This window comes from Urocitellus parryii, chromosome 3 (genome assembly GCF_045843805.1).
Source record: "Urocitellus parryii isolate mUroPar1 chromosome 3, mUroPar1.hap1, whole genome shotgun sequence".
NCBI classification, from domain to species: Eukaryota; Metazoa; Chordata; class Mammalia; order Rodentia; family Sciuridae; genus Urocitellus; species Urocitellus parryii.
In genome coordinates, this window is record NC_135533.1 from 209,319,914 (window position 1) to 209,454,395 (window position 134,482).

General features: G+C 55.9%; 11 protein-coding genes and 1 long non-coding RNA gene across 18 annotated transcripts in view; 7 read left to right on the forward strand and 5 right to left on the reverse strand.

Moving 5' to 3' along the window:
* The first annotated feature begins 12,840 nt into the window (after window positions 1-12,840).
* Window positions 12,841-21,998, forward strand: Asf1b (anti-silencing function 1B histone chaperone). Its single transcript, XM_026399832.2, has 4 exons — window positions 12,841-12,949; window positions 18,951-19,066; window positions 21,238-21,414; window positions 21,792-21,998. The coding sequence occupies exons 1-4, from the start codon at window positions 12,841-12,843 to the stop codon at window positions 21,996-21,998; spliced, it is 609 nt and encodes a 202-aa protein (XP_026255617.1).
* Window positions 21,999-24,964: 2,966 nt separating this feature from the next.
* On the forward strand, window positions 24,965-45,037 carry Prkaca (protein kinase cAMP-activated catalytic subunit alpha). 3 transcript variants are annotated; one of them, XM_026399701.2, is made up of 10 exons: window positions 24,965-25,174; window positions 34,275-34,336; window positions 34,795-34,923; window positions 38,459-38,557; window positions 39,896-39,978; window positions 41,553-41,679; window positions 41,768-41,863; window positions 41,958-42,080; window positions 43,963-44,127; window positions 44,537-45,037. In XM_026399701.2, exons 1-10 carry the CDS (start codon window positions 25,129-25,131, stop codon window positions 44,660-44,662), a joined length of 1,056 nt encoding a protein of 351 aa, XP_026255486.2. In that variant the 5' UTR covers window positions 24,965-25,128; the 3' UTR covers window positions 44,663-45,037. The 3 variants fall into 3 exon arrangements, with proteins under 3 accessions (XP_026255486.2, XP_026255485.2, XP_026255487.2); XM_026399700.2 differs by lacking the exon at window positions 24,965-25,174 and adding an exon at window positions 31,323-31,407; XM_026399702.2 differs by lacking the exon at window positions 24,965-25,174 and adding an exon at window positions 33,923-33,966.
* Smim46 (small integral membrane protein 46) lies at window positions 31,133-31,318 on the forward strand. Its single transcript, XM_077796364.1, has one exon. It carries the CDS (start codon window positions 31,166-31,168, stop codon window positions 31,316-31,318), a length of 153 nt encoding a protein of 50 aa, XP_077652490.1. The 5' UTR covers window positions 31,133-31,165.
* Window positions 45,038-46,993: 1,956 nt separating the features above from the next.
* Window positions 46,994-50,171, forward strand: Samd1 (sterile alpha motif domain containing 1). Of its 2 annotated transcripts, XM_077795747.1 has the most exons (6): window positions 46,994-47,048; window positions 47,166-48,265; window positions 48,680-48,974; window positions 49,062-49,158; window positions 49,255-49,366; window positions 49,457-50,171. In XM_077795747.1, the coding sequence occupies exons 2-6, from the start codon at window positions 47,321-47,323 to the stop codon at window positions 49,613-49,615; spliced, it is 1,608 nt and encodes a 535-aa protein (XP_077651873.1). In that variant the 5' UTR covers window positions 46,994-47,048; window positions 47,166-47,320; the 3' UTR covers window positions 49,616-50,171. The 2 variants fall into 2 exon arrangements, with proteins under 2 accessions (XP_077651873.1, XP_026255527.1); XM_026399742.2 differs by lacking the exon at window positions 46,994-47,048 and having other exon boundaries at window positions 47,149-48,265.
* Window positions 50,172-51,616: 1,445 nt separating this feature from the next.
* C3H19orf67 (chromosome 3 C19orf67 homolog) lies at window positions 51,617-54,518 on the forward strand. 2 transcript variants are annotated; one of them, XM_026399860.1, is made up of 6 exons: window positions 51,617-51,951; window positions 52,609-52,753; window positions 52,875-52,975; window positions 53,052-53,237; window positions 53,606-53,740; window positions 54,168-54,518. In XM_026399860.1, exons 1-6 carry the CDS (start codon window positions 51,617-51,619, stop codon window positions 54,340-54,342), a joined length of 1,077 nt encoding a protein of 358 aa, XP_026255645.1. In that variant the 3' UTR covers window positions 54,343-54,518. The 2 variants fall into 2 exon arrangements, with proteins under 2 accessions (XP_026255645.1, XP_077651875.1); XM_077795749.1 differs by having other exon boundaries at window positions 52,612-52,753.
* Window positions 54,519-59,046: 4,528 nt separating this feature from the next.
* On the reverse strand, window positions 59,047-61,366 carry Misp3 (MISP family member 3). Its single transcript, XM_026399807.2, has 3 exons — window positions 60,244-61,366; window positions 59,683-59,756; window positions 59,047-59,410 (listed from the first exon to the last, which is right to left on the reverse strand). The coding sequence occupies exons 1-3, from the start codon at window positions 60,809-60,811 to the stop codon at window positions 59,393-59,395; spliced, it is 660 nt and encodes a 219-aa protein (XP_026255592.2). The 5' UTR covers window positions 60,812-61,366; the 3' UTR covers window positions 59,047-59,392.
* A 4,686-nt stretch (window positions 61,367-66,052) lies between these two features.
* Window positions 66,053-74,436, forward strand: Palm3 (paralemmin 3). The gene is made up of 9 exons (XM_077795750.1): window positions 66,053-66,093; window positions 68,475-68,523; window positions 69,632-69,712; window positions 70,315-70,457; window positions 70,571-70,655; window positions 72,514-72,559; window positions 72,653-73,540; window positions 73,604-73,758; window positions 73,939-74,436. The coding sequence occupies exons 1-9, from the start codon at window positions 66,053-66,055 to the stop codon at window positions 74,434-74,436; spliced, it is 1,986 nt and encodes a 661-aa protein (XP_077651876.1).
* Window positions 74,437-74,799: 363 nt separating this feature from the next.
* On the reverse strand, window positions 74,800-90,330 carry Il27ra (interleukin 27 receptor subunit alpha). Its single transcript, XM_026399796.2, has 14 exons — window positions 90,206-90,330; window positions 89,703-89,820; window positions 86,890-87,047; window positions 86,647-86,804; window positions 84,596-84,755; window positions 84,423-84,496; window positions 81,606-81,789; window positions 81,328-81,516; window positions 78,524-78,625; window positions 78,295-78,453; window positions 76,563-76,688; window positions 76,053-76,146; window positions 75,794-75,887; window positions 74,800-75,502 (listed from the first exon to the last, which is right to left on the reverse strand). Exons 1-14 carry the CDS (start codon window positions 90,297-90,299, stop codon window positions 75,317-75,319), a joined length of 1,896 nt encoding a protein of 631 aa, XP_026255581.2. The 5' UTR covers window positions 90,300-90,330; the 3' UTR covers window positions 74,800-75,316.
* Window positions 90,331-91,143: 813 nt separating this feature from the next.
* Rln3 (relaxin 3) lies at window positions 91,144-92,771 on the reverse strand. Its single transcript, XM_077795751.1, has 2 exons — window positions 92,582-92,771; window positions 91,144-91,382 (listed from the first exon to the last, which is right to left on the reverse strand). Exons 1-2 carry the CDS (start codon window positions 92,769-92,771, stop codon window positions 91,144-91,146), a joined length of 429 nt encoding a protein of 142 aa, XP_077651877.1.
* A 10,974-nt stretch (window positions 92,772-103,745) lies between these two features.
* Rfx1 (regulatory factor X1) lies at window positions 103,746-131,273 on the forward strand. 2 transcript variants are annotated; one of them, XM_077796365.1, is made up of 21 exons: window positions 103,746-103,940; window positions 110,311-110,666; window positions 115,731-115,840; window positions 116,092-116,175; window positions 116,899-117,006; window positions 118,236-118,352; window positions 119,546-119,641; window positions 121,099-121,193; window positions 123,153-123,606; window positions 124,484-124,665; window positions 125,114-125,233; window positions 125,314-125,429; window positions 126,388-126,506; window positions 126,588-126,697; window positions 127,028-127,179; window positions 127,255-127,352; window positions 128,728-128,877; window positions 128,968-129,176; window positions 129,545-129,698; window positions 129,779-129,824; window positions 129,948-131,273. In XM_077796365.1, the coding sequence occupies exons 2-21, from the start codon at window positions 110,360-110,362 to the stop codon at window positions 130,115-130,117; spliced, it is 2,997 nt and encodes a 998-aa protein (XP_077652491.1). In that variant the 5' UTR covers window positions 103,746-103,940; window positions 110,311-110,359; the 3' UTR covers window positions 130,118-131,273. The 2 variants fall into 2 exon arrangements, with proteins under 2 accessions (XP_077652491.1, XP_026255440.1); XM_026399655.2 differs by having other exon boundaries at window positions 123,222-123,606.
* LOC113190406 (uncharacterized) lies at window positions 107,739-110,322 on the reverse strand. 2 transcript variants are annotated; one of them, XR_003301780.2, is made up of 4 exons: window positions 109,129-110,322; window positions 108,415-108,695; window positions 108,017-108,128; window positions 107,739-107,805 (listed from the first exon to the last, which is right to left on the reverse strand). It is a non-coding gene; the product is annotated as an uncharacterized LOC113190406 (long non-coding RNA). The 2 variants fall into 2 exon arrangements; XR_003301779.2 differs by having other exon boundaries at window positions 107,752-108,128.
* A 148-nt stretch (window positions 131,274-131,421) lies between the features above and the next one.
* Window positions 131,422-134,482, reverse strand: part of Dcaf15 (DDB1 and CUL4 associated factor 15) — a 7,611-nt gene continuing 4,550 nt past the window's right edge. Inside the window, exons 7-13 of the mRNA XM_077796366.1 lie at window positions 133,249-133,683; window positions 133,070-133,161; window positions 132,845-132,973; window positions 132,676-132,761; window positions 132,252-132,356; window positions 132,060-132,175; window positions 131,422-131,845 (exon numbers count right to left, since the gene is read on the reverse strand). Of these exons, the coding sequence (XP_077652492.1) occupies window positions 131,790-131,845; window positions 132,060-132,175; window positions 132,252-132,356; window positions 132,676-132,761; window positions 132,845-132,973; window positions 133,070-133,161; window positions 133,249-133,683 (1,019 nt within the window). The 3' untranslated portion in view covers window positions 131,422-131,789. The remainder of the gene's footprint in view (window positions 131,846-132,059; window positions 132,176-132,251; window positions 132,357-132,675; window positions 132,762-132,844; window positions 132,974-133,069; window positions 133,162-133,248; window positions 133,684-134,482) is intronic.

The following is a 134,482-nucleotide window of genomic DNA, read 5'->3' on the forward strand; positions in this document are numbered from 1 at the left end:
TTGAGCTCCTGAATTCATTTGCTCCTAAATCTTATCAATTCTTTCTCTCTGGATTTTCCTTTTGGGTTTCCGGCCCTCCCTCTCTCGTCTCTGCCTCTCTCCGGTGTCTCTCTCGCTGTCTCTGTGTTCCTCTTTCTACTCTCATCCTCAACTTCTCTCTGTTCATTCGGGCCTCCTCCCCCTCCCACACCCCCAGTCCTTCCCTCTTTGGTCTCCTTTTCGATATGCCAAACCAATTTTGGGTCGAGTGCATTTAACGAGAACAAAACAAAAGGCTCATAACAAGAACGTTTCAGAAAAAAACAAAAAGTTTAAAAAAAATTGTTGAGTCAAAAAGTCAAACAATAAAGAAATTAAGATTTCTTGGAATGACAAGAGTGGTGTGATTCATTGACGGGGGTGAGGAATGGAGTGAGGGGACAGGTGTGCACAGGGGCATCCTCCAGGGCTCCGAGCCCCAGAGCCTGCACTTCAGCACTTCGCACCCAAGGCAGGGGCCTGGCCCTTCAGAGTCCCCAGTTCCCGGGTCCGGCTGAGCATCTCCTGTGGTTTCCCCTGGAATCCTCACAAGTGCTCGGAGGAATGCGTGGCTGTGAGAGCCCCTTGTACAGGCCTTTCTTGGCCTGGATGTGTGTGTCCTGATTCCAAGTGCCCTGGACTCCCACATGCTGCTGGGTCAGTGAATTTTCACACCTGACAACATGGTGGTACTGCACACCTGCCGGTGCTCAGAAAGAAATGGCTGCTCCAGCAGTGAGTGGGTGTCTCTGCCCCTCAGCCTGACATACCTGAGTCCAGGTCGCCTCACTCCCCTGACTCTTCCCAGCCCAGCCCTCGGCTACTCCTTACCGGCCTCCAGGGCTGGCTCCTTCCCCACTCCTGGCCCCCTAACCCTGGCTAGCTCGGGGCCCAAGCCTTTGGACCTTTCTCCGCTAATACTCGCTCCCTGGAAGAATTCACCCCACCTCCTGCTTTTACATGTTACCTATGTCCTGTTGATCCCCCAGTAACCTCCAGCCTGAACTGACACTTCCAGGTTTAGATACCCCCTGCCTGCTCCCCACCTCCCCCCAATGTCTGCAGGTCTCAACCCACATCACACCTAGCTCCCCCCAACCCAGCCCCCCGCAGCTCCTACCAAGCCTTCCCCACCTCAGCGGTGAGTTCAGCCACCCTCCACTCAAGCTAAGACCTGGGCGCGTCCCTGAATTCACCCTTTCATATCCCACGTCCAATGACAGGAAGTGCACTGCGGCCTGATTTCTAAACAGCTAGAATTAATCAGTTCCCACCACTTTGGTCCAAACCTCCGCTGACCACAAGGAACACTCTGACAGTGCCCTGGCAGCTAGCTCCCTCACCCTCCTCCAGGCTCTTCTCAACACTCAAGCCAGAGTGATCCTGGTCCTCTCCTGGGGCTTCTCAGAGGAAGGGCCAGGGACAGCACGATGGCCGACGAGGCCCGTGACTCTGACAGCTTCCTTCCCTCCAGCCTCACTGGGCTCCTCGCTGGGCTCCTCAAACATGCAGGCACCTCCTGCTGGCCTCAGGGACTCTGCACTAGCTGATCTCTCTGCTGGCTCACACCCCCGCCTCTGCCCCAGTATCCACTTCGCAGGACTTGTGAAGATCACAGCTTCCCAGCAGACCTTCCCATTCCACCCCACTTAAATTGCAACTGTCCACTCTAGAACTTTCTAACACCTGCCTTGTTTTATCTCCAATACTCCATAGAACAAACTAGTTTTTACTTATTTGTTTATTGTTTGCCTCCCCCATAGAATTAAGATTCCATGAGGGCAGGGGTTTGGGTCTGGTTTTTTTTCAGTATGTTCCCAGTGCCTAAGAGTCTGGTACATAGTAGATATTCAATAAATATCTGTTAGAGGAATAAGGGCTGAACTGAGTACAAGACCCAGGATGAGCATGGCATAAGAGTGATGGGAGGTGTGACTCTGCCTTCCCTCCACAGGTCTCGTGTCTGCTGAAGCTCAGGAAAGTCAGAGAATGTCCCCAATTCACTCCTGCCCTATGGGGTTTAAGAGATTAATTCAGCAAGGCCCCAAAACCTCAGTTCAATATTTCAGCTGATACTCAACCAAAAGGAGGGAAATCTATTCCTATGCTGGAGGATAAACTGTTTCTACTGAACTGAAAGATGCTCTATGGACAAGTTCAGAAATTTTCTAGTTTTTAGAGGCAGGGGGTGTTGCTGGGGCTCTACCCAGGTCTTTGCATATGTAAGCTACACCCTCACTCCCTAAATTAAGGGTAGCCCATTTTAACTATCTATGGTTAGACCTTGGGCTCTGTTTTGAAATCTAATCCTAGCATAAAATGACATTCTACAGTAGCCAGCTCTGCCTTTGTGAACTTGTACTCTCCTCTTCACTACACAGTCTAAATTTGCTGTGCCTGACAATGTCAGCTCTCAGGTGGCTGTCAGTAGCACCTGCACATACCTGGGTCAACCTGGCCAGCAACATAAATATATGAAGACATTTATCCCTCTATTTAACACCTTATCTTTCCTACATTTTGTCATTTAGTACTCAGAAGTTACATATTATTATCCCTATTTATCACAGGAGGATATTGAAGTTGGAAAACTTAAATGACACTCAGAAGAGATTACTAGGAAGTTCCATATGTCCTACACCCTGCAGACACACATGCTGGCCTAATTAATCCTTTCAGTGACCCAGTAAGGCAGCACTACCCAGCCCCATTTTACAGTCACAGAGGCTGAAGTCCAGGAAAGTCAGAGAAGGTTCCCACATCCACTCAGCTAATAAGGGACAGCTGAGCAAGGCCTCCACCTTGGTCTTCTGATCCCAGGGCTGTTTCCATGGCTGCCTGCACTGCTGCGGTTGCCCACTGCCCACCAACTCCACAGGCACATGATAAAGAAAGCTGACAAGCTGGCTGTCAAATGTCATAAAAAGTGGCACACTCTGAGAGTCCCCGCCCACCTAGTATTTTAGGCCGTCCACAGTCCACAAACAAGTCAAGCCAGGGGGAGGCCTTAAAGGCAGAGAAATGGCGGATCTACAGTATATATTTCCCTCTTCAGATCACGCAGGAGTGGAAGCACTGGGACTCTCAGTCCTTGAGGAAACCATTTTTCAGTGACCCTTGGCTGCCCTGGGCAGTGGGTGAGGCAAGTCCTCCATCTCCACCACCACACAGGCTTATTCCCCTCCTCCTGCCCCTGCCCTAGAGCGTCAGTAATGAAAACTGGTGGTGATGCCAGGACTCTGCGCCTCGAGGCCTCTCCCCGACTGAAACCCTCGTACTAGCTGCTCGCTCCTCTCTCCTGTCCAGCTGTCAGCCACGACCCTTACCTGGTTCAAGTGGTCCCAGCCCTCACTTTGAGCCTCCTAGGAACTGATCCTAAGGAATCCCACATGAGCATGAAGACTCAGGCGCAAGGAAGTTCCTTATTTTTGGTCCTGGGGACTGAGCCCACCATTGAGCTGTATCCCTAAGTCCCCCTTCTTCTTCTTCTTCTTCTTCTTTTTTTTTTTTTTGAGATAAGGTCTTACTAAGATACTGAAGCTGGCCTCGAACTTGTGACCTTCCTGCCTCAGCCTTGTAAGTCAAGGGGATTACAGCATGGGCCACTGCACCTAGCTGGCTGGAAATCACTTTTAAGTCAGGTTACTAAGAGTGAAAAATGGAACAATCCAAAATTTCAATGTAGAAAATGATCTCATAAGTCAGACAACCATATAAACAGAATATCATGAAGACACTAAAACTGATGATACAGAAGAACATTAAGAAGCTGGAAAGATATAATAATACTGAATATAAAACAATAGATACAAAAGACAAGGTAAAGTAAGACCCTATTTTTCTTTGTTTTCTTTAATGACACATATATGCAAAAAAGTATGTATACATATATATTGTATGTGTATACATGAGTGCATGTATGCAAACATGAATTGTAAATATAGCATATAGAGAAGGTAAAGCTGAACGCCAGAATATTAACAGTTTATCTCTAGTGGGTAATTTTTTACTTTCTTCTAACTCTGTCCTATTAAAAAATTTTTTTGCATTGAACATATATTACTTTTGTATTATGTTGTTTGGTTATGATGTGGGAACAGGTAAGACAATATGGTGCTGGCCCAGGAAGACAGCAACCCTGTAGGAGCTTGTGAATAGACGGCAACTTGCTCTGTGACAAAGGCAGCACAACGAATCACGAGGGAAAGGACAAACTAGCCCAGAAGGTCTCTGGGATGGGGTGCAGCTCAGGGTGGAGCTACACATGCCTAGTATGTGCAAAGCCCTGGCTCCATTTCCAGCACTGTCGGGGGGGAAAGTTCAGAAGGTCTCAAATTTTTTTGCCTTTGTACTTATTTGTCGTCTTAAAACTCAGTGAGGATGCTTAAGTGCTATTATTTATGAGGATTATACCTACTGATATTTACTACATTAGAAATTAAATTAAGGGGCTGGGGATGTGGCTCAAGAGGTAGCGCCCTCGCCTGGCATGCGTGCGGCCCGGGTTCGATCCTCAGCACCACATACCAACAAAGATGTTGTGTCCGCCGAGAACTAAAAAATAAATAATAAAGGGCTGGGGATGTGGCTCAAGCGGTAGCACGCTCGCCTGGCATGCGTGCGGCCCGGGTTCGATCCTCAGCACCACATACCAACAAAGATGTTGTGTCTGCCGAGAACTAAAAAATAAATATTAAAAATTCTCTCTCTCTCTCTCTCTCTCTCTCTCACTCTTTAAAAATAAATAAATAAAATAAATAAATAAATAAATAAATAATAAAAATTCTTTCTCTCTCTCAAAAAAAAAAAAGAAATTAAATTAAAATTTAAAAGTACATTACTTTAAAATAAACAGCTGGGCACAGTGGCTCACACATTATCCCAGGGGCTTGGGAGGCTGAGGCAGGAGGATCTCGAGTTTTAAGCCAGCCTCGGCAACTCAATGAGACCCTGTCTCTAAATAAAATATGAAAAGGGGCTGAGGATGTGGCTCAGTAGTTAAATGCTCCTGGGTTCAATCCCTGTACCAAATAAATAAATAAATAAATTCATTAAAAATTTTAACATAAATACCTATTTCATGAAAAATAATAATTTTTGTGAAGTTTCTCACTGTCTGCCTTAATGGAAGATAGCTGGATTTTTTTTTTTCCTTCCAGTATTAGGGATTAATCCCAGGGATACTCTACCACTGAGCTACATCCCTAGCCCTTTTTATTTTGAGCCAGGGTCTCACCAAGCTGCCCAGGCTGACCTGGCAACTTGGTAAGAGGTCAGCCTGGGCAAAACTCAAACCTGTGATCCTCCTGCCTCAGCCTTCTGAGTCAGAGGTTATAGGCATGCACTACTGCGCACCACAAGATCACAGAATTCCTACTTATGCTGCAATCAATCTGTTGCAATAGGCTGTTCTGGGTTTGTTGTTTTTAGATAGTTTTTAGTTGTAGATGGACACAAGGCCTTTATTTATGTTTATGTGGTGCTGAAGATGAAACCCTCACACCCTACTAGGCAAGCACTCTACCACTGAGCCACGCCTCCAGCCCTATTTGTTTGTTTTTTAATAATACATAGTTGGAAAAGGTCAGAATGTTTTCATAACCTTTTCAGATAACGGGGATATAGTGCTTTGTTACTGCACTTAACAACCAGCAGCAAGTAGTTGCAATGTGGACTCTGACACTGTATCAAAAAACTTTTCATTCTGTTACATTGAAACTTATTGTCCATCTTGGTTTTCTGGGGAAAAAATAAAAAGTTATTATGTTTTGCTTTATCACCACTGATATGATCAGAAAAGTATTTAAACACTGAATAGTTGTTAAGCTCATGGTAGTAAGATTTCTAAATTTCTAAGTTTTGCTTGAAAGCTCAAATTTTGTCGTTGGCAACAACTATCAGTGTTGGCCTAAAAGTGATCACCTCACTTCATTCTTTTCTGAGAACATATCTGTCAAAGAGTCTAATCTGAATAACCACAGCCTACTAGTCATTCTTTCACATAAAAATGATGTTTCATGAAAAAAATCCACCAGTTCTGCCTCAACTCAAACAACTAGGTAAGTGCTCTGAGACCTTCCCATCTCACCATGCATAATATTAAAAAGACCTGCTCACAGGGCTGAACTTCGTCATAATTAATATTAATTAATAGTCTTCTTTCTTCAAGGACATTCCTAAGTGAAGTGTTTTGTCTTGGCACTGAATGTGTAGCAAAAAGGAATACAATGACACCTGTAACTACAGCTTAGTGACAGCGCCTTGATTCTTCTAAGGTGCCAGCAGGTTTGCCCAGCCTGACTTCTGTAGTGATAAAACAAACACAGCGCAAATGAAAAAGGCAAAGGCTCTGTAGTGGGCCCCAAAGCTTCCTGTCCCCTCTCAGGGAGTCGCACTTTGAGAATCACTGAATTACCAGTGAATGGAACTGGGAAAATGGTTAACCACATGGAAAAATTTATAACAGCCTTATCTCACATCATATCCAAAAATAAATTCTAGGTGGATTTTTGTTTTGTTTTTATTTTTTTAAGATACAGATGGACACAAAATATGTTTATTTATTTATTTGTCGTTGATGGACCTTTATTTTATTTACTTATTTACATGTGGTGGTGAGAATTGAACCCAGTGCCTCACACATGCTAGGCAAGTGCTCTACCACTGAGCCCCAGCCCCAGTCCCTTATTCATTTATTTTTATGTCGCGCTGAGAGTCAAACCCAGTACCTCACAGGTGCTAGGCAAGCGCTCTACCATTGAGCTCCAATTCCAGCTTGCTCCAGGTGGATTTTTAAAAGCCAAATATGAAAAGTAAAACTTCCAGAAGAAAACACAGTGTGATTTCATACTGACCTCAGGTAGGCAAGACCAAAACCCACACTGTAATAGATTAATTCTGATGACATTACACTACAATAATTCTTAAAAACTCTGAACATCAAGATACTGTAAGAGGGCTGGGGATGTGGCTCAAGCGGTAGCGCGTTCGCCTGGCATGCATGCGGCCCCGGTTCGATCCTCAGCACCACGTACAAACAAAGATGTTGTGTCTGCCGAAAACTAAAGAATAAATATTAAAATTCTCTCTTTAAAAAAAAAAAAGATACTATAAGAATGTAAAGGTAGGTTGAGGACAATCCAGAAGAAAACTGGGCAAAGATACACAAAAGTAATTCATAGAAGAAAGGCAAATGGCCCACATACATGAAAATAGTGCAGCCTCACTAGTAAACAAGGAATAATGCAACTAAAACCACTAATCCACACCCATCAAGACAAAAATTTGAAACTCTTACAGTACCAAGGGTTGGTAAGGACACTGATAGGAACACAATCAATGGGAGTGAGAGCTGGAGATTATTTTGAAAATCATAACTGGCAATATCTAGAAAGGAGATATTTTCATAGCCTATTATCTTTTTTTTTTAAGGAGAGAGTGGGGGAGGGGGAGAGAGAGAGAGAGAGAGAGAGAGAGAGAGAGAGAGAGAATTTTTTAGTATTTATTTTTTAGTTATCGGCAGACACAACATCTTTGTTTGTATGTGGTGCTGAGGATCGAACCCGGGCCGCACGCATGCCTGGTGAGCACGATACTGCATGAGCCACATCCCCAGCCCTCATAGCCTATTATCTTGTAATTCAATTTCAAATTATATATAAATCCAAGAGAAATTCTTGCACATATATACATGAAGAGAAATACACAACAATGTACACTGCCCACTGTTTTGTTTTTTTGGTACATTTTCTGAACCCAGGAGCGCTTACGCACTGAGCTACTTCCCCAGCCCTTTTTATTTTTTGAGACAGGATCTCACTAATTTGCTCAGGGCCTTGCTAAGTTGCTGAGGCTGGCTTTGAACTTGTGATCCTCCTGCCTCAGCCTCCTAAAACTCTGGAATTCTAGGTGTGCACCACCATGCCCAGCTGCACACTGTTTGTAACAGAAAACTGAAAGCATCCTAAATTTCAACCAAGAGGTGAAAGGATAACAAAAGTTTCTTTTTTTTTTTTTTTATTTTTTTTTAATTTTTTTTTTAGTTCTCGGCGGACACAACATCTTTGTTGGTATGTGGTGCTGAGGATCGAACCCGGGCCGCACGCATGCCAGGTGAGCGCGCAACCGCTTGAGCCACATCCCCAGCCCCACAAAAGTTTCTGTGATCATGGAAATGTTCTCTAGCTGTACTGTCCCATAACCACTAGCCACAGATATCCACTGGACACATGAACAGTGACTAGTGTGATTGGGGAATTTAATTTTTCATTTTGTCTAATTTGAGTCTAAAAAGGCACATGTGGCTACCTTATCAGACAGCAGAGCTAGGAAACAGTCAAAATAAAAGAACCAGAGCTACATACATTTTTCAACACAGATAAATTTCACAAACATAATGTCAGATTAAAAAATGAAAAAGTTTCAACTAGGAAGGCTGGGACTAGGAGGGAGGGTGAAACAAGAGAAGTGACCAGGGTGGAGTTGGAGGCACTCTCAGGCTGGGGGTTGTGCCAGCTGCGGGCTGGGTGCTACATGGCCATGAGAATACGCAGCTCCTTAAATTTTAAGTCCCAGGGCCCTTTGCTTGCCTCATCCCAGCACTGGCTCCGCCAGAGAAAACCCAATATGGTACTACCCCAGGGACCCAAGACTACCAGGAGCTGGAATGACTCACCAGGACTCACAGGGCTGAGCAGTGGACTACGCTCAGCAACGACCTAGAACAGTGAAAGGACCCAAAGCACAAAGGGAAGGTGCATGGGGTGAAGTACAAAGGAAACCAGGCGGACTCCTCTTTGAGTACACAACACACTTAATTCCCACAGCAGATTCATGACTGCATGCGTGACACGCTGCCTGTCAGGGAAGCTCACTGGAGTCTCGGGGACCAGGGTATTTTTGAGGGCTAATCATGTACCAAAATTCCAGACTACAGAAGGAAAGCGGGTGTTTAACATAAGGCACATGGTTTGACCAACAGCTGAGGCCACCATTATAGAAAGGTGGGAGCCTTCCTGAGATCTAGGTTCCCAGGTATCAGCCAAGGGCCCAACTTACAAAGAGGCCTTTCTAAGGACAGCCAGCTCAGGCTGCTAATTAAGTGTTCTCTGCACAGACTTGACTTATATAAAACTGTAGAAATCACAAACAGTGCCATATATTGTTCAAAGACACACACAAACATATATGAATATGTACAAAACAAACAATGAGTGAGGACAAGGGAAGAGGAATGCATTTGAGATAAGGGTATACAAAGCCCTATAATTGCATCTCTAATGTTTTACCTCTGAAGCTAGCAATGAGGGGGTATTTTGTTATATTTTTTTTTCTTGAACTTCTCTGTGTGTGTACTTGAGGTGTTAAGCAGACTTATTACTATGGACTACTGCAACTTGTATTTGGAGGGGTGCTTTTCACACTGCAAGTACGATGCTGAGCCCTTTATATATCTCTTTAAAAATCTACTGAGACTTTCTTCGTGCCAGGTCCTGTGCTGAACTCTGGAGATACAACACTGAGAGATGCAAGTGAGCCAGGTTAAGATCTCTGTTCTCAACCATCTTCCTGACCACTGAGGGCTGATGAGATGATGAGCACAGTTATTGAAAAACCAACATAAATGCAGACTCTGATATGTGCTTCTAAGATAATACAACAGGGTGAGTGGCGAAAAGGTGGACTGGAAAGGCTTCTTTGAGAGGGACACTGAGCTGGATCCTACCTGACAACGAGGCAGCATACAATCATGTGGGGGAAGCACATTCCAGGTACAGGGAACAGTAAGTGCAAAGCCTGGCAGCAGGAATGAGCTTGGTGTGTTGAAAGGCAGGAAATAAAGCCAGCAGGGCTTTGAGTGGTGATAAGAAGGAGGCTGGGAGGCCCAAGAGGTTAGCTGAGGCCACTGTGCAGGGCCTCCTAAGCCATAGTAAAGATCTTAGGTTTCATTCTAAGTCGGATAAGGCTTTGAAGGTTTTAAGCAGGGTAATGACATGATAGGTTTACAACTGAAGATCAACTAGCTAGCTGTATTAAGAATGAACTATGAACAGGGACATTTTCTTCATTAGCACCACAGACATAATGCTTATGGCTGATAAGCTATCCTGGGGTTATAAAAAGTTTGAGGCCAAGGATAAAGGAAAAACATTCCACAATGTAAAAGGAAAACTACAAAGTTGAAATGAATAAATGTTTAATTAAACGTCTAGAAAACATCATGGCAGCTTCGTTCACCATTCAATCTAGTACTCAGAAACAAATTAGGAAATAATTTGTAAATGAGATAGTATGTCCAAGATTACCAAGAAATCAAGGCACTTAGAAACGTGAGTTTTCTTTCAGCCAAAGTATCTCAAAAGAAAAAAAATGTCCAAGAATCCAAAACATTTTAACTTAAAATGAGATGTACATTTGAAAAGAAAAACTGCCTAGCACCATGAGGCCTTAGACCCTAGGGAGACCACACGAGTCCAGATAAGAGATGACAGTGGCTGGGATCCGTGCCGCTGAGGTTTACACCCTGTAAGGAGACAAGGTTTAGGGGGTACTCTGGGAAATGGACTTCTGATCAGAGAGGCCTAAATGAAAAGGCTTACAGCTGGGAGAAGAGGTTCTGGGTAGAGGCTCAGCATTGGGAGTGGTCTATCTGATTTGTAACAATTTATTTTATGGTCTACCACTGAGATATGCCCCCGGCCCTGCCTTGTCAGATTTTTAACAAAAAGATTAGTTTGGCTGATTTGAAGTTGGGGCCAGGTGGTGAATGGGAAGCAAGGCCCTGAAGGCCATCTCTCATCCCTGGAGTGACCCAGATCTGCACTGTCCACTCCTCAAAGGGGCTCATGAGCACCCAACTGGGGCCAGTGAAACTGTAAAATGAAACTTTCAACTACACTTAGAATACTAACTAATTGAAATTTAAATTATAAAAACCCATATTCAATTTGAGCTCACAGAAGTCTTTCTAAGTTATGTTGGGAACAGCTGGGGCACATTATATTTTCAACTGTAAATTTTATGAAACCTAAAAAGCCACTATTTCCAAAGAAAATGGAGATTCACATGCCTGATTACAGTTTTGATGTAAAAGACACACGGAACTGGGGAGTGGTTGTGACGCTTGGAGTTGGAGGCCAGCTTCAGCAACCTAGCAAAGGCCCTAAGCTCTGTAGTGATACATTCTGTCTCAAAATAAAAAGGGCTGGGATCTAGCTCAGTGGTTGAATTCCAAAAAAAAAAAAAAAAAAAGGACACATGGGATCATGGGATCTCAAAGACTTCCCCTTGAGTAAAAGGATGCAAGACATCTTCATCAATATTAATACTGATCACACGCTGAAATCACATTTTGGTGATATTGGATTAAATAAAGTACGAATTTCACCTGACCCTTTTCTTTCCTTGTACACATATGTGATTACTGGGGCTGAGGTGGTGGCTCGGTGATGCAGCGCTTGCCTTGCACGTGGGAGGCCCGGGGCTCCACTCTCAGCACCGGGTGTAAGCAAAATAAAGGTCTATCAACAACATATTTATGTGTATATATAAATGCACTCAAAAATATTTTTTTTAAATAAAAATATGTGATTACTAAAAAAATGTAATATTGGCGTTACTTGGCCACTGGTCACCCGTGGGGAGCCTGGCAGGGGGCGGCGGTCCGCCCAGGCCGGCGAGGTGCAGCCCCGTTTCTGGTCACATTATGCAGTCATGAAGCCTGCGGTGAATTTTCACTGTCGCCCCTTCCCTGGGCAAGGAAACGTCACCTCGGGAGCGGACTGGCAGAGCCCAGTCTCGAACACTGGTGTCCCCGAACTCGAACTCCAATTTTCAGTACTGTCTACCTGAAACCTCCCCATTGCCCTCGAGGGGGATTCGAACCCGGCCCGACTCCCGACGCCCCGGGCACCAGCGCGCTGCGTTACCCCCGCTCCATCTCCCCCGAGGGGTGCGTCAAACGTTCACAACGTTCACAACGGACTCCCAAGCAGCTGGCCTCCGGGCAGGAGACTCTCGGAGCAGACCCCAGCTGCCATCACCTGCAGACAAGTGCCTAGGCCGCCGATATTCCTCTCTCTTCACACCGCATTCAACTTCGCCGGCGCCCAACTTCCGCTCCCCTCCGGCGAATCCCTAACCAAGCTTTCCTCTATTCCCGCCCCCCGCAGCCAATCGAGCCAATCAGCTCCCCAAAACCTGCTTTATGCTCCCTCCCACTCTCCTTTGCCAATCACCGCGAGCGCGAGAACCGCCCTTCCCGCCTTCTTTAGCGAGCGCCGCGCGCCACCGCTCGGCGGTTGGCAGCTCTGCTCTGCACTGACAGCGTCTTCCGGAAAGGCGGGGCGAAGGGCGGGCCCACTCTACGCCGGTGCGGGAACCCTCGGGATTGGGCGAGAGAAGTTCCGCTCTCTGACTCCACCCACCCTTGCGCTTGACAGCCGAATCCCAAACACTAGGGATTGGTTCCCGGCGGAGACTCTTAGAAGTCTAGAGTTGGTCCCGCCTCCCTAGCCCGACGCGAAGAGGGAGCTTCTCTCATTGGTGCGGGGAGTCTGGGCGCGCGCCGTCCCGCGCTCCAGAATTGGCTGACGGTGGGCTCGCGCCGCCGGGGAGCGTTGACGCTGATTGGCCGGAGGGTGGGGCCGGCTATTTGAAGGCAGCGCGCGGACGGGGTGCGCTCTTCAGTCAGCGGAGAGGGGCGGCGGGAGCGGTGACTTGTGACTCTGCTGGCTGCCTCCCGTCTACCACCCCCCCCGCCCCCGCTCAAACCGGACACAGACGCGAGCTCCGCTGCAGCCGCAGCCGCGGCCCGGCGAGGTGATGGCCAAGGTGTCGGTACTGAACGTGGCGGTGCTGGAGAACCCAAGCCCTTTCCACAGCCCCTTCCGGTTCGAGATCAGCTTCGAGTGCAATGAGGCCTTGGCGGACGGTGAGGCTGGGCCTTGCGGAGACCCCCACTCCCCATCCCTGGGCCGACCCCGACCTCCCGTGAAGAACCGCCCTAATGGCCAATCCGATCGCCCCTTGATCCCCCCGCCCCTACAGCCAGCCCCACCTCGCCTGGGAGACCACCCCCCCCCACCCTCACGAATTCTCACCTCCCGGTGACCAACTCTTACCCCATTGTCCACCCCCGCCACAGTTACCCCTCATGTGGAGACCTCATCTCCCACCCCACCCCGTGGCGCTCCTCCGAGGCACCAATCCGTTGTCTCCGTGGGGACCACAGCCTCCATTTGTTAATCCGGAGACACTCAGCCACCCCATCATCCCTATGGAAGACCCCATTTCACCCGCCCCGGTTTTCCCCTTAGAGACCTCCCCTCCCGTCCTCTCCCCTGTGATGAGACACTCACCTCCCTTTTTCCCAATGGAGACTCCAACTCCTAGTCCTCCTCTCACCCAACTCCCTCACTTTTTCCCCAAGTGAGACCCTCCCCTCCTGTCACCCCTTTTTTCCTGTGAAGACCCCTCTCTCCCATGGCAAGACCTTGTTCATCCCAGAGATTCCTTATCCAACCTGCTAATATTTATGAACAACTCCACCTCTTTCCCCAGATAAGTACTGCTTGTTGTCTACCCCAGTGTATATAACCCAGTTCATATACCCAAGAACTAGGCTTTTCTCGTTAGTCTGGTCCCATTCCCCATACACAAGCTTCTCCTGGGGAGGGATGATGGGGTCTCTAACTCCAGTCTTTTAATGCCTTGGTCTCCCCAGCTTGGGTGCTTTCTGGGCTCCTCTCTACCTATGGGCTTGGATGAACACACTCAAATCTGAAGGGTGGCATAGCCAGACAGGCAGGCATTAGGCAGGAATTAGCCAGTTCCCAGAGGTTCCCACCCCCACCCCGGGTTCCAGCTGACTTACTGCAAGCAATTCTTCATAGTTTTTGATGGTCTGACCTAGTCTGGGCAGTGGGTGGACTGGACCAAGCCAATGTGATTTAGCTTCAAACAGTCAGCTGGCAGGTCACACCCTTTTGTGCATCTTTCCCAAGGTGCTTTCACAGAATGACTTATTCATCTATGCCACATAAAGGTGGACATGGTTCTCATCTCACAGATGAGAAGAAAGGAGCCACAAAGAGCAAAAGATCTTTGAAATAGAGGTCTATGCACATCCAAAATCTAAGGTCACCTAGGGAGCCTTGGCACCACTATAAGGCAAGTCCTGCTTTCAGGAGGAAGTACTCCATTAGACCATCTCACTACTGGTGGCTGAAGAGGTAGCAGGTGAGGAGGTGGAGATCTGTGAGGTTGCAGTGTGCTAACTAGCACCTCTCTGTGGCAGCTGGTTGGTTTGTCAGAAAAACTGAGCACTTGGATTAACTTGGAGCTGGTATAGTAAAATGTGTGTGCCCTTGGGTAGGCCAGTTGGTAAGCTTCTCCCTGGTTTCTTTCACTCCTTTTTAAATTAAGGAGTCTGCTTGTGACTAACTATAGAATAAACCCAGTTAAATCCTTTCTGGAACAAGGCAGGGTGTAAATAAATAAATAAAGTGTAGAATGGCACTGTGGAGTAAGATTTAATTTAAAAGCCAGGAGGAGATGTAAGGAGCTAATAGGTTAAGGGATTCACAGTTCCCAGATGGCAGGAGATCAGGTTTCAATCAGCCTGTTTGTGCTTCTTGCTTTTAAAATTGGTTGCATGGTCATTACATAGTACTTTTATTCCTTATTTATAGAATCAGAGCAGGGAAGGCTACAGTCAACCTGCTGATCATTTTTTAATAGAAACAGTGACTTCAAGTCACCCAGTCTGTTTGTAGATGTGTTGACATTAGAGCTTGCTGTGAGTTCTGAGTCCAGATTCTTTCTCTCTGTTTAATCCTGGAAAAGGAAGAAAACATTCATTTCTGGGAGGGGGGTACTGAGAATCAAATCCAGGGTGCTCTACTAGACACTGAGTTATATCCCCAGCTCTTTTTATTTTGAGACAGGGCCTTGCTTAGTTGCCGAGGCTGACCTAAAACTTGTGATCCTCCTGCCTCAGTCTCCTGAGTCACTGGAATTACAAGTGTGCACCACTTTTCTTTTCTTTCTTCTTTTTTTTTTTTTTTTTTTTTTTTTTTTGGTGTTAGGGAATTGGATCCAGGGCCACATGCATATTAAATATTAAGCACATGCTCTATGGCTGAACTGTATCACCAACCCAACATTGCCTATTTTAGAGGTGAGGCATAAGTAAAAATGACCATAAAATTTCTTGCCAAATCAAGACTCAAAAGACATAATAAAATGGGGTGTTATTACTAATTAAACTTGGGCAAGAAAGCTTTTCCTGAGAAATTCCAGGTGGGAATCCAGACTGTCTAGTTCCAGCTCTCCATGACTGACCTACTGGCTTGTTTTTTTCCTCCTCACAGTCTTCTTTCCGTGAAGTACAGAGAACCCATTTCTTTCCTTCCTCTCAGTGCTGTTAACTGAACTCTTAAAAAAAAAACTCATCCCCAGTTGGGGAAGGTGGCACAGAACACCCAGTGAATCAAGAGGATTGTGAGTTCCAAGCCAAACTTTGCAGCTTAGCAAGACCCTGTTTCAAAAAGTTAAAAAATGACTGGGGATGTGACTCAGTGGTAGAATACCCCTGGGTTCAATCCTCAGTACTGCAGAAAACCCTCCAGCCCCTAGTCAGGTGACTCTCATTTCCCAAGAGCTCTAAGCTTCTTATGCTTTCCTCTCAACATCTGGAAATGGATGGCTTCAAGGCATATGTCTATGTTTAATACATTAGGTATGCTTTGTCCCCCTTTTGAGAAATTCAATAGGCATTAGCTGAATAAGTCATAGAAACCAGATGTTCTGACCCAGAGCTTATACTCTGTGGTAAGACATAGTTTCATCTGTGTGATTAGGAACAAAGACAAAATGATGAACAGAAAAAGGTTCTACTAGATAACATTTAAAAAAGAAATAAAGCCAGGTATGGTGACACATACGTGTAATTCCAGATACTTGGGATTCTGAGGCAGGAGAATCACAAGTTTGAGGCCAGCCTGGGCAACTTAATGAGCCCTGTTTCAAAATAAAAAGGAGTGGGGAGGTAGTTCAGTAGTAGAGTGCTTGCCTATCATATGTGAGGCCCTGGGTTTAATCCCCGGCACCACAAAAGAAAAAAGTAAGAAAGAGAGTCTCCAACTAGTTTAGCCACAGTCATTTTTTCCATATTGTTTATATTGTCAACACTGGTTTTGTCTTCATACGTAGAGGAGGTGTATCAGCTCGAAAAGTTAGAACATTGAGACAAAAGGTAATCCTGCAAAGTTACCCTTCAGCATTGTTCTGAAGCTTAGGTATACACGATACATGTCTGTGGTTGTATCCTATATTTTAATAAGTATGAGTTGATGTTACGTGAGGAATTCATATCCCATATCTAATTCTGAAGAGAGTTTATGTAATCTTCCCTAAGGGTTGGTTCTAGGACCCACTCAGGTACCAAAATCCACAGATGCTCAAGTCTTTTACATAAAATAGTATAATATTTGCATAGAACATCCTCCATATACTTTAAATAATCTCTAAAGGATTTATAATACCTAATACGTTATACATAATATGGAAATAACTGTTATGCTGTATTGTTTAGGGAACCATAACAAGAAAGAACAGTCTGTATATATTCAATACAAACGTTTTTGGGGTGTGTGTATTTGTGGTGCTGGGGATGGAACCCAGGGTCTCGTGAATATTAGGCAAGTGCTCTATCACTGAGCTACACTCCCAGACGTCAATTTTTTTTCTCCAATACTTTCCATTTGTGGTTGGTTGAATCCATGAATGGTGAGGGCTAGTTGTATTCAGAAATGGAAGTCCGTTAAGTATGCCCCTCCTTAAATCACAACAGTGAAGGTAAGACAGTTCCATTCAGAGCCTCTCATGTCAGTCACCTCCTGTCTTCCATAGGTGGTTTTATCAGCACATCTCACTTAGGAGTTGGTATTTCTCTGTGGCCTTCAGTTCATTCTCCTGTTTCTCTCTGGCTTGTGTCATTTGCCTCTGGCCCACCATACATTCTTTAGATCGGCTTCCACTTTTTTTTTTTTTTTTTTTTTTGGTACTGGGGATTGAACTCGGGGGCACGCGACCACTGAGCCACATCCCCAACCCTTATTTTGTATTTTATTTAGAGACAGGGTCTTACTGAGTTGTTTATTGCCTTGTTTTTTGCTGAGGCTGGCTTTGAACTTATGATCCTCCTGTCTCAGCCTCCCAAGCCGCTGGGATTACAGGCGTGGGGTACCTGATCTGGCAGCATCCACGCATTCTTTGTTTAGGTTTTGCTAACACGTATTGATTTGGACTCAACATCAAGTACCTTCAGTGCGTTGGAGGCTTCTCTATTTCAGGCTCCTTTTTGCCTAATCCTTGCCCCAGCACATTAAATAAATGTATACATATATGTGACTCCACTAGTAATGGGGAAAAAGCTTGAAAAAAAAAACAAAATAAGGGGCTGGGGCTGTAACTCAGTGGTAGAGCACTTGTCAGCATGTATGAGGCACTGGGTTCGATCATCAGCACCACATAAAAATACATAAAATAAAGGTGTTGTGTCCATCTACAACTAAAAAATAAATAAATAAATAAAAGAAGCCAAAGTAATAGTGTTAGAGTGAGAGAGCACTAGCTTGTTTTTCTGTCCTTATAACAAATTTTATTCCATTCATACCGCTACTCAACAAAAATAAATCCTGGGGATGGAGTTCAGTGGTAGAGCACTTGCCTGCATGTGCAAGGTCCTGGGCTCAATCCTCAGCACTGCAGAAAGTAAATAAATATAAGTCCATAAGCTTAACTTCCTCCCTGCAAAAAAAAAAAAAGAGGCTGGCCTTTGAACCCCAGGAAGCCAAATGGTCACCCATATTACACAGTTCCTGAGTAGAAGGGACTGGGTGAAACTGCAAAGGGACAGGAAGTAGGTGTATCGAGGAAGGAGTTGGGGCTCAAGTGACAAATCTCTGTAGTCATGGCTTCCAAAGTTGGATGTTTGTGTGATGCTGGACCAAGGGACAGGGCAGCTTCCTGTGAAAATCACAGCTTGTGAAACTTCCCCCAGCTGCTGGAGCTGTGGGTTGTGTAATTTCAAAGAACCTAAAATAAGTTTCACGTCTCCTGCCAAGCTTCCCTGTACTAGCATGACCTTGCCCCTGATACACTTGGACCTCCTGCAAAAGGCAGTGGTCACTGGGACTTGATTGACAGGCAGGGTCTCCTTAAGTGTTTTTTCTTTAAACTCTTCTGATCATACTTGGGCATCCCCCTACAGGATGGGATGCAGAGAGTTAGGACTGGAGGTTAATCCTGTGATGCCACATTTACTGACTGAACCCTGTCACCCAAATATCCATTGATGCCCAGTCTGGAAGACCTGTAGATGGGCTGGCTCCCCTAGCAGCTTCACCTTGCCCCTCCTGCCTCCTGCCTCCTGGCTGTCCTGCCAGATTGGAATCTGCTGCCCTGTCCCAGTTGTCGAGGGATCCACTCTGTTCAGTGGCACCGGTCCCTGTGTGTGAAAGAGGATGCTGCTTCCTATCTCAGCACCCAGTGGGCAGGGCCCTGAAATGGCCCAGCTCCCTGCTATTCCCTTCTCAGCACGCCTGGGTCATGTGGCTCTTAATTCAGCCTCTGCCATACGGGTTCACTCGCAGGCTCTAAGAGACCCAAGTTCCCCCAAAGGTCCAAAGTCAAGGTCATCTGGCAAAGCTAGACCCACAGGAGAAATGTCCCCACTGGAAGTAGAGCTTCAGTCTGTCCCAGCATTCAGTACTGTAGTGCCTGCACTTAGTACCCAGTGTATACCAGTTCTTAGAATCTTTGAATATGTAAGAATCTTTCCAAAACTAACATGAGAAGACCCTTTTCCTGCCTTCTTGTTGTTGAGCTATATCAGTTCCTTAACCCTTGTTCCCGCCATGTCCTTGTAGACCTGGAATGGAAGATCATTTATGTTGGCTCTGCTGAGAGTGAGGAGTTTGATCAGATCCTAGACTCGGTACTGGTTGGCCCTGTCCCCGCAGGAAGACACATGTTTGTCTTTCAGGTAAGAAAGATAAGAGCTTAGCCCTTGACTTTTCGAGACATGGCGGTAGGGGGTGCACTGATGGAACCCAAGGCCCTACACATTAGGCAAGCACTCAACCACTAAGGTCTGCCCTCAGTTTAGAAACATCTTTTACCTACCTGAAAGCACACAGTGTGATTCAGCAGTCAGAAGTTCACATCCAAATCCTCACTCGGCTCTTAGAATCTGTCTGACCTCTCAGATGTCCTACAGACAACTCCTTCCTACCCACCTGTGTGTCTCACTTGTTACCATGAGCCACTAATTTATAGTCACTTCTTTTTATTCACAGCAGTCATGAATAAAGTCACCAGAAATGCTAAATTAGTGAATACCAAACTATTAACCCTAAGGGGAAATACAGACTGAGGTTCAAATTGCATTTCATCAACTTGTCAATATGTAACCTTGTTTCATGTGTTTTTGTTTTATCATACCTTATTTAATATATATTGTTGATTCGTTAATATGTAACCAAACACTACTATAACTTATGTCTGAGTGACATTTAATACAAATTATCTTCATAAGACCTTCTTACACCCTAGGGGGCACTTCAACACTGTATTTCAGGGTCCCCCCCACCTCTGGTATTAGGGATTAACCGCAGGGCCCTGTGCGTCCCCAGCTCTTTTTTAAAAAATTTAAGACAGGATCTTGCTAAGGCTAGCCTCAAACTTGTGATCCTCCTGCCTAAGCCTCCCAAGTAGCTGGATTACAAGAATGCATCACTATGCTCACTTTGGGGGTCATTTTAAAACAGCAAACTCACACACAAAAATATGCAGAAAACATGGCACCAAAAGGGCTTCCATAGGGCTGGGGATATAACTCAGTGGTAGAATGGCTGCCTAGCATGCATGAAGTTCAATCTACTGCAAAATAAGGGCCCTCATTCTCAGTAAGAGAACTAAAACAAGAAAGCAAGAGTGTTATCTCATTTGGCCTCAGGTTGGAACATGGACATCGGGTGACCAGTTTTTCCCTGTTCTGTGTGTGTCTGCAAATGACTGAAAGCACCACAAATGTTGGTTTTGGGGTTACAAATAACTTAACAAGTAGGCAAATTAGCAAATACAGAGTCTGTGAATATGAGGATGAATGGTAACTCCCAAGTAGCCCTCTAATACAGCATCACCTAACTTGTCAGCCATGCAGATTCTAAGCTCTCCATATGATTCTTAGGAACACTAACGTTTGAGAATCCATTCACTTACCTCCCTTTCAGCTATTACCCCCTAATCCAAACTGCCACATCCCTTAACCCTCTCATACACTTCTACTAAATCACCAACAAACTCATCTGTTCTACCCCAAACCAGGGCCAGCTTCTTGGGCATGTGTTCTGGGCAGTTGCACAGGGATCCATGCTTGTAATGTTCTGTCCCCATCTGAAACTTGAATAGTTTTTGTGTAAGGAGCCCCTGTTTTTTCCTTTGCACCAGGTATAGCCCATCCTGTCCACAGCAGCATACCCCGAATCTGTGTGCTCCTATCCTCCATAGCTGGGTCTAAGCCTGCTGCCTTTCTCTCTCAGGATGACTCCAGCCTGGCCTCCCTGCTTCTAGTACAGCCCTCTACCTATTCCACATCCCACACCACCAGTCTTCTGTTCAAACCCAATGTAGTGATGTCGCCCTTACCTCTTGCCGAACAGTGCTCTTTTCCAGGCTCCCCGTTGGCCCAGCAGGCACTGGGTGGCCTGGTGTCTTCTGATCTCCTCCTGCCACTCTCCCCTGGCTCATCACTTTCCTTCTGGGCACCCCTTTCTCTCCTTATTACAGTCACTGTTATTTAAATTGGTTTACTTTTGCAGTGCTGGGGATGGAAACCAGGTCCTCATGCAGGCGAGGCAAGTGCTCTACCACTGAGCTACATCCCTATCCCACAGTCATCAATTCATAGTCATTTCTATGATCAGTTCTGTCTAATCCCATTCTAGTGAAAGCCCCTAAGGGCAGAGCGCTTACTTTTCTGCTCAGTAAATACAGGTCACTTGAGGGTTGGGTATATAACTCAGTCACAGAGTGCCTAACCTGCATGAGTCCCTGGGTTTAGTCCTTACCACCACAAATAAAATAAATATAGGTCACTTGGGAATCTTCCTATTATGACTATGGAAGTGCTAAGACACAGAATGTCTCTCTCAGGCTGATGCCCCCAACCCCTCCCTCATCCCTGAGACTGACGCTGTGGGCGTTACTGTTGTCCTCATCACCTGCACCTACCACGGACAGGAGTTCATCCGTGTGGGCTACTACGTCAACAATGAGTACCTCAACCCAGAGCTGCGGGAGAACCCACCCCTGAAGCCAGACTTTTCTCAGGTGGGGCCTCCACACTTCTTGCTGCAAGCACATCAGTTCTCTTGCACTGGAGGGGAGTTGAGCCATTAGAATTGGGAGCCAAAGTTCACTTAGGTCTTTAAATTGTGCTTTGTTCTGCAGTGCTGAGTGGGGGGAGAGAGAAAGGTCTTTGCAGCTCAGAGGCATACCCTACAGAATTAGGACCAGAAGGGTCCCACACCTAAGCACTAGTGTGCAGGTAGTCCCTGGAGTTTGACACAGGGTCACTGGAAGGGATAGAAGAAGTAAAGTCTGCTTCTTCTTCTTCTTCTAAGGCAGAAGTTTAGAGGGGGTCCTGGCTCTGTGGGAGGAATGAGGGGGCATGATGACAAGGATTGACATTCTTCTTCCTGCCCCAGCTCCAGCGGAATATCTTGGCCTCGAACCCCCGGGTGACTCGTTTCCACATCAACTGGGACAACAATGCAGACAGGCTGGAGAGCATAGAGAACCAGGACCCTGTTCTGAGCTGTGGTCTTCCCCTCAGCTGCACCCCTGTCAAGGGCCTTGGCCTCCCTGGCTGTATCCCTGGCCTTCTCCCTGAGAACTCCATGGACTGCATCTAACTGTGGGAAGCCAGGCCCTGGCTGCACTCAACCAGGACCACAGCCAGTCACCTGGCATACCTGGAGGGGGCCCCAGGCCTCCCAGAGAGTCGTGTGGGGTCATCTCAAGGATTTTGGAGCCATCCACTGCATCCAGGCCTGTCTAACTTGGCTCCAAAGAAAAAATGGGCACCAGGTCTCTTCCAGCCTCTGCCCAGAAGGATCATCTCACCTCCACCGCACAGGCCTATAAGAAGCAGGTACTTCGTTGTTCATTCTTACTGACTCGTGTTTTTCCTCTTCCACACACACTATAAATTCCACCTGCAGGCCATTGTGCCACTAGCTCCCATGAGAACTTTTGACCCAAAGCTCTTCCTGCCTTGAGGCTCTCAGTCAATCCCTGGCAAGGCTGTGGCCCTGTTGGGCTAAGGGTGCTGTCATTTCTCTCCCTCTCCAACATCTGAGCAGATCAGCTTTCTGGTGTCACAGGCAAGGAATCCTGGTTACAGGATTCAGATAACAATTTCTGTCCTTCTCCCGGGAGTATTTTTAGGTCTTTAAAACCCAGCAGCCCCTAGAAAACTCGTTTCCCACCGGTGTGATCATCAGGATGCTGAGGAACAATGGGTCTCTCTCTAAATCACAGCCACCTTCCTGTCATCTCCTAACTTGTCTGGCTTGTCTTGGAGGCTGCCCTAGGAGGATGTGTGCATTGGAGGGCTTGCTGTCTGGCGCAGGGTTGCTCTGTAGACCTTCGCCCCTGGCTGCCTTGGTCTTCTCTCTGCTAAGACGCATGCTTTCATAGGCCACAGAGTGATTTTGGGCAAGGGAAACCTTCAGCACCCTGAAAACATTCCCTCCCTGACCTATGTCTCTGTCCCTCGCTGCTATGTGGATGCTGTTGTGATTACAGTTTGTATATTAAAGGGTTTTTATATTAAAAGTGTTTGGTTGCTCTAAAAATAAAAAGCACTTCATCTAGACTGCTTCTTCTGCTTTTGACTCAGGTGGGCTGAGGCAGCTTCATTTCCCTCCTCATGCGCTCTGATGGGGCCTCTTGTTCTGTCCTATGGGGTGGCTGGCCCTCTCCCTTTGCTCAGTGTCCTAATGCCAGTCTTGGAGTTGTATCCCAGACTGAAGGTCCAGGAGGGGTTTTTCTTTGTCAAAACTTAAGCAAACCAGCTGTTCTGTACACAGGTCATAACCAGTGATTTTTCAGACTTAGATGTTGACTGGCAAAAAGAACAACATTGGGATCCAAGGATATACACACAGACCCATTTTTTAATTTAGCCTCACTGTGTAACTCCACAGCTCGAAGTGAAGCAGTTTGGTTGGTTAGCCATCACCCTGTAATTCCCAGAAGAGCCCCTACTTTTCCCTCCCTGGACAGTGGTTGACCTGGGGACACGGGTGCAGTCAGCTGCTGGATAGAGTGCAGGTTGTGCAATGCTAAGCACGGCAGTGCATCAGCTTGTAGTTGGGACCAGCTGCACTGAGTCCGAAAGACTAGGCTCAAAGTCTATGCTTAACTGGGCGCAGTGGGGGCACCCTTAGAATCCCAGCAGCTTGGGAGGCTGAGCCAAAGGGATCCCAAGTTCAAAACCAGCCTCAGCAAAAGCAAGGTACTAAGCAACTCAGTGAGACGCTGTCTCTAAATAAAATACAAAATGGGTCTCCCTGAGTTCCCTGGTACCCCTGCCCCTGTCAAAGATAATAATAATAATAATAATGTCTGCTTAGCTCTTCCTGTTCCAGCGTCTGTTCCTCCCTCTGTTCCAGCCTCCCTCTGCTAAAGTGGTTCTCCACAGGGGCGGGGTCAATGATTTTGCCACACACCCCCTTTTATAGCAGAGTCTGGAGGTGGTTTTGGTTGCCGTGGCTAGCAGGAAGATGGAAGTGCTACTGACATCTGGTGGGTGGAAGTTGGGGGGACTGCTGAACTTTACTGGGCCGCTGAGAAACCCGACAGTCCTCAGGTAATGTGTATATTAAGGAGCTGTGTCTTTTCTTTGCTCCTCTAGGGCAGGTTCCTTTTGCATTGTCCAGACAGGGATTAATTAAGAGCAGCGAATCACCCTCGCTATCTTCTGAGTCCTCATCTGTAAAATGGGCACGATGATCCCTGGTAGAGGTGTGATGCCAAGTCACGCACTAAACGAGCGAGGAGTCTTAACTACTAGCATCAGGCCAGGGTTGGGACCCAGCAAAGGAGTGGACACTGAGCGCCTCCTACAGCCTCTCACTCCTGAGGCCCAGCATCCCCCGAAGCTCCCGCAGTGGCTAGGGGAATCCTAGTAGGGAGCCCCAGCCTGGACCCCAAGCTGCGCAGTGCCAAGCCTTCTGAATGACGACGGTCGGCGGCCGGGCGACCTATGACCCGCGGCGCCGGCTGCGCCCCTCCCCCGCTGGCAGGTGGACAGCGGCTGCGCCGGGAGGGCAGTGGCGTCAACCTCGGCTGGCAGGCGGCCGCTGCCGCACTGGGCGGGGGCGGGGGACTGCGGCGCACACGGGGCCTGCCGGGCGCCCGCCGGGGCCGCCTCTCGGGCTTCGGAGCGCGGCGCGGCCACCCGCCAGCCTCAGCCGCCCCGCCCGGCCAGCCCGGGCCGCAGTCTGCGCCTCCGCCCCGCCCTCTCACCCCGGGATTGACACTGAACGTTCTGCCGGGGGCTGGCCTGACAGCGCGCCTCGGCCAATGCGCGGCCTCTCAGAGCGAGCCCCGGACCCCGGCCGGCGCCTGGGCAAATCACGGGCGCCTGCCCGCCCAGCTGAGACCTCGGGAGCCTGTGAATGGCCAGGCGTCCTCGGCGCGCGTCACGGGGCCGAGGAGCCTATGGCGGCGCGGGAGGGTGTCGGAGGGCCAATGGACAGCGCCGAGGCGCCGTCAGTCAGAAAGGCCTAGGCCAATGATCGGCGGGTTGCGGGGGCGTCACGGACGCAGCGGACTTGGACTGAGGATCCCGGGCGGGCGGGCGCGCGCCGAGAGACGCGGGAAGCAGGGGCTGGGCGGGGGGTCGCGGCGCCGCAGCCAGCGCAGCCAGCCCGAGGGGCCGCTGCCTCCGCCGCCCAGCGCGCTCCGGGGCCGCTGGCTGCCTGTAGCACCCGCCACACCGCAGCTCCAGGACCGGCCCCGGCCGCCGCCGCCGCGATGGGCAACGCCGCCGCCGCCAAGAAGGGCAGCGAGCAGGAGAGCGGTGAGTGCCCGGGCCGTGACCCTGATTTCGGCCCCGCGATGCCAGCCCGCGCCCTGTCCATCACTGCATGGCCCCTCCCCCCATCGGCCCCCCCATTCCTCTCTGCTCACCCCCAGCGCCCCTTCCCCCTGCCTGTCCGAGCCTGGGGCCTGAGAGCCCGCATAGGGGCCCTACCTCCACCTCCGTAGAAGCCCTTTTGCAATGGCCGGCCGCCCCCCACTGCAAGTCCGTGCCCCCCCCACCCAGCTGTCACTGCCAACCATGGCACATATGACCGCTGGGGCCCCACATGGGTCCCTGTCACCACCCCACCCCCTCCTTTCCTCACCCCTCTCCCCAGATTCTAATCCCCCCCCACTTCCTCACTCACCTCCCTCACATATGGGAGCCACTGCCTGACCCTTACCCAGGCCTCTACCAGTGCGGGAGTGCTGTGGGGTCCGCCTCCACCCCGCAGGGACCTTGGCCACTTGATGACCACACCCCTCCCCCTTCCAGCCCCCGCCATCTTTCTCCTGCCCTTCCCCTCTTCACCTTATCCACAGTCCCCCCTAGGCCCACCCTACCCCCCGCCTTTGAGCATTTCCCAGAGCCACCTCCAGCATTGTTTTTCCCTTCTGTGTCACTTGGCATGGGGGACAAGATCTTTCTGGGTCCCTCTGCCCCTCTTGCATCCTGTCACTCTGACTCTCTGCTTGTACTCCCCCCTCCAAGCAAGCGTCTGTCCCTGGCTGGGGTAGCAGACTGTTTATGAACCTAGAGAATGTCTTTTGGGAGCGTCAATGCTTCCAAAGCCAAGTTTGAGCTGCTCTTGCTAGGATCCATTGCTCCTCTTTCCTGGATTGGGGGTGGGGGGTGTCCGCATAGCCCCCTCCCATCTCCTACCCTGCTGTGGGCTGTATGCTCCTTGGTGGGCCCCTCAATAAATGGTGTTTCACAACCGAGGCTCCTCATTCACCTAGTCCCTGGGGCTTCTTCACCTGTTCCTGGCTCCTGACTGGGAATGAAGTGTCGGGTTGGTGAGGCTCACTCGCCTTGAACTGGGATGATCAGAAAGAGGACTTGGGGAGGGGGGGAGGTAGTCAAGGAGAGTAATGAGTGACATCTAGTGATTTGCTTTGCCAAGGGACAAATAGATTCTCTATAGACCAGGGCTCAGAGAGAGGCTTTTCCTACTCCCTAGACCTCAGCTATGTTGGCCTTTCCCATCTTGAGAGAGAGAGAAAGGTTCTGTGTTTGAAAACGCCATCAGAAATGGCCTTGAGCCCCCTCCCCAATTTCCCCCAGCTCTTAATTGTTGTCACTGAAGCCCTAAAAGTGGGCCTCAGCTGGGAATCCCCTTCCAGTCACCCAGAAATATTCCAAACTGAAAAGGAAGCCACATCCAACTATGCCCTTCCCAGTTCTTGGTCTCAAACCTGAGTGTCGGAGTCCCAGAATGCCCCCCCACCCGAGAAATATGAAAAAGCTACGAAGGCCTGGGAATTTCTGCCTGCACACAGTCAGACGGCAGGACTCTGAGTGGCAGAGCCTTGAAGAAGCCCGATATGTTACCAATGGGCGGGGGACAGGAGCACAAATGCCCGTAGTTGAGTGCTTGATGACAGAGGAGCAGGTGGGCAGTGTCCAAAAACAGCCTGGGCATGAGCTTGGAGGGGACTAGGCAGAGGGGACAGCCAGGCCCCCAGCAGGTGAGGCAGGCTGGGAGGTGGAAGGTGGACGCAGGCAGCTATCTATTGCAATGGCTGGGTTGAAAGTTGGGGAGATGACATAGTCCTGGAAGACCTTCAAGGCATTCCAAATGCATGCGGTGGGGGGCGGATAGGGAGCCACATAGGGGAAAAGATCCCCAGAAAAAGATCAGAGGCTCCGGAAGGAACTGCTAATTCTCTCAGTGCGCAGGCCAGACACTCAGGAGTGAATGATCACAATGAGATAGAGCCACTCTATGGGGCAGCTAGGACGTGCCAGGCTGGAGGCTCCATAGACATATCTGCTCTGGTAATTTTCCTAGTGGGCTCTTATTCGAATTTCCCAAATGAGCCATCTGAGTTTGATGTGGACAACATCGTGGGGACAGGATTCACATCCAGATCTATCTACCAGCAATCTTCCTGGACCCCAGAATTTCCCCATTTTTTAAAAACTATTTTTTTAGTTGTTGATAAACCTTTGTTTATTTATATGTGGTGCTGAGAATCGAACCCAGTGCCTCACACATGCCGGGCAAATGCGCTACTGCTGAGCCCCAGCCCCAGCCCCTCATTTTTTTTTTAATTTTAAAAAATTGTCTTTTATGAGACAGGGTCTCATTAAGTTGCCTAGGCTGGCCTCGAACTTGCTATCCTCCTGCCTCAGTTTCTGAGTTGCTGGGATTATAGGCATGTGCCACCATGCCTGGCTCTTCTTTTTTGGTGCTAGAGATTGATCCCAAGGGTGCTTAACCACTGAGCCATATCCCCTGTGCCCCCTTTTTTTTGTGTGTGGTGCTGGGGATTGAACCCAGGGCCTTGTGCATGCAAGGCAAGCACTCTACCAACTGAGCTATATCCCCAGCAGTTCCTGCCTTTTTTTAATATTTATTTTTTAGTTAGAGGTGGGCACAATGTCTTTATTTTACTCTATATGGTGCTGAGGATAGAACCCAGTGCCTCATGCATGCTAGGCCCATGCTCTATCTCTGAGCCACAGCCCCAGCCCTCCTCTGCCCTTTTTAAAATTTTTTTTTATTTTGAGATAGGGTCTCACTAAGTTGCTTAGGGCTTCACTTGGTAGTTGCTAAGGTTGGCCTCAAACTTGTGATCCTCCTGCCTCAGCTTTCCGAGTTGTGGGATTACAGGTATATGCCGTACACCCAGGTGCCAATTGACATTCTTAAACTGACCTCCAGATTTTTATTCTATTTGCATACTGTATATACTTTTTTTTTAATAAGATGTACTTTTTAAAAAAAAATCTTTATTTTTTATTTATTTGTTTTTATGTGGTCCTGAGGATCGAACCCAGGGCCTCATGCGTGCAAAGCAAGCGCTCTACCACTGAGCCACAACCCCAGCCCCCTGTGTATATTTTCTTAATCTAAAATAATAAAAGCCAGGCATAGGGCACCCACCTGTAGTCCCAGCTACTAAGGACACTGAGGTGAGAGAATCTCTTGAGTTGAGGAGTTCAGACCAGCCTGGGCAACATAGCAAGACCCCATCTCAAATAAAATAACATAAAACATTTACTCATTTCTGTTCAGAGGAAAGCTATGGTCCTATCCTAGGGAATAATATAAATGAAATCATAGAATTGCTATGCCAGTTACATTCTCTTTGATACACATTAAAATACAATGTAACTAGATAAACGAAACATCTCTAAAATAATTTCGTGTTCTGCCAGTGGGACCATGGCGTGCTTTGGAAAACAGGCTGAAGCCGTGTATCCTCCCAGAGAAGGAACTCAATGAGGAAGCAAGCCCCTCTCTGCTTCAAGCCACTTTGATTCTGAGAGGATGGAGTCACACAAAATTTGCCCTCTTGTAATCAGGGTGGGGCGGGGGCGGGGGCAGTAGCCAAGCCATCCTGCAGAGGGCACCTGCATTTCATCTGGCAGATGCCAGCCCAGCTTGGGTTAGGAAGATGCCCAGCCTTGGTAGGTACTAATTAGGCATCCTGTGCCCCCTGTGTGCCATCTCTGTGCCCAGGCAAGAGGGTAAAGATGTAGAATGGCATCAGGTGGAGTGGGATGGGGGAAATCTGCACCCAAAGATGACGAAGTCATTGGCAGGGGCCAGAGTGAGAAGCTGAGGGCTGAAGGAATTGAGAGGGCAGAACCCCAGGAGGCTTCCAGGACAGACAGCCAAGTGGGGCTCAGGTCTGAGCTGACAATGGCTGGAAGACACCCCTGGGAGTTGGCCCACAGGGAAGGAGAAGCTTCCCAGACCCCCAGAGACAAGGGAATCCAGGCACTGAAAGAAAGATACACACAGGAGGTCCCTGGATGGGAAGAACTGTTGCCCTCTAACATCCTACAGAGGCTCAAGAGGGCCAGAAATCTTCTGTGCATTGGCAGTTGTATGGGTGCCAAGGAGGTTCTGCCAAGACAGCTTTGCCTTTAGCCCAATTGGGCCAATAGCAATTCAGAGGGTTCTATCTACCCTTTCCCTGTACCCACTGGCCTCCAGATTGGGTTTCTTCCTGCTCCTATCCCCACCCCCAACTCCCTGTCTCCCTCTCCAGGCAGGGCTCTAGGGATGGGCAGCCAAGCTGGTAAGGCAGGTCTCCTGAGCCTTCCCAGCCACCGTAGTCCTAGTGCCCTGAGAGGAAGACTGAGTGATGGCTTCCAACTCCAACGATGGTGAGGCTGAGTCTGTTGCTATAGCAACTTCCTAGGCGCTCTGCCCCTCAAGTCAGGGAGGGGATGCAGTTGGGTTTGGGGGCGCAGGTGGAAAGCAGTGTGTAGACCTGGCTGTCCTGGAAACCCCTCCCATACTAGCCCCCTTGGGCTGTGGGGCTTGGGGAAGAGCAGGGGGTATGAATGGCCCAATTCAGAAGAGGGGATGGTTCCCCCAGAGTGGGGGTCCAACTCAGACTGAGACAGTGGGGCGGCCAGCCAAGTGTTGGGATTCGGTTCAGGTGAAGATTGGTCCAGCTCAATGTTGGGGTCCAACAGAGACTCAGGGATCATCTAGTCCAGGATGGAGGGTCCAGCTCAGAATGGGGCTGGGTCCAGTCCAGAGTAGAAGGTGGTACGGCCCAGAGCAGGGGATCCAGGAGGATTAGGCCTGGATTGGGGCTCCCAGCCCAGGTTGGGCACCTGCCCCAGAGTCCCCAGGACTGCCAGGTATCGAAGTAGAGAAGGGCGGAGGTTACTGTCTTGGGGAGAGAGGGCCCCAAGGTGGGCTCCTTCCGTGGGAGTCCCTGGTCCCTGGCTCAGTTTGATGTCCTGCTGTTGTAACTGCCCAGGACAGATTCAAACCCAGGACAGATTTCTAGATTTCCGCCTCTTGCTGTGGCCCTGGCTTTTCAAGGGGTACCTGGGTTTTTCTCTGAGTCCAAAGCAAATCCCCACCAGAGCGGAGGCAGTGGCACCCACCACTGCCCCCAGTGTGGGAGGGGTGGGCGAGGCAGCAGCCAGCTAGGTTACCCACCTAAGCCACTTCCTGTCGCCAGCAGAGAACAGAGTGTGGGGTACCCGCAGGGAGCCTGCCATTGACCCTTCGCTGCTTTGGGGATCTGGAAAGGAGGGGGAAGATGGTCAAGGCTGCTTCCCCTCCCCCACCCCGGGGTTTAGCCATTCATTTCCGGTTTGGACTTTCATGGCCCTGAGCAGAGCCAAGCACAGGGCAAGGTTTGACAGAGGCCAAGGACATCCTGGGACGCTGTTCCCCTCTCCGCCCCCACATAGGAACAAGACAAAGAACCAGATGTGCCCATTTCTTTCTCGGGGGGTAGCAGGACTTGGGGGCTTCACATTGAAAGGGAACTCGGGAGGAGATAGGGTGACTCCTGCCTCCCTCCACCTTTCTCTCCAGCTGTTCTTCCAGCTAGTTAACAGCTCTGGGGCTCCTTCAGCCCCCAGGGAGTCTCTGCCTGTTGCTTAAGCCAGGGCCTTAACTCCTTCCCCTCTGACCAGTGGGCACTGCTCTGGGCACATTGATGGCCTGCCTCCAGTCAGTCTCGTACCCACCCGGGGAGGCAGGGCCTGGCATCTTGGGAGCAGTGAAAGTCCCTAGAAGGGGAAGTTAGCTTTAACACCCCGCCCCAGGACAGGCAGGCCGGCCAGAGGGACACCCTCGGGAGAATCTTCCCACCTCCTCCTGCCAAGGAGAGCCTCTGCAGACCTCGGCCAGCCTGGAGCAGGTACCTTTAAATGCCTCCGTGGCAACCAGCTCCTCCTCCCTGGTCCCCTGAGGCCTTCCCAAGGAAGCCAGCTCAGAGGCTCTGCATTTTCCTGGTTCCCCAGCAAAGGGAGGATTCCAAGGAGAGACCAGGGAAGCCTAGGATGGATCTGGGGTCCAGCAGCAGCCAGGGTGGGGGCTCAGAGATCACCTTCCAGTTGTGGCTACAGCTGCTCCTCTGGGCCCACCTGGTTCTCCGTTTCCTGGGCTACCTGCGTCACAACTTCCAAGGACCTAAGCCGCAGCCAGCACCCTGAGCCTCCCTGACCAGGCCCGATGGGCCCCAGGTCACCCTATCCCATCCAGCCCCTATGCCATCCTGTGCCAGGAGAAACAGGAAGCAGAGGTGAGTGTGGGGGCTTCTGTCTGAGGCCCAGCTCCATGAACCCTCTTATCTCCCTGCTCCTCCTGGCATTGACCCCTCCTACCTGTCCCCAAGCCTGACGAGCCAGCAGGGCCCAGTGGCACAGAGAGGAAACAGCCCAGGCCCTCCCAGGCTTCAGGATGCCAAAGAAGGTGGGCCAAGCAGCTCATGGAGCCACACAGCAGGACACTAGCAGCAGCCAGAGCCACTGAGTTGGGGAAGCCCAGGGATGGCTGGGAGCAGGAAGCAGGACCCCAGCCCAGCCCTTCTGTCTCTGTTGCAGGCCCAATACAGCACCCTCTTCCCGCCTGCAATCCAGAATTCTTTGTGGATTGTTTAGAGGTCTCCAGGGAAGGCATGATGTCTCTGAAAGGTGGTGCTGGTGAAGGCACCAGATGTGTGCAGCCCCCAGGCTCAGAGAGGTCTCTTGGGTCTGTCGCCCCATCAGGCAGAGCCTAGGGGCCACAGCCATTCACTGCCCGCCCGTCTCAGCCCACTTGCCTTTTGCAAGGTCTTCCTAGCCGGCAGGCTCCACTCTAGCCGCCATTCTTCTAGTCCCATGAAGGGCTTTTCTCTCTGAATACTGTTGGAGAGTCTTGGGGACAGTGGGGAATGGTGGCTACTCAGCAGGCCATGTGGAATTCCTAGCGGGCAGATGACAAGCAAGGTCAAAGAGCAGGATTGTAGGGCCCCTGAGGTTGAGGACACCTCTGTACCCAGTAATCCACTGTCATGGGCAGTGGGTCAGACAGATAGATGGTCTCAGGACTGATCAATCTTCTCATCTGTACAGTGGGAAGAAGAGCAGCTTTGACCTGGCAAAGTCAGATTTTTAGCATCAAAAACACTTAGCCAGAGCTGGGGTGTAGCTCACCAGAAAAGCACTAGCCTCCCATTCACAAAGCCCTGGGTTTGATCCCCAGTTCCAAAAAAAAGAAAGAAAAGGAAAAAAAGAAAACTACTTAGCCAGGTGTGGTGGCACATAGCTGTAATTCTAGCCACTTGGGAGGCTGAGGCAGGAGGATCACCGGTTTGGGACCAGCCTCAACAGCTTAGTGAGACCCTGTCTCAAATTTTTAAAAATAAAAATAAAAAGGGCTGGGGATGTAACTCAGTGGTAAAGCGCCCCTGAGGTCAATCCCCCATACCAAAAATGTTTTAAATATTTTTTTAAAAAAGAAAGAAAGAAAGAAAAATACTCCGTTCAAGTCTGGCACATAGAGAACAGTACCTGGCCCTGCACAGTGGTCCCAGGGTGAATCTGTAAGGTCCGAATCCATCAAGCTGTGCCGTGGGGATCTGAGCACTCAGCCAGGTCCGGTGGCATGTGCCTGGAGTCCCAGCTATTTGGGAGGATGAGGCAGGAAGATCGCATGAGCCCAAGAGTTCGAAACCAGCCTGGCCAACACAGCCGGACATCATTTCTTTATTTTTCCAGTCGGGGGTGGGGGATTTAGCCCAGAGGCACCTCACCACTGAGCCACATCCCCAGCCCTTTTGACTTTTTATTATGAGACAGGTTCTCGCTGAGTTGCTTAGGTCTTCGCTGAGTTGCTGAGGCTGGCCACGAACTTCCGATACTCCTGCCTCAGCCTCCCAAATCGCATACACCGCCTCTGGCAGACATCACTTCTTTAAAAGATTTGAACTTTCAATGAATCTCCCTGTATTTTCTACCCACATTTCAAAAATACTTCAAAAAATCGTAGATGACATTTTCCTGACATGAACCGCCCCCCAATGCTGGCCACTGCGCAGCCCCCACTCTTCACAGCCACCCTGCGGGCTCATGGCTCTTGTTATTCCAATTGTTTTTTAACTTTAGTTGTAGATGGACACAATACCTTTATCTTATTTGTTTGTTTATTTTTATGTGGTGCTGAGGATCAACCCAATGCCTCACGTGTGCCAGGCAGGGGCTCTACCACTGAGCCATCACCCCAGCCCCTGATTATTCCCACTTTACAGGTGGGGAAGACTAAGGCCTAGAGAAGTGAGGTCAGTTGTCCAGAATCACTCAGGGACCAGTCAGGCATCTGGACCCAGTCTCACCCCCAAGTCCTGGCCCTTCACCGCTTGGCTGGGTTGCCTCTCGGTCATTAGGCGAGCAGTTCAAGTCTCAGTGTCCTGGGCCGTCAAATGGGAAAACGGATAAAAGAAGGACTGTGGAGTGAGGCGAATGAGAAAGTAAGACAAGATGGCCGCTGCCGGGGTCCACCAGGGAGGTGTCTGTGGGGCGGATGTGACGTTGGCCTCAGGGTACTGTGGACCATTGCGGGGGCATCCCGTAAGCCTTCCTCTGAACCAACACTGGACTAAGGCCCCACGATTGGCAAAGACAGGTACAGGGCCAGCTGGGGGCCAAGGTGACAGCTGAGCCCCCCAAGGACGCCTGCTACCCGAGCCTCAGAGGCCTCCACCCAGGCCCGGCCTCCCCAGAGAAGGGGCCAGAGGAGCAGCCAGACCCAAAGGCTATAAATACCTCAGCTGGCTGGCGTCTCCCTGGCCAAGGAATGTTGGTCAGAGCTGGGGCAGGCAGGGGTGAGCTGGCCCTGGCGTTTCTCCCTAGGTGCAACCCCTGAGTCTCCCTGTGCCCATTTTGGATGGACTGGAGGCAGGTTCCCACCTCTCTGTAGTAGGGGGTACCCGGGCCCCAGCCCATTTCAGGATCCCCAAAAGTGGCCTTCGAGCTCAGACCCGGGTGCTCAGAGGTCCTGGGACAAGGTCAGGCTCTGGCTTTAAGAAGGTGCACCTCACTTTCCACAAACGGACATATCCCAAAGGTACCCCCATCTGCCCCCCCCCCCAGGCCGGAGTCTCCATCTAACCCTCCCTTCTCTTCCTTTCAGTGAAAGAGTTCTTAGCCAAAGCCAAAGAAGATTTTCTTAAAAAATGGGAAAATCCCGCTCAGGTAAGCCCTTCCAGGTACAGAGCCCCGCGAGAGTGGGCCCAGGCCGCCCCCACCATCCCTGCCACATACTTGGAAGTTTAGGACCCCGGGGGGGGGGGGGGGGGGGGGGGGGGGCTCCAGACCTGCCCCCTCCTTCCGCACATGCCCAGGGTTCTACCTGATTCCCCCCTCAGGCTCCCCCACCCCACCCACCCTTTCCCTGGCAGTCCTGCTCCCCACCCCCACACAGCTGCCTGAAGCTCCTGGGCCCCAGGCCAGGGCCGGATCTGGCCCCTGCCACCGCCTGGAGGAATGTGCCCGCCACCATCTTGCTGTCCAGCCCCCTGTCTTCACCCCCCTCACTCCACCAGCTCCCAGGGCCCCCTCTGCCGGCAGCACAGGGGACACCCCAGACCCTGGTCCAACAGGCCACAGGGAAGAAGTGCCCCTGACCCCCGGCTCAACCCTTCCACCCACAGAACACAGCCCATTTGGATCAGTTTGAGAGAATCAAGACCCTTGGAACGGGCTCCTTTGGGCGGGTGATGCTGGTGAAGCACAAGGAGACCGGGAATCACTATGCCATGAAAATCCTCGACAAACAGAAGGTAAGCCCCTGCCTGCACCCACCCCACCCCCAGGCTGGGCCCATTGAGGGTTTTTTTTGGTTTGTTTTTTTTTTTTTTTTTTTGGTACCAGGGATTGAACCCAGGGATGTTTAACCACTGAGCCACATCCCAGACCTTTTTCTTTTTTTTTTTTTTAAATTTACTTAGAGACAGGGTCTCACTGAGTTGGTAAGCGCCTTGCTAAATTCTGAGGCTGGCTTTGAACTCTGGATCCTCCTGCCTCAGCCTCCCGAGCCGCTGGGATTACAGGGGTGCGCCCCCACGCCTGGTTCTGGCTGTGCACATTTTGAGCCCACTACCTGAGTGCTTTTCTTGCCCACTCACCAGCTAGCCTCTGCAGTTTCTACACGCATGGATTCCGACAATCACAAATTGCAAATGTCCCCCCCATAAAATTTCTAGAAAGTTCCAAAAGGCAAAACTTTTTTTTTAATATTTATTTTTTAGTTGTAGTTTGATACAATGTCTTTATTTTATTTATTTTTATGTGGTGCTGAGGATCGAACCCAGGGCCTTGCACGTGCTAGGCGAGTGCTCTACCTCTGAGTCCTTATCTTTATTTTAATGTGGTGCCAGGGATTGAACCCAGTGCCTCACACATGCTAGGCAAGTGCTCTACCACTGAGCCACAACCCCGACCCCTTTTGTGAGTGTGTGTGTCATGCTGGCGATTGAACCCAGAGCCTTGTGCATGCGAGGCAAGCCCTCTACCAACTGAGCTATCTCCGCAGCCCCAAAACTTTTAACTTCCCCCATGCAAAGTGCTACACTGAATCCCCATGAATGAAGTGACACATAGACATTTTATTAGGTATTGTAAGTAATCTAAAGATGACTTAAAAGTCTACAGGCTGAGAGTGGAGCTCAGTAGTAAAGCATTTGGCCAACATGCTCGAGGCCCTGGGTTCCATCCAGGATCACAGAAAAATAAGTCTATGGGGGGATGTGTCAAAGTTCTGTACTGTGCCATTTTATGCAAGGGACTTGAACATTTGCAGATTTTTGGTATCTGTAGAGGATCCTGGAACCACCCCCTGTGGACACAGGGGTGACTATTCTCCCTGAGCCCCCTTGCCATGCGAGGCCTAAGGACTAGGAGAGCCCTGCACGGCTTTCACCAGGCCAGCCCCCAAGACTGGCCACCAGTGACACAGGATATACCCAGGCTGTGTAGAGGAGAGCACTCTTCCTGGAAAATGTAGTTTTGTTTTGTTTTTGTTTGATATCAGGGATTGAACCCAGAGGCCTTGACCACTGAGCCACACCCCAGCCCTCCTTTGCATTTTATTTAGAGACAAGGCCTCACTAAGTTGCTTAGTGCCTCACCACTTAGTGCCATTGTTGAGGCTGGCTATGAACCGGAGATCCTCCTGTCTCAGCCTCCCGAGCTGCTGAGATTACAGGCGTGCGCCACTGCACCCAGCAAGAAAGTGGTCTTTCCATAAGATCTTTGAGATGCTACTTGATGTAAGGCACTGCTGTCACACAGCACTATGTAACAGAAATGTAATAAAAAGCACAGAGGAGATTTTGTCTTTTCTAGTTGCCCATCAAAAAAAGTACAAAGGAACAGGTGATGTGGGGTGGGGGAACGATACAAGGGTGTTGAGCCCTGTGAAGCTTTACCACTGAGCCACATTCCCAGCCCTTTCAATTTTTTATTTTGAGATAGGGTCTCACTGAGTTGCTTAGGGCCTTGCTAAATTGTTGAGGCTGGCCTCAAACTTGCAATCCTTCTGCCTCGCCTCCAGGGTTGTGGGATTACAGGCACGTGCTACTAGGCCCTGCGGTTTGTTTTCCTTTCAGTACTGGAGCTCGGTGTCCTAGTCAAGGGCTCTACCACTGAGCCACACCCCTCGCCCCTCAGATTCATTTTGGCCACATGTTGTAATTAAGCCAGTAGATCTACAGTATTATCATTTCCATATTTTTTAATATTTTTTTTTAGTACAAGTGAACACAATATCTTTATTTTTATGTGGTGCTGAGGATCGAACCCAGTGCCTCACGCATGCCAGGCGAGCGCTCTACCACTGAGCCACGACCCCAGCCCATTTCCATATGTTATCCATGTAAAATATTAATGAGACCCTTTCATTTTCTGTCCCTCAGTAAATTGTCTTTAGATCTGCTGTGTATTTCACACTTACAGCAGGTCTTCATTCAGATGGTCAGTTCTCCATGGAAAGACCAGACTCTCCTGCCCAGGTTGTTCAGAGCATCCGTAAAGGTCCTCCCGAGGGCTGGAGTGGAGCTCAGCGGTCGCAGGCTGGTCTCGCCTGCATGAGGCCCTGGGTTCTGTCCCAGGGCTGCAAAAGGGAGAAATCATCCAGTACCTACACCGAGTGTCATTTTAGGTACTCAAAATTTTAAATTGGGTTCCCTGGTCAGCTGACCACATTTCAAGGGCTCATCAGCCCTCCGTGGCCAGCGGCAGCTGCACTGGACAGCACAGGTGTGGACCCTGAGGACGCAGCTGTGTGGCAAAGAGGGGGACACCTCAGCAAAGCCCTTCGCAGCTCACCCAGGAGCCCGGCTGCCTGAGTGTCACCCTGGCCTAACAGTGACCGACTGTGACGTTGAACAAGTCCCTTTCCCGGTCTGGGCTTCCAAACTGCCCTGCTCCCAGCACGACCTTCTCCGGGCTTCTGTCATGATTTAACAAGAAACCGTGGGGCTGGGTGTGTGGCAGCATGTGCAGGACCCTGGGTCCATCCCCAGCACCACAAAAAATGAAAAAAAGAGAGAGAGAAACTGTTCTTGAGACGGCTGCTCATGGCTGCTCATGGTGTGTGCTGTTAGGGAACAGCTGAAGGCGAGGAGGATCAGCCCAAGGCCCTGGTTGATGTGCAGTGGCGTTCTCAACCAAGAGAGGGCCGTTTCTAAACTCCCCACCCCTGCAGCCATGCCTGCCTATCTTTCCAGTTCCAGCCAAGCTGCCCCTTCCTCCAGGAAGCCCTCTCTGATTCACCCTCTCCTCACACTGTACCAGAGGCCTTATCTGGGTATCCACAGGCCCTAGCTTCCCACACACAGTGGAGCCCTCTAGGCCGTGGGGCTGTGACTCTGTGTTCTTTGCTCTGGTCTGTGTGCCACATGAGGACAAGCAACCTCTGGCCTCCTCCTCGCTGTGTGCTCAGCACCCAGCCTGGGGCCTAGCAGGCCACGGGCACTCCAGTGGTCCTGGCTGAAGGAAGCAGCCCAGCTCTGGCTTCCCTAGTCCCAGGCACCGGTGCCTGGGCATGAGGCTCCTTTCTCTCTGTTTGTTTTTGGTACCAGGGATTGAACTCAGGGGCACTCAACCACTGAGCCACCTCCCCAGCCCTATTCTGTATTTTATTTAGAGACAGGGTCTCACTGAGTTGCTTAGGGCCTCGCTAAGTTGCTGAGGCTGGCTTTGAACTCATGATCCTCTTGCTCAACCTCCAGAGCCTCTGGGACGACAGGTGTGCGCCACCGTGCCCGGCCACCAGGCCCCTCTCATGGCTCCCCCACCCACCTCTTCTGCCCGCAGGTGGTGAAGCTGAAACAGATCGAACACACCCTGAATGAGAAGCGCATCTTGCAAGCAGTCACCTTCCCGTTCCTGGTCAAACTCGAGTTCTCCTTCAAGGTGGGCCCCAGCCAGGTCCTTGTACTGGTCCCAGCCACTGAGTACAGCCTCCCAGGGCCAGGGAGCAGGACATCTAACGGCTGCCCACTTCTGGGGAAGATAGATTTCTGGAGGAGGGACATGGGGACAGGACCAGGCCAGAGCTCTGGTAGGCCCAAGCTCAGCTCCTGGGCTCGCCGACTGTAGTTCAGTGACCTTGGGCAAGTCACCCACCGGAGCCGTCCCTCCAGATCATCACCCAGTGCTCGGTCAGGAGCACAGACCTACCCTCGGCCGCCCGGGGCCAACTCCCAGCCCTGTTCTTCCTCAACCGTGACCCACACAAGGGACCTCGTGCCCCTGAGCCTCATTTTTCTCAGCTATAAAATAGGAACTGCAACAGTCCCCACCCGCTGGGGTTGTCATGACAGTTTTGAGCCCAGAACGAGGCCCTTTGTGCGTTACTGTGGGAGCCATCAGCAGCTGTGGCTGCGGGACTCTGGAAGGGGCACTCAGCACCACCTTCGTGGTCCTGAACCACAAGCCAGCAGTGACAAGAGCTTGCCATATAACACGTCCACGCTCGGAGGGGCCTGGGTGACCCTGTGTTGCTGTCCTCTTGAAATTTGTAATAATATTTTTTAAACAAGGATTCTCACTTTTTTTTTTTTTAAGAGATGGTTCCTTGCTATGTTGACCAGCCTGGCCTCAAACTCAGATGATCCTCCTGTCTTGGCCTCCTTAGAGGCTGGGACTGCAGGTGCACTCCACTGTGCCCAGCTCATTTTCATTGGGAGGAAATTCTGTAGCCTGCCCCTTGTCTCTGTTTTCCCCAGTAGTCGGGGATGAACCCAGGGCGCTCTGCCACTGAGCTACAGCCCAGCCCTTTTTTTCTTTTTCTTTTTTTTGGAGACAGTCTCATTTAGTTGCTAAGACTGTTCTCAAACTTGCCGTCCTCCTGCCTCAGCCTCCTGAGTAGCTGGGATGACAGGCAGGCATTTCTGCGCCTGGTTTAGTCCAACTTTACAGATGACAAAACTGTAGCCCTGGAAGTTACTCAAGCTCCCAGTGAAGTCCTCTCCCTCAAGCGGGGGCACACTGCCCAGGTCCCTTACACCCATGAGCTGGCCCCATGTCCACCTTCTGTCAGGCAGGGTAATGGCCGTCCATTCTTCCTCACCGGCAGGATGAGTGGCAAGGCGTGGTTCAGCAGAGAGGGCACCTGGTGTTGGAGTGTTCTTCCCTGGGAGCCCGAGTTGTCCTTTTATGTCTTTAACGCCTGTCCTGTAAGGCCACTGAGGCCGTTAGAGGGGCCCAGGGCTCTGGAAATGGGGTCTTGACCTGCTCTGCCTCCCGCAGGACAATTCAAACTTGTACATGGTCATGGAGTACGTGCCTGGCGGGGAGATGTTCTCCCACCTACGGCGGATCGGGAGGTTCAGGTGAGCAGCTGCCCCCCACAGCCCCGAGCCACCAAACCATCTGGGGACACGGAGGACTCCTGCATGCTGGGACATGGAAGGGGTGTCTGGCGCCCATGTGGTTTTGTTTCCAATATGCTGAGGAATCTGTGATGTTTCAGCTCCCACCAAATAAGACGAGCAAGTGGTTATGGCAACTAGGGGTCAAAATGTAGGCTGGCTGGGCGCAGCCCCGGGGCGAGGACAGCCCGGGGGGCGAGGGCACAGGCTTCCCTGTGTGAAGCACTGGGTTCAGTCCCCAGCACCAAAAAAACAGTTTTTTGGTTATGATTTTGAGACAGGGCCTCTCTCTGTTGCCCTGACTAGTCTGAAACACCTGGGTACAAATGATCCTCCTGCCTCAGCCTTTCAAGTAACTGGGACCACAGGCATGGGCCACCAAGCCCAGCCAAAAAAAAAAAAAAAAAAGGTTGGCAATTTCATGGATTTTTTAAGATTTATACTATTATTTTACTTGATGAATAAATATAGATACATTTCACATACAATAATGTGCATATAGATCGTTAGTGTTCCATTCCATAAGTTTTGACAATTATATACATTTTGGTAATCTCCACCTAAAACACTATCAAATACTTTTGTTACCCCTGAAAACTGGGGGTGGAACCCAGGGCCTTGGAAACTGGCCACCACTGAGTCACACCTCTAGCTCTTGTATCCTTTTTTTTTTTTTTTTTTTTTTTTTTTTGTACCAGGGATTGAACCCAGGTCACTTAACCACTGAGCCACATCCCCAGTCCTTTCTTAAATTTTTTTTTTTGAGACAGGGTCATGCTAAGTTGCTTAGGGTCTCACTAAATTGCTGAGGTTGGCTTTGAACTCTCGATCCTCCTGCCTCAGCCTCCAAAGCCACTGGGATGACGGGCAGGTGCCCCCACACCCAGCACTCATATCCCTTTCTTGATAAATCACCTCCCGTGACAGACAGTTGTCCTTTCTGGTTTTGAGTCCCCGTGAGTTAGTCTTGTCTGGGTCTGGACCCTCTGGGCATGCACCCTGCAGTTTGGGTTCTGTGTGTCCCTGTCTTCTGCGTTAGTTCCATCTGTAACCAGCCAAGCCGTGGAGGTCGTTCCCGGCTGGTCCTGGTGGGTCAGGTGGGTGCCCTCCTCCACAGGGTTCCATCCCAGTGTGTGATCCCATGGGATTCTGCAGTTCCTTCTCCTGTTGCTCGTGTGTGTGTGTGTGTGTGTGTGTGTGTGTGTGTGTGTGTGTGTGTCTGTCTGGAAGTGGCCTCTCACTTGCTGGGCAAGCCCTCGACCACTGAGCTGCACCCAGCCCTTTTCAGGTGAGCTGTGGTCTCCCTCCATGTGGCCCAGGCTCGCCCCAAGTTCCTGGGCTCCAGGGATCTTTCCGCCTCAGCCTCCCATGTAGGTTGGACCCGGAGCGCTGCTCTGTGCTGGCCTTGCGTGTGCATTTGGATAGCTGAACTGGGGGTGTCTTCCCCTGCAGGCGGCTCTGCAGACCCAGTGCTGGACAACGTAGGGCGTGGCCATCCTGCTCACCCTCCCCTCTCCTCCTTCTCGTCCCCTCAGTGAGCCCCATGCCCGATTCTACGCGGCGCAGATCGTCCTGACGTTCGAGTACTTGCACTCTCTGGACCTCATCTACCGGGACCTGAAGCCGGAGAACCTCCTCATTGACCAGCAGGGCTACATTCAGGTGACCACCAGGCTAGGCCAGGGGCAGCCTCAGGGGGCCAGGACTTGGACCCTCCCTCCCAGCCAACTGCTCATTCTTGTGCCCACAGGTGACAGACTTCGGTTTTGCCAAACGCGTGAAGGGCCGCACCTGGACCTTGTGTGGGACCCCCGAGTACCTGGCCCCCGAGATTATCCTGAGCAAAGTAGGCGCTCCCTCCCCCTCCCCCAGACCCACTCAGCCCTCACCCCGTCCCCACCCTTCTCCCCTCACCCCCTGCCCCCTCCCTCTTGCTCCAGGGTTACAATAAGGCTGTGGACTGGTGGGCCCTCGGGGTTCTCATCTATGAGATGGCCGCTGGCTACCCGCCCTTCTTCGCTGACCAGCCCATCCAGATCTACGAGAAAATCGTCTCTGGGAAGGTGAGGCCAGGTGTGGGGGCTTAACCTTGAAAGAAACAGGAAGGCCCCCCCCACCCGCCTGCTGGTCCCTGCTTGCTGTCAGAATAAGCTAGAAGCTCACCGAGACAGGCCAGGGGGTGAAGCTGGTACCCCGGCCACACGGAGGCCAGCACCCGGAGCAGCCTGACTGTCCTGCTGACCACAGCAGGTCCCCAAGGGCTTCCGGAACCCTGAGCCCCACGTGTCCTCCAGCCACAGAGAGCGTGCCACCCGGACACAGGCTCTTCCCGCCTCTGGTTGTGTCCCTCAGTGTGAATTTTCACAAGTTTCAAAGCAGAAGAGCAACTGTGTTTGGTTCCCAGGTAGTGCCTGCGACCCCTCCAGGGTGCCCGTCCTATGACGTAGGGCAGAGAGCCCCTGAGCTCCTTCCCAAGTCCTCCTAACCCGAGGCTCAGGTAAGAGATGCTGGAGCTGTCTGACTCAGGGCGACAGAGCAGGTGAAGCACCTGCCATCCCCGTGGGAGAGATGCAGAAACTGAGGCTCAGGAGGAGGGGACGTGTGGCCTGAGATCACTCCTCCCGGAGTGACGGGGGCATGGTGGTGGGTGCTGAGGGACTGAGAGTTTGGGGACTCCACCCGACTGCTGCCTCCGCTCACCCCCGGCCGCCTCTGGCCTGGCCCAGCGTCTCCCACCAGAGAGCTCCTGGCTGGCTCGGAGTTCCCGTGCTGTTTGGCCTGGCGGTGGTGGCCTGGTGGCCTGCCACCTATGGGCTTTGAGACTTTGAGCAGTCAGTTTGCCCCTCTGAGCCTCATCTTACCTCTCTGTGGACTGGGGAACCCGCCGCTCCCTCTCCTGGATGTTGGAAGGAGTCCCAGCCACGGCACGGGCTCCTCTGGGCCAGCAGCATATTCAGCATCTCTCAGAGGGAAGGACAGTACCAGGCAGAACAGCAAGTGCTAAGATGGTGGCCCAGAGTGGAAAAAAGAAAAGTCCAAAGAGATTCCAAGGGGGGACGAGGGGGAAATGAGCATAATTCCCTTCTTTGTAATGTTTTGCAGTTCCCACGCACCCTCAGCGGTGTTATCTCCTCCACATAATCCTGGGATGTGTGCCCCGTATCAGAGAGGCAGGCGTTGGCCCAGAGAGGTTAAGGGTCATGGCCAAGGTCACACAGCATGAGAGAGGCAGAGCAGGGACTAGAAGTCAGGTTTGGTTTGGTTTTGTTGCCCAGTACTGGAAATTGAACCCAGGCCTCACCTCACATATGCTAGACAAGCATTCTACCACTGAGCTATATCTCCAGCCCTAGGTGGAGCTGACAGAAGTCAGTTCTATGGCTATAAAAGCAGTGACTGCATACAAGGCTGTGGGGTTCAGAGAATTGGGGGGAATGCTTCCAGAAGAATTGATCTGGGCCTTAAAAAAGAAAAGTTGTAGCTGTGTCTTGCTCATAAGCATGAATTTTCCAGATGTCCCAAGAGCCCCACCGAGACGGCTCAGAAGCAGCAGCTAAGCATGTAACCCCAACGGGCCTGTAATGCATCACCCTTCCCACTGCTCCCTGTGACCTTGGGGTCACTATTTAACCCTTCCAAGTCTCAGTTTCCTCTTCTCTGAAATGGAAACCCTCATGGCCCTAGCCTAAGAGCAGAGGTTCTGGAAGAGGTCCCAGCTCCAGCAGCACCAACATGGCCAGGGAATTTGTTAGAGATGCAGATTCTCAGCTTCACCCAGGTCTAAATCAGAAACCCCAGAGTGGACCCAGAGCTGTCTTCCCAAGATTCCAGCAGGCACTCAAGTTTGGGGGCCTCTGCCTACTAGGACTGCTGAATGGAGAAAGCAGCTTTCCAAGCCTCTCAGGTTCCATCCCAACACCCCATTCTGTCTGTGCCCGCCTCCAGGTACGGTTCCCGTCCCACTTCAGCTCTGACTTGAAGGACCTGCTTCGGAACCTTCTGCAGGTGGATCTCACCAAGCGCTTCGGGAACCTCAAGAATGGGGTCAACGACATCAAGAACCACAAGTGGTTTGCCACGACTGACTGGATCGCCATCTACCAGAGAAAGGTGAGCCCCTCCTGGGCATGCAGGGGGTTCTGGAGGAAGCCAGGAGCCAGGGAGGACTGCAGTGGAGAGACAGAAAAGGAAGGGGGTCTTGAAAATCGTCCCCAGGTTCAGCATCAGTATACACTAGGCAGCTTTGAGCCAGGGAAGACTAGAGATACAATTCTGGGGTCCTGGGGTTATTTGGCCACCCTGTGGCCTTGGGCAAGAGATGCTGCTCTGGGAAGTAATTTCCCCTTTGGTGAGTTGGCCATAATTCTAGACTTGAGTTGCTAAGAAGAATCCATACCATAAACTAAGAACAGACCTGAGTCAAAGTAAATATCTCATGAATGTTAGGCCATTCGCATTTATTGTTGTAATGATGACAGTGATGGCTGCTGAGGTCTGGGTGGTTCTGATCCCTCTCCAGGTGGAAGCTCCCTTCATACCAAAGTTTAAAGGCCCTGGGGACACGAGTAACTTTGACGACTATGAGGAGGAAGAGATCCGGGTTTCCATCAATGAGAAGTGTGGCAAGGAGTTTGCTGAGTTTTAGGGGTGTGCCTGTGCCCCCATGGGTTTTCTTGTCTTTCTTTTTTTTTTCTTTTGTGGGGGGTGGGAGGGTTGGATTGAACAGCCAGAGGGCCCCAGAGTTCCTTGCATCTACTTTCACCCCCCACCCCACCCACCAGGGAAGGGGGAACAGGAAGCCCAGATATTTGGAGGAATGGAAACACCAGCTGCTCCCCCACTCCCTTTGCCTTCTTGCCCCTCCCCCACAGGTCCAACTCCACCCCAGCCCACTCTGCCAGTTTTAAATGAGTTTCTCAGCTCCGGGCAGACCAGGTCTTACTGGTGTGTCCAGGCACCGGGTGAGGAAAGAGGGGTCCAAACTTAACTCCAGTCCCCCAGCCCCACCCTGCCTCTGGCACTGGGCACCAAGGGCAAATGAATGAAGAGCTGGCCTTCTCTGTGGGGCCCTCCTGCCTGGGAAGGACAGTTTTGTTTTTTTTTTTGTGACATGTCATTGGGCTGCTTGCTAGAAATTTTCTAAAATACGATTTAAAATCTTATTTAATTTAAGTTCCACCAGTGCCTCCCTTCCTCCTTCCTCTGTCCCCACTCTTCTCATGTCCCCCTCCCACTCCCCAAAACCATTTTAACGAGGCTGGGAAGCAGACTGACTGAACAGGAAGGACCAGGGGTTTGAACCTCTGCCCTGAGCTGCTAACATCCCCACCCCCTTCCCCAGGGGGGCGGGGAGGGGGGCTTCTGCCAACCTTCCTTACTGGGGTCCCAGCCACTGTAGCAAGCCCTCGCCCTCTTCCCCCACAACACATCTTTCTTCACCCTGGAGCTTTGGGAGCCAGAGGAAGCAGCTGCCCCTCTCCCTGCCAAAGAGGAATCGTCCCCCAAAAAGATAGAGGGGGAACCCCAAGCCCAGGGTCTCTCCTTCCAGCAGCAGCCCCCACCCCAAGCTCCTTAATTTTACTCTCAGCTAGATTTTAATGCCCAGCCTCCTTCCAGCCCAGCTGGGAAGGCAACCCTACAAAAGGACCTGGAAAAGTCCCCCACCACACACAAGGGCCAGAGTTCAAGGCCAGGGTTGCTGGGGAGAGGCTGCCTGTCTTATCCACCCAGCAGCTTCAGCGCCCCCCATCCTGGGTGCCCCTCCTCTAGCTTAGCTGTCAGCTGTCCATCACTTCTCCCCGCCCTCTGTCTGATTTGTGCTTTTCTCTCTCAATAGAAAGATGGGGAGCCACCCCGTTTATCTCCATATTTGTCCCTCTCAAAACTTCTCCCTGAACCCAGAGGAGCTCTCAGGCCTGGGGTGGGGCCCCAGGTGGGCGTGGGGGCCATTCAACCTGTGTGCTGCGAAGGACGAGACTTCCTCTTGAACAGTGTGCTGTTGTAAACATATTTGAAAACTATTACCAATAAAGTTTTGTTTAAAAAAAAAAGTGTCGCTGGTGTTCCTGACTTCGGTCACCCACCCACACACCCCCAGGGGGTTGGAAAGCAAATTTCGGACTTGGGCATCCAGGCTAATCAGGCCCTGGCCTGGAGTCCTTGTAAAACCAGGTTTCCCTGGAATTCCACCACTTCTTCCGCCCCGCTAGAGAAGGGGGAGCTAACTGCCCTTTGACCCCGAATTCGGGGTCCCCAAATCTGTGGCGCGCCCCTCTTCGTCCGGCCCAGGACCGAGAGGGCGCTCTAGGGAGACGCTGGGGCTGGCGCGCCAGGAGGCCGAGCAGCGGCGGGGGCGGCTCTGGCAGGAAGAGTAAAGGGGGGAGCCCGCGCGCGCCCCCCACCCCGCATCTTCTGCGCGGGGCCAGACGCACCAGAGGGGCGCAAGGGCGGCGGCGGCCCGAGGGTCCTCGCAGCGCTCCAGGAGCGCAGCAGCCCAGACCCGCGGGCGGCGAGTTCCCGGTAAGTGCGGTCCCGAGAGCGGAGCGCGCCGGGGAGGCGTGGAGAGGGGGGCTGGGCGCCGGGGACGTCTGGGTCCCGCGCCCAATGGCTGGAGGGCGGCCGAGCGCCGCCCGCCCGCCCTGCCCGCCCCCTCTCCCCTCCCCCCGGCGCTCCCCTCCCCCTCCCCCGCCCGCCGCTTTCCCCCGCCCCCGCCCCGGCGCCAACTCCGCGGCGCCTCCTTAAAAAGCGCGCGGGAGTTGTAAGGGGGGGCCGGAGCGAGCCGGAGTGAACGAGAGCGCAGGGTAAAGGGGGCGGGCGGGGGGCCCGGGCTCCACCTTAAAAGCGGGCGCGTGGGGGTGGGAGGGAGGAAGGCGGGCGGCGGGGAGGAGGGAGGGAGGGAAGGAAGGGGGGCCGGAGTGTCCCGGGCGCAGGGCGCGCGTGCGGCGGCGGCGGCGGCGGGGAGGGGCCGGCCGCGCCGCGCTCCCCTCCTCCCTCCTCGCATCCCCGGCCCCGCGCGCGCCCAGCAGAAGCGGGTCTGTGTGTGCGTGCGTGCGAGTGAGTGAGTGTGTGCATATTTTTTTTCTCTTTTCTTTCTCTCACTGTTTTTTCTCTCTCGCTCCCTCGCTCTTTTTTTTTTTTTTTTTGCAAAGAAACAGCAGCGCCGCCGCCGCTCCGCCGAGGCGCTGCGCCCCCCGGGGGGGGAGGCGGAGGAGGCGGGCAGCGGCGGAGGGAGGAGAGCCGGGGAGGGGGGCGCCGCGCTGGGAGGGAGGCAGCGCGCACGGTGCAGCCGGGCCGGGCGGGAGGCATGGCGGGGCCCCCGGCCCTACCCCCGCCAGAGACGGCGGCGGCCGCCACCACGGCGGCCGCCGCCTCGTCGTCCGCCGCTTCCCCGCACTACCAAGAGTGGATTCTGGACACCATCGACTCGCTGCGCTCGCGCAAGGCGCGGCCGGACCTGGAGCGCATCTGCCGGATGGTGCGGCGGCGGCACGGCCCGGAGCCGGAGCGCACGCGCGCCGAGCTCGAGAAACTGATCCAGCAGCGCGCCGTGCTCCGGGTCAGCTACAAGGGGAGCATCTCGTACCGCAACGCGGCGCGCGTCCAGCCGCCCCGGCGCGGAGCCACCCCGCCGGCCCCGCCGCGCGCCCCCCGCGGGGGCCCCGCCGCTGCCGCCGCGCCGCCGCCCACACCCGCCCCGCCGCCACCGCCCGCGCCCGTCGCTGCCGCCGCCCCGGCCCGGGCGCCCCGCGCGGCCGCCGCCGCCACAGCGCCCCCCTCGCCCGGCCCCGCGCAGCCGGGCCCCCGCGCGCAGCGGGCCGCGCCCCTGGCCGCGCCGCCGCCCGCGCCCGCCGCTCCCCCGGCAGTGGCGCCCCCGGCCGGCCCGCGCCGCGCCCCCCCACCCGCCGTCGCCGCCCGGGAGCCGCCGCTGCCGCCGCCGCCACAGCCGCCGGCGCCGCCACAGCAGCAGCAGCCGCCGCCGCCGCAGCCACAGCCGCCGCCGGAGGGGGGCGCGGCGCGGGCCGGCGGCCCGGCGCGGCCCGTGAGCCTGCGGGAAGTCGTGCGCTACCTCGGGGGCAGCGGCGGTGCCGGCGGCCGCCTGACCCGTGGCCGCGTGCAGGGGCTGCTGGAGGAGGAGGCGGCAGCGCGGGGCCGCTTGGAGCGCACTCGCCTCGGAGCACTTGCATTGCCCCGCGGGGACAGGCCCGGACGGGCACCGCCGTCCGCCAGCGCCCGCGCGTCGCGGAGCAAGGTGAGCGCGCCGAGGAGCCGGGACGCTGCGCGGTGGGCAGGTGCGGGCGAAGTTGGTGGAGGGGGCGCGAGTCCCGGGTGGAACTGGGCGGCGGGTGGCCGGGGGTTTTGCGCGCGTTCCCTGTGGGCTCCGCGTGTGGTGACCTTGGCAAGTGGTTTAATCTTGCCGAGCCTCAGTTTCCTCGGATGTAAATGCCACTTGATCACAGTAGCGACCCCTTGGGGTTGTTGAGCGACTTTAGTGAGATTTGGCTAGTGAAGGCTTTATATTAACACAAAGCCTGGCACGGAGTGACTGCGTAAAAGTTAGTCCGTATTGTTATTAAAGGTGGCATTGGGTACACGACTCGGCCTGGGATCCCAGGATCTGGGTCCAGGATTAGAACAGCTGCTATGCTTCTCTCCCTGGCCCTAGAGAGGTGGAGAAGAGCGAGTGCTTGAGAAAGAAGAGGAAGAGGAAGATGAGGAGGAGGAAGATGATGATGATGATGTGTCTGAGGGCTCAGAAGTGCCCGAGAGTGACCGTCCTGCGGGTGCCCAGCACCACCAGGTTAATGGCGAGAGGGGCCCTCAGACTGCCAAGGAGAGGGTCAAGGAGTGGACGCCCTGTGGACCCCATCAGGGCCAGGATGAAGTGCGGGGATCTGTACCTGGCAGTGGCAGCCGCCAGGTGTTCTCCATGGCCGCCATGAATAAGGAAGGGGGATCAGGTAAGGACTGCTGGGAGGGTGTTCGATGGTCAGAGAGGAACCCCAGTCCCAAGACAATGCCACAGGCCCGTCCTTTTTCTTTCCTAGCCTCTGTTGCCACCGGGCCAGATTCCCCATCCCCTGTGCCTTTGCCCCCAGGAAAACCAGCCCTACCTGGGGCCGACGGGACCCCCTTTGGCTGTCCGTAAGTTGGGGCACTTGAGACATGGGGGTAGTGCCCAGGTGTATGTAACAACTAGAGGGGCATCAGTGTTTACTGGTACCCTCTGATTTGATGCAGTCCCGGACGCAAGGAGAAGCCGACTGACCCCGTGGAGTGGACGGTGATGGACGTGGTGGAGTACTTCACGGAGGCAGGCTTCCCGGAGCAGGCCACAGCTTTCCAAGAACAGGTGAGTTCCCAGCCCAGGACTTTATACACATAGGCACAGAGGACCTTGGCAGGGATAGGCTCTGATCCTCCCTGTCTCTGTCCCTCCCAGGAAATCGACGGCAAGTCTTTGTTGCTCATGCAACGCACAGACGTGCTCACCGGTCTGTCTATCCGCTTGGGCCCCGCCCTGAAAATCTATGAGCATCATATCAAGGTGCTTCAGCAAGGCCACTTTGAGGATGATGACCCGGATGGCTTTTTGGGCTGAGCACCCAGCCTTGCCCTACCCCTACCCACTCCAACCCCCATCTTGCCCAAGACCCCCAGAGTTCATGAGCTGGATGGGGACACCCTCAGCCCTCATAACAGACTCCAGTGAGGGGGGCGCCCTTCTCTGCTCTCTCTCCCCTTTATCTCAAACACACCTGCCCCCCAACACATGCCCTGCTCTACAGTAGTAGAGTATGGGGCGGGGACTGGGCCTGCTCATTCACCCCAAAGGCCAACCCTCCCCTCAACCCAGGACATTTTTGAAAAAAAAAATAGGGGGGCCTCCCATCTCCCCAAGATTCAGTTCAGCCAGATGTTTCTTATATAAATGTTTTGTTCTGCCTGTTCATTTTGGTGGGTGGTCTTTCCTTCCTCCCCCACCACCCATGCCTGCTCCCAGCCTGCTGCCCCTGGCCACCAGCCCCTGGGGAGCATCTGGGGTGGGTCCCTGGGTCTTCTCCTCTCCTCTCCCTTCTGTCGATCATTGCTCCAGCTGGCTGTATTGCTTTTTAATATTGCACCGAAGGTTTTTTAAATAAAATTTTAAAAAAAGAAAAGGGGAAAAAAAGAGTCCATTTTATGAATGGAGTTGGGGAGGGGTGTTGAAGAGCCTCCTAGGTGCACTTAAGCAGTTTTGGGGAGGAGAAAAAGTAGTGATCTGGCTGGACTGTGCTCTAGTCATTGCTCAGGGATAGTGTTCACCTAGCACACTGGACTCTGGGTTTGATTCCTTAGCACTGCAGAGAGAAGGGAGGGGGAGTAATCGCTGTAGGAGAGTGGGAATATTTGCTTTATCTTCTGTCATTTCCCCATTCTCAGAACTTCCCAGCATACACAGTAGGTGCTCAAATATTTGTAGAGTGACTAACTGTTAACTCCATGTTTTATGAGCATTTTCTTGATTGTCCCCTCAGCAGTCCCATGAGGCAGAGAGCTCATAAAAACCCACTTTATAGGTGAGCCATCTAGCTCGGCACAGCAAAAGATGCTCATGGTCACATGGGGGAGATCTGACACCTGTTGACTTTTTTTTAGTGGGGGTGCTGTACTTGGGATTGAGTCCAGGGTGCTTTACCACCGAGCTACACCCCCCTGCCCTTTTTTTTTTTTTTTTTTTTTTTTTGAGGCAGGGTCTCAATTAAGTTGCCCAAGCTGGCTTTGAACTTGCAATCCTCGTGCTTCAGCCTTCCCAGTCACTGGGATTACAGGCGTGCACCACCTCACCCAACTACCTGTTGCCTTCTTTACCTAGAACCTTTAAATGTAATTAATGTGCGTGGCTTCGTAGCTAATGTTCTATACTGCGGGCCTTTGCATGCGGTAAAGAATCCAGTCTACAAGTGTTAGGGGCCGAGATCTGTGCTGGGACCAGGGTATGAACAGAAGCCACCGGCCATCAGATGAGGTGATGGAACAGGGAAAATCTTCCAAGCAAAGATTTTTTTTATTGTTAGTAGGCACTTGTGATGTAGTAGTTGTCACTACCACTAAGTTCCTGTGCTGTTTCTCAACTCCATTCGTTTAAAAAAAAAAAGCCAGGGAGTCACAGGGGTGGAGCCTGAGCATCCCTCTCTGGGTTGGGACACGCGTTAGAGACCCCTCCTCCCTAGAAAACCAGCTGCTAGAGAAAAAGGTGCTGATCCTCGGCCACACCCCCAGGATGTAGCCGCCCCAGCGCGGGCCTGGGTCTCCGCCCTCGGCGGGCCCCTCCTCCCCAGTGCCAGGTGCCGGGAGCGCGCGGATGCGCGGGGCCCCGCGGGTGCGCAGCGCGGAGCGGGCGGAGCAGCGCGCCTCTCCCGCGTGTTGAAATTCAAACGAGGCGAACTCCGCCCGCCCGGTGCGGAGCCGGCCGAGAGGTCGAGGCAGGGCCGGGTTAAAGGCGGCCGCGCTCCCGGTCCAGGCAAGTCCCAGGCTTCCTGGGCTCCTTGGGCGGGACTGAGCCCGCCGCCAACGTGAGCTGCGGAGACTTAAAGAGTGCGGACCCCGCCCCCGGCCCCTGATGGCTTCGGAGCAGTGGTTCGTGGGGCCGCTCCCCCTGGACCCTGGAGAAACTCCGCCCTTGGACGACTTGGAACCCGGGACGCAGCCCTGCAGAGATCCCTCGTGGTCAACTCCGCCCGGCAGGCCTGAGGACCCACCCGAGCTGGAGCCAGAGGATGCCCAGGGGCAGTTGCTGGAGGTCCCTGCCTCCATGCCTTCCCCCGAGCCTCCAGCCCCTGACCGGGGGCCGACCCCAGCTCGCCTACCCCTGGACGCTATGTTCAGCCCCATCACGGAACAGCTCCGCTACCTGCTTAAGAAGGCAGATGACTTCCAAAGCTACTTGCTCTACAGGTGATCCTGGATGGGGTCCTAGGTCCCCAGGCTTAGGGAGATGGGAGATGGTAGATGCTCCAAATCAAAGACAGGGTCGGCAGCCCCCACCAGGGTCACAAACTCAAAAGCATCAGGAGCCAAATGGAGAAAGTCAGTGAAGCTGGTTGATGAGGCATACATTTCTGAGAGTGAAGAGGGCCATGGGACTGGGGCTGGCGACTGCTAAGACTGCCCAGAGGTTGCCAAGTCCCTGGAACTTTTTCTCCCTATTTTTAAATGAACTCCGGGGCAGCTAAACAAAACCCTACTGAGGCAGATGTGGCCCCTGGGTTACCAGTTTGAGACCCTAGAGGATAATGTGATTCCCAGACCAGGGGAAAAAGGGACTCTGATTCTTAAGTGTCATTGCCCACTGGAATCCCCTGGGAGTCTTGTTGAAACCCTAAATTTCTGAGCTTCATCCTACAGGGAGTTTTGAGCAAAAGTCAGTTGAGGGACTCAGGTGTCAGCATTTAGCAAGTGCTCCAAATCAAAGATGCCCTGAGAAAGGCCTGGCACTGGGGGGGCGGGGGGTATAACAAGGGTGGAGGCCAGGGATACAGGTGGGGAGTGAACAGGATGGGAGAAACTGGGGGCAGGGTGTGAGGGGTCCTAAAGGCCCCCTTCTCCCTTTAGCAGGGACCGAGTGCAGAAGGAACAGCTGGCAAAGGCCATGCCCACCTTCTTAAAGATGTGTGAGCCTTACTTCTTATACCTGGAGGCTGCAGCGAGGAGCATGCCCCCCATCTATGGAGCCCTGCAGGAGCTGGTTCGAAAGGGGGTGTGTGGGGCCGTTTTCCCAGTCCCTGTGCCTCTTTCTTCTGGAGGCCCCACACAGGCCTGAGGGTGAAGGGGTTGCTTCTGGCGGGCCCTCTCATTATGCCCATCCCCCTTCCGTGCAGCTGTTGGAGATCTCCCAACAGCTGACTCTACGCCTGGAACAGCTGGTCCTCATGTATGCCTCCTTTGGGTTCGTGGACCTGGAGGAGACTGACCCCCTGAGGTAAAAGAGGAGACAAGGGATGGGGACAGTGGTGGAGCCAGGGTCCAGCCTCATGTGCCTTCCCGTGTCCTGCCAGCATCTCCTGCTTCTTCTGTGGAAGGTTCTCCATCAGCCCTTCCCACGAAGTGTCCATCTTCAGATACTGTACCCCAGCCGCCTACACCGCCAGCCGCTTCCCCCGGTACCTCTATAAGAAAATGCGCTGGAACCTGGAAACCACCCCAGAGCCCAGCAATCGAGGACAAGATCCCCATGTGGATTAGTGAGTCCCTTAATCAAAGTCCTCCTCTTCCTATGCTGAATGCCATAGTGGGCCTTTGAACCAGTACCAAAGAGTGAAAACCCAGAAAACCAAGTAGCTTTGAAAGACCTCCCCACCCCACACTGGGGATGGAATCCAGGGCCTAGCACAGGCTGGGTTCTACTCCTGAACTGCACCCCCAGCACCCCCACCTGCCCCTTTTTAGCCCCATCCTCCCATCAAAATAAAAGTAGAATTTTAAAGAGAGCCACATCCCTGAGAATTTCAGGGCAACTTTGATAAGTTTAATCTCATCCTCAAAATTAAAGCCTTCCACAGAAAAGCTGGGAAATCATCACACTTAACTGCTGCTCTCTCTCCCCTCCCAGCTACTTCCTATGCTATCGAGATACATGGGAGGACACAGGCCAGAATCCAGCCAACTCGTGTCCCCAGATCCAGAAGCTGTGGTCCATCGGCCGATGGGTGCCCCTAGGGCCAGCTGAAGATGACCTTTATTCATGGTAGGAGCCAGGGCAGTGGCAAGGTGGAATTGGGGGGAAGGACAGGATCCCATCATCTAGGAAAGCCTCGACGCTTTACTTCCCTTGGTAAACCGATAACATTTTATTGTGTCCCAAAAAGTGCTTTATGCAGACTCGTGTAACAGCCCACTGAGATCTAAAGTAGTGGCCCCATTTACAAGGAAGAAAACAGGTGTTCAGAGAGGTTAAGTTACCTGCCCAAGGACATACAGCTAGTAGAGTGATTGGCGGTCACCCCAGGGGAACCACTGCTCTAAGTTTCTCATCAACAAGGAAACAACTTCCCTCAGGATTCCCACCCCCCCCCCCCCACACACACACACACCCGCAGCTGAAACAAAGCGAAAAGTGCTCCCAAGGGGCAGGGGGCGCTCACGTCCAGGCCTGTCTGTCCCCGGCCCCCTAGGATTTTGTGCCCGCAGCCTCCTGGGGACTACCAACAGCTGCTGACTATCGGCTTCGAGGAGCCGTCGCACATGCTGGCCACCGACCTGCTGGTGCAGATTCTCATGGGTCAGGCAGGCCCGGCCCGGCCCCCCAGCGCTGTCGGGCCTCCGGCGTGGACTGCGCAGGGGCCTTGAACCTGGGGAAGAAGGTGGGGGCTGGAGCTTGACAGTTCCAAACTCCCAGAGAGGGGCCAGGGGAGGGGCTCACTCGTTCTCCTAGCGCAGCCTGGCCTCGCCTTCCAAGGGGCCAGGCCGGGCTGGCCAGTCTGCACTAAGTCCAGCCCGGTCCGGCCGGCCGCGGAGCCGGGAGTGCAGACACACCAGTTTTGTGTTAAATAAAAGAAAGAAAGAGGTCACAGGCTCAGCGTCCGTTCCAAGCGCCGCGCCCCTCCCCTTGGGGCGGGTAACCCCGCCCACTAGCGCCGCCTTCTGGGAAACGTAGTTTTTGGAAATAAAACTCTAGTCGACCCGTAGGCAAGGGGAGAGTTTGGCGCATGCGCAGAGGTGCAGGTGAAGCAAACCGGGAAGTAGTGGTGCCTGTCAACAACCGGAACCCAGAAAACCGCAAGTTTCGAGAGCCGGGAAATTCAACGCCCACTGGAGGAAGAGCCATAGGGCCACGCCCACCCACCCGTTTTGACCCGGAAAAGGTTTTGTTCTGGAGTAAAAGACTACATTTCCCGACGTACCCTAGGAAAAGTGCTGGCGCTCTGTTTCCGAAGGGCCCTGTCAGACTTTTTCTCCGCCAGATTTTGGTTCTAGGAACCTGGCAGCTGACTGTTATTCGCCGAGTGTCTGGGGCGCGCGCCGAGTGTGACAGTCCCAGGGAATCCCAGCGTGGAATCTCTAAGCCCCACCCCATCCTTGGACTGGAAAAAAGATCCTGGGCTGAGAAAAGTGAAACTCACCTGTCCAGTGCAAGCAAGTGGCGGAGCCTGGACTTAGTCGCGTTCCTCCGATTGCAGCTGCTCCCCTGGGGACAGCTTTTGGATCCCTCAGCATTTTTAGAGTGGAGACCCGGATTTTGTGCTTTTGAGCAAAGCCCTGGTTTTCCTAATAATTCTTGGCACATGGTATGATCATCAACCCTCATTTACAAATGAGGAAAACGGACGTGAGAGGTAAACTGAGTCGGGACTGGACACCAAGACCCTTGCTCTTCTAGAGACCATTTCTGGCTCCATCAAGGATTTTTTTAGTCCACAGTCTAGGTCTAAAGGACTTCGAGGGGGTTCTAAAGCTCCCCGATACTGATTTGTGTTAGCTCCTCTGAGTTTTCGTGCAGTTGTAAGATATTTTATAGACTATCCCGGCCCAATAAAAATATAAAGTGAGCCACATGTGTCATTTTAAGTTTTCTCAGAGACACATTTTTAAAATAACAAGGGCTGGGGTGCAGCTGGGTGGCAAAGTGCATCCTCACATTGCATGAGGACCCAGGTTCCAGTCCCAGCACCACGAAAATAAAAACAAGAGGTCAGATTCATGTTAGTGATATTTTTATTTAACCAAATATATCAAAAATAGCATCTCTTGGGCTGGGGTTGTGGCTCAGGGGTAGAGCGCATGCCTAGCATGTGTGAGGCACTGGGTTCGATGCTCAGCACCATATTAAAAATAAATAAATAAAGATATTTTTAAAACCTTTTAAAAATAGCATCTCAACATGTAATCCATGTAGGAAAATTAATGTTTCCTTCTGGGTGTGGGTGCTAAGTCTTTGAAATCTGATGTGTATTTAACACAGCACATCTCAATGCAGACAAGCCACGATCAGCTGTAGACCATCTCCAAGCCAAATTCACAATATCCTTACAAACTAAAGGTTTCTGCTGGGTGGCAGCAGTACTGGGAGAGGAAGGAAACAAGCTTGATTTCCTGGGTCCTGTTGCTCAGGAACTGTCTACACTCATGATCCTCAAAGTTTAGCATGCATCAAAGCCGTGTGGAATGTTTCATCACTACGTCTGGCTGGGACCCAAGGATGTGCATTCTTTTTTAGTTTTCTGGTGCTGGGGATGGAACCCAGAGCCCTGCACGTGCTAGGTAAGCACTCGATCACTGAGTGAATGGAATGTGCATTTCTAACACATCATTTAAGCATCAATGATCCAGCTGGACCAGACACCACACTTTGAGAACTACTGATCTATATCTGCATCATAGTTCTCAAATAGAGTTGCACCTAGAAATAATATTGAGAGCTTTAAGAATTTCTGATGTTAGCTGGCTGCAGTTGCACATGCCTGTAATCCTAGAGATTCAATAGGCTGAGGCAGGAGGATCACAATTGCCAGACTGGGCAATTTTTTTAATATTTATTTTTTAGCTTTAGGTGGACACAATATCTTTATTTTATTTTTATGTGGTGCTGAGGATCAAACCAGTGCCTCACGCATGCCAGGCAAGTGCGCTACTACTTGAGCCATATCCCCAGCCCCCAGACTGGGCAATTTAGCAAGACACCATCTCAAATTTTTAAAAAATTTAGAAATGAAAGAAGTGTTGGGGTTGTAGTTCAGTGGTAGAGTACCCCAAGTTCAATCCCCAACACCAAAAAAAAGCAAAAAACTGATGTCATCCTTGGGAGTGTAACTCTGTGATAGAGCACTTGCCTGTATGTGCAAGGCCCTGGGTTCCATCCCCAACACTGAAGAAAACAAACAAAAGCCCTGACATCAACAAACCCCACCCATTCCTATTAACTAGGCATAGGCCTCAGTTGGATTTAATGTGCAGGAAGTTACAGAACTTTCAGGCTACACATAAGCAGTCCTGTCCACTCTTTCCATGCTCAGTTCTTAGGAGGAGTGGTCCCAGGAGTTGAAAACAGGTTCTGAGTGTTTCCATTTCCCATCTTGGCAGCTCTGGGTCTCTGCTGCCTTCCTCTCCACATTTCCCAGAGTCATGGTCAAGCATGTAGTCAGTGGGTGCATGATGGGCACTAGGCCAGCCTTTCCTGGACTACTCTTGGGTGCCAATGCCTGTAAGCCTTTTCCATCTACCCATCCCCAGCCCTGCCACATGTATGTGCACATGCACGAGTATGACTGTGTGTGTGTGTGTGTGTGTGTGTGTGTGTGTGTGTGTACTGAGGATTGAACCCAGGGGCTCTCTACCACTGAACTAAAGCCCAGCCTTTTTTTTTTCTTCACATTGAGACAGGGTCTAGCTGACCTTGAACTTGAGATCCTCCTGCCTCAATCTCCTGAGTACCCGGAATTCTAGGTTGTGCCACTGGGCCTGGCTCATCTATTTTATTTATCCATATTTTACTAGATATTTGCTGTCCCTATGCAGGGGATAGAGTTGAGCAGATCCAAGAGTTTAAATCAATTCTAAAATATTCCCAAGCCTCACCTTCCCTGATCTCAGCACACTTTCTCTCTCTCTCTCTCTCTCTCTCTCTCTCTCTCTCTCTCTCTCTTTCCTTTGTGGTACTGGGGCTTGAACCCAGGGCCTTTGTGCATGTGAGGCAAGCACTCTATCAACTGAGCTATATACCCAGCCCTCAGCACACTTCTGAGGCCCCCCCAAAAAAATATATTAACTGCATAGATACAGTGGAGCAGACATCTTAAGGAGTTCACTAACACTCCTGAACTCTACCTAGGGGAAAGAAATGAACCAGGGCTTGCAAATTGACAGCCACAGGCCTTATTGCAAACAGGTATTGCTTGCCACTCTTCTCCCTTCTACACTCTTTTAAGAGCTTTTCTAAATAGTCACAATTCTTAAAAGTTCAATAGATTTTTTTTTTAATGTGATGCTGGGGCTCAAATACAAGGCATCCCACATGCTAGGTAAGTGCTCTACCACTGAACTGCACTCTCAGTCCCTAGATTTCTTTTTTTTTTTTTTTTTTTTTTTTTAAAGAGAGAGTGAGAGAGGAGAGAGAGAGAGAGAGAGAGAGAGAGAATTTTTCAACATTTATTTTTTAGTTCTCGGCGGACACAACATCTTTGTTGGTATGTGGTGCTGAGGATCGAACCCGGGCCGCACGCATGCCAGGCGAGCGCGCCACCGCTTGAGCCACATCCCCAGCCCCCTAGATTTCTTTTTAAATTACTGGGTTCCAGTTGCTTTTGTTTATCACTTTGTTTGAGACTGGGTCTCCCTCTCTTGCCTGGGCTGGTCTTGAACTCCTGGACTCAAGTGATCCTCCTTCCTGAGCCTCTGCAGTAACTGGGACCATGGGAGTGGACCACTGCAACGGGCTTCCGGTTGCTTTCCTAAAACAGCAATTCTGACCCACTCACGGACTTGCTCATTCATCAGAGACCCAGGGCTGCCAAGATGGGGAATGGAAACACTCAGAACCTGTTTTAACTCCTGGGACCACTCCTCCTAAGGACTGAAGGATGATTACCAGGAACTGCTGAAGTCAAGGAAGAGCTTGGACCCTCATCGCTACTTTTTTTTTCCAGTTACCGTTTTCATCCTTAGAACAGGAACAGCCTCATACCATCTCCTCTGTCTAGCTGGCGCCCAGATCACAGCACGCCGTGTCACCAATAAAAGTTGAATATAACCGCCGCCCGTGAGCTAGTCAGAGTGCCACATTTTCAGCCTGCGCCGCCAGGGGGCAGTAGGACCCCGGCCGGGTGGGTTTGGCACTGGGAGGCGGAGAGGCTGGGAGGCAGGGAGGCTGGGAGGCGGACAGCTGGGCAGCCAAGCGGCCGGGCAGCAGGGAGATAAGTGTGCATTCCGCATTCCGGCATTCCGGCCGACGCCTCCTGTGGCTTTCTCTGGCCTCTCTCCGACCGCTCCCGCCCCACCCCAGACCAAGAGGACTGAAAAGAAACCAGCTTGCACAGCCCAGGAAAAACGGGGCTTTATTGCGGGGGTGGGGGGGGGGGAGGGACGGTGACCCCGGCCCTCTAACAATCGAAAGGTTAGTTCAGTTAGACTAAGAAGGGTTGAACAGTCACGGTTTGTAGATGGTGGTCAGTTTCCTAGTGGAGACTAAACCATTTTACAGAAGGGACTGGTCAGTTTCACAAAGTGAAAACAGAATGGGCTGGTTGATTTCAAGTTCACCAGTGCAGAGGACTGACCCCTCTTAAAGCCTTCTGCTGAAGCTGGGGGATCGGGAGGGTGGGCAGGGAAGTCCTGCTGGGCGTCGCTAACCCGGTCCTCCCACCGGTATGTTAATTCAAGCCAGGGGTCCCAGCCTATTCAAACTTCAAGGTTTGCGCTCCTCCTGAGAAGAGAGGGACACACGAAGGCCACCCTTAGGGGACCCACGCACCGCATCCAGGCGTGGGGTGGGGCAGTTGGAGCCCCAAGACCACCTCCTCCCTTTAACCCACCCACCTCACCCCCGCCTGGGCTGGGCTAGGATTTCAGGTCTGGGCCAGAGTAGTGTCCCAGGGGGAGGGGACAGGGGCGGGGATGCTCTTTTTCCCTCCCAGAGTCCGGGAGCCACAGGCGTGGTGGGAGGGGCGACAAGCACTTGGGGAAGGGGGTTCCCACCTGCTCCAGGCCGTTCTCCGAAGCCTTCCTGCGGGGGGGCCAGATCACTGCCAACTTTCCATTGCCCCTGCTCGCTGCGGGGGAAGGGACGCTCAGCCTGCTTGGCCCCCTCCTTTCACCAGCTGGAGGCGGCCAGGACGAAGGAGGCCGGCCGCACCCCTTAAACACATACAGGTGTTCACCCCCCTCCTCCCCTGGGAGGCCTCCACCCAGTTCTAGGGATTCCGAAACTTGAGAAAGGCGAACCCAGAGTGGAGGCAGGAACCCGAAAACTCAGAGGGCGGATCCAAGAGCCCTAGAGAGGGGTCAGGGTTTCCTGAAACGAGCCCCCACCGCCGAAACCCAAGTCGTGCGGATCTGGGAGTCATTCCCGCTGGGGGTGGAGCACAGGGAGTCGACAGCCCAGAGGAGTGGCCAGGGGACGGAGACTTGAGAAGGGTCCCAGGAATCTGGGGGCCTGAAAGGGGAACCCCGAGAATCGGAGGGCCAGAGAAAGGGTCACAGGAGTGGGCGATTGTTGGGAGCAGCTGGAGCTGTGGGATCCCACGCGTCGCGGCTTACCCGTGAGGCTCGGCGCGGGTTCCTGGAACTCAGTGGTACCGTAGACGCTGCGCCTCTGGCGCTGCCACTCCCGCTCGCGCTCGCGCACTTCGCGCACCTCTTGCTCCAGCAGTGACGGTGCGATGGGCGGCGGGGCGCGGGCCAGCACTGGGCACCGGCCCTGCACGGCCGAGCGCTGCCGGCCTCCAGGCTCCGGCAGCCGCTGTGAGCCCGCGCTGCCCTCCTCGGCCGCCGAGGAGCTGTTCTCCGCGGCGGCCTCGAAGAAGCGCTTGAGCTCGCCCAGCGGCTGCGAGGGCGAACGGGCGCTCGGCTCGGGGGCCGCGGGGCGAGCCAGCGCCGCCTGCCGGTGAGCCTCCCGCTCGATGTCTCGTTGCATCTTTGCGCCCGCCCGCGCGCGCCCCAAGGCGCGCGGGAGCGCGGGGCCCGGACCTGGCCGACTGAGCACCGGCCGCACGCGCAGCTCGACCAGTTCCTGGCCTGCGCGGCTGGAGCTCAGGCCCCGGCTCCGTCGCAGGCTCTCCTCGCGTTCGCAGCTGCGGCGGATTTCGCGCTCGATGGGCGTCTCCATGAGCAGCTCCGCGGCGAGCCGTTGGGGTGCCTCAGGACTCAGTGGAAATCGCAACTGGGGGACTTCCGGGCCTGACCCGGAGGAGGAGGAGGTCTCAGGGCCAGGAGCTGAACACTGCCCTGCGACCTCTGCGCTCTGCACTGCAGGCAGCCCAGGGTCGGCGCTACCTGGCCCCGGACTCACGGAGCCTGCAGCAGCGGACCGCCCGGGGCGCTCTGCGACCCGCTCGGCTGATGGTTGCAGGACTTCGCTCTCTTGCTCTGGAGCCCCAACGTCCTGCGCTGATGAGGGAAAGAGATCCTCGCCGCCCAGCCTGAAGACCTCAGTGCCCTGCTCTGCAGCAGGCTCCGGGGCTTCGCTGTCTGGCCCGGGGGGCTCGTGGCTTTGCTCTTCAGACGACCCCAGGGCTCTGCTCTCCCTCCCGGGGACCTCGGTGTCCAGGGTTAGGAGCAGCTTGGGAGCCTAAGTTCCCAGACTCTGGGTTTTGATGCCCAGAGCCAGGATACCGTGCCCTATGAGGCACCTGTGGCCGCAGTCTCCGCCCGTGGTTCTAAGGCGTCGCCCGCGCCCGCAGCTTTCCGGACCCGCCTCTGGCCTCGGAGAACGGCCCCTGGGGGCAGGGCTGGGCACCGCCCCCGGCACCTGCCTGAAGGACTCCAGCTCCGCCCCGGCCCCGCCCTCGGGGCGGGGGCGCCTTGCCGGGGGACTGGATTTCTTGCCCTGGTCCTCTGGGGTCAGCTTAGGGCACAGAACTCCTCTAAAAAGCGTTACCTGGACCCCGCCGCTACCCAGGGAGTCACTCTGCGTGCCGGGTTCTCTCGCTGCCCGCACATTGGCTCTTTTTTCGTTCAATGTCCCCGGCAAAAAGCCGGGTTGGGCCTCTAAAACAGGAGTCTTCTTGTGGGGGTGTCCCCCTGATGGTCATCCTTGTCCAGAAGGTGTCTGCCGGCGGCCAGCTATGCCCCTGGCCTCTGGGCCAGCCCCTTACTTTCCACCCTTGCGGCGCGCAGCTCTGGCCCGAGGGGGCGCCAGGATCCGCCTAAAGGCGCGCGGGTCGGCCGGCTCCCTCCCAGCTCTGGCCTCAGCAAGGTTCGGAATGGTGCGCTGCTGCCTCACCAAGCCCAGAAGCGGCTTCCCTTTCCCGCCCTGGAGAGTCCACGCGGCGTAAGCGCCAAGAGCACTTCTGCACTCAGGAAATAAGGAGAGCTCTCCCAGGGAGCCGCGAGCTGTGGCGGTTGAAGGACGGTCACCTTGGGCTCTGGCGGCGTTCAGTCTAGCGCCAGGGAGCAGCTCCCTTTGGAGCAAATTCTGTCATTCAAGGGCAGGATCACAGACTCCGCGCGTGTGCCACCCACCTGCAGGGACATTTTCCATTCTTCCCGCTGATCCAAGCAGGCTTTCAACAGAACCCTATCCCCCAGCCCACCCGCCACACACAGACGTACACACTATTCCAGGGTGATCAGGAGAAAGACACTTACCTATAGAAAACAGGGGGGGGGGAGCCTTCTGGCCTCAGAAACCCCAAATAATCCAACTATTTTATCACCCCTTCCTGCCTACGCTTCCTCTTTTCCACCCTTTTCCTCTTCCCTCTCCTTAATCCCAACCTCTGACCCTCTGACCCTCTGACCCTGCTGGCCTAATTAGAGTCAGCCAACCTGGCTTCTCTCCCTCCCATAATCTGAGCAAGGTGTGAACCTTCTCCAGAGCTCAGTCTTCTTATCTGTAAAATGGGTCGGGATGACCGTTGCCTAACTCAGTTGGAAGATTGTTGAAGGTTCAAGCTTTATGTTTCCAGGGGCTGGGGTTGTGGCTCAGTGTAGAGAGCACTTGTCTAGCATGTGGGAGGCCCTGGGTTCCATCCTTGGCACTACATATAAATAAATAAAAAAGTTCCACTGACAACTAAAAAAAATATTTTAAAAATAGGAAAAAACTGGGCTGGGGTTGTGGCTCAGTGGTGGAGCACTGGCCTAGCATGCACAAGGCACTGGGTTCGATCCTCAGCACCACATCCATGTCCAATAAAGATATTGTGTGCACCTAAAACTAAAACTCTGGCCATGCTAACCTGGCTCTGGGCCTGCAGCTCTATGACCTCTGTTGAAGGCCTGGTTGCTGGCTCTGTCCCACGCCGTCCTTCATCCTAAGGGACACCAGCCTCTCCTGGTTCCTCCTGCCTCACAGGCAACCCTTCTCAGGCTTCAGATCCACATGTGCCGACAAGTTTCTTTCCCTCTGGCTTCAGCAGAAGGGAGAGAGAAGAGCAAGCCCAGGATTTGAATTCCATGTCCTCTCCCTCCAAGCCCCTTTGGGGACATCCCAGTAGCAGCTCCACATGGCTCTCTTTGGGGGCCAAGAGGGTACACAATCTACCGGGCCTCCAGGGGTGACCTTTGTAAATGGTTGCTTCATTCAGTTCTCATCGGTTACTGTTTTTGAATGCATGATCTCTTCCTGCTATGACACAGACCCTGAAAAATTCCAGTCTCATGCTTTAAGCACCATCTCTGTGCAGGTGGCTCCCAAATTTATGTCCCCAGCCCTGGGTTTCCCCTGGGCTTTGGACCCACGTCCAACAGCGTCCGTCTGATGGATTTCCCCAAACTCTTCCAAGACTGAATTCTAGATCCCGACCCTGCTCCGCCCCACCAAAAGTCACAACTGCACCTGTTCATGCCCCACTCTAGGAGGCAGCCCCGATTTCCCTCTTTCCCCCTCCAATCTCAGCAAACCCCTGCGGCTCTGCCTCCAGTCATATTCTGAATTCATCCACTTCTCTCACCCTTGACCCAGCTGCCACCTCTCCCTCCCGATGCTCCCACCAAACAGACTAAAAACCCAATTTCCCTCCGGTGGGCCAGCAAGCTCTGCCCTCTTCTCAGATCTCATCTTGTGCCGTCCCTTGGGTGACGTCATCCCAGCCCTCATGCCTCCCTCAAACCTCTCCATTGGAATTCCCACCGAAGAGTCTGGACATTCTTTCCCTCATTCTTTCCCATGACTGACGCCTGTTATGCAGCTCAAGTGTCACCTCTTCAGAGAAGGGGTCCCTGATTGCCCAACCTGCAACAGCAGTCCCTCTTTAACCCCATCCCCATTTTTCCTCAAGAACCCACCCTTGAGGCCGGGCTGTAACTCAGCATAAGGCCTTTGAGTTCATCCCCAGCACCAGGAAAACCAAGACCAAACAAGACAACAACACCTCCTCCTCCCCCTCAACGGCAGGTATCACCGGTCACCTTTATTTCTTTGTGTATCTGTGAGTTTTCTGTCTCCCTCCCCACACCAGGAAGTGAGCAGCATTACAGAATTTTTCTGTTTGTTCTACTCACCTCCATACCCAACTCTTCCACACCTGGAATGTTGTCTGGTGCATGAGTTGTTTAAAAAAATCAGTATGTAGCCGGGCACTGTGGCGCACGCCTGTCAGCCCAGCCGCTTGGGAGGCTGAGGCAGGAGGATTTCGAGTTTGAAGCCAGCCTCAGCAAAAGTGAGGTGCTAACTCAGCGAGACCCTGTCTCTAAATAAAATACAAAATAGGGCTGGGGATGTGGCTCAGGGGGCGAGTGCCCCTGGGTTCGATATCTGGTTACCCCCCCACCAAAGAAAAGGCCACAGAGTGTAGGACTCCATTCACACAAAATGTCCCGAACAGGCCAGTCCATACAGATGAAGACAATGGGTGGTTGTCAAGGCTGGAGGGAGGGAAGATGAGGTTTCCTTTGGGGATGATGAGAAGGTTCTGGAATCGGGTAGAAGCCAGGGTTGCATACCATCCTGAATGTGCTAAAGGCCCCTAATGCTAGGTGTTGTCATGTATGAGTTACCATGACTGAAAAATAATTCAGCCACTTGGGGTGGTGAGCAACCTGTAATCTCAGCTACTTGGGAGACTCAGGCGAAGGCAACACAGGGAGACCCTGTCTCAACAAACAAACAAATAAAAATAATTAATGAAGTCAGCCCCACCGAGTGGCACGTGCCTGTTGTCCTGGCTACTTGGGAGGCTGAGGCAGGAAAATCACGTTAAGCCCAGGAGTTCCAGAGCTTTGTACTAGAATGTGGGACACAGGAGACCTCAGCCCTCAACCAGCCCCCCTCTTTCCCACTCCCAACTCTCCAGAAGCAGGGAGCCGGGTGCGTGCTCTAGGGACACTTCACCACCTCGTGCCCAAGCTCTTCCACACCCCTCTGCCCACAGCTGACCCTGGGCCCCCTAAGTGGGGTCCAGGAGAGGAAGATCAAGATTTAGAAAGCACATTTTTTTGCTCTTTGCTCCCTGGGACGAGTCCCTAGTGGAATGTCCTCTGATGTGTGGGGCCCACATCAGGCAAGAGCTTCTTATCAGGGTTAAGGTCAGAATCCTCAAGTCTGACCAGGGCTGGGATGGGGGAAGCACTGAGGGCCACAGGAGAGCAGAGGGGCCCCTGCCCCATCCTGGAAATTACTTCCACAGGAGCAGGGCTACACGAAATGTGCAGTCAGCTGAGAGAGAGGGTGCTGGCCCTTTAAGAATGCAATGGTATAAAATAGGGGACCCTCAAGGTTTGGGTAGGAAGTTCTCTAGACCTTGCTTGTCACCACTCGCTCCTGTAACTCTACCTAAGGAGTATCTGGGGTTCTGGAGGCCACCTGGACCGAATCTCCCATATCACAGATGGGTAAACCGAGGGCTAGAAACCGGAGGCAAGATGTCCACAGTTACCCAGGCTGGCTCCAGCCTCCTGGGTCCCCTGGTGCTGAGCCTCTGGCCTCCAGAATTCCCTGGCTGGAGCAGAGGTCCCTTCCTCCCCCCCCTCCCCCCCCGGGTGGAGCCAGGTCTTGAAGGGAGTTGGGCGGCTTCTTAGTGTGCATGCCATGAATGACATTCACGTGCCCTGACAGAGGACCAAAGGACGGGGAATGCCCTGGAGGGTGGAGGTCAACAACTGCCATCTCGCCCACCTGCTTGACCGCACATGTGAGAGCATTTGCCGGAGGCAGCCCGGTGCAGCAAGAAGGCCAGCGGCTGGTAAATAATTTATCCAGATAGCTGATAGTGCCTCCCAGAACTGCCGCCAGCCCCCAGCCCCCCTCCGTGCACCTCCAGCCTCGGCCCAAACCAGCTGGACCAGCTCTCCGGGTGCCGCCCTGCAGCCCCCCTCCCACCAGCCCAGTCCCGGCCTCCAGGGCACCTTCAGGCAAGCGGGTAGTGGGTCTCGAACTCAGAGACTGGGAAGTGGGCTTCTGGGCAAGATGGCCCTGCAGAGCCAGGCCTGGTCTCCGGCCACACCCATGTAAGTGTCTGGGGTCACCGGGGGCTGGAGGGCCGAGGTCGGGGTTGAAAGGGGCTTGGGGGGGATGCTGGCCTTGCCTGGGAGCCCAGAGCCCCATCTGGACTTTCCCAAGGAAACCCGAGAGAGTGGACAGGGCAGGGGCCAGCCTCATGGGCTCCTCAGTGGCCCCTGCCCCGGAGACTATGGTGGGGGATGTGGACTCCCAGGACACTTCTTCTTCGCGGATTTTCTGCTGGCAGACCAAGAGCCCAAAGTCCAGCCTGGGGGTGGGGCTACTGCCGGGTTCGGGGGGGCGGGGAATGCTGGGGTCCCCTGCTTCCACACTTGGCCCCTGGAATCACCCCCCATCGAATGGCCAGAGTGCCTGAGATCCGACAGGAGAAATGAAGGGCTCCCCAGCTCGGAGAGACAATGACAAAATCGAAAAGATGACCTGCTTCATGAAATGGCCACCAACTAACTACTCCTGGTGGCAATAGGCAGGCTAGGGCCACCACCAGTGATCTCATCTCATAGTTAGAGATAAACAGTACCAAAAGGTGTGGGGGTTGTATTTTAATATGTGAGATGGGAAGGCCTTCTAATTTAGGGAGTAGAGGGGTTCTAGGGTTTGTGAAGAGTTCTAGAAAGGGGGCTCCCCCACTGGGGACCCCAATTCGGTTCCTCACCCTTCTGGGTCTTCCACTGCATTATTCACCAACTACAAACCTGGTTGCCTAGCAACGGGAACCCAATCCCCCCCAGCGAGGGAGAGGCGAGGGAGATTACATCTTGGGGAGAGGACAGCAGAGAATGGACTTCAGCCCTCCCCCAGGGACAAACCTTTAAGCAGGGAGTCTGGGCTTCCTTAGGGATGCCCCGCAAAACATGACGTCGGTCCCCAGTGGAAATCAGGACCCCAGGCTTACCTCCAGCCTCCTGGGTGCCAAATGGAAGGTTCCTGGACCCCACGCCCAGGGTCCGGTGTTTGGGGTGTGAGTGCCTCCAGTTCTCCTGACTCCGTGACCTTGAACAAGTGTTTCTGCCACTTCTCAGAGCCTCAGGTTCCCCATCTGTGTAGTATGGGGACAATGGTACTATCACCTCCAGGGAGTACTGGGAGGCTTAAAGAGGGTGCCGCGCGTGAGGCATTAAGACAGCGCCTGGCACAGGGACCAGCGCCCTGACGGTCGGCTGCTTCTGTTCGCGGTTGGAATGTCAGCCCGGCTGGTGGACTAAAGCCAGACAATCCTGGTCAGGGCAGGAGAGGCAGGCGGAGGTGGCTGTGGGAGCCCAGCGGAAGCCCCACAAGGCACTTAGGACACTATATATAGCAAGTGCCATTATGCTTTCATGGTGGCCAGTAGAGTCTGGGAAGTCCCAGCTGGAGCTTGGAAGGTGAGGCTCTAATGGTCCCCTAGTAAGGTTAGCATCCAAATTAATAAACCTCTGAGGGTTTCTCTGCACCCAGCCCAGGCTAGCGGGGACAACATTGGGGACAACAGACAGCTCGATGTCACTTTCTAGATATGGAAGTGCGGCCAGTGTAGCAAGAGAGTCAGCACTCAGCACACGTCCATGACGATGAAGGGCCAAAGTGACAATGACAGGTGGCGTTGAGCACCGGTCAGCTTCCAGCCTCCAGGGGAAACCAGGGAGGAGGCTGGGAAGCAGGGCGGCAGGTGCCTTGAGCAGGGCGGTGATGGAGAGGCTCAGGTTAAACCTTAAACCACAAGTCCCGCTCCTTGAAGCTCAGAGTCCAGTACTAGGGAGCGTGACCCAGGGACCCTTGTCCCAGGAGGGGGTTGGCAGGAGGAGGAGGCAGCTCAGGAGTTACCATGGCAACGGTGGGATGGCCATTTCTCTCCCCAGATTTCCTCACCTCCCAGCAGGTAAGGGATCCTGGATAGGAGGAGAGGTCCACAGAAGTGTGGCAAGGGTGCCTGGCAGGATTTGAGGATTTCTGGTAGGACAGACTTGAAATAGTTATCATGATTAGTCATCAATAGAATCGCTCATGGGTATTATTAAATTATGATGAATAATAAACAATGTACTATTTTTTGGAGCACTATTCCTTATGCTTTTCCCTGTATGGATACATGAGAAGGGGAGGCGGTTCAGTTATTCACACCCATTTTACAGATCAGGTTACTGAGGCCAAGGGAGGCAATCTCGGACTAGGAGACCCGCCGTGGTCTCTGTCCTGTATCCCCTCACAAGACCCTCCCTTGTCCTCTGCCCTGGCTTCTCCCAGGTGCAAAGGGGAAATAGAGGCAGACTCTGGGCTCTCCTGTCGGCTACGCCAAGTTCTTGGCCAAGAGGGGAGTGTCAGAGGTCTGCTCGCTGAGGAATTGGGGGCCCTGAAAGCCCCATCCGCAGCCCCTGCCCTCTCCCCACAGGCCCATGGCCGAGAGCTCCCTCTATCGGCAGCGGCTGGAGGTCATTGCGGTAAGTGACACCCTCCCAGAGCGCTTGGTCCTGCGCCCTGGGGAACGCCCCCCAACCCCAGGCTTCTTGGTCTCCCCCAACTCCGGGAGCAAGTCTGTCACTGTGAACAGGGGAGCAGAGTCCTAAGCTCCGGCCCTGCCCAGGGCTCTAAGCCCTCAGCCCCCTCCCCTCCCCGGCTCCTTTGTCTAGTCAATGCCACCCCAGGATGGCGGGGCTGTGGACCCGGCACTCCCAGAACCTGCCTCATCGGAGCCTCCTCCCTGAGTCGGGCTTCCCGGACAACCCCATCTCTTGCACCCTGACTCGGACCCCATCCTCGGAGCCTCTCCTTATGGACCTCCATCTCTCAGGGTTCTTCCTGCCCCGCTCCTCTGGACCTCCATCACGCTGATCCTATCTGGATCTCCCATCCTTCCACTCCATTTCTCTCTCCTCCCTCTTTGAACCCCATCTCCTAGAGCCCCAACTTCATGTAGCCCCTTCTGCATCCCCACCTCTGTACCATGTCTGACTACCCCTCTGTACCCCCATCCTCTGACCCCACCTTTGCACCCCATCTCTGATCCCCACCTCTGCGCTCCTATAGCTTTGATCCCTGACTCTGCCACCCATCTCCTGATCCTCCCCACCGTACCCACCCCCATCTTTCTGGACCCCACCTCTCCAGCCCAGTGTCTCTGACGGACGCCCCCATTTCGGACCCCCATGTCAGTAGTACCCTCCCTTGGATCCAGTATTTGGACCCCCCCTCCTATCCCTATGGACCCGGTAGCCCGACCGCCAGGCTCTCAACCGCCTCGGACGCCCACCCCAAGGCCCCGCCCCCGGGGCCCTCCATCCACCGACCCCCATTGGGCGCGGCGAGGCTTCCGCAGCATCCCGGGCGCGGCCGGCCCCGCCCCCTGCCCCGCCCTCCCTCCACCCCTCGGCCGGCTGCTGAGTCAGCGCCTCCGCAGCCCCCTCCCCGCCGGGTGCCCACCGCGCTGGGCCGCCCCGTGGGGCCGGGAGCCCCGGAGCCGGGGGGAGCCCCCGGGGAGGAGGGCGGAGGGGGCGGAGGCTCCGCGGGCCCCGCCCGGCCGGCGGGCAGCTCCCGGTCCTCTGTGCGCAGGAAAAGCGGCGGCTGCAGGAGCAGATCCGCGCGGCGCGCCGGGAACTGGAGGAGGAGAAACTCCGCGTGGAGCGGCTCAAGGTTGGGGCGCTGGCCGGGCCTGGGGGATGAGGCGGAGGTGTCTGCGCGGGTCGGTTTGCGGGACGACAGGAACCTCTGCCCAATTTGGGGGGTGGGCAATAGGGAGGCGTCTTTCGCAGCTTGGGGGGCGTCTTTCCCAGCCCCAGAGGGGATGGGGCGGGGTGGTCCTGGGGACAGCAGTCCCACTCTGGGAAGAGCATGGGAACCCAGGAGGTCTTTGTTCTAGTTTGGGGGACACCAGGGGAGCCCTAGGGCAGCTTAGGGGTAGGGAGGGGCCGTAGGGAAGGACGTTGGTTTCACCTCTGGGAGCGTCTGTCTTGTTTTGGAGGAGTTGTGCCCCCCCCCAGTCTCTGCCCATTCTGGGCGGGTTGAGGGGACAGAGGGGTGTGTGTCCCAGTCTGGGAAAGCCATCGCTGGCTGGCAGTGGGGTGTTTGTTCCATCTGGAGGTGTTGGGGATCAACCTGAGCACTATCCCAGCCCGATGTGTGTCCCCTCTGGGTGATTGTGGGGCAGTAAGGAATCTACTGAGCTGAGGTCAGGAGGGGACCACCTGGGGTAGGGTAGTCTGTATGTCCAGCCCAGGGTTCCCTTCCATGCCCAGAGGAAATCTCTCCGGGAGCGTTGGCTAATGGATGGGGCCGCTGAAGGGCCACAGCAGCCCGAGGATCCCGGCTCTAAGGACCCCCAGTCGCCGGAAGGCCAGGCTCAGGCACGCATCAGAAACTTAGAAGACAGCTTGTTCACGTGAGTGTCCCCCACCCTCCCACCGGGGTGCCAGGCCGGACCTCTGGATCACTGGGGAAGGGGGCAAATTGAGTTGAGGACCCAGCACCCAGCAGCCTGCTTCTCTCCCTCAGACTCCAGAGTGAGCTGCAGCTGTTGCAAAGTGCGTCCACAGGTGCCCAGCACAAACCCTTGGGTAGGCTCACCTGGCGCAGACAGGTGAGGAACTAAGGAGCGGTGGGTTGGGGAGGGGGCGTGGCCTTCTCCGAGAGCCCTTCAGCGCGATACATTGAACCCACCTCTTGCTACTTCTTTGCTTGGAGGGGGTCGGCAAGTAGGTTTCCCTTCCTCAGTTTCCCCATCTCTAAAGTGGGAATAGCGACAGCACCACGTGGAAGCACCCCTGGGGGCGTCCAGGAGATCATAGCCCTGGTAGCAGGCACAGGGAAGTTTTGGATTTTGGTTGTTAGTATGGTCCAGTTGAGGAATGTCGGCAGAAAATGTGGGCAGATGTCCCTGGGATCCGGCCTTGGAAGTCACAAAGGGTCACCAGAGATATTGTGATTGTCTGGAAATAAAATAAAAAGGGTTGGGGGTGTGACGCAATAGCAGAGCAGGTGCCTGGATGCCCAGTGCCTTTTGTTATATCCCTGGTTCAGGAAAAAAATAATAATAATCTGGCTCCCTAGGTTTTCCTTGAAGTCCAAAAGATTCAGCAACGTTCACCCCTGTCCACAGAGGGCTGGGTCTTCCACGGTGCCACCCCTCCTGTCCTCCCTTAGCCCCAGGAGCTTGCTGGGTACTGAGTTGGGGGAAAGCTCTTGTTGGGGCTGGGGTCGGCCGGCCGTTCCTGGCTGGAGATGGCAAGGTTTGGTCTGGGCCTCAGGAAGCTCACGGTCTAGGGGAGGAGACAGGTCCGGAGCTGTGAGGGGGTAGCCTAAGTGTGGAGGGTCACCTAGGGGAGGCCTACCTGTGGGAACTGGGGGTGGAGCCCGGCCGCAGAAGGCTTGCCTGGCACGTGTGAGGCCCTGGGGGTCCCAAAAGCATCAGTAAGTTAAAAGGAAAAGTGACATCTAGGTTGAATTTGCAAAGAGGGAAAGCACAGCCCTTAAATGGCCTGACAGCCGGCAAGAGGAAGATGGAGTCAGAGACTGAGGCCACCCTTGGAGCCGGGCCGAGGTCGCCTGCAGAGCTGTTGCCTGCTGCCCTGCCTGAGCCCATCTTCCTCCTCTTCATCCTTCGTTTCATTCCAGCCACAATGACCCTCTCTTCTATTCCTCTAACTTGCCTAGCTCATGGTGGCCTCAGGACCTTTGTACTTCTATTTCCTCTGCCTGGAATGCCTATCCCCACCTCTTGACTCCTGACTGCTTCATCACACCCTTCGGGTCTCGGTTCTGCCACCTCTACCAGGAGGCCCTCTGCATTTAATACCTACAGGAGGCCCCTTCTCGCCTCCCAGCCGCTCCCTAGCTCCTCTTCCTGACTTTGTGCCTCTCCACAACCCTTCTCACTGCCTGGCATGATCTATTTCTTTATGTTTATTTTTTTTTTGTTGTTCTTGTTTTTATGTTGTTGTTTCGGTGCCAGGGATTGAACACAGGGCCATTCGACCCCTGAGCCACCTCTGCAGCCCTATTTTGTGTTTTATTTAGAGACAGGGTCTCACTGAGTTGCTTAGTGCCTTGCTTTTGCTGAGGCTGGCTTTGAACTCGCGATCCTCCTGTCTCAGCCTCCCGAGCCGTTGGGATGACAGGCATGTGCCCCTGGCGCCCGGCTTATGCCTGTTTTTCACCTCCTTCCTTCACTGAAATGAGTTCCAATAACAACAGTCTTGTGTGCCCTGACCCCGTAGCTGGCAGAGGAGGCCCCTGACACAGGGATCATTCTGTGAGCACAGCCTTGTCGAAGCACCTGTCGTGTGTGACCTGCAGCAGTGGGAGACACACAGGCTCCGGAGGCTGAGGGGAGGGGGTTGGGTCCTGAAGACAGTGGGAGCTGTGGAGGGGCACTGGCCCGCAGGGAGGCTGGAGGAGGGGACAGGGCCCACCTGACCTGGTCTCTGCCCTCCCTGCAGAGTCACCGTCCTGTCTCCCAACCCACCATGGAGGCGGGTCTTGCAGGTGGGTGTTGGAGCCCCAAGGGATGAGGAGGAGGGTCCCTGGTCCCTCCTGCCCTGACCTGGCCTTTCCTCTCCTCTGCTGACCTACGCCCAGGCCAGGCTGAGCCGGACAAGAGAGCTTCCCTGCCGACTGGACTGGTGGGCGCCTCCCCAGAGGTCCCCTCTGAGCCCCAGGAGGAGGCGGCGGGGGTTCTGCCACCACAGAGGCAGGTCCCTGGGGCCGTGGGGGCCTCCCCAGAAGCCAACGGCCCCTGCCCTGGACCCAGCCCTGGCAGGGAGCAGGAGCGGAGCCTGGAGCCGGGTGTAGTGGAGGCCAAAGGGGCTGGCGTGGTGGAGGTGGTGTGGGAGGGCCTGCGGGCCCCGGGGGACTGTGCCACGGGGACACTGGGGACATCGGGCCTGGAGCTGGAGGCGAGGGTGGAGGAGGTGGTACTGGAAGCCATTGGGGACAGGCAGGGGGCTGGCAGCCCCGAGCTCCCAGCCTGGGTGAAGGAGGACAGGGGTGTGGCGGAGGTGGTCTGGGAGGGGCTGGGGGGCACCGAGTGGCAGGCCGGCGAGGTGGGCCCAGAGGCCACACTGAGCAGCTCGCCAGGGCTCCGGCCGCGACTGCAGGGAGATGCTTCCCGGGAGGGAGAAGGTGCTCCCGGGGGCAGCCCCGAGGCCGAGGGGCAGGGGGGCTCTGGAGGGGAGGAGGGGTCCTTCATCTGGGTGGAAAGAGCGACTCTCAGCGAGGACTGGGAGGAGCTGCTGATGGAGGGGCTGGAGGGGCCCGTGGTGACCGAGGGAGGAGGCCAGGAAGCCTGGGAGGTGGGGAGGAGGCGAGCAGAGGAATCCCCGGGGGCGGGAGGTGAGGAAAGTGAGGCAAAGCCAGGGACAGGGAGGGACACAGCTGTGAATGCAAGTGAGGGGCCACAGCAGCCAGAGAGAGGAGGTGAGGGAGAGGGAGCGGCTGGGGAGCCCTTGGGCACCGAGATAAAAGTCGGTGAAGGACCCTTGAGGGCAGAGGAGGAAAGGAGCCAGGACCAGCCAGAGGCAGAGGAAAGAGCTGAGGACCCGTCCGGAGTGGAGAGAAAAGAAGTCGAGGGGCCTTTGGGGACAGAGAAGGAAAGAGGGGAAGAAAAGCAAGCCGCAGAGAAAGAAGAGGAGGAAGCTCTGGGAGTGGAGGAAAAAGGAGGCCAGGAAATGCCAGGGGCAACTGAGGCAGAGAGGGAAGGAGGTGAGACAGCCTCAGGGGCAGAGAGGGAAGGAGAGGAAGTCTCACAGGTGCAGAGAAAAGGAGGTGAGGAAGCACTAGAGGCAGAGAGGGAGGGAGGTGAGGAAGCGGAGACAGAGAGGGAAGGAGGTGAGGCAGCCTCAGGGACAGAGAGGGAGGGAGGTGAGGAAGCACTAGAGGCAGAGAGGGAAGGAGGTGAGGCAGCCTCAGGGGCAGAGAGGGAGGGAGGTGAGGAAGGACTCGGGGCACAGAAGACCCAGGGGACTGAGGAAGAGCTGGGCTCAGGAGGGCAGAGAGAGTCTGGGGAAAGGACGGAGTCCCAGGGGGAGGTGAGCGAGGCCGGGGCCACCCTTGGGGTCAAGCAGGAGCCAGTGCCAGGGGAGGGACCGCGGCCCCTGGAGGAGGAAGCCGCGCAGCTCCGAACCCCTGCGGAGAGCCAGGGGCCCCCAGGGGACGCCATGCCCCTCCTGAGAGCGAGCCCAGCCGCACAGCAGCCCACCGAGAGGCAGCCTCTGCTCCAGCGGGGGAGGCCCAGAGCCAACCCCAGTGCCCACCCCGCGCCCACCTACGCCCCCGCCCGGCAGCCCGAGCCGGCCGCCCCGGCCGAGGGCGAAGAGGCCAGGGGCCCCAAGCAGAAGTCGTGCCAGTGCTGCGCCCTGATGTGAGCCACGCCCCCGCCTCGCCCGGCTCCGCCCACAGCTACCTCACCTCTGGGCACCCGGCAGGGGGTTCCAGGCACAGACCAGCTGGCCTGCACGTCCACCTTGCCCACTGCCTGTGACCCTGGCTCCCGTCTGTGACAAAGCCTTTATACTTGAAAATAAACCCTTAAAGCACTCGGACGCTTGGATGTGTGCGTGGTGTCAGCAAAGAATCCTGCATCGGCTCCTGGGGGGAAACTGAGGACGTGCTTCCCCTCGGAGCCAGCCAGAGGCCAGAGGCAGCCGCAGCAAAAATACCTCAGGCTGCAGTAGCCATTAGGACACCAGCGTTTATTCTGGCTCCGCTCCATGCGGTCCCTCAGGGATTCAGGCTCGGATCCACGCAGTTACTCAGGGACGCGGTTTCCTCTCCATGTCTTGCCTCACCGTCCCCTGGGTGTGGCCCCAGCGAGCGCCTGTGCCAGCTCACAGGAAAGGGAGCAGGCGTAGAGAAGAGCCCCACGTGACGCTGGCACAGGGCACTCCTGCTCAGGTTCCGGCTGCCCCCACAGTTGTCAAGACCTCAGTCCACGACTGACCTAGCTGCAAAGGACCGTGCCCAAGTGCAGTTCTGTTCTGGCAGGACAGACTTCCGGAGGGAGCGGCCGCTCGCGGATGGCATACATTTTCTTTCACTTCCTCGTCCATTCCCTGCTGGGGCTGGGCCCTTCTCTGAAGGGGTCCTTCAACCTCAGGACTTCCTGGCTGGGTGTCCTCAGACAAGTGACTCAGCCTCTCTGAGCCTCAGTGTCTTCATCTGTCAAGAGGTTTAACCCAGGGCTGGGGAGCAGCATCCATGAGCACCCTTCTCGCTTGTCCTGCAGCCCCCAGCTTGGGGCAAGGTTCAGACCAGATCTTGAAACCTGGGGGGCCTCAGGAGGCCCAGTTCCTCTGGTGTGGGCAGGAAATGTTTCTCATACCCAGAGTGAAGTGGGGCGGGGGACTGGGGGGGCTCCTGCGGTGCTGGTGGCTCCATCTCCTCTACCTTCAGGACCGGCAAGTCAGTCAGAGGGGGGGCCTGGCGCACCTCCTGGGAAGAGAGAAGACTGAGACCCTCTCCTCCTGTCCCCCCACTTCCTCACACCCCCTGTCCGGGACCCCTAACTCCCCAGAGGGCTCCCCCAGCTGACCTGTTTGGGGTTTTCAGCATCAGGGACGGCGCCCAGGCCGCTGGACCACGGAGCCACGCACCAGCCCTTCTCTCGACCCAGAGTCTGGCTCAGGTGCCAAGGCTGGCTTTGAACCCTCGACCCCCACTCTGCCCCAGGAGAACCTGGGATTCCGGAGCCCCCTGGCGCCCGGCACAGTGGGCGGCGCTTACCTCCACGTGGGTCTGCCCGGCGCTGCTGTTGGCGGGGTCAGGAACCTTCTCCCACACCCAGGGGGGCAGCACCTTCTGTCGAAGGTGGAGGCACCTGTGAGCAGGGAGGAGTCGGGGCAACTGTCCCTGTGGCCAGAGGCGGGCCCAGGGGCAGAAACCGGGCTGTCACAGACCGCAGGCCTCCTCCCAGCCCCCACGGGAGCTCAGCGGGTGCCCGCGCCAGGCACCAGGGCAGAGAGCAGCGGGCCTGACCCCTCACCTTGGAGCCATGGCCAGGCTCAGGCCGCAGCCCACCAGGAGCAGCCCCCACAGGGCCAGGACGCCCGGCAGAACTCTCCACGGCACCGCGTTATCTGGAAGGTGGGAGGAGAGACAGACCGCGTGGACACCAAGGAGGGACAGGGCCCACGCCCAGGCAGGGCCTGGGGAGGGGAGCGGGCGGCCCCGATGGGAAGGGCCTAGGGAGGCACAATCCCGGGGTGGGGGTGCGGCCTCCAGGAGGACAGGTCAGGGTCAGGTGTGGGGTGAAGCTGCAGGTCACACGCCTGCCTGAGTGTCACCACAGCATTCAGCAGACTCGAGAGGCCTCCAAGGACTTGGGGGGCTCCGTGGCAGAGCACCCACCTGGCATGCACAGGGGTCTGGGTTCAGCACCCCTAAAAATAATCCTCCCATGAAGCAGAAGGTTGTCCACCCACTGCGGTCTGTGTAATGACTCTACTGTCCCCTACCCTCCAATGGAGCCCGCAGTTCCACCCCAGGCCCCTACCTGGTAGGTGAAGCCAGAGGCTGGGGCCAGGGGGGCCCTGTCCTGCAATGGTGGAGGCAGTCACCCACAGCTCACAGGGACCCCAGGGAAGGCTGGGCAGAGTGACGATCCGGGTGCTGCTGCTCACTGAAGAACACAACCAGAGAGGTTGGGGAGGTGGCAGCTCTGCCTCAGGACCTTGGTATGTGCTCCTTCCTCTGTTGGTGACACTGTCCCCCAGATACCCAGGTGGCTCCCTCCTTCTCTCTCTCAAATGTCACTCCTCAGGGAGCTCTTCCCTGAATACCCCTTTAAAACTGTGCCCCCTGCACGCCCCCCCAACACCTTCCCTGCTTTCTTCTCGGCCCAGAGCTCATCACCATCTGGCACACCACACAGACAGTATTGGCTTGTCTGTCTGTGGGTCACCCGTTAGAAAGTCAGGTCCCGGGCTCAGGCTGCAGCTCAGTGGAACAGTGGTGCCCAGCACGCGGGGACCCCGGGCTTAGTCCCCAGTACAAATGGAAAAAGAAAACAGAAATGATCAAGGGCACGCGTGTGGCCCCAGCTACTGGGATGAGGTGTTGGGCCCCGCAGCCCAAGGTCAGCTTGGGCAATGCAGTGAGGCCCTGGACTGCTCCATAACGGCCACATTCCCAGGGGCTCTGTCAGCGCCTAGCACACACAGTGACACATCCCTCCCCTGTCTGGCACCCGGTGGGAGTTGGCAGAGGCATTCAGACTTCCCAGAATGACTCTTATTTACTTTTTTAACAAAATGAATTGAGGCTGGACACGGTGGCACATGCCTGTCATCCCATTGGCTCAGGAGGCTGAGACAGGAGGCTTGCAAGTTAGAGGGCAGCCTCAGCCATTTAAGGAGGCCCTAAGCAACTTAGTGAGCCATTTAAGGAGGCCCTGACTCAAAAAATAAAAGGCTGGGGCTGGGGCTCAGTGGAAGGGCGCTTGCCTAGCGTGTTCGAGGCACTGGGTTCGATCCTCGCACCGCATGTAAGTAAATGAACAAAATAAAAGTCCATATACAACTAAAAAATATGAAAATATAAATAAATAAAAAGGGCTGGGGATGTGGCTCAGTGGTTAAGCACCCCTGGGTTCAATCTCTAGTACAAAGTAAATAAATAAAAACCTCCTTTTTTGTTTATTTAATCAAAGAAGAAGTAGAGGAAGACACAAACAGGGATCCAGAGATATTGGTGTAGGAAGGGTCCAAACTTCAATCATCCAGTGAAAACACACAAGTCGGAAAACACTAGCCACAAGTTTGAGGGGCCAAACTAGTGCTCACTTTTATTTGCTGGGGTCTGAACCCAGGGACGCTCTAACACGAGCCACACACACCCCCAGCCCTTTGTATTTTTCACTTTGAGACAGGGTCTCACTGAGTGGCCCAGGCTGGCCTCCAACTTGTGATCCTCCTGCCTCAGCCTCCCGAGTCTTGGGGATTGCAGCCATGCACCACCAAGCCTGGCTTCAATACCGGTTTATTTTACCAAAAAAAGGAATCATATCAGAGTTTCATAATCCTTTTATCTTTTCCACTTAATAAAATATAACAGGCATCTTTCATTGTCAATAAATATAGATTGGAGTCTTCATTTTTAATGGCCTAATAAGAGGCCATTTCACTGATAGCCAAGAGGGTTACTGTCCCTCAAGGAACTAATGACATCATGTCCCCATGGGAGGAGGGGGAGCCAAGGGGCCCGTGGGCAGGAGGCAGCAGGCTCACCATTGGTGCAGTCGGCCGGGTTCGACCCACTTCTTGAGCACAACGTGTAGTGAGTAAGGTGGCCCTGGAGCTGGTGTCTTGGGACCTCTCCCCAGGCCACCGTGGGAGTCCCTGGGGGGTCATCCTGGAGTCGCCACAGGGTCGGCCCTGCCAGGGGTGCTGGGGAGAAGCGCGGTAGGTGGAAGCCAGCCGGGGTCCCAGGACCCCCCCCCCCAGCCTCATTTCCTACCTCGTTCCTCCCGGAAAGCCCAAACGGAGGAGGCGGGGGTCAAGCCCCCCGGAAAGACCGCTGTCACTGTGATCCGATAGGGGACCCCTCCTTTGAAAGTCCCTGGGTGGCAAAGGGACAAAAAGCGATTTGAAGCCGGCCTTCCCTCCCTGCCCACTTCCCACTTGGGAGTGTCCTCCCTGGGTCCCCAAAGGACACCCTGGGATGAGGACGGGGGTGTGGTCTTCCTGGAAGGCCACCCAGAAAAACCAGGAGGGCCGTGGAAAGGGACAAGGAGAGGGAGGGGGAGAGGGAAGGGCCAGCAGACCCTGGTGAGGGGCCGCTCTCCGTCCCTGGGCCTGACCCCCAGCAGCCCCAGAGGGGAAAGGAGGAGTGGGGTCCCCGGGGGGACCACCGCGCTCAGGGCGCCGGGAACCTGTGGGGGCAGCAGAGAGCAGCCGGCTTCTCCCCGCCATGACCGTCCGCGGATGACCATGACCTCCCTGGCTGCGCCGCGGGTCCCCTTCCCCAGCACTTCCCTGCGCCCCTGACCAGACAGCGGCCTCGGCCAGCAAACGGCTGCGGGCAGCTGGGAGGCGCGGGCTGGGCGGGCTGGGCAGCGCCCCGTGGTCGGGGTACCCTCGAGGTCCCCGTGGAGACCCGCGGCTTCTGCACAGTGTCCGAGCCGGGGGTCTCAGGGCCGGGGTCCTTCCCCGTGGCTCAGGGGTACTCGTGGGCCATGGGACTGTCCCTGCTTTCTCACTCGCTGCCCTACTGTCCCCCCCCCAACCCCGTGCGCATCCCACAGACGGCTCCCAGGACCCGGCAGGCCCAGGACAGGCTCCCGTGGGGGGCCGCGGAGCGTCTCAGATGTGACACACCGACACCGTCCCCAGGCCCCCCAACCAGGACCCCCTAACCTGAGCCTGCTTGCCTCTGCCCCAACCCGGGTCCCCACCCGATCCTGTCCCACCGTTTCCCTCCTGAACCTTCAGCTCCTGCCCTTCCCCGCCCCACAGTCCCTTCCCCTCAGAGCAGCCAGAGGGCACCTGTGAGCACGGGGGTGAGGGCACTTCCCTCCTCCTTCAGAATCCTCTATGGCTCCCACCTCACTCAGCCCCAAAGCAAAGTCTTCCCCCAAAGTCCCTGCATACTCTACCCCATGACCTCCTCCATCCTCCCCCTTCACTCCACTCTAAGCACACCACCCCCCTGCTGTCCCTCCAACCCACCGGGCACAATCCTGCCTCAGTGCCTTGGTACGGGCTGTTGTTCCCTCACCCTAGAATGCTTTTCCCTCAAATATCCTCAGGTCTCCCTTTTTCTTTCCTCAGCTTAAATGTCACTTCCCCAGAGGATCATCTTCTAACTTTTCTTTCCAAAATAACCTCTGCTTTCCTTTTTCCTTGATTATGTTAAAGAAATGCCTGGGTTGTTTTTTTTGTTTTGTTTGGTGGGAGAGCTGCCCACCCCACAAGAATGTCAGTTGCATGAGGGTAGGGACGAGGCTGAGAGGAAAATGCTTCAACAGGATGGCTCAGGGCTTGGCTTCAGGAGCCTGACTATCTGGTTAACACAGAGGCTGTTCCATGGACGTGCTGTGTAGCCTTAGGCAAGTTACCTAACATCCCTGGGCCTGTTTCTTCATCTATAAATTGAGCATGATAATAAGAGAAACCTACTTTGTAAGGAAGTTTGAATGATTTCATGCTTAAAGTACACGCCACTGTTCATCAGCTGTGTCACCGAGCCCCAGTGCCTGTATCAGAGCCTGACCCGTGGCTGGTGGCAGATGAATATTTCTTACATGAACTACTAACTCTAACCCTCTCTCTCTCAAGCCCACCCATCAGTCAACTCTCCTTTAATGGCTGGGGTGGGGCTATGGTTTGGATATGATTTCAGTGTGACCCCCCCCCCAGGGTTCGTATGTCGGAAGCGTGGTCCTTAGTATGGTGGTACTGTGTATGGAGACGTGGGACCCCCGAGAGGTGGGGTCTGGCGGGAGATAGTTAGGTCTCTAGGGGGGCTACCCTTGGAAAAGATCAAGGTTCTCATGAGAGCCTTGTCACTCCCCATGAGAGTGAGTTATAAAAGCGTAAGTCTGGGCTGGGGGTGTAGTTCAGTAGTAGACCATTGGCCTACATTCACAAGGCCCTGGGTTCCATCCCTATCCCGGGGAAGAAAAAGAAAAGAGTGAGCCTGACCGTTCTCTGTCGAGGGGAAATTACCGAGAATGGTGTGTTAAAATCTCCCACCATGGGGCTGGGTTTGTGGCTCAGTGGCAGGGTGCTTGCCTCGCACATGTGAGGCACTGGGTTCAATCCTCAGCACCACATAAAAATAAATAAACAAAACAAAGATATCGTGTTCATCTATAACTAAATTTAAAAAAAAAAAATCTCCCACAGTGGTTGCAGATGCATACATGTCTCCTACAGCTCTGTCAAGTTTTGCTTTATGTATTTCAAAGTCATGTTATGAGGTACTTACAGATGAACTACTTTTACATCATCCTGGTAAACTAAATATTTTGCCCTTAGGTAACAACCGCATTTCCTCTTTATTCTCTGCTTAATTTGAACCCTCTCTGGCTTCCTGTGGTCTCTTCCTCTTACACACTCCCATCATGAGGCCATCCGCCATGTTGTAATGCAGCCATGAAGGCCCTCGCTAGAAGCAGCAGATGCTAACCATGCTCACGAGCCCCCAAACTGTGACATGAACAACCCCTCTTCTTTATAAGTACCCAACCTCAAGTAGGGTGTTCAAATAACAGAAAATGGACTAATACAGATGGGAACCAACTTGTCCCGAGGCCTCACCTGGCAACAGAGCACTGAGGTTCCCAGGGGGAAGCCGCACCCAGTTCAGGTCTTCCAGAGTGTCCCCATCTTGAGCCCAGTCCACCACGTACTCCAGTGGCTCCCCGTCCCCTGGTTGCCAGGTCACCAGCAGCTGCGTGCTCCCGGGGGTGCTGCTGACCACCACATCATGGGGGGCAGAGTCCGGAGCTAGAGGGTGGGGCGGAGAAGTCTCGCTGCTGACTCAGGAACCCCCGTCCCCTGCCACCAAGGCTCTGAGGAAGTCCATCACCTCTTACCCAAGCAGACCAAAGAGAAGTTGGTGCGTGGCTCCCAGCTGGTGGTGTTGACAGCAGACACCCCTGCCCACGCTGCCCAGGGGGGGACCGGGCACTTGCAACAGGAGACCCCTTCCTGAATCAGGCTCTTCTCTCCAACCCACAACCACACTCTGTAGCTCACCTGCACGCAGGGCCCGGGGGCCTGTGGAGGGGGCAGAAGGGTCAATGCGCCTCACTTTTTTTTTTTTTTTTTTTTTTAAGAATTTTTAATATTTATTTTTTAGTTCTCGGCGGACACAACATCTTTGTTGGTATGTGGTGCTGAGGATCGAACCCGGGCCGCACGCATGCCAGGCGAGCGCACTACCGCTTGAGCCACATCCCCAGCCCCTGTGCGCCTCACTTTTCAAGCACCCACCCCGCATCGGAGTGAGGTTACCCGTCAGTGAGGCAGGATGTCCCCTCCATGTCGCAGTGGAGGGGACTGGGCCTCAGAGGGACTCACGGCAGAGGTGGGGTATGGATGAGGGCCAGGGCGAGGGGAGGTGAGAGAGACACTCTCTTTGGGTATAAAATTTAAGTGGTGGGGGATACCCAAAATCCAGTAACCCACATAGACAACACCGGACGGTGGTATTTTAATAAATCAAAATTAATGCAGAAATTTAAGACCAACAAAATATGGAGATTTTACATAAAGCCAGGATGTAGGCTGGGAAGGTGGCTTGGTGGTGGAGCACTTGCAGGAACTTGTTCTGGGTTCAATCCCAGCTCTGCAAACATTAATAAATAAAGACAAGATCCAGCCCTCCACTGGTGTGACCGGCCCTGATCTCCTCACCCTAATCTTGGCTCCAGTGACCATCAAACTATGTTTACAAAGAGAGATCCCTGGTCCTGGGACTCTAGTTTGCTGATATGATTTTTAAAATTATTTTAATGTATTATTTATCTCAAATAGTGAGTTCTTGGGTATCCCTTTAAATTTTGTTCCTGAGTCCCTCTTCTCTGTCCTGTGCATTTCTAAGGGATTTCACATTTCCCCACTATTGGTCCTCAGGGATAGGTATAGCCAAGGGGATGGGGTCTTCCAGGGGGCTTTGGGCAAATAAGTGGAAATTTTTGGTAGCTTCCATGTTTGATATTTGATGGGCGAGAGTCAGGGGTGCTACACTGTCCTGAAAAACAAAACCCAAAATTGTCCCATGCCCCTTGAGACATTTTAATATCATCCCCACTGGAAACTAACTTAGACAGAAAACCTGCATAATAATTCAACTGATTCAAAGAACAGACTTGTTTTTTTTCAGGGCTGAGGATCCAATCCAGTCTTTCAACCACCTTGCCCATCTAAGGTACCCGGAAACTGGTCTATGGCCTGGCACATGGTTAATTTTGGTAAATATTCTGTGTGTGTACGAAAAGAATGTGCGTTCTGATGCTTCATAGATAAGTTCATGAGGTTAAGTTTGAAATCATATGTTCAAATCTTCTAGATCTTAGCTTGTTTTCAATCTGCTTATTATGTAAATTACTGAATGTAAAAATGTATTAAAATCTCTCACAGTGATCATGGACCCATACATGTCTCCTATATTTCTGCCAATATTTGCTTTATATATTTTGAAGCTATGTTATTAGGTACATACAGATTAAGTCTTCTTATGTAAGCCTGGTGAAGTGAATCTTTTGCCATTTATGTAGTAGCCTTATTTCGTCTTCATTTTCTGCTTAATGCTACAATTTAAGATTTTCTTGTGTGTGTGTTCACATATTCACATATACATACATACATATTGGGGATTGAACTGGGGATTGAGCCCAGGATGCTTTATCGCTGAGCCACATCCCTAACCTTTTTTTTTTTTAATATTAATTTTTCGGGGTTGGGGCTGGGGCTCAGCGGTAGTGCATTTGCCTGGCATGTGTGAGGCACTGGATTCGATTCTCAGCACCACAAATAAATAAATAAAATAAAAAGGTCTATCAACAACTAAAAAAATACTAATTTTGAGACAGGGTCTCACTAAGTTGCTTAAGGCCCTCCTAAGTTACTGAGGCTGGCTTTGAACTTGCAATCCTCCTACCTCAGCCTCGTGAGTCACTGGGAATACAGGCATGCATCACTGAACCGGGCCTCATGTGTATATTTTAAAACATATGAATACATGAATCGTGTTATCTACATATTTCATTTTGGCATAGTACATGGATATTATAAAATATCATAAAATGAAGACACTGGAGCTGATAACCACTGTGTGAAAGCCAGTGAATCTCAGCTCTGCTCCTTGTCGCTGTGTGGCTGGTGCAACCTCTGAGTCTCATTTTCTCATCTGTAAACTTGGTTAATATAGTAACTAGGGGTGGCCTGGGGCTGTGGCTCAGTGGTAGAGCACTTGTCTGGCATGTGTGAGGCATTGCCTTCGATCTTCTGCACCTCATATAAATAAATGAATAAAATAAAAACATTGTGTCTATCTACAACTAAAAAAAAACCTTTTTTTCAAAGTGTGGGGCTGGGGGTGTAGCTCAGTAGTAGAGTGCTGGCCTAGCATGCACGAGACCTGGGGTTCGATCCATAACACTGCATTAAATAAATAAATAAATAAATATGAAGGTAGGGCACACCTGCCGCCCCTCTGTACCTGTGCCAGGTGTCAGGTCTCTCAGGCGGCTGACACAGGTGGAGGTGTGCTCCTGGCCAGGGGCTGGGCCAGGCCCCCGGAGCATCTCGCCCTGAATCCCTGAAGCAACCTCCAGGGGGCAGCAGAGTCCCCTGTCTTGCCGGTGCCCTTGGGTTTTGGAGAGAGACCACCCACCCCCAGGGCTTACCTTCCACAGAAGCAGCAGCTCCTGTCTGCCCGGGGGCCCACACAGGTTCCCAGACACCCACACGTCTTTTGGAGCTGGAAGGATGAGGAAACGGGGGCAAATGAAAGGGACAGGATCGGCCAGATTTTCCTAGCAAAAGGGGCCCAGGTCCTGGGCCAGCCTGGACTCCTCACCAGAGGGCAGCGTCTGGAAGGACAGAACCGGGCTGCTCTCGCCCCACAGCTCGGCCTCTGTGTCCACCCGGCAGCGGCCGGACACCTCGTAGCGGGTGGCCAGCTCCAGGTCTGGGATCTCGATGGCGGTCAGCGGTGCCGTCTTCAGCTCGGGCTCCAGCTGGGAGGAGGGCGGGGGAGAGAGAGGGGGGCTCTGAGCTGAGGGTCGTCCCGGGGTGACCGACCCCCCCGGTGTGCCCAGGGCTGAGCGGGTTCCAGAACATGGGGCTTTCAGCTTAAAACCGACAGTGTCCCTCCCGAGAGAGAGAAGCTGCTCATCCTACGCGCTCGGTGGAGAGGCAGGTGGGAGGTTCCAGCACCGTCCCTATTTTACAGGTGAGGAGATTGCCCAAGGTCACAGAGCCATTGAGAGCTGGAGCTGCAGTTCCTTACAGGGAGCCAGGGTCCAGAGCCCCCTCGTCTCAATTGCAAGATGATCACAATGAAGGCAGCTCTGCTCTTTACGGGTCGTCTTGTTCTGTTTGTTGGAGGAGGCGGGGTCTTGCTATGCTTCCCTGGAGCTTCTGGCTCAAGTGAGCCTCCTGCCTCAGCCTCCTGAGAGGCTGGGACCACGTGCACACCAGCTCCACCATGGCGTTCTGTGTCTAAGGCCGCGGCTACGGCACTTGAATATTCCCAACGTCTATTCTCCCCTTCTTCCTTTGGGAACAGATCCCCAGAAGGTTATTTGGGAACATGGCTGCCAAGAACAAGGACATTTCCAGACTCGTTTGCAATCACATGCTACCATGTGACAATGTTCTTGACCACTGAAATATGAAAGGAAATACCCTATACAACTTCCAGGTGGTGCTCTTCAACTGCCTGCCTGGGTCCCTCTACTCCTTTTGGGGTCCCCTTGCTCTAGCCTTGTCTTCCACTTTCCTGCTGTGTGACCTTGGGGAAGTTGCCTAACTTCTCTGTATAAAGAGAAGTATAAAATGGATATCTATCTCTTTTTTTCTCTTTTTTTTTTTAATATTTATTTATTTTTTTAGTTCTCGGCGGACACAACATCTTTGTTGGTATGTGGTGCTGAGGATCGAACCCGGGCCACACGCATGCCAGGCGAGCGCGCTACCGCTTGAGCCACATCCCCAGCCCTCTTTTTTTCTCTTGAGACGGGGTTCTACTATGCTGCCCAGGCTGGCCTTGAACTCCTGGGCTCAAGTCATCCTCCAACTTCAGCCTCCCAAGTAGCTGGGACCACAGGCACCATGCCAGGCTCAGTGGCTTTGATCATCTGTTTCTGACCGTCGCTGACAGCCAGGCTGCATGGCACTGCACTACAATGGGAAGGTGTCAAAGCCAGCAACCTCCACAAGTTCATGGAAGGATTCAATACACTCGTGTTTGCAGAGAACCCAGAGCCGGGCAGGCACATGGGGTGGGGGGTGTTCTCTGAACATCGCCATGTTATTATTTCAAGGTTAACTCAAGCCACTCCAGGACTTTTACTCATTCCAGAAAAGGAGAAAGACGTTTTGAGCTTCTGAAGTATTCCAAGTGTATCTGGTCGGTGCCTGTGTGAGACCTACACCGCCAGCCCTGGGCACCCTCAGGGGACCAGTTTCAGGACCCTGCATATACGAAAATCCCAGGATGCCCAAGTGCCTTCGATAAAACAGCCCAGCCCTGGGACAGGACTCAGCACGTCCTCCCGCAGGCCGGCCACCCTCTCTGGACGACTTGTAAAACCTAACGCAACGTCAAGGCTGCGTGTCTATTTGTTACGCTGCATTGTTTAGTGGACAAGGACAAGAAAACCAGTCCACACATCCCAAAGCCCCCTGTGTTCCCCATCTGGCAAACTGGGGGCGCAGCGCCCCTGGAAGTGGGGGGCTGGCTGTAGATGACTGTGGGAGGAAGACGTGGGGCAGGAAGGAAGACGGGCACAGGGCGCAGGAGACTGGGGCAGGTGCAGAGCCAGCCCAGGGCTGGGCTCCGACCTGGAGACGATGCCCCGGGACTTGCTGGGGACGGGGCAGGGAAAGAGAGTCCCTGGTACTCACCGGCGTCCAGGCCACCTCTGGGCATCTTCGATAGTGGAACTGGCAGATCAGGACCTTATGAGGTGGCCAGGTAGGCGGCTCCCACTGCACCGTGGCCTCCAGGGGCTCGTCCTCTGAAAAGTCCACCTCGGGACGCAGCCGGGGGGCTCTGGGCTTCACTGGGGAGGGAGGCCGAGGTGCAGTGAGCCGGGGCCCCCAGAACCACCCACCCCGGCCAGAGCTCCCCACCCCCCGCCACGTTACTTCGGGTTTCCAGGTTGACGAGGACGGGGGGCCAGAGGACCTGGCCTGCCTTGGTCCCCCAGACGAGCAGAGTGTCAGACGCGGTGAATTGCTCCCGAGGAACCGTCACCCAGCTCTGCCCCGCGGCCACCGCCACGGTCCGGGTTCTGTTGGAATGGCTGTGAGGAGAGATGTGAGCATGAGACGGCTCCAGCTTGGAGCCAGGGCCACGGGACAACGGCCCTTGGAACAGCTGGCCTTCGCCTGGGTTCAAAGCCCGGCGCTGGTGCTTCGGAGCTGTGTGCACTGGAGGAAGGAGCTTGACTTCTCTGTGCCTCCTTTTCTCACCCACGAGATGAGGGCAATAACCGTCCAACTGAAAAGGCGGAGAGGGGAGGGGAATAAACACCAAAGGAGAATAAACAGCTATGGGGACCTGATACAGAGGGTCGCCCATGATGGCAGCTCCACTGGAGATTTTCAACTTTACGATGGTGCAGGTGGAAACCGGGTTCCAGGTCTGGAGCTCTGGGTGGGGCTCCATGGTGCAGCCCTCGGCCCGGGCAAGGCCCTGGGCTCCATCCCAGCACCACACGCAGATATTTTGTTGTAAATTCTGATCTTTTCCTGGGCCGGCGATTCTGGACAACTCTCATTTTTCCATTTCAGTGAAGTGTTCGGTAAATTTCACGAGAGGCTGGACACTTAGTTATAAAGGAGGCTTTTCATTAGATGCTCCTGCCCATGCGCAGGCCCAGGGAGGCCCTCTGAGCTGGAGATTGAACCCGGAGCCTGGGGGGAGCCTGGGGGCACTGACTGCGCCCCCCGCCCGCCACCCCGCCCAGCTCGATTCCTTTGTGACTCACCCTATTTTAAACTTACAATAGGTGGACTATACAATAGGAGGAACATCTGTGCATGTTATGATATTTATTGAGCATTGACTGTACATATGCACATTCGGGTCCATGCACCATTCAGCCAACAAACAGCCAAGTTCTAGAAGCAGAGACTAGAACTAAAACCCAAACAAAGGGCTGCCCTCTGGAGCTGTTCCAGGGGCAGAAAAGGAAGCGAAGCCTACAGTCAAAGCCATGCCAGGTGGTGGGATACCACGAGCAATCAGACCGGGTGTAGACTGTGGCTAGTGTTTGAGAAACAGTAGAAAGGCCACGTGGCTGGGGGGGAGCCAGCAATGGCGGGAGTGGGGGGAGGAGAGGCGGGGAAGTGATAGGGCATATTGTACAGGGCTTCAGGGGCTGAAGGGAGGACTTGGGCTTTTGCTCTCAATGAGGTGGGAGCCATGGAGTGTTCTTGAGCAGAGGAGGGGTGTGCGCTGTTAAGAGCGTGGGGTTTGACCTGGAAACCAGGGACCAGGAGGCACCCGACAGCACAGCTCTGGCCAGTGGCAATGGTGGGTCAGGGTAGGTGCTGGGGACCTGGGAGGAACGGCAGGGTCGCGGGTAACACGGAAGGGGGAGCCACTAGGGCTGGCTGATGGAGGATGAGATGTGTGTGTGGAAGGGGGAGAGGCTGAGGAGAGCCCCAAAGCTTGGATTTCACGCCTCAGTCACGAAAACAAGACAAAAGAGAAGACTCCCCAAAAACCATGTGTTGGTGAGGATGTGGGGAAACCGGCACAGTCCTCCGAGGCCGGTGGGAATGCGAAAGGCGCAGGTGCAGTTTCAATGTTGAACACAGACCGGCCACAGGACAGCAAGGCCACCCCCGGCCCCAGGCCCCAGGGAAGGGAACAGGGACCGGAACAGGAACTCGCAGGCCCAGACGCAGGGCAGCCCTATACCCCAACAGGCAGACAGCCCGCATCTCTAGGGGGAATGAAGCAAACTGGGAAGACGCACGCGGGGCCCATGTTGTCCCCACGCGGGACAATGGAGACACCCCATGCCACATCACAGACGGGACCCGGGACCCTTGAGGTGGAGGGAGGGGAGGCAGCCTCGAAGGCCACGTGTCGCGTGACTCCAAAGCTTCAGGCATGAAATCCAGACGCGGAGAGTCCATGGAGGCTGTCAGGGACCAGGAGGGGGACAGGCGCCTGGGTTTGCCCTGGGGCCGGGGCTGGTGGCCAACAGCGCAAAGGGACTCCATGCCTCTGAACTGTGCACTTCAGAACAGTTTTGTGACAGGAATTTCATCTCACTCACACGGGAGAGGGGACGTCCCCCACTCTCCCGCGTTCTACCAACTAAAACGCGCACTTGCGGGGATGGACAGTGGTGGCCGCATGACACCGTGAGTGTACTTGAGGCTGCTGAATGGAATACTTAGAAGTGGTTACTAACGGTAACCACTAATGGTAAATTGTGCCTTGTGTGTATTTAAACCACCATTAAAAAGAAGAAGAAGAAGAAGAAAGTACCCACGATGTGGCTCGGGTCTCTGCCTTGAACTCTGGACCCCATGAGGGCTGGGCTTTTAATCTACCTCTTTCACAGCTGGATCCAGAGCAACCGGCTGATCTGTCTGTCTGCTCAGAGAGGTCAAACTACTTGCCTGAGGTTAAACAGGGATAATAAAACAGCTTCAAAAGCATGAAGCGTTTTCTCCTTGCCATGTGCCTCGTTGAATCCTCAGACTCAACCTTGGGAGCAGGTTCCGTTTTTACTACCACTTTAAAAGGGGAGGAAAGGGACGCTCAGAGAAGGAAAGGTCAGGCAGAAGAATAGAAGGGTCTGGAATTAGGCGGGCTGCAGAGTCCGGGAGGACTGGGGCTGGGGGGCCGAACTCCTGAATCTCCTCGCCCAGAGCAAGCTGGGACCTGAGTGGCCACCTTCAATGCCTCAGTTTCCCCAGACTCCCCGGGTACTCACTATTTCTGGCTCTGGAGGTGCAGCATAGAGGGGGCTCCCAGGTCCCCAAGAGGTTCCCATGAGCAGTTCAAGTTCCCCAAAGGTTCAACTCCGTGGCACTGCAGTGGCCCGGGGCCGCCTGGAGAGGGAGGCAGAGGGTCCCGAGGAAGGGGGTCAAATGGCCCGGTCGCCTGAACATCCCTCAAACTGGACTTTCCGGGGCTTCTAACAACGGCCAGCGGGCGTTCAGGGGTCGCTAACAGAAGTGGGTGAAGGCGGGGGCGCTGGGCACCCCTGCCCGGGCTCTGGGCAAAGCGTCTCCTCCTCCTCTCTGCCAGCCACATCCTGTTGTCACACACCCGCGCGGCGCTCCCTTCCACCGCGCTGCCGCCCGCTCCCCGGCTTCTCCCGCCGGCCCTCGCCCCTCGCCCCTCGCTCCTCTGGGCGCCGCGCTCTGGAGACGGGGCGCTCCGAGGCGAGCGCAGCGGCCGACAGCGCAGGGCGCGAGCCTGCCCGCCACTCACCCAGGGGACGCGCTCGGGGGACCAGCAGGAACAACGGAAGCAGCAGCTGGAGCTTTGGCCCAGGCCAGAAGCGGGCAGCCCCGCGCCCCCGCATGACTCCCCGGGACCCCCGGTGCCACCCAGCCCTGCGGGGCCCTGCGCGGCCGCTCGCTCTGCGCCTCCGGCACGGCCGGGGGCGGGGTCGCCCAGCCCCGCCCCGCCCCCGCACCTTGACTCGGTCCCGCCCCGTCCCCCGCCCCGCGGAAAGTCCCCGGCTCCACGGGCTGGGGCTGGGCGGGGGATGTGGGGGTGGCCCGGGGCGTCCGGGGGACTCGGCGGCGGAGCCCGGCTCCGCGGAAACCTGCCCCCGCTTCCCGCCCCAGCAGCGCCACGCACACGCCCTGCAGGGCTTCCGAGCTTTTATTATTGGGGTCGTGGAAGGTTCTGATGCTCATTCTGCGCCTCCCATCCCAGGTTGTAAGGGAACCTGGGTGACAACCCTGCCCCATCTCCGGGGTCTGCAGCCATGGAGCACTGGCAGGGACAGGGGGTGCGAGGCAGGGAAAAGGAAGCTGCAAAGTTTGCATGCGGGCGTCGTGTGGGTGGGCCAGGGAGGGATCAGCCACCACAGTTGGTGCCATGCGTCGAGCAGAGGTCTTCCTGGGGCCAGTTTGGGTAGAGTAGGAACACGGGACTGTGTGGGCCAGGCCGAGACATGACTGATGTTGGGGCGAGGTCAGAAGTCAAGATGGGGGGTCTCCATGTGGCCAGGGAGGGACAGAGCTGGCCTAGGGCCCCAGGTCAAGGTGTGGGGGTGAGGGGACTGGCTGAGTTCACGGCACCTGGCCTCTGGGGCTTGAAGATGAATGAGTGAGAAAGACAAGTGCCGGTCAGACAGGCCAGTGGCTAGCCGCGCTGGGGCACCACCTCTGGTGTCCGCTGGCTGCTCAGCTGCTGGTCTAGCAGAGGCTGCTGATTTCGCTTTTGCTGCACCCCCACTTGCAGCAGTTGCTGGAGAGGCCGGCTAGGACATCTCGACTGCCCCTAAGAGCCCCAGAGGTCCCCTGCCAGCTGGGTTGACCACCATAGAGGGCCTGGGGAGATTTGGTGAGGGCCAGCCACTCATTGGAGCCCACAGCTTCGTCCAGCTCGCCTGCCAGGCTGTCTGCATCAGTGTCTGCATCCCAGAATACGTCCCCTGTAAAAGATGGAAAGAGTTGTGGCTTGGGACTCCGCTGCTACTCTGACCAGAATGTTGGCCACTGACTGTCTCAGCTTCTTCTCTGCTCTTGTGATTCTGCCTTGTGACTCAACATGTTGATTCCACTTAGTCCTGGGCTGGTTTTCTGGCTCTGCCAACAGTTTCAGTGGGCAGATCGTTCAACCTGACTTAAGCTTGGTTTCCCCGTCATTTATTTCCTCCTACTCTTTATTTATTGAGGCCATGATGTTTAAGAGCAGGCTTTGGGAGATAGCCTCTCCAAGTTATAGTTGTCACCAGGTGAACTTACTTTTCACAGCCTCTGTTTCCTTATCAACCTTGTGGAGGAAATAACTCCTATTTTCTCGAATTTTATATGGAGTAGAAGACTTAATACCAATAAAAATTTACAACAATATTGGGCACATGATAAGCACTCAAAATAGCACTGATTGTTTACTGAGCACTTAGCTGTGTGCCAGACGCCCGTTGTAAGTGCGTTTATGGGTTTTTCCTCTCGATGGCAACCACATGAGGTGGGTGTGCTGTCATTGTCACTCCCACTTTTCAGAGGCAATGAGAAATGACATGCACAAAAATACACAGCTAATAAGTCATAAAACTACTAAGTGAGCCCAGTCCCTGTGCATTCTGGGTCCACACACATATCTGTCCATCCGTCCATCATCCGTGCGTCCATCCACGCCCCTCCTCCCCATCACCTCCACCCTTCACTCTCATCTGCCTTGACTGAATCGCACCATTTAACCACTCGGCAAGATTCCCGGACTGGATCTCTGGAGGGGAATCGGGATGCTGGGGCGGGTCACCTGCTGGTCAGCAGAATCCAGCCACCTACACACCCATGGCTCACCCCACCTGCCCGAGTGGACAGGAAAGTGCCTCCATCTTCAGGACTCTGTGGCCCCCGTCACAGCCTTGCTGAGTGTGGGCTGCGCACTCGGAAGGAGCTCGGAAAATAGCCTCTGGGGAGGCTGGCTGCCCCCTTCCCTGCCCAGTGGCTCTGCCAATCCCTGACCCCTGGCCGCTGCTTCAAGGCTGGGCAGGGCGCCCAGATGAACGTGGCAGGGAAGGGGTCTGACTCCTGGGGCCTCTCGTCCCAGCGTCTCACTCCCGGGCTCCCTGGACCCATGGGGCCCTCTGTTCCCTCCTCCTCCTGTTCCCCCCGGCCTCACCCATAGCTTCGGAGGCCAGGAGGCCTGACCGCCTCCACCGCGAGCCTCCGCAGGTGAAGATGACCGCCCGGATGAATTCACGGCCACAAAGCTTCACCCCGTAGGGCGCTGCCCGGGCCTCGGCCACCAGCCACAGCTGCCCGGCCAGCACCGCCAGGGCCAGCAGCAGCAGCAGCGTGCACTTGGCCATGCTGAGCAGACGACGCCTCGGATGCCCGCGTGGGTCAGCAACTCCGCTGCCTCCTGGCCCCCATTTATACACCGCGGCCCCCTCCCTGCCTGGAGGAGGCTGGGTGACCTCCTTTATCTCCCCCAGCAGAGGGAAGGCAGCACGGCCCCCAAGGCGACCTTTCCCGCTTGCCCCGCCGAGTGATAACCTTTTGCCAGGGACAGAGTGAAGTGGCTGAGCTGGCTGTCATCTTCAACAGAGAGACAAGAGCGCTTTTTTTTTTTTTTTTTTTTTGGTGCTGGAGATGGAGCCCAGGGTATCTGTGTGCCAGGCGAGGGCTTTACCACAAAGCTCTGTCCCCAGCCCTGTAATGACATCTTTGAACTTGAGCAGACCTCAGCACATGGGGCTGGGGCACAGCTCGGGGGCAGAGCGCCTGCCTAGCGTGCACAAGGCCCTGGGTTCCACCCTCAGCCCTGCCAAACAAAAACCCCAAAGCAACCAGAGATCACCGAGTCCCAGTGACATCCAGCCACCATGCGCCGAATACACAGAACACCCACTTTACCATTGGAGCCCACTGTCGGCGTGCAGCGCAGTGGCACCGAGTGTATCCACACCACTGTGCATGTCACCAGAGCCTGTCACGTGACAAAACCGAAACTCCACATCCAAATCGTGGCACTCGACAAGGGGATTTATTCAGCCACATAAAAAAATAGTTGTCCCTCTGGACCCCTGAATTCAGCCAACTGCGGGAAAATATTCTTAGAAAATATTGCAGCGGGTGGGCACCCAGCCACACCCCCGCTACTCAGGGAGCTAGGCTGAGGCAAGAGGATCACAAGTCTGAGGCCAACCTCAGCAACCCAGTGAGACCTTGTCTCAAAATAATAAAACAGAGGACTGGGGTGCACTCAAGGCTAAAGTGTTTACCTGGTGGGCTCTGGGATTTTTTTTGGGGGGGCGGTTCTGGGGATTGAACTTGGGGACACTCGACCACTGAGCCACACCCCCAGCCCTATTTTGTATTTTATTTAGAGTCAGGGTCTCACTGAGATGCTTAGCGTCTCACTGTTGCTGAGGCTGTCTTTGAACTCACGATCCTCCTGCCTCGGCCTCCAGAGCTGCTGGGATGACAGGTGTGCACCACTGCACCCAGCTGGGCCCTGGGTCCGATCCCAACCACACACACACACACACACACACACACACACACACACACCTGCATTTGTACTGAACAACAGACTTTTTCTTGTCATTAGCTCTAAAGTGTGCGGTACAACAATTATGTGCATAGCATTCACATGGTATTTGGCATCCTAAGTAACTTACGGAGGTTTTTGAATCTGCGGGAGGGTGTGTGTGGGCTCTGGGGAACCCTGCACCCTTTTAGAGCAGCGACTTGAACGCCCGTGGGTTGTGGTATCTGCAGACGTCCCTCAGGGACCTCTTCCTGAGCCGGGCTACATGGACGGACCTCAAAACCCACGCTGAGCGAGAGACGCTGGACACAAAGGGCCACACATGGCAGGAGTCCATTTATAGAAATGACCAGAATAGGCCAAGCTAGGGACAGAAAGAGGGCCAGGGTGGGGGGACTAGGGAGTGACCCCTAACGGCTCTGGGGCCTCTTGAGGGGACGATGACAATGTTTGGGATCTAGACAGAGGGGTGGCCGAAGAACCCGTGTGTGGACTGAGGACAGCTGAGCTGCACAGGTAGGTGGCCATCCTGGGCCAGGGTGGGACTCGGTGGTAGAGCAGGTGCGTAGCCTGTGCAAGGGCCCACCCCCAGCCCTCTACACACAGAGTTTATTTCATGTCACATCAGTTTTATCTCAATGTAAAACCTGAGGACAGAAGGAGGAGTTCCGGTGACAGGCAGGCCTGAGTGGACTCCCTGCTCTGCCCCTTTCCCGCTGTGTGAGCTTGGGAATGTCAGTTCACCTCTCTGTGCCTTGGGTTCCTTGTCTGTATAATAGGAAAGGCTCCAGGACGGAGCATCAGATTCTTCCAGCACTCCTCGGCATCGGTCCCTCTGGGTAGAACTTTCTCCATGACCAGTTCCTGGCCTGGGTTGCCCTGTGTGGGTGTTGAGGGCCCAGGGCCACGATCTGACTGTTCTGCTTCTAAAGGGCTGATGAATAATCCGCTCTTACCCGCTGCCTTTCCTCAGGGTCACTCCTTGGGGACGTGCCCTTGGGCCCTTTCCTCAGAGCTGATGACTGGCCCCGAGGCTGGGGCGGGACACACTGGGGAGATATTTGCTGACTGACTTAACTGATGAAGCCGGACGGACATCTCGTGGTGCCTCACATAGAATCAGAAATTTGGGCTCCGTGGGGCTGGTTTTGAATCCTCCTTCCTGTGTGACCTTGGACAAAGCCACACACCTCTCTGAGTTCAGGGGAAGATGGAGATAAGAAGTGCACCCAGCAGGCTGTTGGGTAAGTTTGTGAAACTGTATGAAGTGCACAGCCCCTACCCAGCTCCAGGGAGGTGTGGTGGGTTGAATGGGGATGGGTCCCCACCCTCCCTCCAGGACAGGGCTGTACCACCAGCAATATCCCAGCCCAGTGTGACCTCAATGGAGAAAAGAATCCTTGCAGATGAATCAGGACCTTAAGATGGGTCATCCTGGATTGCCAGGTGGGTCCTAAACCCAATGACAAGTGTCCTTAAAGAGACAGAGAGGAGCTGGGTGTGGTGACACAAGCCAGTAATCTCAGTGACTCAGGAGGCTGAGGCTGGAGGATCATGAATTCAAAGCCAGCCTCAGCAATTTAGCGAGGCCCTAAGCAATTTTGCAAGAGGCTGTCTCTAAATAAAACACAAAGAAGGGCTGTCGATGTGGCTCAGGGGTTAAGCCCCCCTGGGTTCAATTCCTGGTATGGGGTGTGTGGGGGGGTGCACAAGGCCTGGGTTTCCTCCCAGCACTGAAAACAAAAATGATACAAATAAATAAATGAAATAAAATGATTTTGTTTTAAGTTCAGGAGCTGGATAGTAGAGATGTTTACACCAATGTGAATACCCTTAATGCCACTTAATTGTATACTTAAGAATGTTTAAAATGATAAATTTTATGTATATTTTACCACAATAAAAAACTGTTAAACATCATAAAAATTGTTAAACATGTTACTTTGTGTGTGTAGGGTCCTGAGGATCATATCCAGAAGCACTATTCTTCTGAGCTCCCCAACCTCCTGCCAGCCCTTTTTATTTTGTTTTGAGACAAATTTCCTCTAAATTGCTGAGGCTGGCCTCAAACTCTTAGTCCTCCTGCCTCAGCCTCCTGAGTATCTGGGATTACAGGCATGCACCACTCCCCCCTCCCCAACTGAATATGTTACTTTTGACTTAAAAAGTAGAGGGGAGGGGAATAAAGTCCTGTATTCACATTTTTAAGATATTTATTTTAGATATTGATGAACCTTTATTTCATTCACTTATACGTGGTGCTGAGAATGGAACCCACTAGTGCCTCACACATGCCAGGCAAGTGCTCTGCCACTGAGCCACAGCCCCAGATGCAGAGCTTCCATTTAAAATGATAAATAAATAAATTAAATAAGGGCTGGGGGTGTGGTGAGCACTGGGTCCCGCGTCCGACTCGCCTCCCTGAGCACAGTGTTGTTAGAATTCATCTGTGGGAGCCGGGAGCAGTGGCGCACACCTGTCATCCCAGTGGCTCAGGAGGCTGAGGCAGGAGGATCGTGAGTTCAAAGCCAGCCTCAGCAATTTAGTGAGGCCCTGTCTCTAAATAAAATACAACAGCAACAACAACAAATCGTCCGTGTGGTGGCATATGCCAGGAATTCAGTGAAAGGCAGCCTTCTTCACAAGTCCCGGACTATCTTCGTGCATCCTCGTTGATTTTTTTTGCAGTGGCGGTCATCCTCCACGCGGATGCCCATAGTTGATGTCACTCTGGGAGACATTTTTTCCCCACCCATTTCCACAATCAGGAGTTTGTACAAACATCATTTCACACATATGCAAGTGGATCTGTGCATAAATTCTCCAAAGTGGGATTTCTGAGTCAGAGATTGTGCCCATTTACGATTTTTTGCATATATTGATGGGTAAGAGTTGTTCCTTCTGCCCTTACTGGGTTCGTATCAAACTTTGGATTTTTACCAATACACTGGTGAAAAATAGGATCTCAGAGGAGAGAAAATTTGCCTTTCTCTTATCAAGAGCTGGCAGAGCAGAGCTCCATGTGTTTAGAGCTGTTTATGGCTTTCTCTTTACTCTCTAGGTACCTCTCCTGGCCATGATTCTTTTGGGTGGTAGATCTTTTTCTTCTTGATTTCTAGGAGTTCTTTGTATATTAAGGAAACTTGTCATCTGATGATGAAATGAGTTAGAAATATTTTTTTTTTTCCGTTTGCCAATTCTCCAAACTTCTTTTAAAATGGCCATTAACATTCACTGAGGACTCATACTTGCTCAATTTTGAGCCAGGTGATTTATGCATGCGCTATATCATTGCAACCTCGCTGGCAGGAGTTATCATCTCAAAATACATGCATCGTGGAAAAATAAGGACACCTTCCTACATAATTGCAATGCCATTACCTTAACAAATTGTGCCTCTCATACCAAGTACACGCTCACAGTTCCCGGGTTCTCTGAAATTCTTTTTCTTCTTTCCTGTTTTCTGGCCTGTACTGGGGATGGATCCCAGGGCCTTACCCGTGGGTAAGGTACCATTCTGTATGTGTGTTCTGTGTGTTTGCAGGAGTTCCCTGAAATTAGCACAACAGCCTCGGGGAACTAGACCTTGTCTGCATCCTTTGAGCTCAGCGCCACATTGTTGTCGTTGTCGTTGTGTGTGTGTGTGGTGATTTAGTTGTTCTTGCTGCTTTTGAGACAAAGCGGTTATTACTTCCTTTAACTTCCTCTTGGCAAAAATTTCTCAGGCTGGGGCTGGGGCTCGGTGGTAGAACACTTGCCTCGCACGTGGGAGGCCCTGGGTTCCGTCCTCAGCACCACATAAAAATAAGTAAATAAAATAAGGGTATTGTGGGCTGGGGACAGAGCTCAGTTGGTAGAGTGCTTGCCTCGCAGGCACAAGGCCTGGGTTCTAATCCCTAATACCCCCTCCCCCCCACACACAGACACACACACAAAGGTATTGTGATCATCTACAACTAAAAATATATATATATTTTTAAAGTTGCTCCTCCCAGGGGCTGGGTTGTGGCTCAGCGGTAGAGCGCTCACCTGGCATGTGTGGGACCCTGGGTCCGATCCTCAGCACCACCTAAAAATAAATAAGTGAAATAAAGGTATTGTGTCCAACCACAACTAAAAAATAAATATATATTTTTAAGAAGTTGTTCCTCTGCAAAAAGGCAGAAATAGGACAGGCTGATACATGTTCCTGGAGATATGCATCAAGCCTCTTCCCTCAACTCCGTCTACTTAGGACATGCCTCTGGGGTTCTGTTTTGGTTTTAGATCTCTGTCCATTCCTTTCTGCTCCAACTCTGCCTTTAGGTAAAATGAAGGAGGATCTCCAGTAGTTTTTTTTTTTTTTTTTTTTTTTTGAGATGCGGACTTCCCATGTTGCCCATGCCAGCCTCAAACTCCCGGCCTCAAGGGATCCTCCTGCCTCAGCCTCCCAAGCAGCTGGGACACACACCCATCAGCACTCCGCCTGCCGCCGTGTCTGGGTGGCACCCTCTGACCCCAGGCTCCACAGCAGGGATCTCTGTGTACGTACGGCATTGGTCCTGGACATCATGTGGAAAGTTTGTTAGAACCAGCTTGATCATTGTTCCCTGCACTTCACGATAATGAGCAGAAACGCCCTGGCTTCCCTGACCAATGCTCCCCGGGAGAGAAGGCTGTGTGATCGCGTGTCTGTCACCTGTCACATGCTCCCTTTTCGACTCACCTGAACGCGGCGGTTGGCTTTGAAGGACCTTCTTTTCCTCCTCCCTCCGCGTAAGTAGACCTTCCCTCTTGTCATTTGCTGTGGAGACCAGGTTGCCACTGTTGTGACGAGCTGCGTACCCGGGGGAGGTTCTCTGGTCTGTCCCACGACTCTTTTTCCCAGTTCTGAGGGGGGACCCAGAGCCTCGTGCGTGCTGGGCAAGGGTTCTACCCCGAGCTACGTCCCCGGCCCCTGCCCCGGGCTCAATTTTTGTTTAGTTTTTGAGACGGGGGCATACCGTGTTGCCCAGGCTGGCCTGCCACCTGTGACCGTCCTGCCCCCCTCAGGAGCTGGGCTAATTTTAGTTTTATTTTTGGTGCCAGGGACTGAACCCACGGGCACTGAACCCCTGGGCCACATCCTCAGCCCTTTCTGAGCTTTTCTTTAGGGACAGGGTCTCCCTGAGTTGCTCATGGCCTCGCTGAACTGCTGAGGCTGGCTTTGAACTTGTGACCTTCCTGCTTCGGCCTCCTGAGCTGCTGGGATGACAGATGTGGGTCATGGCTCCCAATTAGGGCAGCAGTTCTTGGCCGGGGAGGATGTTCACCTCGGGGACATTTGGCCAAGGTGAGGACAGACATCTTTGTCACAGCTGGGGTGGGTGGGGGAGACCAGTGGCTTGAGCAGGCAGAGCCGGGGGAACTTGTCAACGTGGACGGGGTGCAGGACAGCCCTGCTACAGAGTGCTTTGACCCCCGAATATCAATGGTGTCACCTGCCCTAGAATTGTCCCCGCTTTTTTTCAGTGACTTATTGAAAAGACTGGCATAGTCCTGGCTGTCCCCACCCTTCTGGGTTGTCTGTTGCTTCCTGATGTCATTTAACGGATTCCCCTACCCCCTCCATTTCCGGTAAACTGGGTGTCAGAGTGACAGAGGAGCATTGGGTCTAACCTCTGGACAGATGTGTCTTAGGGGAAGCTGGGCGCTTCCTCTGGATCTCACCAGGAGGCCCAGCAGGCTGGCCAGTCCTCCTAGTGTGACGGAGACTCGCCTCAGGGAAGGCTGGTGAGGACGGTCTGGCTTCTCTGGCGAATCTGCCTCCTGTACCCAGCCGTTCTGCAGGCCACCCTCCGGTGCCTGAGCATACTTCGTCGTCCCCAGCACCTTTCCTAATATCCGATGGCTCACCGACGATCGCTGCTAAAATCAATGATCTCACTGATTTCGCGACCATGTTGATTCTCTAATTCTCTCTTTCCTTCCACATTTTTTTTTTTTTAAGCGGGCACTCTCCTTAGACTTTCTGGTCTCTTTGGACTTTTTTGCGAGTGTGTTTGTTTATGGTGCTGGGGATTGAACCTAGAGACACTTTAGCACGGAGCCACATCCTCAGTCCTTTGTATTTTTTATTGTGAGACAGAGCCTCACTGAGTTGCTTAGGGCCTCAGGCAGTGGCTGAGGCTGGCCTCGAACTTGCAAACCTTCTGCCTCAGCCTCCCAAGTTGGTAGGATTACCACCACGCCCAGTGCAAGTGCATTTTTAAACTTATTTATTTAGTTATTGATTTCAAGGTGATCTTGCTTATGTGGTTGGGGCTGGTTTTCAACTTGTGAACTTAAATGATCCTCCTGCCTCAGCCTCCTGAGCAAGCTGGGATGACAGGTGCCTGTCACCACACCTGTTGTTTTGTTTTAACCCAGAGGTGCTTTACCTGAGTTCCATCCCCAGCTTTTTTTTTTTTTTTTTTTTTTTTAATTTTGAGACAGGATCTTGCTAAGTGGCTTGGACCTGGCTAAGTTGCTGAGGCTGGCTTTGAACTTGTGATCCTCCTGCCTCAGCCTCCCGCGTCGCTGTGATTACAGGCGTGGGCCACGGTGTCCATGCATGTTGGAGTTTTGACTCTGGAGTGGAGGTACAACATGCACACAGATCAAGGATGGAGAATTCATGATTTTATACCTCTGTACTTAGGCCACCATCAGATAAAACAAAGATTGTTGGAAGCTCCCACCTAGCATTCCCTACCATGGGACTTACAAGGAATCTTTTCTCCTCCCTGTCCCCCAGGGCCTTGCTAGGAAAGCGCTCTACCACGAGCCACATCCCCAGCCCTTTTAATTTTTTACTTTTGAGACGGGGTCTTGCTAAGTTTCCCAGGCTCGGGAGCAGCTGGGATCGTAGGCATGGGCCACTCTGGCTACAAGAAATCTTGTTGTCGGAGGAAATGCTCTTGGGGCCTGGCTGTGCCCATCTTGGGTTCAGGGACTTCTGCAGGTGGAATGGGATGTAAAAACAGGGCTTCTAAGTTCCCTCCCTGACAACAAAGCCCCCGTGGCTGGTCCAGGGACCCTGAACCCTTCCCCAGAAGCAGCTGCTGGGGCTGAGGGGTCACTCCTGGGCGCCTCCTTCCTGGAAGAGTCGCCAATTCTTGGGGGAACTGTCGGGGCGAAGGCTCAGCTGGCATTTCCAGGCAGACTGGGGCTGCTGCTTTCCCCTCCTATTTGGGGTCACACCCAGGGCACAGGAAAGTCCCCAGAAGGGAGGCAGGCTGCCTGGGCGCTGGGCCTCCAGTGGGAGGATCCTGGGGAGAGCTCCCCCCTCCCCAGCCTCTGTTTGCTCACCTGTCAAGTGGGGGCAAGGCTGCACTTGGCTGGGCTGCAGGCGGCCACCCTTAACTCCCGCTCTCCCTGCCAGAGGCTTTCGCCAGACCTTCCCCCCCGACAGCCTTTCCTCGGCAGCTCCATCCAGCTGGTCTCCTGGGTTTGCTCTTCCTGACCACTCAGGCGAACTCTGGAGCACTGCTCAGAGGTCATCGGCTGTGATTTTTATTTTTTTTCTTCTCTCCACCTTCTTATGGTGCTCTTGAGGCCTGTGTGGACCTGTCTTATTAATTAATCTCATTGTTTATTGTGTCTCTCTTACTAGAATGCAAAGCAACAGACTTCTCTGTTTTCTTCACTTTTACCACCCAGGGCCTTGCACAGAGCAGTATAATGTTGGTTGACCAAGCAAACAGACACTCAGAGAGGTGGAGCCACTTTCTCAATGTTACACGGCAGAGCTGGACTTAAAATCTCCAAGCTCTTAGCATTTTCCTCCCTCCTCTACCTTCAGGGGGATGGGGGTATAAAATTCAAGGAGGTGCCAAAAAACTGAGTCATCAAGATAATCGATATTAAGAGAACAAAAATATATGCAAAACTAAAAATTATGAGGATCAAAATAGATCGAAAACGATCTGGCTTGGGAGTGCAGTGCAGTTTAGTGGTAGAACAGCAGTGTGTGAGGTCTTGGGTTCAATTTCCAACACCCCAAAATAAGAATTAAAATCTTATAAAAATAAATTTTATTGTGTATTTGTAATACGCAACATGATGCTGTAAGATACACTAATCAATCCACCCACTCAGGAAGTTGAGGAAGGGGGATTAGAGGCTGGCTTGGGTAACTTAGTGAGACCCTGTCTCAAAATAAAATACAAAGTGGGTGTAATTAACAAAGAGTGTTGTAGTTAGACGGTAGAGCAACCCTGGGCTGCTACAAAAACAAAACAAAAACAGAACACCTCCCCAGCAAGAAAACCAAGCCAAAAAAACTGCATGAGATTCATAGATAGTATACTAAGATGGTTACTATACAGGAACAAATTAACATATTCATTATATCATAAATTAGCATATTCATTTTTCACTCCTGTGGTAAGAGCAGCTATAATCTACTCATTTAGAAAAATCGTGAAAAACACACACACACAGAGACTCACACAGACAGGGCTGGGGGCAGATAACTCAGTGGTGGAGAGCCTGCCTGGGCGAGTCAGGATGTGGGTTAAATCCCCAGCAACCGGGTTTAAAAAAAAAAATAAAAAAGTCAAAGACAAGATCCGATCCTGTGCTTGCAAGACTCACCTCTGGCCTACTCCCAGGGCCGAGGGGTCCTGCCTTTCTTTAACATTTTGGTATTTGGCTCATCGTGGATTAATTTCCATTACTTCTGATATTGAAAACATACTGCATTAGAATATTAAGTTTCTGCAGCGGAGGCGCTCACCCTGGCCCGGGCTCGGCCGGTCCAACTTCTCCTCGCGCCTGTCTCCTGGGGAAAGCGAGGCACCGCGTCCAGGCGGGTTGGGGACCCTGAGTGGAGCCCTCGCGGGCGGCGCGAGCTTCTCGGGGAGAGGCTGGGCGCTGACCTTTGCTTATCGCCCGCGGTAGGAACAGCTAATTAAGTCCCCCGCCTTGGGGAGACCTTTCCCGGGGCGGCCGCGCCGCCTGAGTGGCGGAGATAGCCGCGGTCGCCCGGCCAGCGGTGACCTTTCCCGGCCCGATGGGGCGGGGAGGCCGGAGAGGGCGCGGCGGTGGCTCCCAAGGGCCGACCCGGGCGGAGGAGTGGGTCGCTCGGAGTCTGGGACCCGAGATCGAACCCGGCCTGTGCTGTGCACTTCCACGCCACCCTCTCAGGGCAAGGGACAGTGGGGAAGAGCGCCCGTGACGTCATCGAACCCCGAGCCCAGCCTCCGCCGCTGACGTCACAGAGGGCGGCGTGCGTCACCGCATTCCTCTCATGACGTCAGTGTGAGAAGCTAGAAACTCGCCCACAGTGAAAGCGAGAAGTACGAAGGAAATCTTTCCTTTTTCGCCTTTTTGATTTGGGAAGTCATTTGAAGTTCGTAAGAGAGGACTACAACTCCCAACTGGCCTTGCGGGTTGCGCACGCGCACGTCTTCCAACCAGAGAGCGCGGCAAACCTTTGGGCTAGATCGACATCCCTTTAGTCGAACCAGAAGGCAAGTTTTATAGCCTCAACCCAATCCCGTCTTCACAGATCCCACCCCTTTATTCTTAGCCCGCTGCTTCCTTGCGGGAGTGACGGGCTCCGCTGCCTTTAAGGGTTCAGTTTCCTTTGAGGGACGTTCATACTGATAAATCAGAGCGCCGGGAAGTCAAGAGGGCGTTGAATAGCGTGGCCAGGGGCCAATAGCGTATCTTAAGGGCCTGGCGCCGTCCAATCACTTCTCCCGGCACCGCCAATCACTCTGGGCCCCGCCCCTACGCGTGACGTAAGTAGGGTGGGTAGCAACAGTTGCCCCGGTGAGGGAAACGGAGGCGCCATAGCCACGGTAGTCGTGGCGACCAAGCAACCCGGCAACGCGAGTCAACAACAACAACCGCCTGGTCGACCCCCACCCCCGCCCCCCCGGCGCGGCCTGGGGACCCTGGCACGTTCCGTCCCCCTCCCAACATCGCCTCTGAGACCTCCGAAAAGCCTTTCCGCGGACAGAAGTGGGGAGAAGCCGAGGTAACCGGGACAGCCCTGGGTGGCTGGCCGGGCCAGGGCAGGCGGTGGGGCCCGGGCAGCGGGTGTCGCTGTAATCACAGTCCAGGGGGAAGGGGCGGGCGGTCAAAATGGCGGCGGCGACTGTCAGGGCCGTGGGGGAGGGGGCCGGGGCCCGGCTGGGGCGACACCACCCGCCCCCCAACCCCGCGGCCCGTCCCCCACGAGGGGCGGGCGCTCGCAGGCCCGCGGCGAGTGGAGGTCGAGCGGCCGGGGCGGGGGGCTTTTATATGTCGGGAGCTGCGAAGGGGCGGGCCTGGAGAAGTTGGGCCAATCGGAGCAAGAGAGGAACAAGGCGGGGCCAAGGTGGGTGGGCGGGGTCGCGCGGCCCCCCACCCTCGGGAACCGGGTGGGGCAGCCACCGCCCGGGCTGTCGCGCTCCCAGAAGCTGTGTGCAGCAGCCTGTGCTACGTCCCATTAGAGCCCCGTGTACTTGTCCCCAGGATTCAGAACTTGGACAAGTGCCTGGCCCATCTGAGGTCTCAGTTTTACATCCTGTAAAATGGGGAGAATCGTCGCTCTCTCCCTTTTTCTACATCACAGGGACCCCCAGTTCCTTCCAGGAATTTCTTTACAGCTCATTCTTGAACCTTTTACCTCTGTCGACTGTTTCCGAATATGGCTTGACAGATTAACTGTTAGCTTGTCTTGATTTCAACACGGTCCTACACTCCTACACCTGCCTTTTTCTCTCTGGGAGGAGTGGAGAGGGACACTTTCTTGGAGAAGCTGTGGGCTAGGAGTACACTTGGCTTCAATCTGGAGGATTTGGTTTGCAGAAATGGAAGCCCGTGGCAGGGAAGAGTGAGAGACAGCTTTAGAGGAACTGAAACCCGGTTGCTCTTCTCTTGGTCTGGGGGGCTCATTCCCGGAGACCAGGACTTCTCCTGGTCTGTTCCCTTCTGAAATGGAGTCTTATGGCGGCAGAGGAAGTTTCTTAGATTCCTTAAGCCACTTCTCTTGGCCAGACACATGTTTTTGTGTCAAGTTTGTATCAACAGGGTCACATGTCATGAGGAGGTACCAGCCTCCAGAGCCACGTGGCCGGGAGAGGGTGCCGCGGTCAGAGGGAAGGGGAAGCAGTCCACGTTTTTCAGAGGAGAACCTTTACAAGGCTTTTTGGGGCAGAAGATCTGCCAACTTGGGAAAGATTTTTTTCTTTAAGTAGCAGCCAGGCCAAGTCTATTTTGCTGATTCTCTGTCTTGCTTTTGAACTGGGCGTCGGTGTGCAAATTGCAGTTCTTTCCTTTTAAATCAGTCAATATACTCCAAGGAAAAGCACTCCCCCAAGAACTCAAGATCCTGCTGGGGGGCAGGGGTCTCACTTCTCCTGGGGCCTTATCTGGCTCAGGCCCTTGGAGAGGAGAGGCCAGACTGCTTGAAAGTTAAGACATTGTGTAGCCCCAAGTGTCCACCTCTGTTGCCATTAAAGAAGCTTAATTTCCTTAAGAAAGAGAGGAAGAGATACAGGTGGAGGTTGGTTGCTAAGAAAGGTTGGCAGCACCCCTGGGAATCCTGCCTTTGCCCAGTGATGGTGCTGGCCTGTCTCAGCCTCGCAGCCTTCTCCATACCAGGGATTCTGACTGGTGGAAGACCTGAGCCTAGAGGGTCATTTGATGGGGGAAGGGACACTGGCTTGGTTTACTTGTCCCTGAGCCGGTCAGTTGTTTCCTAGCTGTGTGCTCTTGGTGACTTGACTTCGCGTCTCTGGCCTCGGTTTCCCTCATCTGAGCTGGGAGTGATCTCTCGACCTCAGATCACTGGCTGTGATCCCACGATGTGATACCGTTGAGCATTGACTAGGGAGTGATGGCCCAGGCTGAGCTCGCCTCGGCCTTCACTACGGTGATTGTCACTTCCTGCCCAGCCCTCAGAATTAACCGTTGGTATTTATTTTTATCACTTTGAATTCGGGAGAGTGTAGTGGCTTTAAAGTGTGGCTGGCTCGCTGGACTGTGTGGGGCAGTGACGGGCAGCCAGGAGCTGGAGACTTGGACTTGGCTTCTAGTAGGAGAGTGTCATTCCCTTGCTGTTCGGTGGCCTTTTTCTGGCCTTGAAAGAGTAGCCAGAAGGGAACCTGATGCCTGGGCCTGGGCTCAGACTCAGTCTCGGGCTTCCCGGGCTGGGTGACGGGCTGTGAGCAGCGTGGCCGGGGGCCCTGGGCATGGAGGGGTGTCTGGGAGAGCTGCTCACTCTTTCCCTGTGGGCAGCAGTGGCCACACAGACCCTCCCAGGGCCAGCCTTCAGCCAGCAGCTGCACAGGGCGTGGTCTTGGTGGCAGCCAGGTTCCTTGGGTGCTCCCTGGGCTGCAGTGCCTGGGCGGCATCGTCGCCCACCCCCAGGCACAGGCCTGCTGCGGGCAGGATGCAGGACCCGTCTCACAGTCTCACCAGTCGGTGTTTTCAGCTGGCCTCTGACCCCCAGCACTGTTCCCAGCTGGGGCATCTGTACTCACTGGACAGTAAGAGTTGATCCCCTGGACGCTGGTGGTCCAGCTCAGTGGTGGGGACTTCTGGCAGGTGTGAGGCCCTGGGGGTGCTCACGGAGCTGGGGAGGAGGATCCGCGAGGCAGACCAGGTCTCCACCCTTGGGGACCTTACCTTTCCAGTTGGGAAGGAAAGAGGAACTGTGAGTAAGGAAATAAATAACCAGGAAATACAGTGCCAGGAAGAAATGGAAATGGAGGCATGTGCTCAGAGTGCTTGGCAGAGTCAAGGGGCTGTTGAGAGCAGAGGAAGTGACGTATGAGCTGAGAACAGAATAATAAGAAGGAACCAGTGGGGGAGGAGAGTATGGGAATGCTAGTCAGAAAGAAGAGGTGGTGCAAAGGCCCTGAGGCAGGAAGGAGTCCAGAATATTCCTGGACCAAGAATCAGTGTGGCTGGAACGACAGGAGTGAAGAAAAACAGGGACAGGAGGGATCAGTCCTGCAGGGCCCTGTAGACCATAGGAAGGACTCTGGATTTTATCTGTTCCCCATGACTTGGAGCTTTGGCAGCTTTTGAGTAGAAGCATGATGTGATAGGACCTGTGCTTTCAAGGGATCCTGTGCACTGTAGAGGCGAGAGCAAGGACAGGAATTTCAGGGTCCAGTCAGAAGATGACAGCGACTCTAGTGTGGACTGGTGTCGGGAGAAACACCCAGCCTCAGGATGGGAGATGACTGACAATGAACTAATTAGAGGGGACATTACATTTATCGTCCCATCCTCTGCATCATTGTTGAAGCCATTCTGTAGAGGTGACCTTGGTGCTCGCCACTTGGTTTCAGAGTCAGCATCTGTAACGGGACTCGGCCCACCATGACCTGGTGCCTGGTTTCGTACGGCTCATGAGCTAAGACTGATGTTTATATTTAAAAATTTTTATTTATTACTTTTAAAAATTTTATTTATTTATTTATTTTGTGGTGCTGGGGATTCAGTTTTACATTTTTTTTTTTTTAAAGAGAGAGTGAGAGAGGAGAGAGAGAGAGAGAGAAAGAATTTTTAATATTTATTTTTTAGTTCTCGGCGGACACAACATCTTTGTTGGTATGTGGTGCTGAGGATCTAACCCGGGTTGCACGCATACCAGGCGAGCGCGCTACCGCTTGAGCCACATCCCCAGCCCTCAGTTTTACATTTTTAAATGACTGGGAAAGATCAAAAGAAGAATATTTTGTGAAAAGAATCATATTTCATGACACAAAAATCGTATGAAATTTAAATCTCAGTGGCTAGAAATAAAGTTTTATTGGCACACAGCCTGCTCATTTGTTTCCTTACCGTTTAGGGGTGCTTTCGCCCAGAGTGGCAGAGTTGAGTAGTTGGCAACAGATGCTGTCTGCCTACAGAAGTGAAAATATTTACTGTCTGGCCCTTTATGGAAGTTGGCCAACCTGTGATCTAAAGGAATTGTCCAGATACTCTCCAAAAATCAGCCGTTAGTTTTGAAGCGAGGTGCAGCCACTAGTGCTTTTCTTGGCAGATTCATTGCCTGGGAACAGGTGGTTTAGCAGTTCTGGTGTTCTATGGCCAGGTGCCATAAAGAATGCTCACATGTTCGGGGAGTGCCACTGCCATGGAGACGTGTGACTTATTCCTCTGTAGGGAACACAGGCTCCCGCCCCCATCGGTGCCTCCCCAGGGATGAGGCCTGCAGGTTGTGTCCCTAGGAGGAGGAAGCTCCCGTCAGGGTGGTGTGGAGCTTTTACAGCTCTTCCCTCTGGGAGTGTGCCAGCTCTCCTAGGACTGCAAAGCCTAGACCCGGGTAAGGGTGACTCAGGACCACTTGCCCTGGAGCCCTCTGGCCAGCTAACCAGACTCCAGCCGTCTCAGGCTGGGCAGTGGGGCCCGGGAGTCCGCATCGGGAGTCCGCATCGTAGCCAGCTCCCCAGGGGGTACAGGTGCATGTCGAAGCTGCATCACCCCCGGGCCTCCTTCCAAGACCCTCCTACCTCTGTCCCCGCCAGGCCTGGGCAGCGTCTGTCCCGACCCGCGCTCACTGGGGGCGAACTGGTCTCAGTGGATCTTTACTGCGGCACAGGGACAGGCATTCTCGCCATCCCCAGGTGACAGGTGGACACACTGAGTTCCTGAAGAATGTTAGTGGCACGTTGGGAGTTGAGTTCAGTTTGAGTTGAGACTGCTCCGGGGCTCACATCAGGGTGGGTGACACCAGGCAGAAGGGCCTCCTGGGCTACTGTGGCACAGGTACCCAACTGGGGCAGATTTGGACCTGTAGCGGGAGGAGTCCCAACAGGTGCGCCACTTAGCACTGGAGGGAGGAGTCGAGGGTCCTCTGCAGGTGGGCAAGGTCCCGGGACAGGGAGGGACAGGGAGGGACAGGGATACAGGATGAGCGAGGGCTGCCTGGCTGGCCCTGGTTCCTCTGCTCCTGCGGGTGCATGGCCCGGGGGGTGGTGCTCGGGTGGGTGGGGAGAGGCGCCCCACACCTGTGTGCTGAGCGGGACTGGAACTGAGAGCACCTTGGGGCTCAGAGGGGCCTGGTCACCCGCCTCTCTCGGCCCTCCCCTCCCAGGGCTGCCAGCTGCGTGTGCCCCCGGCCCGCGGCCTGGGCTCCAGGACAGAGGGCGGCAGCTCTTGTTTTGCTTGTTCTTTCCCCTGGGACATCCCACCCTGGGTCACCCTGCAGCTGGAGGGCCACCTACTGATGCTGCATGGCACACAGGTGCTAGAGGCCACTCAGAAGAGCCATGGGATCCCAGGTCACCATGAGCCCCACGCGGAGTTCGCAGACTCCAGGCAGGGCCGCAGGGTGCGCGGCTTCTCCTGTTGACCACTCAGTTTGCTGTCCTTCAAATGCTCAGGGCTGAAGAGGGGGACCCAAACCATCTGGCTTTCCCTCCTGAGGTGGGGCTGAGAGGAGGGGGCGGGCCTGCCCAGCACCCCAGAAGGGACCCTGACCTCGAGCAGCCAGGAGAGCGGCCTCTGCTGCCCAGCCAGCTTGCCCCGCCAAGGCCTGTGCGGCTGCCCTGCCCGCACCTGGCCCAGCTGCCCCTGGCCTCAGAGATCCATAACTGCACCTGGGCACAGGACCCTAAGGCCTCTGTGGCCACAAGCAGTTCAAGGGGCTCATTTGGGACTCAAACACCTTCCCATGTCTGGCACCAAACGGGGAATGAGACTCAGCCGAGAATCCCAGTCCAGATGGCGGGCACACAGGGTTGGCACCGGCTGGCCCAGAGGCAGCTTGCCCCTTGACTTACCTTTCCAGCAAATCGCTGACTAGTCAGTGCCCAGAATGCTCTGCTTCAGACTCAGCTCTGTCACCCCTGCTGTGTGGCCCAGGGCAAGTGCCTTCCCCTCTCTGAACCTCAGCCACTCATCTAGCAGACGGAACCTCAACCCAGACATAGTGTTAAAAGTGAAACAACCTAAGGGAAGCTCCCAGCAGCGTCCAACTGGCAGGAGCCCCTAAAAGATGCCCAGACCCAGGGGAAGAAGAAAGGGGAAGGGGCGGCTGCTGGACTTGCGGGTCCTCCCTCCCCAGTGAGAACTGAGCAAGAGCACAGGCCACCAGATGGGTCTCCGTTCTCCTGGTGTCGGGGAGCAGGACCTGAATGGACTCGTGGGGTCCCCCAGGCACCTGGGGCTGGAGAGCAGGAGTCCTGGCCAGGGGAGTGGAGCAGCAGATGGGGTCCAGCCTCTGTCCGTGCCCAGTCTGCCCGCAGTCATGGTCCAGTGTATCTGGCCGCCAGCCTCAGGATTTAATTAAGTTAGTGACGAGCCCAGTGCATTTCTGGGGAGCCAGGAGCTGTCCCTGCTGTGGATTAATTCTTGTTTTTCCTTCTTTTTCCCCCTCTCTCTTCCCCTCCTTCTTTCTTCCCAAGGAAGAGAAAAAAAAAAAGCCTTATTTATTCTCATTTCCCCACTGTTGGCATGGCAACCCAGGCATACGTTTCGGAGCTACCGGCAGCCCCGCAAGCATCCCAGCCACCGCAGGCCCCGCCCCAGCCACCACCTCCACCCCCAGCGGCGCCCCAGCCCCCCCAGACACCCACCGCCTCGGCCACCCCCCAGCCCCAGTATGTCACCGAGCTGCAAAGCCCCCAGCCCCAGGCACAGCCACCAGGCAGCCAGAAGCAGTACGTGACGGAGCTCCCGGCTGCCCCCACGCCCTCGCAGCAAGCTGGCGCGCCCACCCCGGCCCCCGCGTCCCAGCAGTACATCGTGGTCACCGTCTCTGGTAAGTCTGCTGTGCACCTGAGCCAGGGCGCTCGGGAGTGACTCTGGGAGGGGCGCCTGGGCCCGAGCACCCAGCTCTGGGGTCAGGAGGCGCTGGGGGCGGAACTGGCCTCGCGCTCCTGGGGGAAGCCGCTGCTGCCCAGCCCTGACGGCTCTGCCTGGGTCGCCTCGTCTGTGAAGGGGACCTCGTGGTTCCCATTCTCAGGGTGCTCCCGGCGGGGCTGGCCCAGAGCAGGTCCTTGGGGGGACTGGCGGGAGCCTGGAGTGTCACCTTGCCCCCTGGAGGAGCAAGACCAGGGCTGAGCCAGGGTGTGGGTCTGGCCAGCTCCTAAGTGTGGCCACCCTTGTGGCCATGGTGTCCGTAGGGCTCGGCTCCTCCCAGGGCTCCCTGGCTGAGCCCAGCTGGGAGGAGGGGCCCAGGGCAGAGGGGCCCAGGGCTGGGGCCTGGCCAGCACAGAGCTCCAGCTGCTGGCAGGCTTGTCTTCAGCTCCTTCTCGGTTTTCTTCCATTTTCTCTCACTTGCTGTGCGCTCAGCTTCTGGCTGTCGTCTCCCTGGCCCGAGCCTGTTGCGCCCGTGCCCCGGTTGTTCCCCCGGGAACTCTGGCAGCGGGGTTGTCTGGGGGCCGTGAGAGGCTTGGTGTCCGTCTCTCCCAACTCAGAGACAGGGTCTCCCTGAGCTGCTGAGGCTTCCCTGAGTTGCTGAGGCTGGCTTTGAACTCAAGACCCTCCTGCCTCAGCCTCCCGAGCGGCTGGGATCACAGCTGTGCACCATGCGTCTGGCCAGGTGCCCTTGGAGAGCTGACCCCTGGTCCTCCAAATCCTCCCCTCCAAAGGACTTTAAAAGCTCCACGCGCCCCACGCCCTCTCTAGTGGAGGCCAAGCCACTGCCTGGTTTGCCAGCCCCCAGCCCGCCTGTTGCCGCCTGTTTCTGGCACACCTGCCCGGCCCACCGGCCCCCTGTAGCTCTGCAGACCCGCAGGCTCAGTCCTGCCTCCTGGCCTGGGCCTGGCGGCGCCTCCCCCTGTAGCACTGGGCCCGGACCTTGGCCTTCGGCCTCCTTCAGGTCACTGGGTGGAAGCCCCGCCCCTCCCCACTTCACCTCCCCCTTGCACACTCACCCTTGGAAGTGCCAGGACCGTGGTGAGGCCGACCATCCTGACTCCCTGAGGGCAGGGTCTAGTCTGAAGTCTTTGTGAAGGACCGGGGAGTGTGCCTGACCTAGAGCAGGGACAGCTGGACGCCTGGCGTGGCCCCCGGGTGGCCAAGAGCAGGCGGGAGACCACCGCCTCCACTGGAGCTCTGCCCAGCCCTGGGGGCCCCTGGCTGGCCTTGTCCTCCTCCTGGATGAGGGTCCTTCCCGGCAGTTGGGCTCTCCGGGGTGAAGGTCTGGGGGAGGCCTGTGGCCTCGGGCCCCAGAACACCCGTCGTCCTTCCTCTGGCCTCAGTGTGTCCAGCTTGTCTTGGCAGTCCTCCAGGGAGGCCCCAGTCCCTCAAGGTCAAGGTCACCATGAGGTCTTCCAGTCAGACAGACCCAGGAGAAGGCTGGGGGAGATGGCCTCCATCCCTGCCACCCTGGTGGCATGCTCTGGGTGCTGTGTACCCGCGAAGGCAGAGAGCAGGGAACCAGCCTCCGTGCCATGCCCCCAGCCTCCTTGGGTCGGGCTGTGATTGGGGAATCCCGTTTCCTGCTGGTCCAGGTTCCTGCGGGTGAGCCTGCCCCGGCTGGGTCGCTGGGCAAAGCTTCCTCCATTTGTTCTGAGGAAGAGGAGTTGGCTGGCACCCTGCCCTCAGCCACTCCCCCTCACCAGCTTGGCATCCCGTGTCATCTCAGAGTGGCCTGGGCACGTGAGCCGGCCCCTGGGCAGGAGTGGAAGCCGACACCAGCGAAGGCTGTGGGAGGCGCTGGGCTGCTCTGGAGCCAGGAGCAGTGGAGCTGCCCGGGAGTCCATGCGGGCGGGGCGCGGAGGTCCCGGGCCAGGCCCGGACGCAGGCCAGAGGCAGCCTGTCCAGCTGGGCCTGGCGTGCTCTGCTCTGAGGTGACTCTGGAGGTGAGGGCAGGAAGCTCGAGTTTCCCTGGTCTGGAGCAACCCTGGCCACAATCCCCTCCTCAGCCACCGCGGACATCACCCAAAACCTGTGACGGGTGCCTTGGCGCCCGCCTGCAGCCCAGCTACGCAGGAGGCTGAGGCAGGAGGATCACAGGTTCAAGAGCAGCCTCTGCAGCTTTGTGAGACCCTCAGCAACTTAGCAAGACCCTGTCTCAGAAAATAAAACGTCCCGGGAAGGCAGCTCCGTGGTTCAGTCCCCAGCGCCCAAACCAAGCCAGACCTGGGGTGGAAGCAGGATGCTGTGGGCTCTGGACGCTGGCAGGAGGGTGGCGCCAGGCTGCTGAAGTAGAGACGGGCGGCCCCAGGGAGGACCAGGCCAGCCTCCCTCCTCTGCTCTCCCACTGGCCTTCCTTGGAGTCCTGTCCCGAACAGGGGAATGAAGGGTGCTTGTCCGCATCCCCGAGTACAGAGGGGCAGACACAGGGCAGACAGGACACACCCGGGAGCAGCGGAGTCCCAGAACTGCCCCCCCAAGGCCCCTGTGGGAAGTCATCCCCGGAGCCAAGGAACGGGAGGGACGGGGCCAGCTGGCTTTGTTGCTCGTGGGGAAGGGGGGCTGGGCCAGCAGGGGCACCAGGGTTCCAGCCTGACCCCGGCCTCTGAATGTCTCTGGTCTGCCCAGGAGCTCACTGCTCACTCCAACAGGTGAGGAGGAGGAGGGCTGCACCTGGAGGCGCCGGCCTGGGGAGGGCAGCCCCTCCTCGGCTCAGAGACAGGAAGCCAACGGTGCTTCCCCGGCCTCCTAAACATGCCTGGAATGGAGGTCACGACTCCATGTCCCCCAGCCCCCTTCCCCTCCTGGCCCCCCTCCCCCACACATGGTGAGGGAGAGACTGAGCCCTGGCCACAGGTGGACAGGGACCGCACACAGGGAGCCCCTCAGCTGAGGAGCAGACTCACCCGCCCACATTTCTGTGCGACCCGACCCCTCGTGCCTACTGGCCTGGCCAGCAGAGGGTGGGGGAGGATCCCAGCGATCCAGCCCTATGGGCCACCCAGACGCAGGACACAGGCCCGATGATCTCAGCAGGTCTCAGGTCTGCAGCCTCACAGGGTCCTGCTCCAGGATCAGCCCCACGCCCAGCACCCGCTTTGCTGCCCACACTGAGCCAGGCAACGCCGTGGCGCCTCTCTTGTGCTGGGCTGGCTCCCCGTGCCCCATGGACATCCAGGTGTGCCAGGCCTTCACGTGACCCGGGGCCGGCTCGGGTTTCTCTCAAGGGGCCGCTCAGGGAAGCCTCCTGCACGGCGCAGGGAGAGGAACGCAGACTTGAGGAAGGTTCCAGCAAAACAGCCGTCCGAGCCACCTGGACTTGGCTGCCCAGGCAGCTGTCCCCACAGGGTTGGGACTGTCCCAATGCCAGCCCCACGTGTAGCCACAGGGAGGCTCCCCCAACACCTGGCAGCCCTCGCCCCCCACTCACACACGTTCTCTGCCGTGGCCTTGGCCTTGGGGTGCTTGAGTCCACGTAGAGGCCCTCCTGCTCTGCTGGGACGTTCTCTTTTGTTCCCCACAGCTGAGGACCAGCCCCCCACTTTGGAGCATGAGCCCCACCGGCCCCACCCTGGGATGCCCTGCACCTGAGGTGCCCGTGGGTTCCCAGCTCGCCGAGCCCCGGGTCCGCGTCCGCACACCACCCCCGGCGCCTCGGCCCAGCAGAACCAGCGACTCTGGGTTCTGCATATGGTGTGAAGTTCCTGTGGTCACAGAGAGGCCTGTGTCCTGGCCTGCTGGTCCCCAGCTGGTGACCTTGAGCAGGCCACTTCCCTTCCGCCTCTGTTGCCTTACTGAGAACAGTGGGGAGAGCGCTGGGCCCCAGCTGCCCCGGGAGCCGGGCATCACCCCCACGGCAGCAGCCTGAGTGTCTGAGGCCGAGGATGCTGCTGGGGAGGACGCTGTGGCCCTCTCGTCTCGTGGGGGATGGGTGGCCTCTCTGACTCCCCGGGCGAGTCCCCTAGGAAGGGGGGCTGGGGCCTGACTCCTTCTGGCATCCATGGTCCTCCCCCATATCACCTCGGCCTCTGGGGCTGCTGGGGGCAGGACAGGTGAGGGTCTCCTGGCCAGGGCCCCTCAGGGACGCTGTTCCTCCCTGCCCCCCTGTGGCCCCTGTTAATCACTCAGCAAGATGTGCATGAAATCCGACCTGTGCTTGCCTGATAGCATCTCCGGGTACCAGCCTCCCTCCTGCCCCGACCTGCCCCCGCCCCGCAAAGGCCCTTCTCAGGCAGCCCACGGGGAGGGGAGTGTACCCAAGAGGGCACACGGGAGCCTGCGTCCCTCGGGGGATTAGCTCGCCAAGGTTGTGGGTATAAAGCTGCCTGTGCGCCCTGCTGTTCCTACAGAGGCAGGCCAGGAGGGAGGGCCAGCGGGCGGCCCTGGACAGACAGGCACAGGGGCAGGGAGCGGGCAGGCGGGCACCATGTTCTATGATTGCCTCTTCTTAGCTGCCTGTCAGCGTGAGTACCCTTCGTCCAGCTCCAAGCCCCTTGCACCCCTCCTGCCCCTCAAGGTCAGCGAGGCTGGGCGGAGCCCCTGGCTGTGGCCTCTACTGTGGCCAGCTGTCTCCTGGGAAGCCGGGATGGTGCTGGGGAAGGTGGGCCAGCACTTGGTCCTCCTAGAACTGCCAGAAGAAGGGTGGTCAGTTCACTGTCTGCCCGGGCCCTGCCTTTGGGGAACAGGGCCAGCCTCGACTTCTGTGGCCTCGTGGCCCCCAGCACCCTGTCTGGTTCAGCTTCTGGATAAGAAGGGTCAAGGGTTGCTTCCAGGTGTTAGAGGTCCCTGGGTGCTGTCTAGCGCCCACCCCACCCCGGAAGGGCACTGCCAGGGCTGGCCAGGGGAGCGGCAGGGCTCTTGGAGAAGCCTGCCTGGTGGGCTGGGCTCCAGCTTGCGTCCTGCCCTCCAGGTGGCTTAGGCTCCCTGTGGGCGCAGAGTTGATCTGGTGCCCCCTCCCCCACAGAGGGTGCCATGCGAGCCAGTGAGACGGTGTCAGAAGCCAGCCCGGGCTCCACAGCCAGCCAGACCGGCGTCCCCACTCAGGTGGTTCAGCAGGTGCAGGGCACCCAGCAGGTAGGATGGGGGACAGGCCTGCAAGGGGACAGTGCAGGTTGGGTTCTCTGGGGCCTTGCCTTCCGTCCATCAGGACATCTGCTCACTGTTCTTATCAAGATGGGCACCTCAGCCCCCCAGGGATGCGCATGTCAGCCGCCCCCCCATGTGCATGTCAGCCCCCCAGGGATGTGCATGTCAGCCGCCCTCCCCACAGGGCTGGGCCTCCCGGGGAGCTGGCCCGGCTCAGCTCCTCACACTTTGACCCCCAGCGCTTGCTGGTGCAGACCAGTGTGCAGGCCAAGCCGGGCCACGTGTCACCCCTCCAGCTCACCAATATCCAGGTGGCCCAGCAGGTAAGCCTCCCACCGTTAGCCCCCCCCAGGGTGGGAAAACAGCCCCTGTGGCCTGCTTGGCCCAGTCCTTGCCAGGATTGAGGACACCGGCCCCATCCTGAGGCTTCCCCACCTCCTGGCTCTGGGTGGTGGGGTCCACAGGGTGGGGTGCCATCAGGGAGCAGAGCCTGGCCATCTTACTAGAGCAGTGAGGGTAGTGGGGAAGGGTAGCGGGCCAGCAGGGGCCAGCCGCAGCGTCCTAAAGCAGAAAGCCCCAGGAGCCCAGGGCAGCAGGGAGGGCGTCTGTCCTCCGGAAGGCCGCATTTGGGATGCCAGGGCTCACCCCCATTTCCCATTGATCAACACAGAATTGGACAAATTCTATTGGATATGTATGTGTGTGAGGTCCTGGGGAGGGACTCAGGGCCTTGAACATGCTGGGCCAGCGCTCTAGCCCTGAGCCGCACCAAGGATGAGATCACGCTTGGCCTGGGCTCAGCTGGGCCTCGGGTCCACACTCTACACTGCCACTTCCTGGATCTGCGACCTCAGATGATCACTCGAACCTTCCTGAACCTCAGTGTCACCCCCTTGAAGTGGGGCAGTGACTGCTGTGTGGGGCTGTCAGTGAGTCCATGGGCTGAGAGGCAGAGAACACTTAGCCACCACCTGGCACCTCTCAGGTGCTCGGGAGAGCCCCGGGCTGCCAAGGGTGATGGGCTTCCCTCTTTCCCCCGGCTCCAGGCTCTCCCCACACAGCGTCTGGTGGTGCAGAGCACAGCGCCAGGCAGCAAGGGTGGCCAGGTGTCCCTGACAGTCCACGGTACCCAGCAGGTGCACTCGCCTCCTGAGGTAGGTGGTAGCTCCTTAGGACACTTGAGGTTCCCTTGCTGTGAGCCTGCTCCTTCCTCTGCAGTACTCCTGCCCTCCCACTCCTTCACTGGCCTCGTGGCTCTGGGCTGAGCTGCCATGGGGTCTGGCTGTAAGGGGGGGGGTAGCCTCCCGGGGTTGAGGTGGCCTCTGCAGGTCCTGCTCAGGGGATGGCATCACAGGACACAACAGGGCTTCCTTTTCCATCTGCAGGGTGGGTGGAACCCCTTCTGAGAGTTTGGAACCACGTGGTAGATTCTGGGGACCACACACATCAGTGAGGGCTGGGGACAGTCAGGAGGCCTGGAGCACCGGCCCCAGCATCAGGGGCTTGGGGCCAGGGCCTGTCTCCGCTGTTGGTGCTGCTGGACCTCTAGGCAGGACTTTGAGCCTCGGGAGCCCAGGGCTGTCTGTGTATGAGAGATGGGCAGCCAGGCATGAGGGGGCACACCTGTAATTCCAGCGACTGGGAGACAGATAGGAGGATCTCAAGTTCAAGGTCAGACTCAGCAACTTCGTGAGGCCCTGTCTCAAAATAAAAAACAGAGAGGGCTGAGGGTGTAGCTCAGGGGTAGAGGCTCCAGGGTTCAATCCCTAGTCCTGGGTGGCAAGGGAAGAGCTGTCCACTGCCCGTCAGCTGCTGTGGGAATGACAGCCCAAGCCTGGCGCAGAGCAAACGGGCTTTGTAGCCAGCCCACCTGTGTGGCCCTGGGCGTGTCCTTCCCCCTCTGCCTCCACTAGGAAGCAGGGATGCTGTGGGATCCTGGTGAGTAAACATAAAGCGCTCAGAGCAGCACCTGGTGGGACTCGGCACATTGTCTGTAGGTGCTACTGTCATTACTGTGACTTTGGAGAATTGGCCTCAGGAGAGCCTCCGAGGGCTGATTTAGGGGGTGGCTTCCATGGCCCAGCCAGACTTTCCCAGCCATAATCTCTGTCGGGTCAGGGCTCCAGCTCCTCTGGAGAGAGCAGGTGGCCCCTGACTATGACCAGCACCCCTGAGCTGAACCCTCTCCTGGGGGTGACCAGGACTGACACAGGCCGAAGCATCTGGATGCACGAGTAGAGCCTGTGATCGATGTGGGTGGTGGGACAGACACCACCACCTGCTGCCCTCTCCACAGAGCCCTCCTGAGAAGGGGGTTGGGGCCCAGGTTTCCCAGAGATGCCCAGAGCTCAACCTGACCTCACCGTGTCTCCTTCCCTTGCAGCGGTCGCCGGTGCAAGCCAATAGCTCCGCCAGCAAGACGGCTGGGGCCCCCACGGGCACAGTGCCCCAGCAGCTTCAGGTTCATGGTGTCCAGCAGAGTGTCTCCGTCACCCAAGAGGTGCCTGGCCAAAGCGGGCAGCAGCCAGGGCCAGGGGTCGCAGCCAGCTGGCCTCTGCAGCCACCTGTGGCTGTGCCTCTGGCCTGTTAGAGCCAAACACGCAGAGGTCCAGAGCCGACTAGCACCTCCACCTCTCCAGATGCAGTGTCCTGGGGTGGGGGGCTGCGCTGAGGGTGAAATGCAGACCCTGCAGAAGGTGCCGTGGGCGGGGCAGCCGCAGACCAGCTTCAACAGTCCACTTTGGTCTATGGGGATCTGTTTGCCCAAGTCTCGGCGCATTCACAGGTCTCAGGCAGAGGCCCTAGTTTCCAGGTCCGTGCCCAGCCTTCCAGGGGAGCCCGAGCTCTGAGCTACAGCCACAGCAGTGGGGGAGGTTGAGGGCAAGAGTCATCTGCTGTCTGTTGTGATTGTTCAACTCAGGGGTTCCTGGCCCCTCATAAATCAGATGAAGCTGGGCACCATGGTGTTTACCTGTATATGATGCTTAGGAGGTTGAGGCAGGAGCTCATTTGAGCCCAGGAGTTCAAGGCCAGCCTGGGCAACATAGGGAGATCCTGTCTCTTAAAAGCAAAGCAAAATAAAACCAAACCAGAAAAACAAACAAACAAACACACACAAATGGAAGCCATAAGCTCCCAGAGAAAATTGGAAACCCCATCTAGAGGATTCACAGATTTTTTTCCCTGCCCAGTGCCAGAGCCCCTCTAAATCTCCAGACCTGGGTTCAAGTCTCAGCCCCACCACTTAGCACCAGCCGCCTCCCTCCAGCCACTGATCCCTAGTAAGGACAGCTTACTGTGTCCTTACTGAAGTATAGGCACCAAAGAAACCAGGTCCGTGCACTCCTGAAGGACCTGCAGAGAGGGGGGAAGAGTAGAGACCCCCCACCGCCTTGGTCCCAGATCCAGTGCCTGCCCGTGCCACCACCTCCTGGCAGCCTTACCCCGCTGGGCCTTATTTCCTGGGCCTTTAACTGGGTGCCCAGAGGCAAGGCAGTGGTGAGCCTGGACGTGCGGAGCTGGGCCCAGCAGCAGAGTTACTCTGCTTTGGCTGGAGAACGGTGCGTGTTTTCCTTAGTGGCTGTGGTGAGGTTTAGGTAGGTTCACTGTATAGAGGATGGGGACTTATCTGGCCGCCATCGTGGCCATGGATACCGCAGCCTCACTTGTCTTCTCTTTCCCTTCCTTTCCCAGAGGTCTGTGGTCCAGGCCACCCCGCAGGCACCCAAAGCGGGCCCCGTGCAACAGTTGACCGTGCAGGGACTTCAGCCAGTCCACGTGGCTCAAGAGGTAGGTGCCCCCCCAGGTAGATGGGGGGTGCAAAGTGGGGCTGGTCTCCTGTGAGGGATGGGAACGCAGGTCCCTGCCCCAAAGGGGGGTAATGGAACCTCCTGGGGTCCTCAAGGACAGAAGGCTCCAGGTCTGGCTTCAGCCTGCACCCGTCTGTGGGCTGCAGATCCGTCCTGAATCAGCCCCCTTTCCCGGCACCTCAAGCCCAAGTTTTGCTAAGAGAGATCTGGATTCAAATGCCACTTCTTTCTAGCCTGGGTCCCTTCCCCCTCTCCGCCCTGAGGCGCTGGGCGGGACTGTCGCCTGGGTTGCTGCCTGTGTGCGCATTGCAGCCTGGTGGGCTGCGAGGCCCGCAGCCCCGCCCGCGGCCGGACCCAGTGACGCCCCAGTATCTCTGTTTGTCCTCCAGAGCTCAGACAGTCAGTTTCCCGCTAGGAAGGCAGAGCAGCGAGAGCCCCGGCCCACGCCGCAGCCAGAGCCGCCACCCCGGCCGCCCACCCCCGGGCTCGGGCCAGGCGCGCTGGTCCCGGAGCCGCCGCCACTCCCATCGGTGTGCAGCGGCGAGGCCCGGCAGCTAGGCAGCCCCGAGCCGCAGCTGACCCATTACGAGCCAGGCGTCGAGCAGTGGGTGGAGCTGGTGGGCGTGCTGCCCCCGCACCTGCTCCTGCCGCAGCAGAAAGTGGTCCTCGAGCCCCTGCCCGGGCTCTCAGCCCGAGCCAGCCCCGACCAGAGGGTCAGGATCCAGAGAATCCCCCAGGTGCTAGTGTTCAGCACGGCCGCCACGGCCCTCAAAGTAGGTGGTGGACGCACGGGCGGGGGGCAACGGGGGGCGGGGGCATACCCCGGCTGCCCACCAGGCCCCTCAAGCCCTGTAGACCCCACCTCCGCCCTGAAGGTCGGTCTAAGAGCCCACCTCCAACATCCCAAAGCGGGTGCCAGGTCCTAGGCTCCATCCCTGCAGATCAGGGTGGGGGTGGAGGTGGGATACTGAAGCCCCGCTCCTGAGGCACTCTCAAGTCATTGAGGTTCTGTCGGGCAAACTGGCCCCAGGCCCCGCCCCTAACATCCTGTGCTGGGCTAACAGGCCCCGCCCCTGGGGCCATGTGTAGTTCCAAGCTCTGGCTTTAACTACACCTTGTCCCCATGCTTGGCCCAGCCCCGAGGCCTACCCTTCTGGTCCACCGTCTGACCTGCCTGGGCTCCCCTGTTGCCCATCAGCAGGCCCCACCCTTGCCGTCTCCAGCAGAAGCAGAGTGTCTTGGCGATCCTCCCGATACAGCTCTTCCTGATTCCCAGCCCCAGCTGAGGCTGTAGCCCCCATCAGGGTGTGGTGTTTAGAGAACCCAGATGTGCACCTCCTAGTCAGTGACCTGGCCTCCGGGAGAGCTTGAGAACCGCCAGCTCCACAAGGCAGAGGCCGGAGCCACCCCTGACCCTGCCGCCTTCCTCCTGCCCAGGTGCAGCAGCTCCAGCAGGTCCCAGTGCCACATGTGTACTCCAGCCAGGTCCAGTACGTGGAGGGCGGCGACGCCAGCTACGCGGCCAGCGCCATGTAAGTGGGCAGGGGCACAGGGAGGGCAGCGCAGGGGCGTAGGTCTGCTCAGGACTCCAGGCCTCAGGTGACAGCTAGGTGGGTACCACCCAGGGGCAGCCAGCAGCCCACGGCATGCCAGAGCAGAGGGAATCTGGCACCCCAGCCAGCGCAGGGCTTTGGGCCTCAACCAGCCTGGCCTTTAGAGGTAAAAAAAAAAAAAAAAAAAAAAAAAAACAAAAAAGAAAACAAAGTGCCTACATACACACACACATATTTTTACAAGATAGAAAGTTCCTGTGTGTTAGGGACATTAACAGTGAAGAGGTGACTTGGATCCTGGCCGCCCCACCCTGCCCAGGGTGACCTGTTTCTTTGTTCCTCCCAGAGATTCTCCAGGAATAGAAACTGTTCCTTCCTTTCTTCAGAAGTGGAGGCCGGGTCTGTCTCACTTCTTTGCCCAGCCTGTCCTTGGCCCGCCCCTGGCTCCCCCATTTGTGCACATGGGTCCCTCTTGGCTTCTTGAACACTGCCCAGCACTCCTCTCTACAGGTGTCCCTGGTCCCCAGGCAGCCGATACACCGGTGTCTCTGCCAGGTACTGCACAGGGGCCAGTGTCCTGTCCCAGAGCAGCCTCCGGGGGCCGACTCCTGGTGGAGGCCGACTCCTGGTGGAGGCCCTCCACGGCCTCTCCCTCCCCCATCCTCCAAGCAGTAGTGCCGCGGCTAGATTGCTGCTGCTGTTTCAGTTTCTAGAATTTCCATTTGGTTTTCTTTTTATTCGTCTGATTTTTTTCTTTCGTCCTTGCCACCTGTCCTTGCGGGCACCGTGCTGGGATCGGATTAGCTCAGAGAGTGACTCTGTCCTTGGGTCATGACGCTCTAACTGACCCTGAGGAGTGTGGTCCTGGCACCTGAATTGCCATCAGTTTGTTTCTGGTGCTGCTGTCTCCATGTGCAGCTGACCCCAGCGGCCGGGGCCAGGGGGCCCCATTCCCAGGAGGAGGGCTGCCCCCAGGCCCGCCTCGCTGTTAGCCACAGAGAGGGCCCTGCGCCTGGCCTGGCTCCTTCTGGGGGCACTTTCCTTGGCTTCTGCCTGGACTTCTCCCTCCCATGGAACTCACGGCTGCTGTCGCATTCTTCTGCCACGTGAAGTTCTTGCTTTGGGTGTGTCTTTTTTCTGTCCCTCCTGGCAGACTGTCACCAGGTTCCCAGCCCTCTGCCAGCATGGATCTCCACGCTGGCCACAGCCGCGGCCCCTGGGCTTCCATCCCTGGCTTTGGACATTAATTTATCTGTTCATTTAGCAAATATCTACCAGCGCAGCGCTGTGTGCATGTGGTGCTGGACGGAGCCCGGGGTGCCCACGGTCTAGAGCCACTCTTGACCCCCGCTGAGCTGCCTGCCCAGCCCCACACAGCATTTCTGGAGCATGTGTTGCCTGTGGGGCCCTTGGCTGGGCCCTTGGCTGGGCCGTGGCCCTGGGGAGGAGGCACGTGCTCCTGGCATTACTCTGAGGTAGACGTGGGCCTCGGTGATCAAGAGCTGGACCCTGGTGTCCAGTGAGCAGACCACTCACCTTGGGTGATGGAGCCGCCCCGCCTCCTACCAACCTCCTCTCACTTCCCTGGCCCTGCCCGTGGAACTGACCCGAGGGCGTTGCTGGTACAGTCCCCAGCATACAGTAGGCACTCACTGCATGCATATCAACATGCCGGGAACCAGCCCAAGGTTGCAAATTTCGTTTTGTTTCTTCGGCTAGTTCTTGGTAGGTGGCCGTGTGTCGCAGGTGACCCAGCCCATGTAGCTCAGCTTCCTCGCTTTCCGAGTGGGCGGTGACCCTGGCACTGAGGGCTGCCCCATGGTTCCGTGAGAACCTGCCCATCAGGCCCGAGGACGCTGCCGTCAGTAGGAGGGAAGGGGTGGCGCTGGGGACTGCTGCGTCCCTGGCCCCCTTCTGGGACCTCCTCCCCTCCCACAGGACCGTGCCCCTCGGCCACCCAGCTCTCCCCGCCCTGGCCCTCACGCCCACCCCCTCTGCCTCTCCCAGCCGCTCCAGCACCTACGCCTACCCCGAGGCCCCGCTGTACACACAGCCGGCGGGCACCAGCTACTACGAGGCCGCAGGCACGGCCACCCAGGTCAGCTCACCGGCCACCTCCCAGGCGGTGGCCAGCAGCGGCTCTGTGCCCATGTACGTGTCCGCCAGCCAGGTGGTGGCCAGCTCCACCAGCAGTGGGGGTGGGGCCAGCAACGGCAGCGGAGGAGGTGGCGGAGGCGGCGGCGGGGGAGGCGGCGGCAGCGGGGCTGGCAGCGGTGGCAGTAGTAGCGGCAGCAGCAGCAGCGGCGCAGGCACCTACGTGATCCAAGGCGGCTACATGCTGGGCAGCGCCAGCCAGTCCTACTCCCACACCACCCGTGCCTCGCCAGCAACGGTAAGTGCCTGGCAGGAGGTGCGTACCCGGGCAGAGGTAGTGGGCATTGGAGCTGGTCCCTGGCAGTGGTTGCTGGCCACCATTAGTAACCTGGTACGGCAGTGCCTGTGTGCGCTCGCCACGGGATGGAATCCTCACTGTGTGACCTCTCACAAGTTACTCAGCCTCTCTGAGCCGTGGCAGATACGTGTGAGGCCCTTGGAGTGGTGCCCAAAGAAGTGTCACCTCTTCTGAGTGTCACTTGACAATAGAGGATGGATGGTAGTGAAGGGAGAGGCAGGCACCCTCACCCGGGAGCTGTGAAGAGTCCCTGAAGTCCGCCCACAGGGCCCCTCGCGCATGACGGGCGTGCTTCCGGGTCCCCCTTAGGCACAGGTGCAGCCTGACTTCTGACCTCCTTTTTTTCCACGTCTACTTTTTAAAACGCTGGCTGTGACCACCTGGGGGTGATGCTCTCTCCGGGCGCCCCTTCCTCACACGCTTAGGTTTGGGGAGACCACCCTTGGCCAGCGCTGGGGCTGCGGGAGAGCTCCACGGTTGAGCGGGGACGCGCGTCCTTGGGTCCCTCCCCTGCACCGAGGGACCACACAGAGCACCCTGACTGTCCCCTGCGCACCTCCCTCCTGGTGTCCCATTCCTCTGCCGCGTTGTCGAGGACACTTTCCAGATGGAGTCACGCCTCATGACCATGGTGCCAGCTCATCTCCCGCCGACTTTGTGTCTCAGTGGCTCCGTGTGGCCCGTGGCACCTGGCCTGGGCGGCGCAGTTCCCTGGGGGGACTGGGGGAGGACGGGGACTGATGTGGAGCACTCAGCCGCTGCCACCTAAAAAGTGGAAGCGACCCTCAGTGGTGTCCCCGCTGCCCCTCCCGCCCAGGTCCAGTGGCTCCTGGACAACTATGAGACGGCGGAGGGCGTGAGCCTGCCCCGCAGCACCCTCTACTGCCACTACCTGCTGCACTGCCAGGAGCAGAAGCTGGAGCCCGTCAACGCCGCCTCCTTCGGCAAACTCATCCGCTCCGTCTTCATGGGGCTGCGCACGCGTCGGCTCGGTACCAGGTGGGGTTCCTGTCCCCAGCTGTCCTTGGGCTGTGAGGTACACCTCAGCCACAAGACCAGCCAAGATGAGGTGCCGGGCCTTGCATCCTCGTCTGTGCGCAGGGCAGTGGGGACCACCCTCCCCAGTGCGTGGCGGGTAGGGTGCGCCTGTGCGCTTAGGGCATTGTGCGTTGTTAGCGCCAGTGGTCAGCAAGCACTTGGCTGGCGCCTGCGGCCCTGTGTCAGGATGGGGGGTGAGCAGAGAACCAGACCCCGGCCCTGTCCCGAGAGGCCTCAGTCAGCAAGTGGGGGCCTCTGCTGGTACCCACAGCCCTGTGTGTCCCCTGTGCGTTCCCAGGGTGCTGGCCCTGGCTCAGCGGCACACATCTCCAGGTAGCCCCCGGGGAGCCAGAGTCAGAGTCTGGCACGGGGCTCCCAGGGCCGGCCCTCACCCTCGGCTTCCTCCCAGGGGCAACTCTAAGTACCACTACTACGGCCTGCGCATCAAGGCCAGCTCGCCCCTGCTGCGGCTGATGGAGGACCAGCAGCACATGGCCATGCGGGGCCAGCCCTTCTCCCAGAAGCAGAGGTAGAGGAGGGGACACCAGGAAAGCCACCCCACCCAGACGCCCGCCCCCACAGCGGGCCCACCTGCCCCCTCTCCCGCAGGCTGAAGCCCATCCAGAAGGTGGAGGGCGTGACCAACGGGGTGGCCGTGGGGCCGCAGCAGGCCGTGGGGCTGTCCGACATCAGCGCCCAGGTGCAGCAGTACCAGCAGTTCCTGGGTGAGCCTCCCGGCAGGGCGGGGCCATGCTCAGGGGCTCGGGCTGCCTCTGCTGGGGTCGGTTACCCTGGTTCTGTGCCCAGAAACGTCCCCAAGGCAGAGCCCCGTTCCTTCCAACAAGGGAGCGTTTCTCTAATCCGCCACGCTGCGAGGGGTTCCAGATCCCAGGCCAGTGGCGCAGCAGCTCTGGGGGCCAACCCAAATGTCAGCCTGTGGACTGGAGGGGCAGGCTCCCTGCTGCCCGCCCAGAGCCTTCGTGACGAGGTGGTGGCACCCCTCCAGCTCTCCGGAGTGCGGCACCCAGGGTTTCCAAACACCAAGACAAGAAAACCAGCCCCTTAAAGCGGCTCAGGGATGCTCCTGGCACCCAGGAAGCCCCAGAGCTTCGTGTGTGCCTGTCACGCCTCTGTGACAGTGGCATGTGGTGGCTGCTTTCTGGCTCTTACTCATGCAGCCCAGGCACCTGGCCTGGGTGGCGCAGCTCTAGGATGTCCTGTGGCACGCAGTTCCCTGGGGGGACTGGGGGAGGACGGGGACAGATGTGGAGCACTGTCGCAGAGGGGCGGGAGGCCGCCTGGCAGAGCCGGGGTATCCTGGAGTGATCTCCATGAACAGCCCCACACTGGGCCCTCGGGCTCTGGGTGGCATCCCTGGAGTCCTGACTAGGCCCTGGTGGCCAGCTCCTGGTGGTCAGGTGGGTACTAGGAGCCAGCCTGGACTCAGTCCCCTGTCCCAGGGGCCGGCCCAGGGATGGCCCTTAGCAGACCAGCCAGGGCCAGCGGGAGCCTTTGTTCCGGGGACTGAGACCCTGGGCAAGGTGCTTGCCCTCCCCGAGCTTTGTCATCCTTTGTACATGGGGGTCCCCTCCTTGGGGAATTGGTGACAACCCCGTAGGATGCCAGGGAAGGCCGGGAGGCGGGAAGGCCAGGGGCACAGGCCTCATTCTGTGCACCCCCCAGATGCCTCTCGGAGTCTCCCCGACTTCACTGAGCTTGACCTCCAGGGCAAAGTCCTGCCCGAGGGCGTCGGGCCGGGGGACATCAAGGCCTTCCAAGTCCTGTACCGGGAGCACTGTGAGGTAGGGCAGCTGGAGGAGCCCGTGGACAGGGGAGGACCGTGCTGCCCGCTGCCCCCGAGCATCCCGCCCGCCTCCCCACAGGCCATCGTGGACGTCATGGTGAACCTGCAGTTCACGCTGGTGGAGACGCTGTGGAAGACCTTCTGGAGACACAACCTCAGCCAGCCCAGCGAGGCCCCGGCACTGGCCGTGTGAGTCCTCACATGAAGAGGGAGGGGTGTGGCCCTTGCGGTTTGTGTGAGTGCCCTGGACCCCCACGGCCCATGTGTGTCTGACACCCAGAGCACGGGAGCTGGGCACCGGGCAGGGCAGCCCCTCCGCCCTGGAGGAGACCCCAGTGTACAGAGCCCAGGAGCCCCGTCAGCCTGTGGCCTTGAGGCCCGAACCAGCCTGGCCCTGGGCGTCCGCAGGAGGCAGGAAGTGCCCAGCCAAACCCCAGTCGGCAGTGGCTGGCTGGTCCCTCCATCGTTCTGGGCACAGGACCTTGGAGCACCCGTGTGACCTGGGGTGGGTGCCCGCAGGCACGATGAGGCTGAGAAGCGGCTGCCCAAGGCCAGCCTGGTGCTCCTCTCCAAGTTCGAGCCTGTGCTGCAGTGGACCAAGCGCTGCGACCACGCGCTGTACCAGGGCCTGGTGGAGATCCTCATCCCTGACGTGCTGCGGCCCATCCCCAGTGAGTGTGCGGCCCGGCCCGCCCCGCCCCGCCCCGGAGTGCGCCCCTCCCTGACCGCCCCCCCACTGCCCGCAGGTGCCTTGACCCAAGCGATCCGGAACTTTGCCAAGAGCCTGGAGAGCTGGCTCACCCACGCCATGGTGAACATCCCCGAGGAGATGCTGCGGGTGAAGGTGAGGCCGGGCCGCTCCTCCCGGCTCTGGGGCCCCGGGCTTCGCTCTCCTGGGCTCCACAGGGGCTGAAGACTTGTCCCCACACCTGTCCTGGGGAGGACGGGAGTGCACTTGGGGAACCTGGGGCCTCAGGGAGGACTCAAGGGTCGTCTTGTAGAGCAGCTTCCTCCAGTGCCCACTGCCGAGACATGACCCCTCGCAGCAGTGAGGACTTTAACATCTTAAAAATGTATGAACCAAGCCAGGCCCAGGGCGCACCCGCCACCCCAGGGACTGGGGAGACTGAGACGGAGGATCGTGCAAGGCCCCTGGGCAGCTCATGTAAGACCGTCTCAGAAAATCAACAGGCCTGGGGTGTGCTCAGCCATGGAGCACCTGGGCTCCATCCCTAGGGTAGCAGAAAATTAAGATAAAAACCAAATATGAATTTGCAGTAGTTGTCTTCAGACAACCTGGTGAGAAAGCACTTCTTGTGTTCAGAGTAGAAGAGACTTTTAAACAGACAGTGTCTGTAAGGAAAGGGTGAGCGCCTTTCCATCAGTGCTGCACGTTCATTAACTACTCAGGTGCAAGGGATGAGGCGGCATGTGCTGGCTTTTGGGCAAACAGCATAGAAGCTAAACAAACTCCATATCTGCTTCCCCCCCTCCGGCCGGCGCCCCCAGTGCAGTGTGTCCAGCCTAGGGTCATGTGCAGGCGGGTCAGGGTGGGGGAGGGTATGCCAGGTAAGTGGGTGGCAGGAGGAAGCCTTCAGAACTGGCAAGACTCATAGGCTTGTTCGTTCAACATGCATTTATTGAGCACCTACTGTGTGCTCGGCTTGCTTCTCAGTGCTGGAAGGATAGCACTGAACAAGAGGGACAGTCACCCTGCCCTCCTGGAGCTGAAATCAAGGGTACAATAACCAAAAAATTAAAAAGTCTAAGAAATGTGGTGCCCTTTCTGGGCGGTGCCCTCTATATATTCCATTGTTTTCTTTCCTTAAAATAACAACAATGGGCTGGCTGGGGACCGCAGCCCCGATTCCAGAGGCTGAGGCAGGAGAACCGCAAGTCCAGGCCAGCCTGGCCAATTTAGTGAGAAGATTAAAGGGCAGGGGTGGGGGAGGGCGCTGGGGAATCCCGCTTAGTGGTAGCCTGGTGGCCTGGGTTCAGTCTCCAGTACCAAAAGGGAAAAAAGGTCAGGTCATGGGTGAGTGGTGCTGATTGGAATGCAGTAAGTTGGTCTTGGGCCCACGTCAGTAGGTGGACACCCCAGGGCACATCTTTCCTTTTAAAGCAAGAGGAAACGGAGGAAGCTCAACCGCTGCAGCGGGTGAGGTGGAGGCTGGAGGGTGGGTTCCGCGGAAGCCACAGCCCCTCTGGCCCGCACGCAGGTGGCCGCGGCCGGCGCCTTCGCGCAGACGCTGAGGCGCTACACTTCGCTCAACCACCTGGCGCAGGCGGCGCGCGCCGTGCTGCAGAACACGGCGCAGATCAACCAGATGCTGAGCGACCTCAACCGCGTGGACTTCGCCAACGTCCAGGTGAGCGCCAGGCGGTGCAGGGGCGCGCGGGGCGGCCCGGCGGGGCGAAGGCTGAGCCTCGGGCGCGGCCCGCTCCCCGCTGTGCTCCAGGAGCAGGCCTCGTGGGTGTGCCGCTGCGAGGACCGAGTGGTGCAGCGTCTGGAGCAGGACTTCAAGGTGACGCTGCAGCAGCAGAACTCGCTGGAGCAATGGGCGGCCTGGCTGGACGGCGTCGTGAGCCAGGTTCTCAAGCCCTACCAGGGCAGCGCCGGCTTCCCCAAGGCCGCCAAGCTCTTCCTCCTCAAGTGGTCCTTCTACAGGTGCGTGCCTGAGCGAGGCTGGGTGGGACCAGCGAGGCCACGCCCCAGGACGCCAGTAGCGCGGGCCCTGCTTCCTGGGTCGGGCCAAAGGTGGGGCCCAAAGGTTCCTTCTGTTTGGAGCGGATGGGACCCTAGAGTCCTGCTGCTCGGCGTGGGTGGGACTGGAGAAGCCTCCGCCTCCGAGGAGGGCGAGGCTCAGGTGCTCTTTCAAGAAAGTGGGGGCCTCGGCCCTCAATGACGGACAGCCTAGGAGAACCAGCGCGGTGTCCCGTGTCGGTCGCCGGGCTCGCGCGTGCCAGGGTGCATTGAGAGACAAGCGGCGAGAGCGGCTGAGCCGGGCCTTAGGGGCTCTCGGTTGCCATCCCCAGCTCCATGGTGATCCGGGACCTGACCCTGCGCAGCGCCGCCAGCTTCGGCTCCTTCCACCTCATCCGGCTGCTCTACGATGAGTACATGTACTACCTGATCGAGCACCGCGTGGCCCAGGCCAAGGGCGAGACCCCGATCGCGGTCATGGGCGAGGTGCGCACCACGGGGCGCTGAGGGAGTGGGCCCGGCTCCAGGCGGTGGGACCCTCACTCTCTCTTCTCGCCTCTCTCCAGTTCGCTAACCTGGCCACTTCGCTGAACCCCCTGGACCCGGACAAAGGTAGGCAAGGCGTGTCCCCACCCAGGCCCGGGTCCCGGAGGCGGCGGGCAGGGAGGCTGGGGTGGAAGAGCCGGCCGGGCGCCGACACCCCGCGCTGAGCCGGGCCTGGTCCGTGTGCCCCAGACGAAGAGGAGGAAGAGGAGGAGGAGAGCGAGGACGAGCTGCCACAGGACATCTCGCTGGCGGCTGGCGGCGAGTCGCCTGCGCTGGGCCCCGAGGCCCTGGAGCCGCCGGCCAAGCTGGCGCGGACCGACACGCGCGGCCTCTTCGTGCAGGCGCTGCCCTCCAGCTAAGCCCGCAGCCCCGCCCCGCCCGCCCCTCCGTTCCTCCACGCCAGGGTCCCTCACGGCTTCTGTGGCTTCGCTGTCACCCCTCCAGGCCCCGACCAGGGCAGGAGGGGGCCTCCGAGACAGGGAAGGAGAGAGGGGCCCCGCCCCCCGATGGGGCCGGCACAATCACAGGGCTGGGCGGAGCCGCAGCTGCAAACTCTGACACAAAAGACGTGCCTTAAGGAACCCGCCGCGGTGCCCAGGTGCCCCACAGGGCAACCAGCTCGGCCCCTGCCTCCCACCCCGCCAACAAGGTCGCAGCATCTCCCCCACAGGCCCGCCGCCCAGGGGGCAGGCAGGCAGGCCCCCTCTCCTACGGAACTGTTAACTTATTCTGCTCGCTGGCTTTGCACAGCCTGTCCTGGGCCCAGCCGAGCCCTGGGCAGGCGCAGGTGGGTGGCACCTGGGGACCCCCACTGTCAGCAGCAGCCCCGGGACAACCCCCCACCCCCAGCAACCCCACTGCTTCCCCCTTCTTGGTATAAGTGCAATTAAAGTTGTGGGTGTTGCATCTTCTCCAGAGCTGGGCCTCCCTCGCCCCGTGGCCCCTAGAGAGAGGGGGCCACTGCGACGGCGGCAGCGGCCGCGGCTCCCAGCTTCCAAAGAAGAGCAGCGGCTGCTGCAGGGCCGGGAAGTGCCCGCGCCCGCCAGGCCAGTGCTGGGTGCTCCACGCATTGGAGGCCCTGCGCCCTGCGCCCTCTGCGCCGCTGGTTTGTAATGGAACCTTCTCCTGGAGACTCGCTTCTCCTCCGTGCCGTGGACCCCGCCCCCCATGACTATTGTGCGATTTGTGAGCGCCGCCTGAGCGGAGTTGGTAACTTGTTGGGTTTTTTTCCAACCATCATGGCCTTATCTGTTCCAGTTTTCTCAGTGTTTTCAACCTGTGAGATAGATGTTTATGGCAAAAAAAAAGAAAAAGAAAAAAAAAAGGAAAATCTGACCTATTGTATAAGAATCACTATTTTGTGTGCTCCGCGTGCTACAGCTTTTGGGGTGGCCCTGCCACTCCCCCAATGCCCACGGGGCCTCCCCTCTCCCCGGCGGTGAAAGTGTCCACGCGTGTGGTAGTTTAGTGTGCCGAGCTGTTTTCTACCTTTTTGTAGTCTTTCTTAAAACACAATAAATTCCGCTGTGATATTTGTCTGCTGCTGACTTGCTGGGCCTTGCTGGGGGCCATGGGCTGGGGGCTCCAGCTGGGCCCTGGAGCTGCAGTAACAGGACCTCAGCCAAGTTCAGAAATAAAGCATTTACTACATGAAGAGGAACAGGTGGGGGCGGCTAGCAGGTTCCCGCCTCAGGAGGGAGCCTTGGGTGGGTAGGTCCACCCCACCTCCCCCAGGGTCTCGTGCAAACCTGCAGCCAAGGAAAGGGGCAGATGCACAGGAGCCGGCCCGGGCCCAGCTCGGGGTGAAGGTGGGTCTTGAGGCTGGGGGGCAGGGGGCTCCTTCCCTCTGCCCTTTCCCAACTTAAATAGGCATAAATAAAAAAGCGTCCAGACTCTCAGGCCACCAGGGGCTGCCCCGCCCAGCCCCCTTCCCGCAGCCTAACACTAGTGCCGGTCGGCGGCCAGCCCGGGAAGGCGGCCAGCTCCCAGGCCGCGGAGGTAGTTGGAGTCAGTGTCCAGGGCGGCCGGACCTCACAGCACAATCCACGTGTACCGCTCGCTGTCGGCCAGAACCTTCAGGGAGCAACCTGCAGGAAGAGCAGAGGCAGCTGTGAGCCTCGGGCAGTGCCCTGGTCAGGGCTGCACCTGCCTGCTAGCACCCTTAAGCTAGGCCCAGGTGGCCGCCCTCCCCTGGCCCTGATTCCACGAGGTCCACTGGAGTGTCCAGCTGCACATTCATTCAGCAGGTGCCTCTGAGGGCAGGTGACCCAGCCAGCAAGCACATCAGGTCCCGAGCCCCACCTTTGTGCAGAGCCTCATTGGTCATCCTGTTGACATAGCGGCCACTGCTCTCAGGTACCAGCCACTTCATGACCATGTCCACGCAGCTCTTGCGGTAGGAGCTCCAGACACTGCCGCTGAGGGGGGAGAGGGTGAGTGGCGCTTGGGACCCTAGCTGTCACCCCCTCCCCCTCCCCACCAGCTCCACCTCACCTGGTCTGCCCTTTGACCTCAGTGAGGTCACCCACACTGACGGTCTCAAAGATGCCCGTATTGAGGTCCCATGCCACCTTGAGGCTGGTGTGATAAGTCTTTGGTCTGTAGCGGGGTGGGGGAAAGAGAGGACAGGGAGGTGGAGGCAGGGCAGGGAGGCGGAGACAGAGGACGGGGAGGCGGAGACAGAGGACGGGGAGGCGGAGACAGAGGACGGGGAGGCGAAGACAGAGGACGGGGAGGCGAAGACAGAGGACGGGGAGGCGGAGACAGAGGACGGGGAGGCGGGACCAGGCGGGCCGTGGGTCCCTACACTGCGCCTGTCTTTAGGTCACATGGGCGATCTAGGTTCTGGCCTGCTGAGTGGTCTCCCCACATGCCCAGCCCTGGAGAAGGGCTGGGCAGGGCTCCTCCACCCACTCACCGGAGCTGGCCCTCCTCACTGGGGGAGGGGAAGGCCAGGAGCAGCAGGCCGATGTTGATGAGGACCTGGCTGGTTTCGGGGCAGACCTGGAAAGCGGAGGGGAGCTATTCATGGTCACCCCTCAGAGCAGGAGAGGCTTGGGCCCACCCTGCCCCACGCCTGGACCCACCTCCAGAATGACTATGTCATAGTCACTGAAAGAGCAGAACTGGTGGCCCCAAGTGGCATCATGGCGAATGACCTCATTGATGACGTACTCGAAGTCCAATGTGAGCTGCTCCACTGTCAGATACTGGCCCTGGGGGCAGTGGGTGGAAAGCAGGGGCATGATGGTACCAACTGCCACCCACCAACTCCTGGGCCACCTGTGGTCTGCCCACTGCCCAGCCCCCACCTGGACAGCGGTCCGCTCCCGCATAGGCCGTAGGTTGCGGCCCCGGAGATCGGTCACCACGAAGGGCAAGGAGATCTTGTCATCCTCAAACTCTGGGGAGGCAGGAAGTGGGGTTAAGGGTGCTGGGACACCCGAGGGTCCTCCCCAGCCCGCACCTCGGTGGGTGGCCCCGCGCTCACCGTCCTCGGGCTCGGTACCTTCTCCGGACTCCAGCACGTAGTACAGCTTGGTGTAGTTGACGTAGCCGGGCTCGGGGGCGGGGGCCTCCGCGGCTGGGGGGCTGTCCCTAGGCACTGCCTCCCCACTTGGGACTGGGGGATCGGAGGCTGGGCGGCAGCGGCTGGCTGAGGGCCCTGGGCAGGGGGGCGGCCGAGTTTCCTCAGAGGTCCCCCCCTTGGCCTCTTTGGCCCTGCGGAAGATGTCAGCCACAAACTCCTTGGCTTTGGCGATGGCAGGCGAGGGCTCAGGGGCCCCGGAGGGCCGGGTCGGGGCCATCTCAGGGCTGAGGCTGGGGAGGGCGGGGGACACCTCTGGGCTCCGGGGCCCAGGGTGGGTGGCCGGGGCCAAGGGGGAGGCGGTGTGATCATACAGGATCTGGCAGAAGCTGCTGTCGCCTGTAAGGAGAGGGAGGGAGGTAGGGGGTCAGGACAGGAGCTCAAGCTCAGGACACTCCTAACCTGACCCCGAGGGCTTCTCAGAAAGGCACCTCAGGGAGACCCTCCTGAACCAGCTCATGCAAGGGGTCTGAAGCACCAAGGAGGGTCGGGCACACAGCGCAGGCGGCCTCCTTCAGACCCTGCCCTCCCTGCTCCCCTGTGCGTGCCAAGAAGACACAGGTGACCAAGACTCACAGAGCCCTGTCCTTGGGAGACCAGAGTCCACAGTGAGGATGGACAAAGCCACACAATAAAGTCAGTTACCTAGAAAGAGGAGTGCAGGCACAGACTGGCCCCTCCAGGCCTCTGTGGCCAGTGGTCCAGAGCCAGGCTCCCGAGAAGCAGGGTGCCCAGCTAGTGTGCCAGCCTGCCCCCACAGTGCCATGGCGGGGCCTGCACAGGGCCTCCTGGGAACCCCCAGAGCCACCTGGGAGAGGGTGCCGTGTCCCCAGAGGGAGGCTCCGAGAGGAGCGTGTCCCAGGCCACACAGTGAGACAACCCCGGTGAGTCCTGTCCACCACAGCCTGGCACGTCGGGGAGTGAAAGCTGGAAACGGCTGAGCAAAGAGTGCCCGGGAGCAGGCCTCCCAGTGAGTGTGGCACTCGTGAGTGGCCCTGCCCTGGGCTGGCAGAGATCAGGACCCACAGCCAAGAGGGCAGAGAGCCCCCCCCAGGGCTCACGGCCAACAGCTGGGCCTCAGCGAGCGGCAGGGCCTCACCCACGCTGCCTGGGAGATCCCTGGGTGCCTGGGGCTCGA

Coding starts and splice junctions, on each gene's coding strand:
- C3H19orf67 (XM_026399860.1), top strand. CDS start 51,617: ATGGCTTCGGAGCAGTGGTTCGTGGGGCCGCTCCCCCTGGACCCTGGA. Junction 51,952..52,608: donor CAAAGCTACTTGCTCTACAG/GTGATCCTGGAT, acceptor TTCTCCCTTTAG/CAGGGACCGAGTGCAGAAGG. Junction 53,741..54,167: donor GAAGATGACCTTTATTCATG/GTAGGAGCCAGG, acceptor CCGGCCCCCTAG/GATTTTGTGCCCGCAGCCTC.
- Asf1b (XM_026399832.2), top strand. CDS start 12,841: ATGGCCAAGGTGTCGGTACTGAACGTGGCGGTGCTGGAGAACCCAAGC. Junction 19,067..21,237: donor GACACATGTTTGTCTTTCAG/GTAAGAAAGATA, acceptor TGTCTCTCTCAG/GCTGATGCCCCCAACCCCTC. Junction 21,415..21,791: donor TGAAGCCAGACTTTTCTCAG/GTGGGGCCTCCA, acceptor TTCCTGCCCCAG/CTCCAGCGGAATATCTTGGC.
- Il27ra (XM_026399796.2), bottom strand. CDS start 90,299: ATGCGGGGGCGCGGGGCTGCCCGCTTCTGGCCTGGGCCAAAGCTCCAG. Junction 81,517..81,605: donor CTTCTCTTTGGTCTGCTTGG/GTAAGAGGTGAT, acceptor CCCACCCTCTAG/CTCCGGACTCTGCCCCCCAT. Junction 76,689..78,294: donor CCCGGCCGACTGCACCAATG/GTGAGCCTGCTG, acceptor TGTGTTCTTCAG/TGAGCAGCAGCACCCGGATC.
- Smim46 (XM_077796364.1), top strand. CDS start 31,166: ATGGATCTGGGGTCCAGCAGCAGCCAGGGTGGGGGCTCAGAGATCACC.
- Rfx1 (XM_077796365.1), top strand. CDS start 110,360: ATGGCAACCCAGGCATACGTTTCGGAGCTACCGGCAGCCCCGCAAGCA. Junction 126,507..126,587: donor TGTACCGGGAGCACTGTGAG/GTAGGGCAGCTG, acceptor GCCTCCCCACAG/GCCATCGTGGACGTCATGGT. Junction 126,698..127,027: donor GAGGCCCCGGCACTGGCCGT/GTGAGTCCTCAC, acceptor GGGTGCCCGCAG/GCACGATGAGGCTGAGAAGC.
- Rln3 (XM_077795751.1), bottom strand. CDS start 92,771: ATGGCCAAGTGCACGCTGCTGCTGCTGCTGGCCCTGGCGGTGCTGGCC. Junction 91,383..92,581: donor CCTGGCCTCCGAAGCTATGG/GTGAGGCCGGGG, acceptor CATCTTTTACAG/GGGACGTATTCTGGGATGCA.
- Misp3 (XM_026399807.2), bottom strand. CDS start 60,811: ATGGAGACGCCCATCGAGCGCGAAATCCGCCGCAGCTGCGAACGCGAG. Junction 59,757..60,243: donor ACCCGCGCCGAGCCTCACGG/GTAAGCCGCGAC, acceptor CTTCCCCCGCAG/CGAGCAGGGGCAATGGAAAG.
- Samd1 (XM_077795747.1), top strand. CDS start 47,321: ATGGCGGGGCCCCCGGCCCTACCCCCGCCAGAGACGGCGGCGGCCGCC. Junction 48,266..48,679: donor CCCGCGCGTCGCGGAGCAAG/GTGAGCGCGCCG, acceptor CCCTGGCCCTAG/AGAGGTGGAGAAGAGCGAGT. Junction 49,367..49,456: donor CCACAGCTTTCCAAGAACAG/GTGAGTTCCCAG, acceptor TGTCCCTCCCAG/GAAATCGACGGCAAGTCTTT.
- Prkaca (XM_026399700.2), top strand. CDS start 31,338: ATGGGCCCCAGGTCACCCTATCCCATCCAGCCCCTATGCCATCCTGTG. Junction 31,408..34,274: donor AGGAGAAACAGGAAGCAGAG/GTGAGTGTGGGG, acceptor TCTTCCTTTCAG/TGAAAGAGTTCTTAGCCAAA. Junction 34,924..38,458: donor AAATCCTCGACAAACAGAAG/GTAAGCCCCTGC, acceptor TTCTGCCCGCAG/GTGGTGAAGCTGAAACAGAT.
- Palm3 (XM_077795750.1), top strand. CDS start 66,053: ATGGCCCTGCAGAGCCAGGCCTGGTCTCCGGCCACACCCAT. Junction 69,713..70,314: donor TCCGCGTGGAGCGGCTCAAG/GTTGGGGCGCTG, acceptor TTCCATGCCCAG/AGGAAATCTCTCCGGGAGCG. Junction 72,560..72,652: donor CATGGAGGCGGGTCTTGCAG/GTGGGTGTTGGA, acceptor ACCTACGCCCAG/GCCAGGCTGAGCCGGACAAG.